Source organism: Bos taurus, chromosome 11 (assembly GCF_002263795.3).
Source record: "Bos taurus isolate L1 Dominette 01449 registration number 42190680 breed Hereford chromosome 11, ARS-UCD2.0, whole genome shotgun sequence".
Taxonomy (NCBI): Eukaryota; Metazoa; Chordata; class Mammalia; order Artiodactyla; family Bovidae; genus Bos; species Bos taurus.
In genome coordinates this window covers 70,914,830-71,040,010 of record NC_037338.1, presented here as the reverse complement: position 1 = coordinate 71,040,010, position 125,181 = coordinate 70,914,830, and the positions used below count along the sequence as shown (strand labels likewise).

The window sequence follows — 125,181 nt, the reverse complement described above, 5'->3', positions numbered from 1 at the left end:
ACAAAATGTCACTAGCTCATCCAAACTCCTTTATTAAACTGTTCCATCACAGCTCAGTTGGTAAAGAATCTGCCTGCAATGCAGGAGACCACGGTTCAATTCCTGGGTCCAAAAGATCCCCTGGAGAAGGGATAGGCTACCCACTCCAGTATTCTTGGGTTCCCCTTGTCGCTCAGCTGGTAAAGAATCTGCCTGCAATGTGGGAGACCTGGGTTCGATCCCTGGGTTGGGAAGATCCCCTAGAGAAGGGAAAGGCTACCCACTCCAGTATTCTGGGCTGGAGAATTCCACGGACTGCATAGAGTCAGACACGACTGAGCAACTTTCACTTTCACTTTACATGCCAAAGCAGACAAACAACATACATTTTTTAAACACCCACATTTGAAAATTCTTCTAGGTACAATCCACTGTAATGTATAGCCAGCAAAGCAACCATGACATCCCCTCATTTTCTTGGCTAAATTTAGGAGCATATATTTTCAGAACATGAAATTAAATTACACAGGTCATAGGACAAATGAATAGTATGCCATGTGTGGTTAATTACACTTAGTTCTAAAGAACAAAGTCATCCTAGCCTCTGTATAAATTTGTGTGTATAGTTATTTCATTTTGAAATGTCAAAGGGTTACTTGGTTTCAAGAGGAAAATGGATAAGCACAAAGATATTTATGTAATACTGGAAAAAAATATCCCTTAAGAGAATGTAATGTTTAATTCTTTATTGCTTTCTTTTGTCCTGTGGCTGGCTTATAAATATGCAATGCACAATTCTTTGTGCCACTGAAATTAAGGGTTCACAATATTTTTAGTCTTTTCAGAGAAAAGAACCAAATAATTAAGATACAGAAAAGATATGATTGTTTCCCAACAGTTACGAAATCTGATGAACCATTATAGTCATAAGATACACAGAATTACATTTAATCTTTTTCCATGAGATAACCTGTACTTTTAACTTCAAACCAGATGCTGTTTTCATCTACCCTTAATACTTCAGACTTCAAAAGGAAAACATTTCTGAAATACTTGAATCAAAGCCACTTGTCTGCCTAGTTTTTATTTCTACTGTAATTAAAGCAAGGAACTTAATTGTGAGTGGACTCATTCTAATACTCCAATAAGACAAAAATAAGCAAGCAATATTGTTAACAGCAATGATCGAAGTGACACCTCTGGGCAGTCTAGCAAATGCTTACCTGTGACTTGGAGTGTTCACCGGTTTTGAGGGAAATTCTGCTCTGCCATGTTCTGGGAGATCAGAGACAGTTTTCCTCTCAATATTTTTTTCCTCTGTTGCCCTAGGACTTATGTTCTAGCTTATTCCGGTTGGTTTAACAAGCATCACTGGACCCTTATTGTCAGACACTGTGCTGAATGTTAGGAATTCAAAGATAAAGACTACAGTCTTTGGGGTCAAAAAGCCCAATCTAGAGGATTCAGATAATGGGAATACTGTGTGATATGTATTCTCTGCTAGAGGCATGAGTATGGTCTAGCCCAACCTACAGATTTTGAGTCCAGAAGAGGGAATCATTTACTTCATCTGGATAACTCCTCTAGGGTCCATTCAAACTATAAAATGTATATGATTCTAGTTGATTTATATGTATATGATTCTAGGTTTCTTATTATTTCAGCTGAGGCATTTAACAGACCTTCTCCAGTGCTGACATCAAAATTGGTCTTACAGCCTCTTCCAGGCTTCTCTTAATGTTTTCCTTATGTTATTAACCTGCCTAAAACCCCACAGTTACTTTTTATCCAAAGAGGGCTGTTTTGAGAGTGCAGTACCCCTTCAGCCTGATTTGGTGGAGTAAATCTTTGTCATCTTACTCAAGTTACTTTCCACAGACTCAAACTTTAAAGACTTTACTTGTCTTTGATTCTTTTTAAATGAATACAAGTCTGAGACTTAACTCCTGTCTTCTATTTCGGAAAGGAGAGGCCTTAAATTGGTTCTATCCTGTGATTTGTTGGGCAGCTTCTTCCAGTGTCTGAGGCTGGTCACAGTCTCAGTTTCTTGGTTTGCATCATGCAAGTGCATAGGGTTTGCTGATTCAGGAATCATTCTGTTCTTTGTAGCCCTTCTGCTGGCCACTTCTAAACAAGTAGAACCATCTTCCAGCTTGAGTTGTAAAACTCACATTTTGTTTTGCTTTCTTGAGGAGTTTTCAAGAAGACCCAAGGTAAAATGAGATGAATTGTAAATCAGTGAATTTCAAATGGGAGTAAGGAGGGATAAGAGCTTTTTCAAACCACACAGCACCCCTCTGCCCATCCCTGTCCACTGCTGCAATCTGAGAAGAATGACTGCTGGAGAAAGTGATAATAGCAGATTAGAACCTGGAGGCCAAGTTTCCTTTACATTTCTGTCACCAGCTCCCCAGATGTTCTGTGATCCTAGTTTGCCTTCTGGTCAATAGACTAATCTGTTCATCTCTATATTTTGAATTCAAATAAATAAAAATTTTAAGTGAAATCTCAAAGAATGAAATATATATTGAAAAAGCTATCATAGAAAAAATATATGTACTTCGACTGTCTACTGTACTTAATCCCCAAAACAAATGGCAGAGTTGGTTGAATTGGGTTCATTCAGTAAGCCTCATTTCCCCCTCAAAGAAGCAGACATTCAGTTGTAGCTGGAGGATGCAGTTTCAGAATGATGCCATTCATTTCCTGGGATGCATTTTGAGGTGTGTTATCCAAACTCCAAGGGCATATATCCCTTTACCCAAGGGATAGTAGAATGCTGACAGGGCCCAGCAGAGCCAGGCAGTTACAGACCCACAGTGGGTGAGGGTGTAGCTTGGAGACCCTCATGAAAAGTCTCAGAGAGCCTTTGAATTTGGTACTCTCTACCAGTTACCTGAGTTCATCTCATTCCTGGCCAAAGGCATTTTTCTCCTTAGCTTTCTCTAAAAGTCTCACCTTGCCCTGCCTCCCTCTCCACTTTAGTTCTAAAAATCCTTGTTCTCCCTAGTGTTCTAAGAGACAATAGCTCTTGTCTGGCCCCTGAAATCCTTGTTCCTCTCTCGGACCTGCCTATCTTTATGGCTTTGTTGCTGTTCAGTCACTAAATCATGTCTGACTCTTTGAGACCCCATGTACTGCAGCACACCAGGCTTCCCTATCCTTCACTATCTCCTGGAGTTGTTCAAACTCTGTCTATTGAGTTTGTGATGCTACCCAAGCATTTTATCCTCTGACACCCTCTTCTCCTGTCCTCAATCTTTCCCAGCATCAGGATCCAATGAGTCGGCTCTTCACATCAAGTGTCTGACTATCTTTATGGCTAGCAAAATCTTATTTATTATCAGGCCATTCACAGAAAAGAAATGTGTCAACCCATGGTCTAAAGCAGCCATGGCTCCTCTGCAGGGATCCAGCAACACCATCACTCCTGGCCTCTCATCTTTCCCTTGTTCAACATCCCCTCAGGAAGTCATATGAGCTGTATTACTGTTGAACTTGGGAGAAGGAACAGAGCTTAGGTCAGCCCTTATTTCCACAGAGCCAGCCTGTCACAGCAGGATAAATTCTGGTCTATTCTCTGCTATGTAGTACAGGGCCAACAATCACTCTGCTCTAGAACTTTGTCTCAGGATAGACTCCAACTAACCCAAGCTCATAGAGACTGCTATATAGCCAGAATTCAAGCTTATTCCATTTTAGTGATAAATGTAATCAGCTAGCCAATGGCCCCTCACATCAGCAGATTGGGGCATTTGCTCCCTGTAGTCAGGGAGCAAAGTGATTTAAATTCTGTATTTACAGCATCACAACTGAACAGGGAGAAGTAGGGCAATGATCTATCAAAGGATACATTTGCCACAGAGACTAAAGAGCTCATATTCTTGGCCCAAGGCCCATTCTCTCCCAAAGAGTATTTGGGAAGCTGCTACCAACTTTGGTTCCCTAGGCTTTGGTTTTCTATGCTATAGGCTGACCGCACCTCTGCCCACCACCTCTGTTCATCCAGGTTTTCTCCAAACCATCAATTAATTTTACACTTGTTAAATTAACAGTTACTTTCTGGTGCTTGCTAACCTGAGATTACCCCCTAGGTCTCCTTGGCTGAATTTATAGGTGTTTCCAAAGTTTTCAGTTACATACTGATTATCTATCATCTTACTTCAATTGACTTACCACGATCTGTGTGTGTGTGTGTCTTACTCATTTAACTCCCAGAGGCAACCTCATTTCCTACTTCCAGGTTTCCTTGGAAGCCATTACTCCATTTACTGCCAACAAAGGCATTTTTGAGCTCTCTGGAAAGAAAGCTTCCAATGTAATTGTTTTATTATACTTTAAAACTTAACTACCTGAATTCAAGCACTTAAGCAGTTTTTGCTGATTTCATATTGTAATAACTTATTATAATATGAGCTAATGATGACAAATACCTTGTAAAGCCTCTCAGTATAACTCATCTGGTTTTTAACCACTGTTAGTCTTATGCCATAAACTCAGCACATCTCTGAGATCTCTGATTTGTTTCCAAAGAAGATGGATAAAAATATTTGACTCTTGAGCAAAGAAAAGCTAGCTGGATGCCTTCTACAATCAGAATCAGTCTCAGATCAGAAGCATCTACCCCCACTGTCTCCCTTTTTTTCCTCACTAAAAGGCACTGTAGCTTTAACAGTGAAAACATGATAGATTGTTCTTGACCTAATGGGTCTTGCATTCTAGTTGAGGGAGACAGACTATAAAAAAGAAAAAATAATAAATATGAAAAATAGCAGCACCTGGTAATTGCTACAGAAAACAAAACTGAATAATGTAATAGATGGAGGTCATCAGTTTAAGCTGAAACCTCAACAAAAAGTAGGAGCCAATTATAGGAAAATAAGGGTAAAGAACATTGCCAGAGAGGAGACCTGAGATAGGCCTGAAAGGAGAAACAGACTTGGTGAGTGAGGGAAGAGAAAGAAGGCTGGAGGGTGGCTGGTGAGGAGGAGAGTGGGAATCAGAATAAGACTTCCATCTAGAGCACAGAATGGGGAATGTGTCAAGGGCAAATACCGTGATAATTTCCTCAGTTAGAGGGACTGTGGAAACTGTAACTGCCTTACCCTGCCTTATGTTTTCACTCTATCTTAAAAATATGTAATAAACAAAATGTGGGTGTATAACATGGGTTTGTTCAGTCTCCATAGCATTATCTCTGGCCAAATTCATCTGTAAGTCTTCGTAAGATTTATCAGATGATACCCATGTTCCAAACAAATGAAATGATGTTTGAGAAGAGCAAAAGGGCAAGGATGTTAAAAATTCATCATCATGGCCCTCAAGATCTCAGCAGTCACAGGTGGTTAAAAACCAAGTGCAGAAAAGTAAGGCCCAAGTGAATGACTTGTTATGAATTGTTTCACTAAATTTGATGAAATTATTCCTTTGTGGAGGGATGGAGGTATCAGGATTCTGGGTCCCAGAATGTGTCTTCCAGCTCAGTGGGACCAAGGAAAGGATAAGTCAGGCCTCAAAATGTATGTTGGCCCTGAAGTTTGCAGGTTTGTAAACTCATTGTTCTCAGTTCATTTGTGAGAGAGCTGGCTCTGGGGAACTGATTCACATTAATCAGAGTTATAATAGACTAATTAATAAAGTATAATGCCATTTATTCATTACCTATGAGAGTTATAACTACCAACTGAAATTCATATATTTGGTCAGCACACACTCTTCCTGGTAGAAAAATCTATTTAAGAAATCAAATTAAAGTCAGATGGCTAAAAGTTAAATATGGAAGCTGAACAAATCGAGTTGGATATTTGGAAAGGCAATATTCATTAAGGAGTGTTTTTTCTTTACAAGGACATACAGTCCTAGCTGGGCAAATGATCTACTGTTCAGCTGGACAGGGAAGGCCAGTGTTGGAGAAACACTGGCAAATTTCTACTCCCAGTCTCTCTTTTTTTCTAGAACTGGGCCACTGATTCCCAGAGGGTGGTCTGAAGGCCACCTACAGAAAGTACTCCTTGGGTAGTTATTAAAAATGCATATTTCAGGCCCTGTCCCACACTTCTGAATCAGAATCTATAGTCTTGGGCTGGGAATACTGATTTCAATTATTTTTCTGTGGAACTGTAAGCACATCAAAGTTTTGAAAACCACTGCTAACTGCTAGGCTATACAGCCTTAGGTAAGTTAGTTACTTAACTTCTCCAAGACTTAGTTTATTTGTCTGTAAAACAGGGATAATAATAGGTCCTATCTTCCAGAGCTATTGCAGGGATCAAATGAGTCAAGATATGTAAAGCCCTTAGAACAGTGTCTGGCACCTAGTAAGCCCTTGGTACCCGCTTCCTGTCATCATTATTACCACGATTATTGTCATCACCTTCATTGTCATTATTTGGCTTGCCACATTCTTGTTTGCTTACCAGATTTTACTTTTTTTTAATTAAGCAAAGCCAAGTTTATTGGTTATTATTGGAAGGAAGACCATACCCTTGACAGAGTCTTAGAAACATCTCCCAGATTGTTTTTCAGTGATGACAGTTCAGGATTTCTGCTTCTTAAATGATGGAAAAGATGGTATCCTAAGCCACTTCTAAATCACGAATCAGTTCAGTTTAGTTCAGTCGCTCAGTTGTGTCCAACTCTTTGCGACCCCATGAATTGCAGCCTCCCTGTCCATCACCAACTCCTGGAGTTCACTCAGACTCATGTCCATCGAGTCAGTGATGCCATCCAGCCATCTCATCCTCTGTCGTCCCTTTCTCCTCCTGCCCCTAATCCCTCCCAGCATCAGAGTCTTTTCCAATGAGTCAACTCTTCGCATGAGGTGGCCACAGTATTGGAGTTTCAGCTTTAGCATCAGTCCTTCCAAAGAACACCCAGGACTGATCTCCTTTAGAATGGACTGGTTGGATCTCCTTGCAGTCCAAGGGACTCTCAAGAGTCTTCTCCAACACCACAGTGCAAAAGCATCAATTCTTCAAGCGCTCAGCTTTCTTCACAGTCCAACTCTCACATCCATATAGGACTACTGGAAAAGCCATAGCCTTGACTAGATGAACCTTTGTTGGCAAAGTAACGTCTCTGCTTTTGAATATGCTATCTGGGTTGGTCATAACCCTCCTTCCAAGGAGTAAGTGTCTTTTAATTTCATGGCTGCAATCACCATCTGCAGTGATTTTGGAGCCCCCCAAAATAAAGTCTGACACTGTTTCCACTGTTTCCCTATCTATTTCCCATGAAGTGATGGGACCAGATGCATCAGGGTGGATTTATTTTCCAGAAAGTTTCTAATGGCATCCACAGTATTTGAATTCAAGTTTATTTTGATCTCAGAATTTGGTACATCCTTGCCTCTGCTTTGAAAGTTAGGTTGCATCTTACTTGGGGCTAAAAGTTATCTGTCCACTGGCAACAGCAACATATCAAGTTATATAAAGTCATTTCTTTAAATGTTGTCACTTACCATGAATTACCCTCATCTTTACACCTTCCTTTACAAAATGAACACAATGTAGAAACAGAGTTCTCTCATCTAGAAATTGTTGAGTGAAATCTCTTACAGTATGGAGGTCTTAAAAATCTAAAAACAGAATCTAAGAATAGAACTATCATATGACTGAGCAATTCTACTCCTGGGCATATATCTGGAAAAGATGAAAACTCAAATCTAAAAGGATACATGTACCCTAATGTACATAGCAACATTATTTACAATAGCCCAAACAAAGAAACAACCCAAATGCCATCAACAGATGATTGGTTTAAGAAGATGCGGGATGTGTATGTGTGTACACACACACACACACACACACACACACACACACAATGGAATATTACTCAGACATAAAAAATAATGAACCATTGCCATTTGCAGCAACATGGTTGGACCTAGAGAATATCATTTTAATTGAAGTAAGACAGAGAAAGACAAATATTTATATGATATCACTTTTACGTGGAATCTAAAAAATAATACAAATAAATCTATATAAAATAGAAACAGACTCACAGACATAGAAGTCTGTTTACCTTATGGTTACCAAAGGGGAAGGAGTCGGGTAAATAAACTCAGAGTATGGAATTAAGAAGACTGCCATACATAAAATAGGTAAGCAACAAGGGTTTACTGCGTAACACAGGGAACAATATTCAATTTCTTGTAATAACCTATTATGGTTATTACAAGTGGCTTCCCTGGTGGCTCAGTGGTAAAGAATCTGCATGCCAATTCAGGTAGACACAGGAGACACAGGTTCAATCCCTGGGTCAGGAAGATATTCTGGAGGAAGAAATAGCAACCCACTCCAGTATTCTTGCCTGGGAAATCCCATGGACAGGGGAGCCTGGTAGGCTACAGTCTATGGGGTCACAAAAGAGTTGGACTTGACTCACTGACTAGACGACAACAACAGCAAAACTATAATGGAAAAATAATTTGAAAGAAAAAACAATGTACATATACAAAACTGACTCACTTTTCTGTATACCTGAAACCAGCACGGTCCTGTAAATCAACTATACTTCACTTTAAAAAGATAAAATAAAGTTGTTGAAAAATGAATACATTTTTGCTAAAACAAAAGCTGAGTCTAACCTGGTAAAGAAAAAGGGAAGGTATACTCTGGGTTTAGCCAGGGCTTAACTCCTCTGACTTCCTTTATGTCCAATCTGCTTCCCAGGGCTGGGTCTCTGCCATTGTAATCAGTAAAGATTCTCATCCTTCCCTCTCACTTTTACGCACCAGTAAACTGTGAGCCTACACTACCCACTGATCTGCAGTGGAGGGAACAGCCTGAGTTACTGATGACAAGCATGGGCTCAAACAGCTTGCTGAGAGCGAGCCATGCCTACCAGACTCGCAGTGCTCCACTTGGCTCTCCCCCATGTCACTCACGTGCTGGTTTCTGCTAAACATAGCCCAGTTCCCAGGTCACCAGCTGGCAAGGCTCTGAACTATTTTTAGTTGGGTCCAGGGCTCAGGGCACTAAATTGGGATAGGTAGCTGAGATACCGCTCTGGCTTTTAAAAATAATAACTTCTATTTTTCTCTTGTTACAATTTATCATGACTTCATTTTAGACTTTTTGGAAAATATTCCTGAGGAAAAGGTGAGAACATTGAAAACACGTAGCAAAAAGAGAAAAATTAAAATTTCCCTGATTTTAGGGCAATACTCTTCATTGAGGTGCTATATCTATACATAGTAAAGCATACTAATCTTAAATGTACATTTTCATTCATTATGTAAGTGTGTACTTCTCTAACCCAAACCCAGATCAACATTACAGATATTCCAGCATCCCAGAAAGTTCTCACTTGTTCCTCTGCAGTCAATGTCCCTATGCTTCACACATCTATAATTCCTATCTTTTATTGCTTTTGATTTATCTATTTTTGATTTTCATATAAATGGAATCATATAGTATATACTTTTTTTTTTTGGCCACACAGCACAGCTTATGCAATCTTAGTTCCCTGATCAGGGATCGAACCTGCACCCTCTGCATTGCAAGCACAGAGTCTTAACTACTGGACCACCAGGGAAGTCCCCATCATCATGGTTTTCTTTTATATCTCTCTATATATAGGAGAAGGGAATGGCAACCCACTCCAGTATTCTTGCCTGGAGAATTCATGGACAGAGGAGGCTGGCAGGGTATGGTCCATGGGTTGCAAAGATTTGGACACAACCGAACGACTAACACACACACACACACACACACACATAATTTTTACCTATTTATTTATTTTTGGCTATATTAAGTCTTCGCTGCTGCATGGACTTTTCTCTAGTTGCGGTGAGCTGGGGTCAGGGGGGCGGCGATCACAGCCTACTCTAGTTGCAACGCGTGGACTTCTCATTGCGGTGGCTTCTCTTGTCGTGGAGCATGGGCTCTAAGGTGCACAGTCTTCAGCAGCTTCGGCATGTGGGCTCAGCAGTTGTAGCTACCTGGCTCTAGAGCCCAAGCTCAATACTTGTGGCACAGGGGCTTAGTTGCTTTGCAGCATGTGATGTCTTCCCAGACCAAGGATCAAACCCATGTCTCCTGCATTGGCTGGCAGATTCTTTACCACTGAGCCATCAGGGAAGCCCTCATCATGGTTTTCATTTGCATTTCCCTAGTGATTAATGCAGAGAAGGCAATGGCACCCCACTCCAGTACTCCTGCCTGGAAAATCCCGTGGACGGAGGAGCCTGGTAGGCTGCAGTCCATGGGGTTGCTAGGAGTCGGACACGACTGAGCGACTTCACTTTCACTTTTCACTTTCCTGCATTGGAGAAGGAAATGGCAACCCACTCCAGTGTTCTTGCCTGGAGAATCCCAGGGATAGCGGAGCCTGGTGGGCTGCGGTCTATGGGGTCGCACAGAGTCGGACACGACTGAAGCGACTTAGCAGTAGCAGCAGCAGTGATTAATGATGCTGAGTACTTTTTCAGACACTTATTGGACATTTGAACAATCTCATCTGAAAAATGCTGGTTCAAATCTTTGGCCCATTTTAAAAATTGAGTTGTTCGCCTTTTTTCTTATTGGTTTATAGAATTCAAGCTATTTGTTGGATAGTTGGATATCTATCTATCTGTGTCTCTATCGATCTATTTCCTCTTGGTCTGTGACTTGCCCTTTCACAAAACTTATTAATTTTAAGGAAGTTAAATTTATCAGTCTTTTCTTTTATGATTGCTGCTGCTGTTGCTGCTAAGTCACTTCAGTCATGTCCGACTCTTAACGACCCCATGTACTGCAGCCTATCAGGCTCCTCCGTCCATGGGATTTTCCAGGCAAGAGTACTGGAGTGGGATGCGATTGTCTTCTCCACGTTTTATGATTACCTTTTCCATATCTTGTTTAAGAAATATTTGGGGAGGGGGGTTCAGGATGGGGAACATGTGTATACCTGTGGCAGATAGGTTTAAACCGATACAACAGTATATTCATATTCTTTTGACCTATGGAGATAATTACCAAATAAAATAGCTAAATATTAAATGTGTTTGCTCTTGAGGTGTAGGTCTTAAATTGTCAAGAAATAATTTTTAAAAGAATAGGCATTTCAGGGATAGGTCTTTTAACCAGTTTTATCTAATAACACATTTATTTCAAATAAATACTAATTTTAAAAGAAAAAAAAAAAAAGAAATATTTGACTGCCCTGCAGCCATGAAAATTTTCTCCCACGGTTTCTTCAGAAGCTTTATTGTTTTACCATTTAAATCTATGATTCAGCTGAAGTTAATTTTTTGTGTATGGTATGAAGTAGAGGTCAAAGCTCTCTTTTTTTTTTTAAATAAAACTATCCAATTCCTACAGAATTGTTTACTGAAAAGACCATTTTCCCCCACCGCATATGTGTAAGTCTTTTTCCGGACTCTACTCTCTTCGTCTATTCTTGCACCAATGCCACATTACAGTAATTCCTGTAATTTTATATCAAATATTTTAATTTGGTAGTTTGTGTTTTATTTGTTCAGCTGTGTCTGACTCTTTGTGAGCCCCCTCCCTGGACTGTAACCCATCAGGCTCCTCTGTCCATGGGATTCTCCAGGCAAGAATACTCAAGAGGTGTGCCATTCCCTTCTCCAGGGCATCTTCTCAACCCAGGTCTCATGCATTGCAGGCAGATTCTTTACCATCTGAGCCACCAGTGAAGCTCTTGGTAGTATAATCCCCAGCTTTGTTCTTTCTCTTCAAGGTTGTCTTATCTGTTTTAGATTCTTTGCATTTCTATATACATTTTAGAGACAGCTTGCCAATTTTAACCACCTCCTGAATGCCTTGAATCTATAGATTAATTTGGAGAAGACTGATATCTTATTCTCATTTTCTCAATTCATGAACATAATGCTGCTGCTGCTGCTAAGTCGCTTCAGTCGTGTCTGACTCTGTGCGACCCCACAGACGGCAGCCCACCAGGCTCCCCCATCCCTGGGATTCTCCAGGCAAGATCACTGGAGTGGGTTGCCATTTCCTTCTCCAATGCATGAAAGTGAAAAGTGAAATTGAAGTCGCTCAGTCGTGTCTGACTCTTAGCAACCCCATGGACTGCAGCCTACCAGGCTCCTCCGTCCATAGGATTCTCCAGGCAAGAGTACTGGAGTGAGGTGCCATTGCCTTGTCCGATGAACATAATACATAGATCCATTTATTTAGGTCTTCTTTAATTCTATCCTACTTTTATTTTAACTTAGAAAAAAATTATGCATAGGGTTTTCCCTCTGTGTGTGTGTGTGTCTGTTTTGTTCTCTTTTGATTTCCTTCTTATAGCTCTCAGACACCCATCAAAACATACACACACACAAAGTATAGTACATGGTCACTGGAAGGTGACTTCCATGTTTCTTCTCATGCTCTGAGTAGTTTAAACATTATATTTGAGTATCTCATGACTCAAGCAAAACCCATTCCACACAGGAATAGCTGGAATATTTTTTTAAACTAAAAAAATTTTATTCATTCAAGCTACAGGAGAAAATTTGGTCTTCAGTTCAGTTCAGTCGCTCAGTCATGTCTGACTCTTTATGATCCCATGAATCACAGCACACCAGGCCTCCCTGTCCATCACCAACTCCCGGAGTTCACTCAGACTCACGTCCATCAAGTCAGTGATGCCATCCAGCCATCTCATCCTCTGTCGTCCCCTTCTCCTCCCACCCCCAATCCCTCCCAGCATCAAAGTCTTTTCCAATGAGTCAACTCTTCACATGAGGTGGCCAAAGTACTGGAGTTTCAGCTTTAGCATCATTCCTTCCAAAGAAATCTCAGGGCTGATCTCCTTCAGAATGGACTGGTTGGATCTCCTTGCAGTCCAAGGGACTCTCAAGAGTCTTCTCCAACACCACAGTTCAAAAGCATCAATTCTTTGGTGCTCAGCTTTCTTCACACTCCAATTCTCACATCCATACATGGCCACAGGAAAAACCATAGCCTTGACTAGACGGACCTTTGTTGACAAAGTAATGTCTCTGGTCTTGAATATGCTACCTAGGTTGGTCATAACTTTCCTTCCAAGGAGTAAGCATCTTTTAATTTCATGGCTGCAATCACCATCTGCAGTGATTTTGGAGCCCCCAAAAATAAAGTCTGACACTGTTTCCCCTTCTATTTCCCATGAAGTGACAGGACCGGATGCCATGATCTTCGTTTTCTGAATGTTGAGCTTTAAGTCAACTTTTTCACTCTCCACTTTCACTTTCATCAAGAGGCTTTTTATTTCCTCTTCACTTTCTGCCATAAGGGTGGTGTCATCTGCATATCTGATGTTATTGATATTTCTCCCGGCAATCTTGATTCCAGCTTGTGCTTCTTCCAGCCCAGCGTTTCTCATGATGTACTCTGCATAGAAGTTAAATAAGCAGGGTGACAATATACAGCCTTGATGTACTCCTTTTCCTATTTGGAATCAGTCTTTTGTTCCAAATAGGAAATGTTGTTCCAAATAGAAAATAGTACTGTTTATAAGTATATTTAGTGACTTATAAATGTAGTAAGTCACTATATGGAAAAATGGAGAGGCTTGTTAAAAATGCAAATTAAAATGGCACTAGTGTATCACCATCTACCTATTATACTAGCAAAAATAAATGGAAGTTATAAAAGCCCAGTAACAGCTATACTATGGAAAAGTAAGGTATTTATTGGGTACATAATATTTTGCTACTCAAAAATGTCATTGTTTAATGAGTTTCCTAGAGTTGGGCATTTAAATTGTCACAGGACAAAATTTAATGAAGAGCAACCTGTGAATATGTATAAAAGAGCTGTAAAATTGTTTATCATTTTTACTGATGATGGAAATTAAAATTTAAAGTTTTTTAAAATATTAATAATAGTATTTTATTAATAAAAGCTTGGGCACAGTCCAAATCTTTCAATGAGGAAAAAATTAAATAAAAGAGGAAACAAAGTCTTAAAAAAAATAATTTACTTATATCTCTGTTCAACAAATGTTTAAGTAACTATTTGGAGGAGATAGAAGATTTAAGAAAATCTTTAAGACTAAATCCCTAGACTCATCCTTTAAGGAGCTCAAACTCAGGGAGACAGATGTAATAATTTTTAGATATATTAACTCTCAATATTCACGACAATCCTGTGAAGTGGATATTATTATTGTCCTGAAGCACAATGATGAAGTAACATGCTCAAGGTCATGGCATTCTAGTTTAGGGAAGTATCATCCTTTATTTAATTAATTTCTAATCATTAGGCCCAGCTGTTAAGTAACAGGGCTGGGATGAGGATGGAGGTTGGGTGGCTCCAGAAACTGAGCTCTGAACTCCTGCATCAAATACCTTGGTATTTTTATACAGAAATAATGGGAGGTAAGTATCAGTAGGTACGAAGTGCCTTGGAAGCACGAGGAATAAAACTGTGGACTCGGCAAGGGTGGAGGATGGAGAGTGGGGCCAAAGATGGGGGCAAGTCAGGGAGGAAAGTCTATGGAGAGGTCAGCAGAGGCAACATGGACAGTGCAAGACCAGCTCAGGTGTTTAGATTTTTATCCTGGAGATGTTGTGGCCTGAAAGATGTGAGAGCATAGGTTGGAGGATGGGGAGACCGGCTGGGAGGTTTCTGTAACTATCCCAGGGAAAGGAAAGGCACATCTGAACAGAGGCAAAGGAAGGAAAAGAACCAACTGTCCAGAGTTGTGGACTCCACCAAAACACAGAAGTGTATTAATGGAATATATAGGCTGGCGGGTAGGGAAAGGGGCCGAAGAGCACAAAATGACATATGTGGTACTGATCCCTTCTGAAAATGTGTAGGGACATGGCCTGAACTCCAAGGGTGCAAACAGAGGGAGAGAATGAGCCCAGACTGAGGGCTCAGCATTGTTCTGAACTAGGTTCTCTCTGAGTGTATACCTCATTCTGTGCTCCCAGCTCTACCAGGAAGGTGTCAGCATTACTATTTCACCGTCAAGGGGACTGAGAGCCCCAGGGTTTAGGTGGGCTGCCTGAGTGGTATGACTTGTCCACGGTGGAGACTGTGAAACCCCCAAATGCCTGCTCTTGCTACCATGGAACCCTCCTCATTCCAGGAGAAAACTTCATGATCCCTGAAGTTTGGATCAGGACAATTGAGGGAGAAATTCAAACTAGGAAAACAAGTGTGTGAAAGACTAGCTTGTAATCATCTTTGATTCATCCCTCTCCTTCATCCCCCTGTACTATCCTGCACCACCAACTTCTGTTAATCTCATCACCAAGGCAACTCTAGATGTTTCCTCCTCTCCACTCCCAGTCCCTGCTCAGCCCAATCCTGCCCAGGCCCATCTACTTGAAAGGCATTGTATACTACTCTCTCTCTGATCAAACATTTGGAGAAGGAACTCTTTAAGACTTTCAAATGACACTGCTTCCTAAATGGTCTTCCTGTTTCCGCTCTTATTTTCCCCACATTCTGAGCTCTGTTGTGTCTCTGTTCTCAGCCCTCCAGGACCTCCCATCACACTCAATATAATCCAGGGTCCCTGACAAGGCTCACTCTCTTGGGACCCTCTCTGCTTCTGACTCCTCCTCTCAACCTGTCAAGGCTGTTCTTTCTTCATCTGTGCCACGCACGTTGCCACCTCAGGGCCTTTACATGGTACTTCTCTTTGTTATAAATAATCAACTCTCACCAACCCACCCTGAATATTTACATGGACCCGCTCTCATTTTATTCAGATTGCTGCTCATTTATCACATTCTCAGAGATCCTCCCTGACCACCATCTCTAAAAAAACATTTTTCTTTATCCCCAGGCTCTTACTCTGCTTTATGTTTCTTTATGGCCCCTGAAAACTGAGAGTGAAGTTGCTCAGTCGTGTCTGACTCTTTTTGACTCCATGGACTGTAGCCTGCCAAACTCCTCCATCCATGGGATTTTTCAGGCAAGAATACTGGAGTGGGTTGCCATTTCCTTCTCCAGGGGATCTTCTTGACCCAGGGATTGAACCCCAGTCTCCCACACTGCAGGCCGACTCTTTACTGTCTGAGCCACCAGGGAATCCTTTTATAGCCCCTAGTACTACACATGTATGCGCATGTGTACTCCACATCCCAATCACTGTGCTTTGCCCAGGGGGTCCCTGGGCCAAGGCACCTTCAGTGTTAAACCCAGACAGTCCCAGGCAAATCAGGATGGATTGATCACCCTACACTTGCCCTACCAGAATATAAGCTTGACGAGGAAAAACTTTATTTTGTTCTCTGCTGGATTCCCAGCACATCATGCCTGGCACTGAGCAGGTTCTCAATAGTCGTTGAAGGAGAATATATGAACAGTTTCCTGTTTCAAATAGCTCTAGGTTTAAACTTTCCTGCCCAGCATTCTGGTTCCTCCTAGACTGCTCACCTTAATCACTCCACCCTATTTCCTATCACTCCCTGTGGACACTCTCTGCCCCAGGCACTCCAGTCTCTTTATACTTCTGCAAACTCCACCAGAAATGATCCCTTCCCCTGAAGAACCCTCCCTTGGCTCTCCTATCTGAACCAGCCTCTTTGATATGCTTTGTTTTATTTTTTGCAATCTATGCCAGTGGAAAATGGAGGATGGATGTCTGGGCCCCTATCAGAACTTCCTAGGGGATTGTTCCAAAATCTACTCCTCTCCTCCCAGTGCTGAGAATTATTAACAGATAGGACTTCCTAAGGAGAGGAATTTGAATTTGAAGTTTATTAGAATTTTAGTCTGTCCCTATGGTTGCAAAGAGTCGGACACGACTGAGCGACTGAACTGAACTGAACTGAATAAGGATATTGAATACTCTGGGAAGTCTTTGTTTTGTTGTACTCTTTTTCATCAATAAGAAATCATTGGTTTGCTGTTGTGTGGTGGTATTTCCAAGTGCTATGAATTACTCTAAGGCATTTGACTTTGGTCTTTTGCTTTTGGTTTGAGTATGGGGTAAATGGGCTTCCCTGGTGACTCAGGTAGTAAAGAATCTGCCTACAAGGCAGGAGACCCAGGTTTGATCCCTGAGTTGGGAAGATCCCTGGAGGAGGGAATGGCTACCCACTCCAGTATTCTTGCCTGAGAATCTCCACGGACAGAGGAGCCTGGAGGGCTACAGTCCATCAGGCAGCAAAGAGTTAGACATGACTGAGTGACTAACACTTTCACTTTCAAGGGGAAGAGGGGAAATCAAACACTGGTATTTTCAAAAAGCTCCTGATATGATTGACAACAAACCTACAGCACCTTGTTGTAAACCCCACAGCACTTCACAACTCAGCTCCAGCCCCTCGGCTGCACTTGTGTTATGGTCTTACCTGCCCTCTCCCATTCTAAAAGGCTCAGAATCTGAACCACATTCCCAAGACTGATCCTGGGGGCCTGGCGTAACATGTGGACAAATCAGGGTTGCATATGTGGGACTCTTGGTCTCGCTTGGGAGCCCTCTCAGGAGGATGAGTCGGTCATTTCCTGCCCTTCCCCAGCCACTGATGTGAATGGACCTCTCTTCCCTCTCTGGAATTCTCTGCACTACTGAAAAACCACTCACCTTCTGCCTACCCGCATTTCTGCTGTGAGTGAACTATCCCTGCCATCAAAGCAGATTACAGCCACTGCCAGGGCCCACCCCCTCCTCACCTTCTCTTCTCACAACCCTGTCCCAGAACCGGCCTACCGAACCAGCCCTGACCTCTAAGTTGTACTGCGTGGTTGTTCCAGCCAGGTCTTAGACGTCAGACCGAGATGGTGACTCAAGGTAAGCCAAAGTCTTTGAGCTTTCATTCCCACGTCTATACAGGGAAACATACTGACCTCACAGGATTTTTAGGGGGATTAAGTGTGATAATGTCAGTGAAAATTCCTAGCACAGGGTAGGAACCCACCCCCACCACCCCTCCCCGGAAGCCTTTTTTTCTGACAAAGGAGCAATGCCTGTCACCTGGACATGGGGACAGTGGTTCTCCCAGCCAGTCTGGGTTCTGTCCTAACAGAAACATCACTACTAGAAGTACCCCATTGTCACTAGAGTTTGGGATTACTCCAGCTTGCTCTCTGGATGGCTTGTTCAAACCTGCACTGGAGTGTGAGAGGCTTCTTTTGAGCAACTAGAGAGTCGTTCTTTGAGCTGGTGGCACTGTTACACCACACATGGGCAAAACAGAAAAGTGCTTGCTGATGGTTGAGCAGGCTGTCCTGGAAGACCAGGGGATGAAAAAGAGGATGAAAAAGAGGATGAGGATGGGGGTGGGGTGCAGGCTTCTAGGGATTCCAGTGCAGGAAAGAGGGAGGTGAAAAGAGCCAGTTCTTGCACAGCATGGTAGCTTTCAAGTAAAAATCAGGGGGAAGGGGAGGGAGTGGGGAAGGAGGCTGGGGCTGGAAGGAGTGTAAATGAAGAATTCTAAGTCTCCGTTCAAGTCCTAGTTTTGCTAAATGCAGTGCAGCCTTTTTAGATCTCAACTTCCTCAACCACAAAGTGAGTGAGATCGAAACAATTGTATCTTTTTAAAAAAGTTCCCAGCACATACATGTTCATGCCCTTATTTTTTATCTTCTACCCTTACATTCTCTATCCTTTGGTTTGGAGCCAACTTCTCCCTAGTAACAAATCTCCAGAAGCCATGAACTATCTTCAGCATCCCCCCACCGCTTTATGAGATCAGAGGTACCAGAGCCTCCCTCACTCTCCATCTGCCACTCCAGCCTTTGTTTCACATTTGGGGCTCAGGTCTGCCTGTAAATTAGAACTAGAATTGCTTCATGCCTACTGCTTCGGATAGTGGAAAACACTGATAGATGTTTTCTGCCATGCCAAGTTAGAATACTCAATGGCTTTTCCCATAAACTTTGTTATACGTAATTGGTGGTTGGAGTCCATATTACCATGGATACTCTTCTACAGTTACATGAAGGATTAAATTGATTTTGCAGACGGATCTGGGATTTAACCATCACTTGTATCACAGTCTCTGTGGGAAAATATATTCTGTGTTCCAAACAATTGACCTTTTGGAGTTGATCCAGTTCCTAAGTTGGGGACAGCCTGTACCATATTATGTTACATTTTGGATTTCAGTCTTGTGTCCTAGAATCAAAGATTTGTTAGAGCTGGAAGAAGCTTTGGATATCTAATGGAACTAATTTTGTAGGTAATGAAGCCAAGATTCAGAAAGACAGAGAGATTTGTTTAAGGTTATTCAGCTACTTTGGTCTCCCACCTTCAAGCCAATGCCTTTCCCACTAGCCAAATCATTTTGTGGTCAGTTTCCCAAACAGCCATTAAACCACTTGAAAGTTGAGAAGATCATGCCTTCTTCAGTGCAGTATCAAATATACCAAATATTTCATAAATACTGAATGAATTCATTATTCACTTTGTTTTAGATGTCTATTTGCTGTAAGATGTCCTCAAATAACAACATGAGGGCATTTGAATTAAGAATGTATTAATAGTAGACTAGATTTGGTTTAAATCAAAATAACTCAAAAATAACTTAAAAAAAAAATCCCAAAACAAACAACCCTCAAAAATATTCTATTTAACTAGTGTTTCCTATATAAAAGGGTCTATTTAGTGTTGGATATCACTCCAATAACTATTTTTCACAGCTTACAGGCACATCTGGTTTTAGTTTTAGGAGATACATGCCATTAATTTTAATGTGGCCTTAAGGGAGGGCCACTACTTTATAACTACATTAAAAAACTTAATAACTCTTTGATTTATTTATGAAAGCCAACTGAAACAGAGACTAACATCATTTGGATACAATAAATGAGGTGAGCTACTGTCATTAGAAACAAAACATTTAAACTGTTTTACTTGTAACAATCTTTCCATTTGGTATGCTTTTCCTTACCAGCACACACAATGAGTTATTTCTTGAATATCCTTGAATGAGGAGAATGGGAGAGCCTGAAAGAGAAACTATGTTATATATGTAGATATCCTGGCTTTATTGTAACAAACTATGGCATGACCTAAATAGACAGCTGGTCCTGTAATCTAATTGCAAGAAGAAGAAAAAAGAGCCACAGATCAACTCTTCAAATATTAAATAGCTATCCTTTGTGATTGTTGCCCAACCGACTTTAGTTGTCTTAGAGTTAACTGTTCTATGCAGCCAGTTAACTCCATCAATTCATAGGCATTTACTTTGTGATCACAAAGGATATACCAGAGAGTTACTTTAAGAGACAGCACTCAACAGAGAGAGAGAGTTAGAAGTCAGGAAGGGGAAGGTTTGAGACCAAGGGTGGGGGAAGAGGCATTTGGTTATACCTGGCTTTATAATTTGGGGGGCTAAAATGACTGAGGACATGCCTTATGACTTAAATGATCACTTTGGTGCTTGATTATTCTCTCATATGGGTATTGAAATGAAACCAAAAGTAAATCCTAAGCAAAATTCTTGGTCCTGCCTGGGTGTACACTGAAGCTTGGCTCTGTATGGATAGAGGTAGCCTCCTACTGATATGTGTGTCCTGACCTGGTTTCTCAATATCCTTGAAGTAAGCTGACTACAAAAACCTGTGATATTTGACTACAGAATGGCTGCCCTCAAGGTATGTCTAGTAAAATTTAAAACTTACTGCCATTTAAGACTTATTCAAGACTTGATTGAGAGGAATCGTATTCATGGAAGGACAGTTTGATGAATGTTGATTCATTCATTTCTAAGCTATCTTGGATTAGTCAAGGCAACAAAAGTCTATATGTCATTATCACAACCTTCAAACTTTGCTACCTAAACCTACTCAGCTTCACACCATATTGGCTATTGACCAATATCAAGAGGCATATAAAATGTGCCTATGAAAGTCTGTGCTGTGTTTACTAAAAGGAATCATGAGGCTACTGCTCAATGTGTTCTAAAGTGCCTTCTTTGAGGGCAATCCACAGGGACATCTCTCTGGTTTCAGTACAGTGATAGCTGGGTTTCTCTGAGCACTGGTCTACCCCAGGCAAATAAGATCATGAGTTTATTGAGACCCTAAATCATGATTCCCCAAGTCCTATACAATCAGGAAGTCCAATTTCCCTCCACAGACATTTCTGGAATTACCCAAGGATATTAACATGCATGTTGTCACTCCTAAGCCCAGTGGCATGGTGGTAAAAATGTTGAACAACTAGTTTTCTAGTGGAAAGAAGCTCTGGATTTATAGCATGTACTGATTTCCTTGGTGTAAATATTCCTCCCACCTTGGCCAATATAATGTCACTGAAAGTAGAGTTGGAAAGTGATGCATAATAGCATTTCATTATATAGTATTTCCACCTTATGGATACATGTTAACAACTTTTAGGCTATACATAATAGTAAGATGTAGCAACATAAATAGAATGTGATGAATCTTGAGTAATTATTACCTTTGTCTGTGTTATATTTATTGTAAGTCTATATAATTTACTTTTTAAATAATGATTGTTTGACAACTAGCTTGCAAAATTCCCTGAAATTTTAACAACTGGGTCTGACACGCCATTATCTAAAGCCCTACTGGGTTGAGAGTCTAGCTAATGGTTTGCCCTTTAGTCTATTATTAATAGATTAACAATCCTGGTCTCACCAGGAGGAGGACCTTAGCCTCATCCTTTTTCTAAGTCTGGCCACATGTCCAGAAAGAAAGATAGGCAGTTTTCTGCATGCAATCAGGACTACTACCTGCTAGTCCCCTGCTCTAAAATCTGCTGGTCTCCAGGTTCAGGTGCTCTTCAGAGACCACCAAATATTGTTAGTGCTCCAACTGATGTCTCCTATACCACTGGCAGCTTTCTTGTGTCTCTAAGCTGCTGACTTCCCTAACTGGTGATCCCATTCTGCCCACAGGTCACTGCTCATACTCAGGCCAAGAAATTCGTCAGTGTCAGTATGTGCTAAATGAGGTTTCTGTCTCTTTGGGACTACCTACCCTTGATCCTCACAGTGGCTCCAACTGCCTCTATTGCTGCTGCTGCCGGCAGCACTCTCTTGTCTGGTCTCCAGATCTCCACCTCTTGCCTCTTCCTCTGTCCTCAATGTCTTGCCTACATTTTAAGGTCTAAATTAACTTTGAAAACTTAGATTTACATAAATGTGGCATGAAAAATCACTTAACAAAGTAGGATGAAATGGAAGTGAAGCATGATCAGTTTTATAAAATAGGCATTCATCTATCTCTTCCCTGCTTTAAGAAAGTTCACTTTATGCAACTTTGACTTTATGAAAGACTTACATGAGTATCTTTTCCTGCTAACTGAAAGAAATCTAAAGAGGACTTTCATTTTTACAAAAATGTGAGAAGCAAAAATAGTGTTTGCCCTTAGTTCTCCAGTGGGCTGTGATGGAGGCAGTGCTCACACCAGGCACCACCAAGCTCTTTCCCTAGGAACTATACTCAGCATCTCAGAATCAGGCTGCCACAACTTTGAATTGTGTCTGTGAGCATCTGTGCTTTATCTGATTTATTTTGTGTGTCTGTTAGCAAGATATGTCCTAGGGTAATTGCATAGGAATGCTCTACTTTCAGATAGCAGGGGAAACCCACTATATATGTATATATAGTAAATATATTTATAAAATAATTATATATTATATAAATAAGTATATATATATATATATATATATATATATATATATTCAGAAGGGCTTCCTAGGTGGTGCTAGTAGTAAAGAAAACAAAAAACAACCTATCTGCCAATGCAAGAGACATAAGAGATGAAGGTTCGATCCCTGGGTTGGGAAGACCCCTTGGAGGAGAGCATGGCAACCCGCTCCAGTATTCTTGCCTGGAGAATCCCTATGAACAGAGGAGCCTGGTGGGCTACAGTCCATAGGGTTGCAAAGAGTCAGACATGATTGAAGCAACTGAGCACTCATGTGCATTCAGAAAGAAAACAGAAAATGGTTATCTATGGCTGGTGAAATTATAGGTGATTTTATATGCTTTCTTTCTTTTCCAAATTTCCTTTGACCTAAACTAACATGAGGCATAATGTAGTCTTTATTTACCTTATATGACATAGATATTCATATGATTTTCTTTAAAAAAAATTTCAGTTTACAGTGAGCTGTCCCAAAAGCTGCAGAAGTGTTTAGTAATATATATAGTATACACACTAGTCAAACTTCAAAATCTGAAGAAATCTGATTTTAATTCTCATGTAATATTTTTGGAGGGAGATCCCACAGGAAAGTTGGTTGGGCCACTGGTAATATAGCTCTTTCATTTCCATAATAGTCCCTTCTTACCCAGGATTCTAAGACACTAGAAAATCTGGTGATGGTAGGGGTGAAGGGCCATCTTCTACCTATAGGCAGTACTCAGAACCACTCTCCAAGCCCTTCTGACTTCCAGAACTCTGCTGAGACTGGACTCTCTCTGCCCTACTCCACTTGTAGTATTTTCTCTAAGGTGCTCACTTTCTCTCTGTATAATTCCGTTTACTTTGGGTGTTCCTTATCTGTTACATGTATCTGCATATATTGGACCTTAATTGAGGACAGTGTTCAAAGTTCTCTTTCATGGGGGTTCATTCAAAAAACTTAGATCATGACATCCTGTCCCATCACTTCATGGCAAATAGATGGGGAAACAATGGAAATAGTGACAGACTATATTTTCTTGGGCACCAAAATCACTGCAGACAGTGACTGCAGCCATGAAATTAAAAGACATTTGTTCCTTGGAAGAAAAGCTATGACCAACCTAGACAGCACATTAAAAAGCAGACACATTACTTTGCCAACAAAGGTCCGTACAGTCAAAGCTATGGATTTTCCAGGAGTCATGTATGGATGTGAGAGTTGGACCATAAAGAAGGCTGAGTGTCAAAGAATTGATGCTTTTGAACTGTGGTGTTGGGGAAGACTCTTGAGAGACCCTTGGACTGCAAGGAGATCCAACCAGTCAATCCTAAAGGAAATCAGGCCTGAATATTCACTGGAAGGACTGATGCTGAAGCTGAAGCTCCAATACTTTGGCCATCTGATGCAAAGAGTCAACTCACTGGAAAAGACCCTGATACTGGGAAAGATTGAAGGCAGGAGGAGAAGGGGATGACAGAGGATGAGATGGTTGGAGGGCATCACTGATTCAAGGGACATGAGTTTGAGCAACCTCTGGGAGATGGTGAAGGACAGGGAAACCTGGTGTCCATGGGGTCACAAAGAGTCAGACATGACTGGTCAACTTAACAACAATGGGTCCCATGAAAAGTGGAGGATAAAAAGACACTTATTTAAGTATTCTAAAGGATTGTTACTCTTACAGGCTTGTGGAGAGATCTGGGAAAGAGGCATCCAAGTCCATAATCAGGTCTACTCAAGTTCCAGATCCAGTTCAGCCAGAACACTTACTCCTCTTGCTGCTGACTGATTGCAATTTTCCCTGGTCACTAGAAAGCTTAGAACCATACTTGTGACCTATTCCTAGCAAACCAAAAGGACCTTATGCCATGCATTTTGCATACAATACTGCTGGTTTTACCATTATCTCTCCCTCAGCTTTCTTTTCTGCGATTATTCTCTGTACTTATTTTAATTGATCACATTGCACTTATTTATATAAGCTACTTTAAATCCCTTCTTCTAGAATAAAACAGGTATAAATTAATGTTCATTAATAAAAGAGTTTGATGAGGATCCATTCCTTCACCCCTAAAGGCCCCAGGATGAACTGGCAGCAATAAGAGTCAATGAAAACTACTTTCGACAGGATCACTCTAATAGATTGTCACCTGGTCTGTGTTCACCACCAATGTACATGCTAAATCTTGAAATGGAGAGAGAGCTAGATAAAATGGGATTCAGTTCAGTTCAGTTCAGTCACTCAGTTGTGTCCGACTTTTTGTGACCCCATGAATTGCAGCACGCCAGGCCTCCCTGTCCATCACCAACTCCCGGAGTTCACTCAAACGCATGTGCATCGAGTCAGCGATGCCATCCAGCCATCTCATCCTTTGTCATCCCCTTCTCTTCCTGCCCCCAATCCCTCCCAGCATCAGAGTCTTTTCCAATGAGTCAACTCTTTGCATGAGGTGCCTAAAGTATTGGAGTTTCAGCCTTAGCATCAGTCCTTCCAAAGAACACCCAAGACTGATCTCCTTTAGGATGGACTGGTTGGATCTCCTTGCTGGCCAAGGGACTCTCAAGAGTTTTCTCCAACACCACAGTGCAAAAGCATCAATTCTTCAGCGCTCAGCTTTCTTCACAGTCCAACTCTCACATCCATACATGACCACTGCGAAAACCATAGCCTTGACTAGACGGACCTTTGTTGGCAAAGTAATGTCTCTGCTTTTGAATATGCTATCTAGGTTGGTCATAACTTTCCTTCCAAGGAGTAAGCGTCTTTTAATTTCATGGCTGCAGTCACCATCTGCAGTGATTTTGGAGCCCCCAAAAATAAAGTCTGACACTGTTTCCACTGTTTCTCCATCTATTTCCCATGAAGTGATGGGACTGGATGCCATGATCTTCGTTTTCTGAATGTTGAGCTTTAAGCCAACTTTTTCACTCTCCACTTTCACCTTCATCAAGAGGCTTTTTAGTTCCTCTTCACTTTCTGCCATAAGGGTGGTGTCATCTGCATATCTGAGGTTATTGATATTTCTCCTGGCAATCTTGATTCCAGCTTGTGTTTCTTCCAGTCCAGTGTTTCTCATGATGTACTCTGCATAGAAGTTAAATAAGCAGGGTGACAATATACAGCCTTGACGTACTCCTTTTCCTATTTGGAACCAGTCTGTTGTTCCATGTCCAGTTCTAACTGTTGCTTCCTGACCTGCATACAAATTTCTCAAGAGGCAGATCAGGTGGTCTTGTATTCCATCTCTTTCAGAATTTTCCACAGTTTATTGTGATCCACACAGTCAAAGGCTTTGGCATAGTCAATAAAGCAGAAATAGATGTTTTTCTGGAACTCTCTTGTTTTTTCCATGATCCAGCGGATGTTGGCAATTTGATGTCTGGTTCCTCTGCCTTTTCTAAAACCAGCTTGAACATCTGGAAGTTGATGATTAGGAAATCCTATCTCTATAAGTCATCTGAACCATCATAAAATTCTTGTTTGGACAATGCTTCACTCCCCTGCCACCCCCCCGCCCCCCCACCGCAAAAAAAAAAAAACACCTATGATTTCTGTTCTCAACGTTTATGATACAGCACACACATTTTTAAGCATCTCAGATCACAGGGGGAGTATATCACAACTGTTGACAGTGCAGACACTGGTGCTAGATGCCTGAGTTTGAATCCCAGATCTGCCACTGAAATGGGGCTAGGTAGTTAATCATTCTGAGTTTCAATAAATCCCATCTACAAAGTAAAGACAATAATAGTACCTACCTCATAGGGCTGGTGTAAGGATTAAATAACACATGTTGTATAACATTTAAAACCGTGCCAGAGCACATACAGGGATCTCAAAAATGTTAGTTATTATTAGTGATATGAGAGTGGGGGGAGCACTGCCCTGAGCTTGAAACAGCATCTTAAGTTTCTGGACAAACACCTGAGGAATGATTAAAGACTTTGCCACTGACCACTTCTGAGAACAGGCCAAAAACTCTGGCTTATCTAAATCTTCTGTGTGGCTACTCTTCCCCCTGCTTTTCTAGAGGCAGAATTATGTGATGGAAAGAAAAGGCGGGCAACCAACCTTTCTGAGCCTCAGTGTTTCTTTGTCCCTCTCTTATACATTACCAGATGTGGCAGGAGCTGAAAGCACAAAGATAAACTGCGTTTACCGTGTAACTTCTCAGTCGACTTCCCTGCTGGCTCAGATAGTAAAGCATCTGCCTGCAATGTGGGAGACTTGGGTTCAATCCCTGGGTCGGGAAGATGCCCTGGAGAAGGAAATGGCAACCCACTCCAGTACTCTTGCCTGGAAAATTCCATGGACAGAAGAGCCTTGTAGGCTATAGTCCATGGGGTCGCAGAGTCGGACACGACTGAGCTACTTCACTCACTCTCAGTCGAGTGTAGGAGATAAATGCAAAATCACACGGTAGATGATTAAGCAATATAGTGAAGGTATTTTTCTTGTTGTTAAATGCACTGTGGAAAACAGTATCCACAGAATTTAAGACGTAAGGTATGTGAAAGAGATCTAAAGAAAGCAGACAGCGGGAACCATGTGAAATATTTTTATTGCTGACCCTCCCAAGGCCCACTTCATTTCATCCACGAACACTTAGCAACGAACCTTGTGGAACCGTTGGATTATAAAACCCTTTATTTGCAAAGTCAAACTTTTCCAGTAGAATAATCCCTTCTCGTTTTCCAAACGGACAAATCCAGCTTCAAACATGGGTAACAGCAGTCCACGTTTCCCGCTTACTGAGGAATTGCTTGTCAAATCAGGGACTGAAACGAAAAAAAGAAAAGCGAGGCGGGAACAGCCACAACCGCGTATGCGTAGCGCCGGAGCCTGGCCAGCTGGGAGGCGGGAAGGTCAGCACTGCCTACGCGCGCTCTGCGTAATGGGAGCTTCCCCAGCGCAGCAAACCCTGGGAGCCTCTGGGGCGCTTGCGCAGCCGCCGAGATTCAGCGCAGTGGAACTGGCGAGGAAGGGCGACGCACCTGCGCGAAGGGGGCGGTGCGGCGCGGCGGCGGTGGTGGCGGGAGAACCGAGTCCAGTGCGATTGCGCGAGGGCAGGGGGTGGGTGAGGCGGGGACGCGCGGGGAGTACGCCGTGCGCCTGCGCGGGGGGCTGCGTGGCGCGGTGGCGGGGCAGGGCGGTGTGGAGTGAGTGGCGCTGCGGGTGGGGCCGTCGGCGGCGCTGGTGAGCTTTGCGGAGTTGGGCGGTGCCGAGGAGGAGGAGGAGGAGGAGGAGGTGGCGGCGGCGGCGGCGGCGGCGGCTGGGTCTGACGCGGCCCGGTTCGTGGGGGGCTCCGCTTGTTTATTTATTTATTTATCGTGGGTGCCTCCGAGTGTGTGCGAGCTCCACTGCTAGGTGGGGAGGGGGTGGGGGGAGGGCCCGGGGGAAGGGGGAGTTGGAGTTGGGGTCGAAACGCCGCGTGACTTGTAGGTGAGGGCACGCCGAGCGGTCGCCGCAGACTCCGCCGCCGAGAAGCCCTTGTTCCCGCTGCCGGGAAGGAGCGTCTGGTGCCGACAAGATGGCGGACGGAGAGCTGAACGTGGACAGTCTTATTACCCGACTGCTGGAGGGTGAGTCGGGGCCCGGCGGGCCGCGGGGAGGGGACGCTTTCCCTTATCCCTCCTGGTCCCTCAGGCGCTGGAGCCCGAGGGAACACCCCCCCCCAATCCCCCCACCCCCCCGACGCCCGCTTCCCTGCTTTTCCCGCCCCGAGGCGGCCGCCGAGGATGGGGGCGAAGAAGCTGGTGGGCCAGGGGAGCGGCCTCCGGGAGAGAGGCCGGGCGAGAGGTGCTGTCCCCGCGGGCGGGCAGTGCCCCGCGGACCTTCGGGGACCCGCACGGCGGCGCGCGGCCGGGGCGTGGGGTGACCCTTTCCAGAAGGAGGGGGTCGGGATGCGTGCTCCGATGCATTGTATGCCCGCGAATTGTATGTTTCTCCTCTGTTCTCTTTGTGCCTTGCCCTTGGCTGCCTCCCGATTCTTGTTCTGGGAGTGAAAAGAAACAAATTTTTTTTTAAATCTTTGTGGGAAAACTGATCGGTTCAGCAAATTTTACATGATCCTACAGGGCGAACTATTCAGGGAGAAGATAACACTAGCGAGAGTACCTCCCATGTCTAATTTAGCTTTGAAAAATAGTAAAACAGGTCTGACCGAGGCGAAGAAGCACGCCAGAAATAATGTAGACACACGTTTGCTGTGGGGATTAGTTTCCGGATTTGAGAATTTTAACAGGTTTGAGCAGGGTTTAATTTCTGCACAAACTTAGAAAAGGTCGATTGTAAAGCCTCTGTTGTGTTTAAAGGGTCTTTACAAGTCTTCGCAGCTTTTGAAGTTTCTGGGCCCTTCTGTTTTTATTGGATAGGTTTATGTTAGGGTTGGGGATTGAGGGATAAGGAAGAGATGGAGAGGCTAGGATATTACTCAAAGTCCATCGCGGTCTTCTGCCCGCGAATGCCTTTATCCCAACATTTGCGTCATCACTAACTGCTTTGTGAGTGTGTAGAAAACAAATTAACCCATTAAAAAAAAAAGATTTAGAGTCCTCTCTGTCGGAAACCGTGGCAGGATTACATAGACGTTGTTACTTGCTTTCGAATTTCCTGAAGATAATTGTTTTTCACAGTGAAACAGTATGTACTTACTGTGATGGAAAAGCATCATACAAGATTGTATGGTTGGGGGGCGGAAGGGAGGGCGCTAGTTCCTTTTTTTGGCCGAAGTGTCGGTATCTCATCAGTTTCTGTGTATACCGGTTGTGTAACAAACTACAGTAAATTTGCTGCAGATGTGAGACTGAATGTCTTTTAAGACTGAATAAGAAGCAAAGTTTTACCAGGAACTCTTACTTACTTTTTCCTTTACTATCAAGTTATTCCTGGGAGGCCCCCTGGTGCCTGCAGTCAGTGTTCACTGTTTAAGACTTGGTGGATTTTAACAGATGTGAACATCTTGCTGGGTGTGAGACATTTGCTTTAGGGGGGAATTTTTTTTTTTTTTTAATTTGTTGTTTGTTCTGAGAGGGAAATGTAGCTGTTTAAAATTTTTATTATCTTGTTAACTTTGGGAGAAGTTTATGCTCACCATGAACTTGGCTTGTAAATTTAAATATTTAAAAATCTGATGCTTGTATCCAACTTGTTCATTTTTATTTTCCATATACTTATTTATATACTTTATAGGCATAAGACAGAATAAACTTATGTATTTTTAAATGCTTGATGTGGGACGTCTTAAATCAGATGATTTTATGAAGTGATTGTTTCTGTGAATTTGAATTACATCAGTGTTCGGTTCTGGTTTTTGATGATCATTTTCCAGACATTTTCCCCTTTTAAATTAGCAAGAATTTATTGACCTGCTTTGTGCCAGTCACCAGGAGTGCAAAGACAAGACACTGTCTCTTCATTCAGGGAATTCCCAATTTAAACAAGTGATTTTCAAGCTTTTGCAGCCTGCTCTCTGTCAGTAAAGGGTACCATTACTTGCTCCTTAATCCTGGGAAGTATATTTAGTTTTGACAGTGCCTCCCTGGGATTCTTAAATTCTCCAGGCTCCTTTCTCCTTTGCAAAATCTAGACCTGTCCAAAGACATCCAAAACAGACTTGGATTTTCTAGTAAGTAGTTATTTTTAGTCTTGAAATAATTTTTTTTTTAGTTTCCAAATAAAAATTAATTGATTTTCAGTGACATTACATTTTAATTAAATTTAACTGAAATTCAAGTGAGGTTGCTTAGCAGAATAGCTGTAGTTAAATTTTTGGTTTGTCTTTAGTATTAAATGAAGGTACAGAACTTGATCAGCAATACTTGATCTCATTTTAAAGTGTTGATTGTAGTTCCATAACATAGTCTCGATTTTTTTTTCTTTTTATTACATCAAATTACCAGTCAGCTATAACACTTTTAGTATAAATTTTTATGAGTTGCTTTGTGTTTTCTTAGGTGGGCAAATCATGTGAATTGCCAAAGCACCATTTACATTTAATTTTTTTTGTTGTTATTATTTAATGCAAAACAGTATACTGATTTATTGTTTGGACAGTGCATATTCCTCCAATATATTTTCTTGATTCAGTTTTACTTACTACAAAGCCAGAGATTCCTAACACTCAGCTGTAGTGACCCTGATACTACATTGTTGTGGGTTTATCATCGTGCTTTTGACTGGTTGTTTAAATTGAAGCTAGTTTCTGTGAGTATCCTGAGAAATCCACTAAAAGCTTTTTTACTTTGATGAGCAGTTCCAAAAGGACTTAGGATGGCAGTGGGAGTATAGAGAAATCACCTGGGGAGCTTTATTCAGACTGTCAATGTTGAGTTTACTTTGGAGGAGTTGAAATAGGATGAGTAGAATCTGCTTGTTTGGGAATCTGCTTCTGGGTGGTTAAGATTGTGCTAGCTTTGTTCCCAAATACAGACATGATCCAAGTGTTTAAAAACTGGGCTGTATCAGCTGATGATAACTAACATGTGCCCATTATATATTTGATTATGTATGTGTATCATGTACATTTAAAACTGAGTGTCTGGGATATGCTTTTCTGATTATAAAAATAAGCATTCTTATTCTTACAGGAAAGAATTTCTTATATGAAACAGTGAAGAATTAAAACCAGAGTCCTCCCCATAATTCCATGATCCAGAGATAACTTGTTGAAATTTCGATGCATTTTTCTTTCAGATACTTTACATCTTTAGAATATTGTTTATGTAGCTTTATGAGTTAATTTTTAAACGTTTTCTTACAGTTTTTTTTTTTTTTTTTTGCTTTGCTACAAAGCTAAACTTAATATTACAAGATAAATTGTAGACTGTTAGTATCATGTTAGTAGACTGTTAGCAAAAACTTAACAGAATATGATTGTGTTTGTATTTTTGGCCTGGTATTTATGAAAATCTTGGGATGTGTGTATTTTTGTTTATAAATCCGTTTTTCACTTAATCACAACCTATCAGATGTCTAAATTTGTGAAACTGCTGTGATTATTTTTAGTTAAGCTGGAAGACTAAGCAAATAGGAAGTTTATGTCTTTTGTGTCCTTTTGAACGTCAAGAAAAGGAATGGATTTGGAAAATGAAGATTAATGAAACCATATTAAAGCCCTACCCCCCACCCCTTTTTTTAAGCTTTATTGTTGTTTTTTTGGCTGCACCACACAGCTTGTGGAATATAAGTTCCCCAGCCAGGAATTGAATCCTGGTCCCCTGCAGTGAAAGCACTATGCCTCCAGTTACTGGATCGCCAGGGAATTCCCAAGTCTCTCCTTTCTCCTTTTTAAATAATAGTTTTATTGAGATACAGTTCGCATACCATGCAATTTCACCTTTTGAATTGTATAATTGAGTGGTTTGTAGTATATTCACAGAGTTGTGCAACCCATCAGTCACCACCATCAACATTAGAAAGTTCTCCCCATCATTCTCAAACACACCCCTGTTCCCATTAGCTGACAAGTCCCTTTTCCCTTCACTCCTCTCCAGCACTAGGTTATCCCTAATCTACTTCCTGTGGATTTTGCCTGTTCTGGACATTTCATGTGAATGAAATAATGCATTATGTGATCTCTTGTGATTGGCTTGTTTTTAATGTTTTGCAAGTTCATCTATATTGAAGCATGTGTCAGTATTTCGTTCCTTTTATGGCTAAACAGTATTTCATTGTATGACTGTACTACATTTTTATTTGTCTGTTTGTCACTTGATGGACATTTGAGTTGTTTCCTGCTTTGGGCTGTTGTGAAAAATACTGCTATGGATGTTTATGTACAAGTGTTTGTGTGGGCATATGTTTTCATTTCCCTTGGGTAATATAACTGGGAGTGGAATTCCTTTGTCAATGGGTAACTCTGTTTAACCTTTGGAGGAACTGCCAAACTGTTTAAAGCTTCTTTTCTGATTCAGTTGTTTAATTATGACCCAGCAGTCTAAAGGTTAGGCAGTTTTGAAGGAAGTGCTAGTTGATCTTGGCAACCTCAGCTTCTGCAGGGCAAGTGTTATGTGTAAACCCAAGGCCAGGTCTCTTGGAAAAAGCAGGTTGAGGAATAGGGGAGATAGGCTGAAGGTTGCTTTCTCTCCTCTTGCTTCTTTTTAGATGAAAAGCTGGAGAAGGCATAAAGATGGTTCATTGTTCAGAGATTGAGTATTTAAATGGTTTTCCTGTTAGTTCCAGGTGAGGGAAATTTTGACAGTTTGAAGAAGTAGTCCGGAGTGTTATTATTGTATTTGAATACAGGGCTTTTCTGATAAATGTTCAAATCCAAGATTAGGATTTATTGGGATTTAGAAATCTATTTACATTTGAGTCTAGAGACAGGATTATATTAAGATTTAGGATTAGTGAGGAAGATATTAAATTTTATCAAGTAATTTTTTTCCCTCTGATGTCTTATTATCCACATTTATTGTTTTGATAGAATATCTGTTCTAATATCCTATGTTCTCAAGCAACTCTAACAGGTAAAATAATGCAGCTGTTAAGAATGTCAAAATATTTAGAAATAATTAAAATCTCAGTTTCTGAAACAAAGGTTATCCTAGAAGTCTTGGGCTCTAGGGATGCAAGAAGAAATGGTTTGCAAATGTCAGTAGGCTTACTGTGGTGTGGTGGTGGAGGATATGGATTCACAGTTGAATCTTCTAGGATTTAATTTTGAGTCTATACAAATTTATACCCTTGGACAGCAATCACTGCTCTAGTGGCTAGAAGTAGTCATTTCAAGACTTACTGTTTCTGGGAAAATAGAGGATCAGTGAAGACAGGAAGCAGAGAGATGGAGGTTACAACTCTCCTTTCTTTTTGTAAACTCTCCACCTTCCCCCAAGATTGCATATGGTTACCTTTGAAGTCTTGGTTATTAGTAGGTGAAATGCAATTTTTTTTACACCTCATCCTCTGTAATACACTGCACCTCAGATTTTTCTCTGTTAGATAACATGAAAATGCTTTAATGGAAATTAAGTCCTTATTCTACAATTAGTGAGGTAGGAGGCTAAAAATGCAGAAATTCATTCTGAAGTTAAGTATATGTAAATAACCAGTAGGCACTAGCTTGATAGAGGAATTCAGTTCCTGGTCTAGGTGGGTATTTGCCATACATAGGGAAAATAGATAAAGGACAGGGGCAGTTGTCCTTTAATCTGCCTATCCACCTGTGTATAGCAGAGTGATTTATGAGGACATACATAACCTTCCTAATAATCACTGACCTCAGGGCCCTCCCTTCCCAGATTTTCCTGCTTCTGTGCAAAGACTAGGTTTATTTCATCATGAAAGAGTTTAAGCCTTGGGCTGTTCCTTAGACCATGCCTGAGTTTCCATCTTAGTCAATTACCAAACTATTGATAGAAACATTTTCTTGATTTGAGTGCTTGCCTTTTCGGAGAAGGCAATGGCACCCCACTCCAGTACTCTTGCCTGGAAAATCCCATGGACGGAGGAGCCTGGTGGGCTGCAGTCCATGGGGTCTCGAAGAGTCGGACACGACTGAGCGACTTCACTTTCACTTTTCACTTTCCTGCATTGGAGAAGGAAATGGCAACCCACTCCAGTGTTCTTGCCTGGAGAATCCCAGGGACGGGAAGCCTGGTGGGCTGCTGTCTATGGGGTCGCACAGAGTCAGACACGACTGAAGCGACGCAGCAGCAGCAGCAGCAGCTAACACCATTTTAACTTTTCCCTTAATCCTGCCACCTATTTTCAACATTTAAAGAAATCAAGTTACTTTTCCCCATAAAAGAAATTTAAAGTGAAAGTGAAGTGGCTCAGTCGTGTCGACTCTTTGCGGCCCCATGGACTATAAGCTTCCGTCCATGGCTCCTCCGTCCACGGGATTTTCAAGGCAAAAGTACTGGAGTGGGTTGCCATTTCCTTCTCCAGGGGATCTTACCAACCCATGGATTGAACCCATGTCTCTCACATTGTAGGCAAACAAATGCTTTTACCATCTGAGCTACCAGGGAAGTCCAAAGAAATTTAAGGACTTCTATTAATATAGCTTTCTCTAATGTTGTACTTAGCAGTTACGGCTCTTTTATTTTAAATGGAAAGCTGAGAAGAAAACTTTATAGATACTTTTAGGTTTTTCTGTGATATTTGAATATTTATCAAATAATTGAGCCAGAGTAGTGAAAGAAAATGACTAGGCTTCTGAGTGGAAGTGAAAGATCTAAGTTACATAATGACAGAGAGGAGGGTATTTTATGAACATCAGACCTTAGCTGCAATTGTTATGTGAATCCTAAATAAAATCAGGTGTACATTTGTTTACTCAAGGTGTATCTAAGTATTGGTACATGCTGATACTTGTTAAAGATACAGGTTCTACATGTGTTACAATTTCAGCTTATTCCCAGTTTCTTCTGTATTTCTGGGATGATAATAGGTACCTGCTTCATAATGTATCTATTTGTAACAATTAAACCGGTAAAACACTTTGAACATAATAAAAGCTCCGAAAATGTTAGTGTTCTTGTTTAGTGTAAACCTGAGCCAAGATAAGGTAAGAGAGGGCTTCTTAATGCTGGTGAGCCCTGGACCCTCTCCACAGTAATTTTTGAGAAGGTTTATTTCTAGTGAGGATCTAACAGACGTGCGTTGTTTGTTGCATACAGCCACGTATAGAACTGTGTGTGTGTGTAAAACATTTCTTTCCTATTACTGTTATTTGGCATTTATAATCTGGTTTGACATATTAATGTTGGTGCTGAGGGGGAGAGAGATTTTTAGGCAGAATAAAGTGGTGAAAGGTGATTTAAGGAGATTTGGTGTATGCTTTCTTTTGATTAGGGACTAGAGAGCAGTGGATTTCAAACTTTGAATCTTGAGACTACTTTATATTCATAAAAAGAACTGAGGACAAGAGTTTTCGTGTGAGTTGTTTATCAGTACTGTTAGAAATTAAAACTACGAATTTAAAATTTTGATAACCTGTTCATTTTATGTAAGTAGAGTTTGCTTTCTACAACAAAAATATTAGGGATCAGCACATTTCTTTAATGTCTAGCTTTGTAGAAGACAGAAGAATTCTCATACCTTCAGTTTGTTTTGATAACATTGTTTTGGTTGAAGTATCTGAAGAAAATCTGTACTTTTACAGATAAATCAGAAAAGGAGTATTTTAAAAGCATTTATAGATAATGGTGGATATTCTTTAATAGTATAATAGAAATTGACAAGTGGTAATTTCTTAAAGGTTAGTTGTAATGTGGAATCTGAAATGTTCTCTTACATCAAAATCCATTGATCTATCTTGCATTTTAAATGGATCTTACAAATGATTTTGTAACATGCCTTGGTTCTTTTAAAATCACTGGTTAAGGTGATTTATGCAGATGTTAAAAGTTGACACATTTTATACAACATTAAAGAATCACATTTGTTAATTTAGAACAAGGTATCAGATGAGTCCTTAAGTATGAAAAAGCTGTCAAATTCATGGTGCTGGATACAGAGTTTCCAAAATTTTAATTTTCACTAGCAACAAATGCTGTCAATTGTTTCATTTGAAATGACAGGCTCACTTTGTTCATTTTCAAGCATATCTGTTATATATCTTGAGTGAGTAACTATAGTTTGTTAGTTGTGCTTTCCAGCAAAAGAGATGTTCTGTGAAAGAAAAATTAGCTGGATCACTTTGGTACTTCAACAGTCACTCTAGAGCTTTTCTTGAAGACAGCCATTGTACTAGAATATGCAACAGGAAAGCTTCATGGATACTTTCCATTTCCTCATGCAGAATATTAGAAAGATGTATACTCAGTGGTGGAGATTTAATAAAATTCATCATTTTTACTGCTTAAGGGCATTTTAATTTGAAACTGGATCTTTCTGTTTCACTGTAAGCGCATGGCACTTCAGTGCCACTGACTTGGTTTCTGCTCAGGTGCCTGCATTTTAATCATCGTTTTCACCATGCATATGTCAATGCAGTAAAAAAGAGGATCACACTCTGAGAACCCACAGGCCTACAGCACTCCCTTCTAATCCTGAAATGTCTAGCCTGCCCCTGTATCTGTTAAGTTTTCTTCTTTACTCTTTTTTCATTATCTGTTTGTTTACTAGTGTACCTGAAATGATACAAGCAGTTCACAGACTCCTCTGAGAAATCGTGAAAGCCCTGGGCCTTCCCCGAAAAATATGCATGTTTATATACACAGTACTACAGACAGGGGGATTACAGAGCTCCTGAAGGCCATCTGTAGACTCAGATCATATTAATAATTACTATCAGGCAAACTTAAGATAAAATTATGGCAGCTGCCTAGTTCTTTCATTTAAAACCAAAATTCCACATTCTAGCCAATTGTAAAAATTTTACGTTTTTAAGTTAACTTTGCTGTTTAGTATGTAACCTTGATTGAATCATTTTAGTATTGTAGAAATTAAAATATTAAAGGTTAATGAAGATTACTAAGATTTCATGGGGCAAAAATAGTAATGGAATTATTCTCTTGACATTCTTTCTGTTTCAGAGAAGACAGTTATTAGTAAAAAACTTGCTGGAAAAAAATTGCATATTGTTATTGAAAATAAAATTTAGCATACACACAACACAGACATACATATCATGCACCATTTGTAATTTAAGAGACAAACCTGCATTGAAAAGACTTTTAAAAGAATTTGAAATATAGTGATTGAGTATAATTTTTTGCAGTCATGAGAAGGGACTTCTTTTAGGGGAGAAGACAACATTTTGTTTAATTGAGGTTCAGAGTTGGTGTTCTGTATCATCAAAGTCAATGGAAGTGTTTGTCTATTGTTGATCTATAATGAGATTTTATGTATTTTATCTTGGAAGCTGTCTTAACACAGATAGGTACTGCCAAAACTAGTATCAATCTACAAGCATATGGTTTTAGTTAAGTGATTTTAGTCATCACTTGGAAGGTATTTATAGGATTTTATTAGTCCTCTCTTGATATCTGCCTTTTAGCATGTCATTACATTACAGATTAATCAATTCCAGTAATAGGTTAGGTGGAAGCTTCTCACCTGCACAAATAAATGAATTTTGATATATTTTGCATTAGCACTAAGATCTGATGAATGCTGTTAGAACTGTGGTTTGAGCTTAGAAAATAGTATTCAGTGCAAAACTTATGAGGGAGTAAAAATCTCACTTGTTTTAACTTTTGACAACCCTGAAACTGTATAAAGCAACCTGACATTTGCTTGTGACCCAGGCAACGTTAGTTGTTAAAGTGACTTAATATAGTATATGTTTCACATACAAGGTTTTTTGTTTTGGGGGTTTTTTTGCATTTTAATTTTAGGTTTTAACTGAGAAATATTATTAGGTTTGTAGTAAAATCTAATTTATAAAACCTACTCTCTGTTTGATAGTAGTGATTGGGGGTTACTCTTCTCATTCAGAAAAATTTCAGTATCAGCCCTAAGCCTTAAAAAAATCAGTAAAACTTCATCACTACTGAACTGCTCTGTGCTAGGGCAAGTCAGGATATTCAGCTTTTGTTTCTCACAAACATTTGTGGACCCGACCATGGTTAGGTTTATGAGAACTAATGAAGTATACCATTGGTATCGCTGGTTCAACGGTGTGATTAGAATCTTTTTCCACTCAGTAACTGCACTATAAACTTTAAATACCTTCAATTTTTACAGGCTTTTTAAAATTATCCAACTAAGTCTTTTTCTGCTCCATGCATAGTTTTACCTGCATCATTGTTGTGGGTTTGTTTGTTTGGCTTCTTTGGAAAAAAATTTTTTTTTTAGGCCGCACAGTGTGGACTGTGGCATCTTAGTTCCCCCACCAGGGTTTGAACCATGTTGCTCCCCACTCCCTGCCGTGGAAGCGTGGAGTATTAACCACTGAACCTCCAGGGAAGTCCCTCTTTGAAAATATTCTTGTCTGTGGTTGTTCCACTCATACTGTTCATGGAGGCTAACTTTTCTGTCATTTCAAATTCAGTATTGGCTCCTCAAATAAGCAACAAATAAGTATTGGCAGTATCTGTGAATGCATTCATTAAGAGCCAATGAAACCACTCAAAATTGTTCGTTTTTTTAACTCATTATTGATGTTGCTTCCAACGTTGTCAACTCTTCAAGAGCTGTTTTTACAGAAAGACTTCAATAAATACATATAGTTTGGGGACATATTTCTTTGGCTTTTCCAAACAAACATGATTTAATTAAGTCACCATTAGTAAATGGCTTTCCTCACTTGCTAATACATGAATCAGTTGGAAACTTACTTTCATTGCAGCCTCATTTCTATTTTTGTGCAGAAATTCTGCTGTGATGAGATTCTGTTAAAATTTTTTTTTAAAGTTTTGTTACTTCCTGTGAGTTGGGAATGTTGTGACAAGTGCTCAGTTTCCTAATGTTAACACATATTTTATTCTTTTAGCTGGAAAGTCATAAATATAATGCCTGATAGTCTAATCCAGTAACAAAATAATCTACACTCCATTGTGCCTTAGACATTCACATTCCACTTTTCTTCCTTTAACATGATGAGTATGCACTAGTAATAAAATTAAAATAAAATGGCACTCAATACATTGTTGAGTTATAGCTGTATCTCTGCAATTTCTAGAACCTTGGGAAACAATGCAAAGCCATGAGGGTACCCCATGTACTCGCTGCTACAACTACTCAACTCTGCCATTGTAGCGTGAAAGTACCTGTAGGTATTGATAATAACTAAATGAATGAGAGTGGTTCTGTTCCAGTAAAATTTCATTTTTGAATGCTAACATTTGAATTTCATGTAACTTTTATGTGTCACAAAGTATTATTTTTTCCCACCTCCCCACCGTTATTAAAAATATATAAAGGACCAAATTTCACCTTGGACCTTAGTGTTTTCCCCCCTTTCTGTTGTAAACATGATTTTGCAGAAAGCTTGCTTTATCAGGAGTCAGGTACCTTGGTGCTCACACCCATGTTGCATGACTGATTCATTCACATAATGTATGGAGTTATGGCCCTTAATGTCTAGTCCTTGGCAAGGTATTTCTCAAAATTCTTTATAAAATCATATGAATTTCTAGTGTATACCCAATAATCATATTTTGTGTACTTACTATTTTCACTTGAGCAGAGGGTTTTGATCTTGAAGTACCAGTGAGTTCACCAGTCACTCCTAGAGGCATAGGGGAATAGACTCCAAATAAAAAGTGGCAGTCTTACTGGAGTAAAGAGGAGAGGTGGAAGTCTGGGGCAACTAAAGCAGTTGAAACTTAAGTCCTAAAGAGGAGAGAATCACATAGACTCTAACCTCAGAACCTGTAGTCGACTCCCGCTAAAGTCGAGGACTTCCCTGGTGGCTCAGACAGTAAAGCGTCTGCCTACAATGCGGGAGACCCAGGTTCAATCCCTGGGTCAGGAAGATCTCCTGGAGAAGGAAATGGCAACCCACTCCAGTATTCTTGCTTGGAAAATCCCGTGGGCAGAGGAGCCTGGTAGGCTACAGTCCATGGGGTCACAAAGAGTCAGACACAACTGAGCGACTCCACGTTCATGTTCTCCCTAAAGTCATTGACTTCTAAGATGCACACATGCAAGAGAAGATTCTAAGAAGTGCAGAAGAATCTGAGCAGAGATTACAGCGTTGTCCAGTACCTGCGTGGCAAAACTTGACGTTAAGACTTAATAAAGTAAGAGAGACTATATTGTACCCTGAGTTTTCTGTTGAGACCTCCATCATGGCCAAGATTGAGGGCAAAATGAAATAGACCTGCCCTCAAGAAAATGTGGGTGCATTATTGCCACACTTGCTGCTGCTAAAGGAAACAACCCTCTGTGGAGAAGATGTCATAAAAAACTACTACAGTTATTCATCCATAATCAAATATTTCTGTGAAATACTACAGGAATGCTAACATGATCAATTGACCAAAAAAAAGAAGAAAAAGTATAAATCCACCTTGTATAATTCATATATTAGAGATGTCACACAGACTTTAAGATAACTGATTTAATATGCTCAAGGTAAAGAGGAAAGGAAAAATTTCATCAGAGACCTGGAAACTTTATAACCAAAAAAATACGTTAACTAAAGTTAAGAATTTCGTAGTTGTGTTTACATACTTGCAAATTAAAAACAGCAGAATAGAGGAGTAGTAAACTAGGGGAAAATAGTTGAGTGGAAATTCTGCAGTGCTGAGAGAGAAAAAATAAAGGGGGAATACAGAAAGAAGGCAGCAGAAGACCATAGAAAAGTTTAACATGTCACCTTACACCTGTCAGAATGGCTGTTATCAAAAAGAGAACAAATAACAAGTGTCAGCAAGGGTATGGATGAAAGGAAATGCTGGTGCACTGTTGGGGGTGGGGGGTAAATTGATGCAGCCACTACAGAAAACAGAATGGAGGTTCCTCAAAATATTAAAAATAGAACTACTGTAGGATCCAGCAATTCCACTTCTGGGTATGTAGCTAAAGAAAACAAAAATACTAATTTGGAAAAGATGCACCTTTATGTTGCAGCATTATTTACAATAGCCAAAATGTGGATAAGTGCCCTTTATCCAGTGAATGGATAAAGAAGATATGGTGTGTGTGTTTGTATTGTGGACTATTAGCCATAAAAAAGAATGAAATCGTATCATCAGTGACAACAGGAATGGACCTAGACAGTATTTTGCTAAGTGAAATAAGTCAGACAAACAAAGACAAATACTATATGATTTCACTTGCATGTGGAAGCTAAAAAAACAAAACAGGTGAACAAACGAAACAGAAACAGTCGTAGATAGAACAAACAGATGGTGCCAGGGAGTGGGGGCTAAGAGAAATAGATGAGGAGGGTTAAGAGGTACAAATCTCTCAGTTGAAAAATAAATGAGTCAGGAGTGTGAAATGTACAGTCTGCGGAATGCAGTCAGTACCTTTGTATGGTGACAGATGGAAACTAAACTTATGGTGATCATTTTGAAATGTATAGAAATATCGAATCACTCACTGTTGCACCAGCAACTAACAGTGTTGCAGGTCAAGTACACTTCAAAAACAAACTTACTTGTGGGAAACAAAGATCAGATTTGTGGTTACCAAAGGTGTGGTTACCAGAGGAGGGGAATTGATTGAAAGTAGTCAGAAGGTACAAACTTCCAGTTATGAGATACATACTGGGTATGTTATATACAACATGATAGTTATAATCAACACTGCTGTATGTTATATATGAAAACTGTTTAGACAGTGGATCCCAGGGAGTTGCCTGGCAGTCCAGGGCTTAGGACTCTGCACTTTCACTGCAGAGGCCCCGGTTCAGTCCCTAATGGGGGACCTAAGATCCCACAAGCTACATGCACAGCCATAAAAGAGAAAGAGTGGAACCTGGGAGTTCTTATCACAAGAGAAAAAAGCTTTTTTTCTGTTTTGTTTTGTTTCTATGTGAGATGATGGCTATTCACTAAACTTAATTGTGGTAATCATTTTGTGTTATTCTCCTTAAACGTATTCAGAGGTGTATGCCAATTATATCTCAATAGAACTGGGAAAAAAATTTTTTTAAGGGGGAGAAAAAGAATTTTGACCTTTATTCTATACCATACACAAAATTAAGGTAGATTATTGAATGAGTTAGGCTAAACAATAAAGTATCTAAAAGGTTTAAAAGTAAACATAAGGAAATACTTAGGAGAAGGCAAACATTTCTTGAACATGATGTAAGACACCAAAAAAAAAAAATTCAAGATGGATTTAAATACATTAAAGTATATCAGTTTTATCAAAGGCAGCAGTAAGAGAATGAAATTTTCTTGGGCCCCAAAATCACTGCAGATAGTGACTGCAGCCATGAAATTAAAAGACACTTTGGAAGAAAAGCTATGACCAACCTGGACAGCATATTAAAAAGCAGAGACATTGCCAATGAAGGTCCGCCTAGTTAAAGCTGTGTTTTTTTCAGTAGTCAGGTATGGATGTGAGAGTTGGACCATAAAGAAAGCTGAGCGCCAAAGAATGGATGCTTTTAAACTGTGATGTTGAAGAAGACTCTTGAGAGTCCCTTGGACAGCAAGAAGGTCCAACCAGTCCATCCTAAAGGAAATCAGTCCTGAATATTCATTGGAAGGACTGATGCTGAAGCTCAATACTTTGGCCAATACTTTGGCCACCTGATGCGAAGAACTGACTCATTGGAAAAGACCCTGATGCTGGGAAAGATTGAAGGCAGGAAAAGAAGGGGACAACAGAGGATGAGATGGTTGGATGGCATTACTGACTTGACGGACATGAGTTTGAGCAAGCTCCAGGAGTTGGTGGTGGACAGGGAAGCCTGGCGTGCTGCAGTCCATGGGGTCACCAAGAGTCTGACAGGACTAAGCAACTGAACTGAAACTGGGAGAAGATACTTACAATGTATCTGACAAAGAATTCATCTGGAATATGTAAAGAATTCCTACAGATCAGTTAAGTCCAGTTTTAAAGAATGAACAAAAGACTCAAAATGAACTTCACACAAAAAAAAGGATGTCCCAGTGGCCTATTGAGCATATGAAAAGGGTAATGCAAACCAAAATCTCACTGAATATCACTACACCCAACAAATTGACTAAAACTGGTGACAAAGAGGTAGAGCAGCATTGCTGGTGGGATTGTAAATTGGTTTAACCACTCTAGGAAACTGGTGGTATCTGCTTCTTAATAAAGCTAAGTCTTCCTGTGACCCAGTAGTCCTCCTGTTACATGTATACCAAGAGAAATGTACATGAATATTCAAAGCATTCATAATAGCCTCAAACAGGAAATGACCCAAATAGAGTATATAAATATATTTTGGTGTATTCGTATGAGAAAATACTTCAAATGGCTGCTAAATACAGCATGCATGAATCTCACGTGACAGTGAACAAGAGTGTATACTATTTATAAATTTATACTATAAATTTCTATTTAAAATTCAAAAACATTAGACTAATCTATGCTGAAAGAAATAAGAATAGTAACCTTGGGCATTATTATTGAATGGTTAGGGCTTAAGGGAGCCTTGGGCTGCTGGAAGTATTCTGTGTCTTGATCTGGGTGGTGGTTACCTAGGTGTATACATAAACCGTACTTTATATAATAGCTCAATTGATTTTTAAACATTAATAGTACAGTAGATATTTGCTGTAACAGAATTTTCACCTGGCTTGCATTTATTACCTACTGAAAATTTTTGGGGGGGAAATTTTTGACTAAAAAAATTTTTATGAGGTGGACTAGAAAGAGTATTGATTTTTTTTTTTTTTTGGTTTTTTGAATATTGAGTTTTAAGCCAGCTTTTTCTTTTTTTTTTTTTTTTTCTAATTTTATTTTATTTTTAAACTTTACATAATTGTATTAGTTTTGCCAAATATCAAAATGAATCCGCCACAGGTATACATGTGTTCCCCATCCTGAACCCTCCTCCCTCCCCATACCATCCCTCTGGGCCGTCCCAGTGCACCAGCCCCAAGCATCCAGCATCGTGCATCGAACCTGGACTGGCAACTCGTTTCCTACATGATATTTTACATGTTTCATTGCCATTCTCCCAAATCTTCCCACCCTCTCCCTCTCCCACAGAGGCCATAAGACTGTTCTATACATCAGTGTCTCTTTTGCTGTCTCGTACACCGGGTTATTGTTACCATCTTTCTAAATTCCATATATATGCGTTAGTATTCTAAGAGTATTGATTTTTGAGTTTGAAGACCTTGTTCTGAATTCCTTTCTGCTGCTTTTTACTCCTGTAGTAATCTTGTGCAGATTATTTTAATCTCTTTCTGTTATTGTAGAATGTAGGTAGTAACTTCCCTTTTTAATTCTCGGGATACCAAAAGGATTAAATGAGATGATCGATGTGAAGTTGCTTTGCACTAAATTAATTATGCAGATATGTAGTATGTTCATAATTTAAAGACACTTGGGTCTAGATGCATAAACCCACATTCTGTAATTCCTCATGAATATTGTGATAGTGATCTAGTTCCCCCGTGTAACAGATTGCCTAGATTTATTCCCTTTTATCAGATAACTGAGAATTTTGAAGTGTTCTTGGAAGCCTTGGAGTCTGCACTGGTGGGAGCATGACTTTTACATTGAAAGACAGTGGGATTGCCCTGAGCAGTTTACCCTGTTCTCCCAATCATTTTGCTGATGTATCCTAAAATTTGGTCACGTGTCAGAAGCTTAACCCTTGGAAGAACCTTTAACTTCATCAACTTTTAGAAGTGATTGATTATGAAAGTCGCTGTTTTATTTGCCTGTGGAGGGTAGGGCAGCTATTACCAATTACAATTTTAAGAAAGTACTGATTGCAAGGTATCTCCTAACTTTTAGAGATATTAATTGGGAAAAAGCATGCAGTGAAATACAAGAAGTTTTGGTAAATTTTAGTTTCTGTGGATTAGCATGACTTAAAAGTTGAAGCATTTTTAGCCCTGTAAAAATGTTAGTTGAAGTGTACCTAACTGTAACTTAAATTACTTGCATGGGAGGCCAGAATTAAAGATGGAGCTTACAGAGGAAATAAAGCAAATTATGAGATAAAATATTCACCACTGGAATTTAGACACTTTAACACATCAAAGTGACCCACACTAGTCTTAATTTGCTTAATAATCATTGCCATCAAATTAAAACTAAATTTTGATAACCAAGAAGTGTTTTATTACTACAGAGTCACAGCAGAAATTGTGGAAACTTCTTTGAGAGCCCAAAGTATTTTGTTTGTATTGTCCATTGCTGTTATCTCTAAATAATTACCTTTAGGTGTGTGTTTGTCATCTGAAAGCCCCCAGAAACCTTTAATCCTTCAAGGAGAATACTTTTTACCTCCTAAAACTAAAATAGATAGGTATTTGATGTACTGATTGTAAAACCTTTTTTGTAATCATCATTTCCCACATTTACATTTTTGTACCAAGATTAATAATTGTTCCTATTGCAGGGCATTGAATCTAAGCTAGTATTTTAGATACTTAGAGGAAGATAAAAAGTTGTGTGTTTCTTCATCTTTAAAAAATTCACGTGTTTCAAGAAAGTAGGTAATTGAGAACTAGTACTTAAAAGGCTAAGTTTCCATAGTAAAAGCAGTTCTGATCATGGTTTGGATTTCAGAAATGGTCTTACTGTCATATTTGCTTAAAATACATTTCAACATTGTCTCTTTGTTATATTAGTATATTAATGGATTATATATATGAATAGGCTTTTGCAGGGTTAGAGGCTTTTTTTTTTTTTTTAAGCCTCTTTCAACCTGACAAAGGAATCCGCAATTTTTAGCAAGAAATGTATGGATTAAAATGTAAATGGGAAGTCATGGGTGTATATAAAAATGTAGTCTCTGTTTTCTTTAATAAATGCTGTCAAAGTAAGATTGGCAGCTCACAGTGTATTTAAAGAGAAGGAGCCAGTAGGGAAGGTAATAATGAGAGGAAATGATTAGAAGTTCAGTTCAGTAGGGCAAGGGCTTCCCTTGTGGCTCAGCTGGTAAAGAATCCACCTGCAATGTGGGAGATCTGGGTTTGATCCCTGGGTTGGGAAGTTCCCTTGGAGAAGGGAAAGGCTACCCACTCCAGAATTCTGGCCTGGAGAATTCCATGGATGACTGAGTGACTTTCACTTCATTTTCAATAGGGCAAATAAGGGAATTCTCCATGGACCGTTCCTCCCCACTCCATCCCAGAAGTTATTGGGAACCGTATTAATTAATGAGTTTTAGTCACTTGAACTGCAAGGCCTCAAATTGACCACTGGAAAACAAAAAAGACCACATTTCCATGGTAGCAGCCTTATGGCAACCCACTCCAGTACTTCTGTTTGGAAAATCCCATGGACGGAGGAGCCTGGTGGGCTGCAGTCCATGGGGTCGAGAAGAGTCGGACATGACTAAGTGACTTCACTTTCACTTTTCACTTTCATGCACTGGAGAAGGAAATGGCAACCCACTCCAGTGTTCTTGCCTGGAGAATCCCAGGGACGGTGGAGCCTGGTGGGTTGCCGTCTATGGGGTCGCACAGAGTTGGACACGACTGAAGCGACTTAGCAGCAGCAGCAGCCTTAAGGAGCATTGGAAACCACCAACAGTGAAGATAGAGATAAGCCAAAGATCATAGAATAACCTACTGTTAGCCATGGAACACAACAGGGTATCTGATAGTTTGCTGCCTGTGTGAATCTTCTGATACTCAGAATATAGGCATGACTCCTTTTTTTAGAATTAATATTTTAAATTAATATTATTTATATATTTATATTTATATATAGATATTAATAAATTAATATCTAAAATGGATAAATTTTAGAAAACTGACCATTTTATTTACTGTTTACCAGTACGAGGATGTCGTCCAGGAAAGATTGTACAGATGACTGAAGCAGAAGTTCGGGGCTTATGTATCAAGTCTCGGGAGATCTTTCTCAGCCAGCCTATTCTTTTGGAATTGGAAGCACCACTGAAAATCTGTGGTATGTAAATGGGTAAAGTTGGCAACAATCTCTTTTGAATTCACTACACTGAAGATGAGTTAGAGAAAACATCTAAAAAGTTTTGTGAAAAAAAGGTTTGCTAGGTTTTATTACATACAATTGTAGAATTTGAGACTTTGAGAAAATGACAAGTTAGAGATGAGAAGAAAATGTTTGCTATATATACAGCAGATTAAAAGATTGCTGGTCACACTGTTACAAAGAGTTCTTAGAAATAAGAAAAAGACAATACAATTTAAAAAAAATTGAGTGGGAGCAGATTGTAGAAGAGATTCAAATGACTAGTAAACATAAGATTCTCAGACTCACTTGTAATCAGTGAGATGCAACTTAAAAACAAATCTGGGACTCTGATGAAATTGGGGGGAAAAATGTCAAAAATTGTTATCTATTGTTATCAAGGATATGGATTCGAGTACACAGGTATAGAATTTTGGGGGTCGATATGGCCATATCCATGGTCTTCTAACTTAATTTTGATTGTTTTATTTTGAAGATTATATAACTATACAATTTGTATTTGATCTTTCAAATCTTACAGTGGCTTTTGGCCAGAGGCAAAAACTTAAACCTTAAGTTAACATTGTTGCAGTTGGAAAAACTGTTGGCACAGAAAAGCATTTTTCTATAGTTTATATACAGTAGGATGTGGTATGTATAATGTACTGACTTTTGGTTTGATAATGCAGTTTTTCTTTTAGTCGGAGAAGGCAATGGCACCCCACTCCAGTACTCTTGCCTGGAAAATCCATGGACAGAGGAGCCTGGTAGGCTGTAGTCCATGGGGTCGCTAAGAGTCGGGAACAACTGAGCGACTTCACTTTCACTTTTCACTTTCCTGCATTGGAGAAGGAAATGGCAACACACTCCAGTGTTCTTGCCTGGAGAATCCCAGGGACGGGGAAGCCTGGTGGGCTGTCGTCTCTGGGGTCGCACAGAGACAGACACGACTGAAGCGACGGCAGCAGCAGCAGTGTTTATCACATAGCTTTAATGAACTTAACCATCAGCTTTTGAAGAGATAGTTGAAATTGTGTGGAAATAATCAATCCCTTCTATGAATTAAATGAAGCAAATTAAAAGTCATCTTAAAATTTAAGTGACTCAATAGTCTCAACAAGATAGTCTTTACATGCTTTCGTACAGAAATAATTTGAAAGTAATAGAAGTTATTTATACTAAATATTTAGTTTTTGCTGTTTGCTCACTACTAGGCATGAAAAAAGTGAACCTAAGTTAAATTACCAGATAATGAATGTAACTGTATTAGTATATAACAAATTGCCCCCAAACTTTGTTATTTAACAACATTAATTTATCATGTCACAGTGTCTGTGGGGTAAAAATTCAGGCAGAGCTTAGTTGGATCCTCTGGTTTTGAGTCTCTCACAAGACTACAGTCAAGATGCCATTTGAGCCTGTAATCATCTCAAAGCTCAATTGTGAAAGGATTCAGTTCCTTATGGGCCAGTGGACTGAAGACCTCAGTTCCTAAGGAGCTGTTGGCCCATGGCCTCCTTTAGTTCTTTATTAGGTTTGCTTCTCCATAAGGCAGCTTAATCATCGAGCATGAGAGATGGCAAGAGAAAGTGCAAGCAAGATGGGAAGCTACAATCTTTTGTAACCCAGTCTCCGAAGTGACAGCCCATCTCACTTTTGCTGTATCTTTTTCGTTAGAAGTAAGTCACTAGTTACAGCCCACATTCAGGAGAGAGGATTACATAAGGGTATAAACAGTGAGAATCATTTCATAGAAGCTGCTTTACCACAGTAACCATAAACTTTCTCAAACTGGCTTTTTCTGTTTTTAGGAGATATTCATGGACAGTATACAGATTTACTGCGATTATTTGAATATGGGGGTTTCCCCCCAGAAGCCAACTATCTTTTCTTAGGAGATTATGTGGACAGAGGAAAGCAGTCTTTGGAAACAATCTGCTTGCTATTGGCTTATAAAATCAAATACCCAGAAAACTTCTTTCTCTTAAGAGGAAACCATGAGTGTGCTAGCATCAATCGCATTTATGGATTCTATGATGAATGTAAGTAAAAATAAAAGCATTTCTTTTTAATTGGAAATTCTCTAATAGTTTTCCATTTCAGAAGAATTCTTTCAAGAGTTTTAAAAAATATGATCAAGCAGAAGCCCAAGAAGAGAGCCTTTCATGGAAGAGGAACCTGAAACTGGGAAACATGTTATTAGTTAAATAGGTTGCTTAGGACCTCTTCGGTCATGTTGTTTCAGGTTGGCTGCAGCTTACTCAGCTGAAAGGCCCTCTTATAATTAGTTTATGTAGTAAAAATATCCAAGTGGAGCAGAGGTCACTATAGATAGTAAGTAGCCTGTTTCTAGTCTCCATTAAGGTTTTAGTTTTCTTGTGATATGATAAAAACTCTTATTGAGCCTGTGTCACAAAAAAAATTGAGAAGTTCTATGAAATTATTTAAAATTTGAAGTTTATTAGAATTTTAATCTCTACCAATAAGGATGTTGCGTACTCTGGTCCTTATTTTGTTGTACTCTTTTTCATCAGTAGAAGTCACTGGTTTGCTGTTGTGTGGTGGTATTTCCGAGTGTTACAGATGACCCCGTTACATATCACTTTGGTCTTTTTGCTTTTTGTTAGGTTATGGAAGTGAATGGGCTTCCCTAGGTTGGGAAGATCCCCTGGAGAAGGGAATGGCATCCCGCTCCAGTATTCTTGCCTGGAGAGTTCCATGGATAGAGGAGCCTAGTGGGCTACAGTCCATGGGGTCGCAAAGAGTTGACGCGACTGAGCAACTAACTTAACAAGAGAGTGGATGAACATATGTTTGATTAATTAAAAGTTAGAACCAGTTAACAATGATGTTCAAATGGAATTTTATTTTTCAGTGCTGAATTCTCCATTAGAATCTATTTTTGCTTTTCTCCATGCTTAATTACAGTAGAACTATTAGAACCCCTCTCTCTTTGTTTCATGTAATCATTTATTTGACAAACTTTTGAGGATGTATTATATGCCAGGCACTATTCTAAATACTAGGAATGCAGCAGTGCTCAAGAGAGATAGATGATCTCTATTCTTACGGAGTTTAGATTCTAGTTGGAATGATTTTATATTGCATTTTTATTTCTAAGGTGTAGTGTATGGTTTCAGTTGTTTAAATCAGACCAGTAGACAGGAAGTGGATTGTAGTACACCAAGCTATAACCACTTTTCTGAAGCTATATCAGAAATAGAGGTGTATTATTAAAGGATAAAATATGGACTTGAATACTCTTAAGGATAGAGAAGAAATCAAATGAAATGTATGTGAGAGCAGCTTGTAAACACTTTCAGTTATGCTTGTTCATTGAGAGAAAGGTTATGGCATAAAAAGCAGAGGAAATGAGTGCTTTGTGTCTGTTATTCCTCCTCTTGGTTAGTTGCAACTTACTACCAAATTCAGAAAACTCAGTAACTCCAAAAAGGTAAACATGCATTTAAGACTGTCTTCATTGTAGTTCTTGATGTTAGATTACAGGAAAATTATAGCCTTTGTGTCTCTATTTATCCTTGCTGTGGTGCCAAGTAGAAATTTACTCAAAAGTTAAGCACCTGGAAATTCTCCTTTCTTGGCAACAAGTTTATACCATGTTACCAATGCATTAGAGTTGTACCAATGCATACCTCTCCAGAGGCACTCTTTTCACTTCTGCTTACTTATTTGGCTAGGTATTTAACATGTTGAACGGAAAAAATTAATAATCTGTTAGCTTGTTTAGAGTTGCTATATTATAGTGATCTTAAAAGGCAAAAATGTTTTATTTGTTTCATAAAACACCTGGCAAAATCTTTTTAGTCTTTGTAATTTTACTGAAGGTGCTGAATGTTTATTGTATGTATTACCAAGTGACATTCATTATAGAAAAAAACAAGTGCTAGGTGAAACATAAAGAAAATTGGAATCATGTATAAGTCTGTGGCTATTAGAATAACTAATGAGAACAGTTTTAGATTTGTTCTGTTTGTTTGTCCTTTTTTTAGGCAAACGAAGATTTAATATTAAGTTGTGGAAGACCTTCACTGATTGTTTCAACTGTCTGCCTATAGCTGCCATTGTGGATGAGAAGATCTTCTGTTGTCATGGAGGTAGACTAGTAAATCTGCTTTATGGGCTTTTCTTTTTTTTCTTCCCTTATTTAGAAAGGGCCTGTGTTTATTGAGGTGCTGTGGGAAAACAAAGCAGTGCTTGTTTGAAAACTCAAGTGATTAAAACTGTTTTAAACATAGCCAACAATACCTTTTAATAACTAGAAATTTGTGGTGGTTTATACATAATGAAAATGCAGATTTAGTACTTGTCTTTAAAGAGTTTCATATATGAGGAGGATGACCAGAGTTTTGCTTGAAAAAAATGTCTTTCCTTTGCCTCAGTTTTGACAGGAAACTATCAGTGAAAATGCAAGGATCATGACTATTTTCTTGTCTCTATTAAATGCCTTTCATCAGAATTCACATATAATTGAGTTTAATATTCTCACATGCCAAGAGTTCTAGGCTTTATGTACTATGTCTGCATTAGTCCTAAAAGTAATAATAGAATGATAAATATATGACAGTTTATTTGAAAAACTAATATGTGTCTAGCAGTTGGCTGGATACCATGAAAAAATATAGGTAGTGTATGATCTGGCTATCTTGAAGCATTTTAAAACCTGTTGATAAAACATTTTCAAAACAGATAATTCAGTAATGAAAGGAATTTGTCAGAGTACTTGTTGACAGTAATTATAATGAAAAATCAGGAAAGGAGAGAATTGTTGGGCAAACATTTACGGAAGCTTGGGTTTTGGAGATGAAAAGGACGTGAGAGTCTTTCTAGTTGAAGGACTATGTGAGGGCTGGCCCAACTAAGATGTCAAATACATTTTGGAGAACAATGGGATCAGATTTTGGAGATGTGAGTACTGGGCAAAGGAGTTTGTTGAATGGTTTAATAACCATTTTGTACAGGGAGATAATTTAATGAAAATAGTTTTTCATCAGTGTGCAGGAAGAATTAAGGTAGAAAAATGCTAAAAGATAGATGCATGTGTCTTAGCCTGAGGTAATAAGATGTTTATTCTTAGAACATAATTTACTATGTTAGTTGAAACATTGTATAGGAAACACTAGACATTTAGGAAATGTTTAGGATTAAGTGGTAAGAAGTGGCCAGACTTCTTAGTAGGAAGGACTAGAATTGAGGTGCCTTCCTATGAAGAGCAAGGAGTGGTTGGAAAGAAAGAAAAGTGGTAGGATTTTTTCTTTGAAAAATCTTTTGAAATGAAAAGGACTTTTATTTCTCTGATAGGGAAGAATAGGGAAGACCTAATCATAATGTTCTTTTATGTCAAGGTGGGATTCTATTTAATAACCCAATGAACATTGAAAGGAATGCTTGAAAGTATCTTTAATTTCACATAGGGAATCTACTTTGATTAAATGCTTTTTATTTGGAGTGAAAATTTTTTAGATGTCAGTACTATGAGTCCTGTTTTCATTCATAGGACTGTCACCAGACCTGCAATCTATGGAGCAGATACGGAGAATTATGAGACCCACTGATGTCCCTGATACAGGTTAAGTATATAGAGAAGTTTAACCTTTAGTGTGTGTGTGGTCATACCATGCAGCATGCAAAATCTTAGTTCACCAACCAGGGATCAAACCTGTGCTCCCTACATTGGGAGCACCTGGGAAGTCCCTTAATCAATTTTTAATGTAAAATGTTGACATATATGAACTTTATTATATTTAATGAAGGTAGGACTGTATTGTGTAATAAATAGAGCTTTGTTTTAGTAGTCAATAAGCTAACTACAGATTACTTGGAATAATACAAAATATTTCACTCTCCACTAATTCCCCATAGTACAGAAGTTTTAGATTTTATTATAACTGTAATATGGTTCTATCAAACTTATTTTTTGCCTAAAATCTTGCCAGTTTTTGCTCAGTGTACTAAAGCATACTGAGAGCATAATGATATCACTCAGAATGCTACTCATACTAAACATCAACCATATAAACAGTTGTATAGATGCTCTTTTATCAGTAAGCCACTGACATATTGCAGTACATTGTCTCCTAACAGAGTACCACTGTTTTTGTGTGGATTATTTTTTTAAAAATGCATTTTGCCAGATTTTGACTGTAATTTAGAATATATTTGACTAAACCTAATAGAAGCTAGTACTTAAGTAATAATATTTATTTAAAATAAGGTACAATACAAATTTTAGGTGATTACATCTTGAGAGTTCCTGTTGATGGTATAGTTCAGGCATAAATCAGTTTCAAAGATGGCATGTTAAGTTTCTCTTTCCATAATATTTTAATGGGAATTTTTGAGATGCCATGAAATGGCCATTTTGAGCTTTCATATTGTCCGTCATATTTAGAAATTTATTTTCTAGAAACAATAGCCTAATGATTATAATACTTATTCATTAGGGCATGGATTATAAACATTAAACCTTGACTGTTGGATTCTTGTCTTGATTCCATTAAGGTTGAAGAATGCCACATTGTTGTTGCTACGATTATTTTATTTTGTATGCATCCAGGCGGTTGCATTTTCCAGATAGTCCCGAAAGCCAACTACATTTTAGTTATTTTGTCATATAAAAACCATAGAATAGTATCTTAACCTCCTCACTGCTCCTTTTGTGGAAACAGACTGGAAACTATGAGCATTATAGAGCTGTGTGTGTGTGTGTGTGTATTTAAAGAATCAGCTTCTGATTCTTTAGCAACCAGAAAGAGCTTGTAAATTGAGACCATCATAGTGGATTTGTTATACTGGTGGATTTCTTATGACAGGAGCTTAGGAAATGATGATAGAAATTAAGTGTACATTGCCACCATTTCTACAATATGTTTTAGGTACTTCACCTACCAAGATAAGCTATGCTACTGCTAAGTCACTTCAGTCGTGTCCAACTCTGTGTGATCCCATAGACGCCAGCCCACCAGGCTCCCCCGTCCCTGGGATTCTCCAGGCAAGAACACTGGAGTGGGTTGCCATTTCCTTCTCCAATGCAGGAAAGTGAAAAGTGAAAGTGAAGTCGCTCAGTCGTGTCCGACTTTTAGCGTCCCCATGGACTACAGCCTACCAGGCTTCTCTGTCCATGGGATTTTCCAAGCAAGAGTACTGGAGTGGGGTGCCATTGTCTTCTCCGAGATAAGCTATATTGTGACTCAAAATGAAGCGCTCCTTTTGTTATAAGCTATATTAGTATATGGGTTATCAAAAAAAATCTTTGACCCCAACTCATTCTAAAACAGTCTTCCCTTAGCATTTATTCATTGTACTTGAAGCTTAACCATTTCGTACTTCGGAGAAAGGGCAATGGCACCCCACTCCAGTACTCTTGCCTGGAAAATCCCATGAATGGAGGAACCTGGTAGGCTGTAGTCCATGGGGTCGCTAAGAGTCGGACACGACTGAGCGACTTCACTTTCACTTTTCACTTTCATGCATTGGAGAAGGAAATGGCAACCCACTCCAGTGTTCTTTGCCTGGAGAATCCCAGGGACAGGGGAGCCTGATGGGCTTCCATCTATGGGGTCGCACAGAGTTGGACACGACTGAAGCGACTTAGCAGTAGCAGTAGCAGGTTAATTCTTACCCTTTAAGGAGAGCTGCTATTCTCTCTTCTTTTGTTTTGACAATACCTTTCCAATACTTATTGCTCATTCCTTCTCTGCCTGCGTATTAGATGTTTGATTTCTCAGAGTAGATTTATTGGTCTTCTTAATTTACATTCCCAAGATGGTCTCAGTGGATGATGGAGATGTTGTTGTCGCTAAGTCATATCCGACTCTTTTTTTTCGACGTAATGAACTGCAGCATGCCAGGCTTCCCTGTTCTTCACTATCTCCTGGAGTTTCACTTCAATTGCTCAGTTGTGTCTGACTCTGTGACTCCATGGACTGCAGCACGCCAGGTCTCCCTGTCCATCACCAACTCCTGGAGTTTACTCAGACTCATGTCCATTGACTCAGTGATGCCATCCAACCATTTCATCTTCTGTCATGCCCTTTTCCTCCCACCTTCCAGTTTTTCCCAGCATCAGGGTCTTTTGAAATGAGTCAGTTCTTTGCATCGGGTGGCCAAAGTATTGGAGTTTCAGCTTCAGCATCAATCCTTCCAATGAATATTCAGGACTGATCTCCTTTAGGATGGACTGGTTGGATTTCCTTGCAGTCCAAGGGACTCTCACAAGTCTTCTCCAACACAGTAATTCAGAAGCATCAATTCTTTGACACTCAGCTTTCTTATAGTCCCAACTCTGACATCCATACATGACTACTGGTAAAACCATAGCTTTGACTAGACAGACCTTTGTTGGCAAAGTAATGTCTGTGCTTTTTAATATGCTGTCTAGGTTGGTCATAGCTTTTCCTCCAAGGAGGAAGCATCTTTTAATTGCATGGCTGCAGTCACCATCTGCAGTGATTTTGGAGCCCTAAAAAAATATAGTCTATCACTGTTTCCATTGTTTCCGCATCTATTTGCCATGAAGTGATGGGACCAGATGCCATGATCTTAGTTTTCTGAATGTTGAGCTTTAAGCCAACTTTTTCACTCTCCTCTTTCACTTTCATCAAGAGGCTCTTTAGTTCTTCACTTTCTGCCATAAGGGTGGTGTCATCTGCATACCTGAGGTTATTGATATTTCTCCCGGCAATCTTGATTCCAGCTTGTGTTCATCCTCATCCAGCCCAGCGTTTCTCATGCAGTTAAATGATCAGGGTGACAATATACACCCTTGACGTACTCCTATCCCTATCTGGAACCAGTCCTGTTCCATGTTGAGTTCTAACTGTTGCTTCCTGACCTGCATACAGATTTCTCAAGAGGCAGGTCAGGTGGTCTGGTATTACCCTGTCTTTAAGAATTTTCCAGAGTTTGTTGTGATCCACACAGTCAAAGACTTAGGCATAATCAATAAAGCAGAAGTAAATATTTTTCTGGAACTCTCTTGCTTTTTCAGTGATCCAATGGATGTTGGCAATTTGATCTCTTGTTCCTCTGCCTTTTCTAAATTCAGCTTGAACATCGGCAAGTTCAAGATTCATGTACTATTGAAGCCTGGCTTGGAGAATTTTGAGCATTGCTGTGCTAGTGTGATAGATGAGTGCAATTGTGCGGTAGTTTGGGCATTCTTTGGCATTGACTTTCTTTGGGATTGGAATGAAAACTGACCTTTTCCAGTCCTGTGGCCACTGCTGAGTTTTCCAAATTTGCTGGCATATTGAGTGCAGCATTTTGACAGCATCATCTTTTAGGATTTGAAAGTGCTCAACCTAAATTCCATCACCTCCACTAGCTTTGTTCATAGTGATGCTTCCTAAGGCCCACTTGACTTCACATTCCAGGAGTTTGCTCATACTCAGTGTCCATTGAGCCAGTGATGCCATCCAACCGTCTCATCCTCTGTCACCAATATTTAAATATTTTCAGTTCTATTTTTTTTTTTAAGCCTGAAAACTATAAAGTTAAGGATTTGATCTGATTTTGTTTCTCCATACTTTATTTAAATCTTCCAGGCTTTTGTAGAAAATATTTTCTTCCCTCAAATTGATCTATAGATCAGAAATAGTTACAATGAAATCTCAGTTGGATTCACAGAATTAGACAAACTGATTCAGAGGTTTATATATAGACGAACAAAGGATTAAAAGTAACCAAGACAGTCCTGAAGAAAATTAATGAGTGGGGATAGATCTACTAAATGGAAAGATTTATTTAAAAGCTCTGGTGTGTTGATGTCTCAGTGATAAAATAGATTAATGGAATAGATTATAGCACCAGAAGCAGGATTGGTAGCTCTGTAAGGAAAGGATGAAATTATTCAGGAAATGCTGCTGAATCAGTTGGTATCCATACAGAGAAACTATAGACAAAGATGAAGAGCCTTTTCCAATATCATGTTTAGAGCATTCTGTGCATATATTTCTTACCTGTTTAAAGGGCTGGGGAGTACTACCTTAAGCCAGGCAACATTGTATATGTGTGGTTACTTTAACAAAAAATGGCTGAGTTTTATAGGCCAGGATACTAGGGGGCAATGATTGGCAGTATTTATTAAAAGGTAGGAGGACAGGAGAAGAAATGTGATTTAGATATACTTTATTTTATAAATTCTGTCTTTTCATTGCTGTGTTTTTATCCTTTAAAGGTTTGCTCTGTGATTTGCTGTGGTCTGACCCAGATAAGGATGTGCAAGGGTGGGGAGAAAATGATCGTGGTGTTTCCTTCACTTTTGGAGCTGATGTAGTCAGTAAATTTCTGAATCGTCATGATTTAGACTTGATTTGTCGAGCTCATCAGGTATGAAATACAAAACTTTTGGATGTTTTGGTATTTATTAACTTCATCCAGGTCTATGCCATTTTTTTTTTTATTTTGAGAAAATCGAGATCTAAGGAAACTAATTATTACAAGGAAAACAGAAGAGGTAAATCATCAAATGCATTGTATGGATTTTGATAAGAACAAACCACACTCTAAAAAGACACTTTTAAGATCATTGGGAAGATTTGATTATAGACTGTGTGTTAGATACCAAGGAGTCATTGTTAATTGTTTTAGCTGCGATGAATTGTATTGTTATGTAAGAACGATGTCCATATTTTTCAGAAATGCATGCTCAAGTATGTAGTGGTAAGATGTTTTGTTTTAAAATACATCAGAAAAAGGAGCGGGGAGATAGATGAAATAAATGTAGAAAAGTCTTGGTAATTATTGAATCAGGGTGGTAAGTAAATATCCAGTCCTCATGCTCTCTAGAACATAACTGATTCAAAATACACTGAAAAGCATTTTTTAAAAATCCTTTTAAGCTGCTCTTACGTATTTTAAATTTGTAAATATTTAAAGATTCCTTGTTTATTAAGGTAAAATTTATTGTTATTTATATGCTATATATACTTACATAGTTTTTTTCTGCAGCTTTGTGCCCCATAAACCTTGACTGCTTCTACCTCTTTATGCGATCCTATGTGATAACACAGATGACAGGCTTCTCATTTTCTGTACATGTTGTATATCACATGCCCTTTTTTTCTGTTAAAATTTTCTGGTTCAGTTGAATGAAGTCATATCCCCAAATTCTTTGCTTTTGGCAAAGTTATCTTTTAATCAGTGAGCATTGTGTTTATATAAGATTTCTTGTTGTGTTGTTCGGTCGCTGAGTTGTGTCCAACTCTTTGATCCAGTGGACTCCAGCACACCAGGCTCCTCTGTCCTCCACTGTCTCCCAGAGTTTGCTCAGATTTATGTCCATTGAGTTGGTGATGCTGTCTAACCATCTCATTCTTTGCTTCTCTCTTCTTTTGCCTTCAATCTTCCCAGCATAAGTCTTTTCCAATGAGTCAACTCCTTGCATCAGTGCCCAAAATATTGGATGCTGGCTGAAGCTCCAATAAAGGAGCTTCCAAGGAATATTCAGGGTTGATTCCTTTAGGATTGACTGGTTTGATCTTCCAGGACTCTCGAGAGTCTTCTGTAGTACCACAATTCCAAAGCATCAGTTCTGCAGTGCTCAGCCTTCTCTGGAGAAGGAAATGGCAACCCACTCCAGTATTCTTGCCTGGAGAATCCCAGGGACGGAGGAGCCTGGTGGGCTGCTATCTATGGGGTCCCACAGAGTCGGACACCACTGAAGCGACTTAGCAGCAGCAGCAGCCACCTTCTCTGCTTTCTGATATTCTATCTAGGTTTGTCATCACTTTCCTTCCAAGGAGCAAGTGTGTTTTAACTTCATGGCTGCAGTAATTTTGGAGAAAATAAAATCTGTCGCTACTTCCACTTTTTCCCCTCCTATGTCCCATGCCGTGATGGATGCCATGGTCATTTTCTAGACACCTCCAAATCCTGTTCTGCTTATTTTCAAGCCTGTTATCTCTAAAATTAAGAGTCTTATGATGGGAAATAACACAGAGTTTCCTTTAAAAAAAAAAAAACAACCCTGTTCTTTTGGTAAATATGTGAATAAATAAACATATGAACAAGCAAACTAAGAACTTGTAAAAGGATGTACTGAATGCCAGGCAGTATGGTGAACTGGAGTCGATAATGTGGCCAAGGTTTTAACAGAAAAGTTTATTACCTAAATTTCACCATGAAGTAATAACAACAGGAACATGTGCCTGATATCTAGGTAGGAATTATATAAAAATGTGGATGGTTGTGGAAGTGCTTTCTCCAAGTATTGTAGGATAATTTTGCTTAATCATAGAATACATAAAAGACTTCAAAATGTATTTTTACCTGTTCTGTAAATAAATAGAAAATGTTTACATGTCATTGTCTACCTCTCAGAGTTGTAGATCTGAGAAACATAAATTGTTTAATTCACTGAGGAATTGACAACAGATTCTAGAAATCATTTTAAATCATTAAGGAAAAGAGTTATACACATAAAAATCTATCGGCAGCTAATTTGTAGTAGCACCATCTGTAAATTAAGCTCAGCTTAGTAAAGTTTTCAATGTTTGTAATACTAATAGGAAATTACAAAGTAGAAGAAGAAAAAATTCATAACATAATCTGTCTTTCATTGTCTGATTATTGTTCATTGAATTAAGGATTTTATATTTGGATCATAATGCCATTGTCTAAGAAGTATTTGGTGTCTCAACTCCCTTTAGACACTGTTCTAGGAGAATGGTAGTAGAACACTTGAAAATGGTATTTTTGAACTTCAGTAATCATAAGTTTATTTCATTTAAGCTAAATTCTTGCCTTTATAGAAAGGGAAAGCCAATTTTAATATTTTCTCAGGTAAGTTTAAGAATAAAAATCAGGCTTCCCAAACAAAATAGGGGTTTGTATTTTTTCAGGTCTTTGTCACATTTATCTTAATTAGTCCTGATGGTTGAAAATTTTAAAAGATACATAAATGTTTTTTCTTTTGACTTTTTCTCTGCCAGGTTGTGGAAGATGGATATGAATTCTTTGCTAAGCGACAACTGGTAACCCTGTTTTCAGCCCCAAATTACTGTGGCGAGTTTGATAATGCTGGTGGAATGATGAGTGTGGATGAAACTTTGATGTGTTCATTTCAGGTATGCTATATGTATACTTTTGTTTATTCTCGTTTGTTCTCTTTTTAAATATAAATTTTTAACAACTGGAAAATTGTTTTAATTGAAGTATAGTTGATTTACAATATTGAATTAGTTTCTGGTGTACAGCAAAGTGTTACATACCTATTCTTTTTAATATTCTTTTCCATTGTGATTTGTTGCAGTATATTGAATATAGTTCCTTGTGCTGTATAGTAAGACCTTGTTATTTATTTAATTTATATATAGTGGTTTGTATCCCAAACTCCTAATTTATCCCTTTCCTACTCTTTTTTCCCCTTTGGTAGCTATAAGTTAGCATCTAGAAATCTAATTTAAAACTATTGTCAGAAGAATTTTCTTTCAGATTTATTTTCTTTCCTTGAGGAAGTATAGGAAATCAGTTTAATTCAGAAGTAATTATCACTCTTGGACTCCCTGTAGATTTCTATTTTCATTCACAAATACTCTAGTCTTTGAGGTATATATCTCGTAATTAGAGTTTTAGGAATCCTAATTCATGTCATTCATTCTTGATGGCATGTGTTTACATTGGAAATTCCTGTATGAATCCTTACGTAGTGGCTTCGCTACTAAAAGAATGTGAATTCAGATTGTGTTTTCTTTTGCAAGATGCATGGATGGGACAGGCGTTGAGTAGAAAGAGTTTATGAATTCTGATGAAAATAATGTAGAATATTTACCTAGAAAAACCTTCCAAATAATCTTAAAGTATCCATTTGTGAATATAGAAACATTTACATTTAAAAGAGAGACCAGCTTTAGCATACTACTTAATCATTCTTGTTCATGGACTAAAATAACTTTTTGTCCTTGACACAATGTTTTTCTCTTAAAAAATGTAAGAGAGGTTTCCATTACTATCAGCTAATAACAATTGAATGCTAAATGTTTGATTTCTCATTCAGAATTTAAATGTAGTAACCATAACCAGGCCATATCCTTCAACAAATAGTTTGTTTTTTTGTTTGTGTGTTTTTTTGGTTTTTTTTTTGCTATAACCAAAGTGTTGCTGGGGATGTGGAGAAGTTGGAACCTTACATATTGATAGTGGGAATGGAAAATGGTTTGTCAGTTCTTGAAAAAGTTAAACATAAAAAGTTTCTGTATGACCCAGTATTTCCACTCCTAGGTATATACCTGAAAGAATTGAAAACAGTACTTAAGTACATGTATATATACATATTAATAGGAACATTATTTATAATAACCAAAGGTAGAAACAACCCAAATGTTCATCAGCTAAAGCATGAATAAACAAAATGTGGAGTATCCATAAAATGGCATATTGTTTGGCAATTAAAAGTAATAAAGTACTCATACGTGCTACATCAAAATCATTATCTCAGTGAAAGAAGCCAGTCACAATAGCACAAATTGTCTGGTTTCATTTATTTAAAATAGCCAGAAAAGACAGTTCAATAGAGGAAAGTAAAGTAGTGATTGCTTATAGAGTTGAAGGGGGTTAGGGCAGTCAATAATGGAAATAGTGAGTGAGTGAGTGCTTTTGGGAACAAGGTTTCTTCCTGGAGTGACAAACATGTTCTAATGTTAGATTATACCAGTGGTTTCATAGTTGTAAATATGTTAAAAGTTGTTGCCTTTTCTACATTGTAAATGGTGAACTTTATGATACGTAATATATATATAGCTTTTTAAAGTGAAAGGTCTGTACACACATAATAAATGAAGATTGAAGAATTTGTGACTAATTACCCTCTAAAGAAATAGAATTATGATGAGAACCTGGGTCTTTTGACTCTTAGTGTTTTTTCCTCATCACAGATATATACTAGTTTGAAAATTTTTATACTTAGATCTAAGGATTGAATAGTTGATGGGTTTTGTGTACTTGAGCTTTTGTCACTAAATTGTCAATGGAATGACCAATAATAGTAATATTCAGATATTCAGACATTTGTACTTTTTACTTATTTTTTGATACTTTTTAAATGTGAGAAATGATTGTAGAACTTTGCTATTTTTTTCCTACAATTTTACAATTGATGTCATTTATTGAGAAGCCTACTATGTAATAGTAATCTCTTTAAACTTATTGTAATTGAAAAAGGTAACGTTGTTATTAAATTATTTACTTTAAGATTTTGAAACCATCTGAAAAGAAAGCTAAGTACCAATATGGTGGACTGAATTCAGGACGTCCTGTCACTCCACCTCGAACAGCTAATCCACCGAAGAAAAGGTGAAGAAAGGAACTCTGTAAAGAAACCATCAGATTTGTTAAGGACATACTTCATAATCTTTAAGTGTGCACTGTAAAACCATCCAGCCATTTGACACCCTTTATGATGTCACACCTTTAACTTAAGGAGACGGGTAAAGGATCTTAAATTTTTTTCTAATAGAAAGATGTGCTACACTGTATTGTAATAAGTATACTCTGTTATAATATTCAACAAAGTTAAATCCAAATTCAGAATTACCCATTAAAGTTACATCTTCACGTATCACAGTTTTTAAAGCTGAAAAGCATCCCAGTTAAACTAGATGTGATAGTTAAACCAGATGAAAGCATGATGATCCATCTGTGTAATGTGGTTTTAGTGTTGCTTGGTTGTTTAATTATTTTGGACTTGTTTTGTTTTTGTTTGTTTGTTTTTGCTGAAATAATGGCAAATTCTTTAAATTTTTTCCCCAAACATTTTAAAAAGTGCAATGTGGGAAGATTTTTGAAGACATTCATCAACTATTAATTTTCCATTGCTTATTTACTTATGTACCTGTTTGATCTTACTAAGAAAATTTATGCCTCATTACAGTAAAAAGGAATTTAGAGATATTTTTTAAAATATGCAAACTGTCCAATCGAGTGATTTAATCAGTTTGGGCAACTGTTACAGCTGATAGTGAATATTTTGCTTCATACAGAAATTGCCACTGATTTGAGTTTGTGCACTCTAATTTTAACTTATTGATGCTCTATTGTGCAGTAGCATTTCATTTAACTTTAAGATAAGGCTCATTTAGTATACCCAACTAGTTGGTAATGTGATTATGTGGTACCTTGGCTTTAGGTTTTAATTCGCACGAAACACCTTTTTGGCATGCTTAACTTTCTGGTAACACCCTCACCTGCGTTGGTTTTGTTTTTTGGGGTTTTTTTTGTTCTTGTTTTTTGTTTTTAGATCCACAGAACATGAGAATCCTTTTTTGACAAGCCTTGGAAAGTTGACACTATTTTTTCTCCCTCTGTACGAAGGATGTATTTATATGAATGCTGGTCAGTGGGACATTTGTCAACCATGGATATTGGGTGCTTGACTGTCTAATATTGCCATGTGAATGTTGTATACGATTGTAAGGCTTATGTCACTAAAGATTTTTATTCTGATTTTTCATGATCGAAATTCATATGATATTGTATAGACATGCTTTGTAGTGAACTATAGTAGCAATAATTTCTGTACATGATCAAGGGTTTATTGCAGCCTTTCTTTTCCTGTTCTCTTTTTTTTAAGGGTAGTATTAACAAATGACAGGAGTAGAAGAGTCAACATAAAGAATTTAGGAGAACTTACAGGACACCGATTTGTAATTCTTTGGGTGCAACACTTTTGGATGTGATTCTAAAAGCTATTATTGAGCATTGTCAAATTTGTAAGCTTCATAGGGATGGACATCGTATTTATAAATGCCCTCCTATAAGTGCTACCATAGATGTGAAATTCTTGACCTTAATATCGTCTTTGAAAATGTAAATTGAGAATTCTATTAACTTAAATCTTAAGAATTGGCGTATTGTATTACTGCAGGAGATTTGATTTTCAGCGCAGTGCAAAGTTCAATCAAATGCATATGTCTTTTTCTTTTCTAATTCCATTTTGTTTTAAAGCACATTTTAAATGTAGTTTTCTCATTAGTAAAAGTTGTCTAATTGATATGAAGCCTGACTGGTTATTTTAGTCCTTGTTTTTCCTTTACAGTAAAACATGTAAACATTTTATTCAAATAGATTTTTAATATCTTTCATGATGAATTGGTTCTTTTTAAAAATTGTTCATATACTGCTTATGATATATTAGGTCAAACAGGCTTTTACCTAATGTGATTTTAATATCTTTCCAACTGAAGAGTAAGTTGAACAATTTTTAATAGAATTTTAGCTGTACTCTTAGTAGTCACAGTGTGAAGGGGGTCTAGAAAATAAGCCTTTGGGAGGAAACAGAGCAGTCTTTTATTAATCTTAGTCAAACACATTAATTTGAATCCTCTGTACTGAGTTTTTATAATAATTTAGTCAGGTTAATACTGAATAGTCACTAATTAAGCAATTTAATATTGGTCATTGAATTTGAAGAATGGAAATTATCACATTTTAAAATTATTCAGTCTTCAAACCACTTTTAACAGCTTCTTTTCATATACTGTGTTCATTACAAATATTATTTGCTTGGTAACACTGTTACTTGAAATAAATAAAACTTTGTTTTTTAGGAGAAGAGTATCTAAAATTCTAGTGTCACTAATTTCTATTGTTCTTCCCTGTCACTAATTTATGTCATTTTTCCTCTCTGAATTTTAATAATTTTCTATGTTCAAATTTATCTTTATTCTAAATGTCATGACATTCATAGTCACTGAACACACTAGGTAACTGTGATAATGTGATTGATCACATGGATTATGTTGGTCAGTTTCTATTCTTGAATGGAAAGAATCAACTACAAATATTTGAAGCTTTAGCATTCACTATTTTAATTTTGCCTAGGGACCAGTTTTAATCATGATCAACAAGACTGGTTTATTCAAAATGTTGGGTCAAAATACCTGCAAGCAGAATTTAAAGTTTAAAAAAAGTGACTAATTGGAAGTATAAGAGGTTATAGGCCTTTTAAAGAAATTCATCTGAGGGAAAATCAGGAGCATCATGAGATGTCTCTTAAGATGTCTCTTAAGAATATGTAAATGTATATTATTAATATATTGAGCCCAAGAACTTAAATATATCTCCATTTATAAGTTCAGATACATTCCTTTTTCTCTTTGGCAACTGTAACTTTTGAACCAAAAAAACCCCCAATTTTTTTTTTTCACATTCTAAAAAATGTGTTTAGATAAGAAGGAAAATAGGCAAGCTTACTCTACTCTTGTTACCGTGACTTAATCCACCTCTTCTGTTCCTTGTAAATCCATCTATGAATAAAAACTGTGCCTGAAAAGATACTTAACAGCCTCACTGTACCAGTTGCCTGACCTAGAAATACTGTGTCCCTCTTTGCTAATAGAGTTTAGTGTTTTATAACTTCCTTAAACAGCTAAAAAGTGGTTAAAAGGACTGTAAAGTGACAGCATACCTAGCAAAGTGAACAGTAGTTAAGATGTAAGTTGATTCCATGTAAGTACATACTTTAAAGCTTTATTATCTTTATTCTCTTTATAATGTTTCAACAAAAGTGAAATTTAGATGCAATGTAGAAATTTTGATCTCTTGTTGAAGTTTTACCTATACATTTGAATGCCAGAATTTCTAAATAAATCCATTGATCAGAAAATTTTTTTAAGTCAAAACTTACTTTCTTCAGCTACCACCTCTTCTTACATTGGTTGACTTATTAAATCATAACATTCTTTAATTTCTCATTGTTACTTTCTTTACAGGTGGTCAGTGTTGTATTAAACCTTATTTTTACATTGTTGTTTAGTTGCTTAGTCATGTTCAGCTCTCTGTGACCCTAAGGACACTAGTGCTCCAGGCTCTTCTGTCCATGGGATTTTCCAGGCAAGAATACTGGAGTGGGGTGCAATTTCCTTCTCCAGGGCATCTCTGCCCGCACCCCCCCACCCCCCCCACACGCACACACCGGGGATTGAACCCAGGTCTCCTTCATTGCAGTTGGATTCTTTACTGTCTGAGCCACCAGGGAAACATTTATTTTTTATTCTACTTTATTCTTAAGTAGCCATAAATCTTTGCTTTTTTTCTCTTAGGGATCTTTGCCAACTAATGTTACAAAATCTTATTTGTAACACATTATTTGGGGTATCAGTAGTGTGGAAGGTTATAAGTGTGTTGTGCGGTCTGTGTTGTACATATGTAAAACAGTGAGAATAAACTGCCTGAAGCTCATAGACTCAGCATTTCTTTGATACTATGTGCAAAAAGGTGGGAACCTAGATCTATCCCTAGAGGTTTTATTTTAAGCCTGGCCTGAGCTCACCAAGTAAGATATACATTAATTTTTGCAGCTTTCTAAATCTGAGTAATTCAGTGGATGTACAGGCCAAAAAATCTTCCTGAGAGAGCAGTAAGACTACAACTAAACATCTGAAATTATATTATTATACTAATTATTACTAGTTATTAAAATAGTGTCTTTTAGTATACTAATTTATAGTCTTATATAAACACGGAGTTTTGACAAAGTCACAAAGACGTAATATAGAGCAACAATAAAGTAGTCCAGAGAAGTCCTTAATACATGTAACAAGTTTAATTGGAATAACTTGTTATATGTAACAATAATAAATAATAATCTTAAATATTTCTTCGGAGGGGGAAGGGCAGAGGAAACAAAACTGGGGTGGTGTTGATATAAGGTAACCTTATATCAGGCTACCCTCCAATATGTAATTCTCAAACTGATACCGGCACCGTTTGAAAATGCATTCACTCACCAACAGGTTATTAACAAACTGACACCTATCCTACCATTCTTGTGCAAACATGAGCTCTGTCTCTATAGCTTTCAATATAATAAGGATTCCTGAAAAGGCAGGTGTGAGGGGTGGAGTCACCTTAATCATATTCTGGTAGAACTCAGGAAACTACTCAATACCTCAGAAAAACTTAATGTGAGGCCTAGGGCCCCATTCTTAGCACATGTATCTGTTACGCAGTATATGCCTTAAGTTTTAGAAACAAATCCCCATCTTCCAGGATAATTGCCCTCAGGTTTTGTAGCCCATCTTAGTTGGGGCTTGGTCATGCCACTGAAAATCAAATTATCTGCTGTACAGATCCATTAGTATGTTGGGCACTCCTACAAAAAGTTCTTTTTGGTCCTTAGAAGCCTTTGGGTCTAGATCAGTCTCATTGTATGTGACTAGAATGTAAACGCATACGGACCAGAGATTTTTGTCTCTTGTTCGCTGATGTGTTTACAGCTCCTTGTGTAGTGCCTGGCACATAGTACGGATGCAGATGTTGGTTTAATGAATGACAATTGAGTTTCAAAAATTACTCTTACTGGTTCTGTTTTGACACTGATCTTTTGGAGAAATTAGTCAAAAATAGTTCCAGTTTTTATCCTCATCTAAATGCCTTTTCTGTCTTACAAGAATGCTGGAATAGTCTCAGGAGAAAATTGATTTGGGTCTGTATGGCAAAAATAGTTTGTTGTCAGAACTATAATCCTTATTTGGTAAAACGTTGGTAAATAATGAGAAGTCAGTGTTCAGTTGGTTGAAGGAACATTTCTCAGCTAGTTGCTGACAGGCACATTGGGGAGATTGTCTCTTATTCAGTATCAAACTTTCCAATATCCTTATGGTTACTTTCTTGGCTCCCCTTTGCTGCATTTTATTTAGGTTTTATTTTATTGACCTTAAAATCATCTTTGTTGTGAGCCACTTCAAACATTTTTAGGAAAGTGATGTAGTTTTGTGTGACACTTTGTCTTTCAAAAGTCAACCTAGTAAATGAACACTTAAAACTGAACACTTAAAACCAGGAATCAAAACTTGAAAGTGGACAGTCTGTTGCCTCAATTTAACAAATAAGGATTATGTCATAAGTAGAAGCTAGAATGAGGAGAAATAAAAATAGATATTTTCATTACTGAACAGAAAAGTGAAGTACAGTGGATAAAACTGGAGAGAGGTTTTATCTTTTTGATTACTGCTCAATGCTAATACTTCTGAAGAGTTTTTAACCTCTACCATATAAAAGAGCAATTAGCCATACTTGGTCATAGAACAAAATTCCAGGAAGTGAATTTTGCCCAGCTTGTATCAGTGGCTGGCCCTTAAGATTAATCTTTGTCACACAAAGTCTGAAAACTTGATGTTGGTAAGATGTTGACAAGTGGAAACTCTTACATAAAATTAGTACATACAGCTCATTGGCAAATGAATTTAGTTAGCATTGATAATCCTGCTTAGTTGAAAATGTGCATACACCAAAAGCCCAACAGTTTCACTTTAAAGCATTTATAGGAAAACTCCATGTGTCCCCCATGGGGCATACATACATAAACAGAAGTAGTATTCAAAATATTTGACTTTAATACATGTGCACTGATCAGTCAACCAACTAATCAGAGCCTGTGCAAGCTATAAATAACTTAAGTGGCCTTACAGAGACAGCACAACAGATAACCAGGTCTGTGTATGGGAATACTCAGAGCAGTCATAGCAAAAAATAACCCAAATGACTTGACAGAGGCATTGATTATGGTATATTTATAGAACAATCTTATACAGAATGAAAATGATTCACTGTCATGCATTAGCATGTCTAAGTCTTAAAAGTATGGAGAATAAAGAGAATGTTTTCAAACAAGATTTATGTTTGGGAATATGGTAAATCTAAAAAAAATGGAATGGGGGAGTTCCCTGGCAGTCCAGTGGTTAGGCTTTCAGAGCCCCTGGGAGGAGGAGGCGTATGGAGTGGGAAAAACAGAAGTCACCTTTTCTAGGAAGTAAGGGAAGGGAGGAGGAGTATACAGAATCTCAACAGTATTGTGTTCTGTTCCTTGAGTCTTAGGTTTCATGCTTTTTTGGTGGGTAGTGGTTTCTTGACTGTTTATTTTATGCTTAGCTTGCATATATATTACTAATATTTTTGTACATATCAAATATTTCATTTTTAAAATTTATATGCAATCCCATTTATGTAAAAGATGCCTGGAGTTTGATTTAAAATGGGAGACATCCACCTCTACCTTTCACTTAAACACTGTGGAGCCGCTGTAAAACCTTAACTGGCCTGATGTCAATTTTGTTGTGTCTCAGGGAAAAGGCCCAAGGAAAGGGAGTGAGATGAGTGAATGGCTGGTTAGTGGAGCAATCAAAACATTTATAGATGGGCTTTTATGGGCTCCCTTTGTGGCACCTCAAAATAGTAACATCAAAGATCACTGATCATGGGTCACCATAACAATAATAATAATAATGAAAATGTTTGAAGTATTGCAAGAACTACCAAAATGTGACAGAGACATAATGTGAGAAAATGCTGCTGTTAAAGCCACGCTAACAGACTTGCACAGGTCTGTTAGGGTTGTCACAAACCTTCAATCTGTAAAAAAGAAAATATAGTATCTGCAAAGCAGCATGCCTGTAGTAGACATTCAGTATTCAGTAAACATACTGTACCCAAGGCTGGAAACTAGTAATCACAGAAAACCGTGATATCTTGGGGAAAAGGGAACCACCGGAGAAAGCGGGATGAGGCTTCAAGCAGTGTTTTTTCAAGAGACTCAGTATTTAAGGTTTTCACAGTTTGTTTCTTGGTTCATTCAAGAAAATATCCAACATGCTTAAAAAGAAAAATGAATTCCCAGATTGTATCCTCTTACATGTAGGTGGTTTTTGCCATCCTCTAAAAGGGTGAGAGCCCAAGAAAGAAGGGAACTAAATCGTTCTTCAGAGTTGCTGACTGAGGAAGTACTCAGTTTTGCTAGGAAGTACCATAAATAGGGGGCTTCCCAGGCTGCTCAGTGGTAAAGAATCTGCCTGCAGGAGATTCGGTTTCGATCCCTGGGTTCAGAAGATCCCCTGGAGTAGCAAATGGCAACCCACTCCAGTATTCTTGCATGGAGAGTACCATGGATAGAAGAGCCTGGTGGGCTGCAGTCCATGGGGTCACAAAAACTTGGACAGGACTGAGCTTGCATATACCACAAATAGGCAAGGCCAAATTTCTTTTTAAGTGTACATGAAATTAGAAGCAGTGGCTGACTTTATTTTTGGGGGCTCCAAAATCACTGCAGATGGTGGCTGCAGCCATGAAATTAAAAGATGCTTACTCCTTGAAAGGAAAGTTATGACCAACCTAGACAGCATATTTAAAAGCAGAGATCAGTCCTGGGTGTTCATTGGAAGGACTGATGCTGAAGCTGAAACTCCAGTACTTTGGCCACCTGATTCAAAGAGTCGACTCACTGGAACAGACCCTGATGCTGGGAGAGATTGAAGAAGAAGAGCGTGACAGAGGATGAGATGGATGGCATCCCCGACTCAATGGACATGAACTTGGGCAAATTCTGGGAGACAGGGACAGGGAAGCCTGGCGTGCTGCAGTCCATGGGGTTGCAATGAGTCAAGACACGAGTTCTCGACTGAATAACAACAACAATGGTGGTAGCTGAAAAAAGGTTCCTGTAGAAGTTAGAACAATAGATTTAACAGGATAGAAGAACATTACCCCTTCTCACAGTGAGCCACAGTATTCACACATTTTTCAGTTTAAGTTGCCTTTTCCTCTGTTTCTGTAATTATTTAACGTAGCAGCAATTTATAATTACTGCTGCAAAGTTCCTCTCTGATTCTTCGTCCTCCCACTACTGATGTCTCCATTTTTCGCGTACCTGCCAGTGTATAGGTTTGGTGTGGGGCAGAATTCCCGGCCCAGTGGTGCCTCTCTGTCTCGCTGGAGGGGAGATAAATGGCTCTAATCCAAGCCTGACTTTGAAATGTTCTCAGGGGAAAGGGGTTGTATTAGAAGGCACGAAGAGGCCTGGTAGGGTCCCGCCTTTTTACCAGGCCCTTTTCGGGAGGGGAAGCAAGTTCAGTTCAGTCTCAGTCGTGTCTGACTCTGCGACCCCATGAATTGCAGCACGCCAGCCCTCCCTGTCCATCACCAACTCCAGGAGTTCACTCAAACTCACGTTCATCGAGTCCGTGATGCCATCCAGCCATCTCATTCTCTGTCGTCCCCTTCCCCACCCCCACCCCCTGCCCCCAATCCCTCCCAGCATCAGAGTCTTTTCCAATGAGTCAACTCTTCGCATGAGGTGGCCACAGTATTGGAGTTTCAGCTTTAGCATCAGTCCTTCCAGTGAACACCCAGGACTGGTCTCCTTTAGGATGGACTGGTTGGATCTCCTTGCTGGCCAAGGGACTCTGAAGAGTCTTCTCCAACACCACAATTCAAAAGCATCAATTCTTCAGCGCTCAGCTTTCTTCACAGTCCAACTCACATCCATACATGACCACTGGAAAAACCATAGCCTTGACTAGACGGACCTTTGTTGGCAAAGCAATGTCTCTGCTTTCAATATGCTATTTAGGTTGGTCATAACTTTCCTTCCAAGGAGTAAGCATCTTAATTTCATGGCTGCAATCACCATCTGCAGTGATTTTGGAGCCCCCCCCCCCAAAATAAAGTCTGACACTGTTTCCACTGTTTCCCCATCTATTTGCCATGAAGTGATGGGACCAGATGCCATGATCTTCGTTTTCTGAATGTTGAGCTTTAAGCCAACTTTTTCACTCTCCACTTCCACTTATCATCAAGAGGCTTTTTAGTTCCTCTTCACTTTCTGCCATAAGGGTGGTGTCATCTGCATATCTGAGGTTATTGATATTTCTCCCAGCAATCTTGATTCCAGCTTGTGCTTCTTCCAGCCCAGCGTTTCTCATGATATACTCTGCATATAAGTTAAATAAGCAGGGTGACAATATACAGCCTTCACGTACTCCTTTTCCTATTTGGAACCAGTCTGTTATTCCATGTCCAGTTTTAACTGTTGCTTCCTGACCTGCATACAGGTTTCTCAAAAGGCAGGTCAGGTGGTCTGGTATTCCCATCTCTCTCAGAATTTTCCACAGTTTATTGTGATCCACACAGTCAAAGGCTTTGGCATAGTCAATAAAGCAGAAGTAGATGTTTTTCTGGAACTCTCTTGCTTTTTCCATGATTCAGCGGATGTTGGCAATTTGATCTCTGGTTCCTCTGCCTTTTCTAAAACCAGCTTGAACATCTGGAAGTTCACGGTCAAGCAAGGAAAAGTAACGGTTAAAAGGTCGGCAGGCGTCGCGCGCAGCCTCGGGCTAGCCCCGCCTCAAGGGGCGGGCTCCGGGCGCTGATTGGCCTGCCTTGGCCTCGCTCGGGTTGGCGGGAGGTCTCGGGGCCCGCGGTGCGGCGGTGGAGCGAACTGCGAGTAACCGTCTGGAGCGTTCGGCGTCTGTGAAAGGCTGGCCGTCGGTCCGGCCCTCGCTCACCAGCCTCAGGTTTCTGCAGGTACCCTCCGCTCGCTCTCCGGCTTCGGGCCTCACCGGCGACTGTACAGTTTTGGTTGTGTCTGGTCCCTCCGTCCCCTCTTGCCTCCAACCGCGCCAGCCTAAATGTGTGAGGCTATGGCGGCGGCGGCGTCTCGACCCCTTCTTCAAACTTCAGCCCTTGAGTTTCCTCAGGTGCCGGTGGGGAGGCGGAGGCGTAGCGCTAGGACTGCGCAGAGCCGGGAGGAGCGGGATGGAGGACGACGGTGCAGTAGAGAGAGGAGGCAGGGCGCTCCCCTCGGCTGTGTTTGTTGGGGTTTGCCGCACTTTGCTCACCAGCTCAGCTGGTTGTGCTCACTAGTCGGCGGGGGAGAGGACAAAGGAGACGCGTCCCCAAGGGCTCAACGTGCCCTCTCAGCGCGCGCTCCCCCCTTCGGAAAGGAAGGCCTTTAGGAAAGAGCTCGCGCCTCCCCGCAGCCCGCCCTGCTTTATACAGCTGAGCGCGGGATAGCAGTGTTTTTAATTCATTCTGCCTCTTGTGTCCCATTAAACGCATCTTTTTTTTCCAGGAGCATCTGCACCAGAATCCTGAGACCTGAGTTGCTGTATCTCAGGGCTATGCCCTTAGCCCATTTATCAAAATTTACAAATGTCCTTTCCTAACATTTCCAGTAAAACTGTAGGCCAGCTAGCTTCAGTTAAAAAAAAAACAAAAAAAAAACCACTTTAGAAGTAATTGAGAGCCTGTCTCTTTACAAACTTTATTCTTTATCGTAAGCACATTAAAATGTACCTATGGTGCCTGTTACCAATAAAATTTTAACATTTAAATTACGTTTATTAGTTGAGGTGAAATTTGGTTATCTGTCATATTGGGACTCTTTCCTTCAAAGACCTCTTCCTGTAAAAACGATACAGTAATAGTGCTGCCATAGGTTGAGTTTTTGCCAAACATTGAGCACTGTGCATTATGTATTATAACAATACCTGATAATAGGTAACTTTAAATGAATACTTACTATGTACCAGCTTCTAAAAAAAAAATAAGTGCTTTTATTATCTCAGTATCACAAGTGAGAAAAGGGAGACTCCCAGAAGTTAAATAACCTAAGATCATATCACTGGTGAGAATCAGGTTTTAATCCAGGTCTTTTGTCCAGTATTTTAACATTTATTCTCAGCCAGTTCTGTCCCTTTGACTTCAGTCATACTTTAAAATCCTGTCTTATATATAGTATGGAGATTCCTTTAAAAATTAGGAATAAACCACCATATGACCCAGCAATCCCTTTCCTAGACATATACCCTGAGGAAACCAAAATTGAAAAAGACACATGTACCCCAGTGTTCATTTACAATAGTTAGAACATGGAAGCAACCTAAATGTCCATTGACAGATGAATGGATAAAGAAGTTGTGGTACATATACATAAGGGAATATTACTCAGCCATAAAAAGGACTACATTTGAGTCAGTTCTAATGAGGTGGATGAACCTAGACCTTATTATAAAGAATGAAGTAAGTCAGAAAGAGAAAGATAAATATCGTATACTAATGCACATATGGAATCTAGAAAGTGGTACCAAAGAATTTATTTGCAGGGCAGCCATGGAGAAGCAGACATAGAGAACAAACTTACGGACACAGGGAGAGGAGAGGAGAGGAGAGGAGAGGGTGAGATGTATAGAGACAGTAACATGAAAACTTACATTATCATATGTAAAATAGCCAAAGGGAATTTGCTGTATGTCTCAGGAAACTCAAACAGGGCCTCTGTATCAACCTAGAGGGGTGAGAGGGATGGGATGGGGAGGGAGATGGGAGAGAGGTTCAAGAGGGAGGGGATATATGTATACCTATGGCTGATTCATATTGAGGTTTGACAGAAAACAAAAATCTGTAATTATCCTTCAATTAATAAATTTTTTAAAAGAATTATTAAAAAATTAGCCTCTGTCTTAAAAAAAATTCTCATTTGACTATTGCCATTCTCTTAGTATGTCTAAATGAAGAGCAAAAATTGAAGTTACCTAAGGTTGGAATTTGAACAAAAATTTATCGTTAATACCTTCTCTCCTTAAGCTCCTTCTCCATAACTCTTTTGCCAGTGTTTGCTTATTAATCTCAATGAATCTCTACTGGGGAATTTCCTTCTGTTTCTCTTTTCTCAATTTTTATATGAAGCAGAATAATGTAAAGTGTGGTCATTATTTTTTTTTATAGAAAATTTGCATTCTGTCATCATATATCCCAGGTTGTTTTAATAAAGCAACACTATCTTACGTTGCTTAACATTAAGTAAAAGTGATATTCTGGGAGAAGTGCTACAGTTATTCTGTTTTCTGGCACATCTGTCCCTCACTCCCTAAGCCTAGCCCTCACACCCCAATGTGAGAAGCATGACTAGTTTTTTCCATCTAGATTGTAAGGCTGCTCTTTCTTTGAGGGGAAAAAAAAAGATACAGATGAGGATCTAGGAAGAAAGAGGAGTGGAGAGGAGGGAAGCAAAGTAGAGGAGAAGGAATTATATATAAAAGTAATTGAATATAACTTACTCTGCCTGGTTCTTCATAATCTAGCCCTGTGCTGTCTAATATGGGTAGCTACTAGGCATATGTGCTTATTAAACAGTTGAAATGTGGCAGGTGCAACTGAAGAATTTTTACTTTACAATTAAATATTGAAGGAATATAAAATATTTTTCCCTTACCTCCTAGATCATTGTTTTGGCAAGACTACATTTCACTAACTGTTGCAAATTTTAGCATTCAAAATTGAGATATAAGTATAATACAAACCAGATTTCAAAGACTTAGTATAAAAGAAGAATGTAAAATGTATTCTTAGTTTTTATATTGATTACATGCCAAAATTATATTTTGGATATATTCAGTTACATAAAGTATATTTGTAAAATTAAATGACTTGCTTATTTGTGCTTTTTAAATGTGGCTTTAGAAATACAAAGTTATGTATGTGGCTTACTTTATATTGGACAATTCTGATCTAGACTCAGTATATCCAATTTTATTTTCCATTCCTTCCTTCAGCAGGGAAGTTTCTGAGGGTCAGGAAGGAGAATCTGTACCTAACTCACTGAACATTGAGGGAGGCACGACTGTCTGGGTCACTGTTAGTTATGGATTCAGAGATTCTCATTAGGGTCTTAAAGTAGTTTGCTGCTTTTGCTATTGATAACTGCATTTCCTAGTACCCTATAAATACTTTGATCATAAAAGTAATACTAGTAATTATGTGAACTAATTACCATCAAATGTAGTAGTGATTATGCATATCATTAAATACTGATGGATTAACTTTCAATTTTTATTAGACTAAAGCAGTTTACATTCATATACACTGGTAATCAGCCACTCAAATAGCATAGTCATACACTCACAACTTTAGAAATTAAAGTGATCAATTTATGAGAATCCCTCAATGCATGCATTTGTTTGCTAGAATTGTTTTTAACATTTCAAAAATATCAATAAACACTTGTTGAATCAGTGAGTTTTATAACATATCCAGGAATTAACCAGTTAGAAAATGTTTGTGTGTATGTGAATTGCTTTTTAACATAATAATGATATTGATAATAAATTAGTTCTCAAAGCAGTTTGCCTTATTCTATAAAAAATTTGAGATGACAGTAAACATATAAAATTATGTCAGTACAAGCAGAATAAAAATTATCAGGAAAAAAGAATACCACAAATAGATTATAAACTCAGTACAGTTTCTATAATTAACTTTAAAATTTGGTTTTTAGTTCCCTAGTAGTCAAAGCAAAATAGTATGCAGTATTTTATTATTTGGGAATAGAGGCATACTAGACCCAAAGGAAACATAGCTTTTCTTGAAGTGAACAAGAGTGTGATAAATAACTTTGTGTTTTATTTTTACAGGAATCGTGGGAAACCAAAATGAGACATAATCAGCTGTGTTGTGAGACACCACCTACTGTCACTGTACATGTAAAATCGGGGTCAAATAGATTGCATCAGCCTAAAAAACCCATTACCCTGAAGCGTCCTATTTTTAAAGATAGTTGGCCAGCATCTGAAAAAAATGCACATAATAGCAACAAGTCTAAACGCCCCAAAGGACCCTGTCTAGTTATACAGCGTCAGGAAATGACTGCTTTCTTTAAATTATTTGGTAGGTTTAAAATATTGTAATAGAGGTAATTATAAAGTACTTAAAAATGAGAGAATGTAAGTTCTGTTTTATCATTTTCATGATAATCAAAAAGGATGCTGTTATTTTCTGTGTCAGATTTTCCATCTCCAACCAAATTTGTTTTTGCCTTAGTCTGTTGTGTTTTTTTTTCCCCCCACTGCTAGATTTTTGTTTGTTTTTGTTACTTTTAGAGTAGAAATTCTGACTCATCTAGCTTCTAGTCTACTTAATTCAAGTGTCAAATATAAATTCTGGGCAATTCAAGGTCATAGCATGAGTTTTGTTTGACCTAAAGTAAATACACAGAAAGTCTCAGGTGAGCTAACTGACTCGTGTCACTGAGCTGGAGGGGTTTCCCAGGACTCAGTGCTAAAACTGAGCAAACTGGCAAGGTTAGTCAACTTAGAGAAGTTTCAGTATAATCTCTGGGGAATATTATTAAAAATTAACTATGTTTTATCATAATGTTCATATAATAAAATTGAATTTTGTTCAGATCTTGAAACAGTGCTGCTTTGCTGATAATCTTAAAAATAACCAAAAAGAAACTTTGTAGTATTTCTCCTGGCCCAAGAAAGAGGACCTTTTTTTTTTTTTTTTTGAGGTAAGGTAGTAAGGTAGACAGAATAAAAGGTTGGATAGATAGATTCTGGTACTTATCTGTGGGACTGAATCAAGTAGCTATCACAGACTGGTAGATTGAGGTAACAACCTTCCTTGCTTATAAAGGAAAAGAGATGCATAAAAGAAGAGAGAGTTAGGGACAAGAGTATTTGCCCTTCTGAGAGGACAGAAGTCTTTAAAAAATGGGGGATGGGGGTTCCCTCTCTATTAAGAGTAGAGCAAAATTATTACCCAGAAACTTTTTTGTTATTCATAACTGAATGTGGGAAATAAGGGAAAATACATGGCTCTACCATTTTAGGTAATTTAAGAAATAGAAATGGAATTAACAAGGCAGAGATTAATTATTCTCAGAAAGTCGATACATATTGGAACTTTCCATTTATTTGACTACACTGATAATATTCCTAGGATGTAATAAAAAGTTATACTTAGTTATTTAACTAAAAATGAAGGGAGAAATGGAAAAAAGTGGATTTTTTTCCAAATTATTTTCTGACAGCTACACATATATTTTGGTATTATGTATTTGAGTCTTTGTTTGAAGTGAGTGTTTTTTACCTATTTTTTGGATGTTATTCTTTTTAACAGTACTTTTTTCTGTTGATCTTTTTGTCATAACACTGTCTTTCCAAAATTAAATGTTATAAATAACTAATGAATTTTAAATCTTCCTTACATAGACATTTTCATGTGTATTTGGATAATAGATAATTGGACAGAGATGAGATAAATATGAGGATAGAAAAAGAACCCAAAACTAAAAATACCCTATACCTAAAAGGAGAAAGTGGTTAAAAAAAAAAAAAAGATATTTAGAAAACAGAGTATTCATTGAGTCATTATTTCTTAATGACTGAGTTATTTTTTATCAGATTCCATTTCCACCTGTTAAAGATTTGTTTTGGAAATTAACAAAGAGCCCATCTAGAGCTACCCAAAACATTCCTAAAAGAGCTACTGGAATATTTAGTAAATCAAACACTTCTGGCATTCCCCCTCTAGTCTGGGCTATATATTAAAGCAAATCAGGTAGGAAGAAGCCAAAAAATAAAGTGGTAGTTTTCTGTACAGTGCTTGCAGTGGTAAACACACTAAAGAACCAAAAACTATACTTTGTACAATACCAGTCCAGCCATTTTGTGTGATTTATAAGCATTGTTTATAATCTCATGTAAAAATTAATTCTTCAAAAGGAAACCTGTTTTCAAAAGACAAGTCATAGCCTTCTTTTGTTGTAGATGACGATTTAATTCAGGATTTCTTGTGGATGGACTGCTGCTGTAAAATTGCAGACAAGGTAAATTTGATAACAGTATAATCATTAACTAGCATTTTTATGTTAATGGACTGTCTAATGAACCTTATAATGATTTTCTATCTTATTAATTAAGGTTAAGAAAAGAACTAACTTAACGTTGCTCCTTCAAAATGGAATCCTTATACGTTAGTATACAACATACATTTATTCCATCTATACTCAAGGAATTGTAAAGTATTATTGATTTAGGTTCATATGATCTTAAACCCATATTTGTTTGATTTAAAACAAGAATCAATATAGACGTAATATGTTTTTTGTTTGGTTGGTTGGGTGCTTTTGGTTTGGTTTTGCTTTTGATTCTTTTTTAATTGAAGTTCAGTTGATGTACAGTACAGGTGTACAATATGATTCACAATTTTTTTAAGTTATACTCCATTTATAGTTATAAAATATTTGCTGTATTAGGCTTAATATGTTTTGATCAGAATTGTTACCTTCTATAAGGTAATAACATCTGATAAAAGTGGTTGATTATACATTTTAATATTTTGTAGATAATTTAAATGAAACAAATCCCAATAATCTTGTAGAGTAAAATTAGTTTATCTTATTCTTTGTATAGGAATCAGTGTTTCATAAAAGAACATCATGATGCTGATTTATACAGTAGGGATTGTGATGTCTCTGTACTCTTTAGGTTTAGCCAAACAGTTAGAATTTCAGCTTTATAAATGTCATCTTAGACCAGTTAGTCATATCAGAAAATGCGACATGACTTCATATCACATTTAAGATAATGTGCCAACCAACAGAAAAGGGAATTAACAGACTACCTCATGATTAAATACCCATTAACTTAATATTGATGTAAACTCTCTTATTTTAAGCTTAAGATAACAAAAATAAAATTGGAGGTTTTCTTTTAAAGTTTGAAATTTTAATTTTATAAAATTTCAAACATGCGGTAGTACATTTAAAATTATAATAGAGATAATAGAACAAAGACCGTCTGTGTACCTAAGCTAAAACAGTGATTAACTCATTGCCATTCTTGTTTCTTCTCATTTCTGTCCCCAAAACTGGATTATTTTGAAGCAAACCCCAGACAGCCTAACATTTTATCCATAAATATTTAAAGATGTACTTCTAAAAAGTGAGATCTTTCTAAACATAAGCAGTGTCACTAATACCTTTAAAAATTAACAGTAATGCCTTAATATCAAATATCCAGTTCATGTGGACTTCTAAAGTTTAAATTTTAGTTTTAAGTGCCTTATCGGTAATTAAAGTTGTTGGACAGCAGGGGGCAGTGCCTCTAAAGTAACTAACCAGGAATAGTGTATCTTAACAAACTAGTATCGAGTCCTCTACTGAAAGTTACCTTGAAGAACTTGGAATCACCTTTGTGGTCAAACCTGCGAAGGTAGGATGAATTAGCTATTTTATGAAAGGGAGTCTAATATATTTGTATTGTAACTTGTTTTTAACTTGAACAGGCAGAACCTGGCATGGGTCCTAATAACAGGCTAGACATGTCTTCCTAGTAATACATTTAAAACACTTTTCCCAGTGAAAATAGAGCCATGTGATTCTAATTTTTGGTTAGAAGTTATTTTTTAAATTATTTTGAGTATGGATGTCTACAACTAACTCAAAGAGTTGAGGCAGGGAAAATTGTATATACACACACATCAAGCCAGTGTGGCAACAGAGTAACAGTTGATGAATCTTGGTAAAGGATGTATGGTTATTCACTTGATTATTATTTCAGCTTCTTTATATGTTTGAATAATAGAAAAAAAAATGCGTTTGGGGTTCAAAAGATATTGGCAAGAATAAAATTTAGGAGTTGATTCCAATTATGACTTAGTCATAAGTGATCCAGAACTATTTCTCACTGTTCATATGGATTAAAGGAAGCCAAAAAATAAGGACTCAAATAGGTATTTCTATAATAAGGATAAATAATGCTTTATTGTTTTAGCATAGAAAGACAGCTAGTTTAAAGCAGTTTTACTTATGAAAGCAAAACATTAATTTTAACTTTTAACTTTTTTCTCTATAGTATCTTTTGGCTATGACCTTTGTTTATTTCAAGAGAGCTAAATTTACTGTAAATGAGCATACCAGGATAAATTTCTTTATTGCTCTGTAAGTATGCTTTCTACTAAGTGGTAGTTTTTATGGTAGTTATTTATAAGTCGTGTCTGATTCTTTGTGACCCCATGGTCTATACAGTCCATGGAATTCTCCAGACCAGAATACTGGAGTGAGTAGCCTTTCCCTTCTCCAAGGTATATTCCCAACCCGGGGGTGGAACCCAGGTCTCCTGCATTGTGGGCTGTTTCCTTATCAGCTGAGCCACCAAGGAAGCCCAAGAATACTGGAGTGGGTAACCTTTCCCTTCTCCGGAGGATCTTCCTGACCCAGGAATTGAACCAGGGTCTCCTGCATTGCAGGCAGATTCTTTACCAACTGAGTTATCAGGGAAGCGCAATATATACAATACCTTATTTAAAATAGAGGCTGTTTAAACCCTGGTATATATCTTTGAATAGGCCTTCCTGTTTAAAAGCTGTATGTTTTTTTTTACTTTAATAGGATTTTCTTATGTTCTTTTCATTGATCTTATGCCTAAGATTTATTTTTTAATATTCCACTTGAGTTTGTATTGTACTTTTCACATTGTCATACTTTATATAGTGTTCCATATAAATTATCCCCAAAATTTCTTCTTTTGGACTTAGAGACTTGTCAAAAGCCAGAATATCCTCTTTGAAATTTAATATTTAGTAAAAATCATTATAACTATTGCCCTTTTAAGTTGAACAGTTTGTGGAAAATACTCTAGACAATCTCAGTATCAAAAGCCCAGTACCTGGATACAATGCTACAGTTTGAAATATATGAATATAATTTTAAGTACCTAACTAAGGAGCTACATATAAACATATTGAAGTTAAATATCACAGCAACTATTAGCAATGAAGAATTTAAAGTCTGCTTAATTCAGAATGCAATTCAAGAAATAGGACTAGAAGAAATTGATCTTTGCATGTTTTCAGGAGATACATTTCCCCATGCATAGGAAAAAGTGAACTCAGTATAAAATTTGATGATGATTGCTAAATTGGAGGAACATAATAGTATTTGCTAATTTAAGTATCATGTGCGAGACACCAGAAAAATGTTTTCTATAAACTCATTTAATTTTCCTATGAGATATATTTTTAAATTATCTCCATTTTACAGATAGGAAAAATAAAACTTAGGAAGATTAAGTGCTTTCCAAGATCACAAAAGTTAGTAAGCAGTGGAACTGGGACACAGATTTAGGTATGATTTGCCAGTGGCCACATCCAGCCATTTGACACTAAGCTGTATTGTTGTTAATGTGTCTTTTAGTATTATATCTGTATATTGATGCAATATCTATTTTGTAGTTTTTTTCTCACCTGAAAATTGAAAACAAGCCAAAATAAACTTTATTTAAATGTTACCACATGCCCAAAATTGGATTTGACCAGCTTTGTAAAATTATTACCAGCAGAGCACTTTGTTAGCTTACACTGTGTAGTAGCATGTCAGGTTTTATTGCATGTTGTATTATAAGCTTCATATTAAAAGTAACATGAATCATAATTTCCATTTTTATATCTAATTGTACTTTTGATATAACCCCACTTAATGTGAAGTAAAGTGATAGTCGCTCAGTTGTGTCCGACTCTTTGCAGTCCCATGGACTGTAGCCCACCAGGCTTCTCTATCCATGGAATTTTCCAGGCAAGAATACTGGAGTGGGTTGCCATTCCCTTCTCCAGGGGATCTTCCTGACCCAGGGATCAAACCTGTGTCTCCTGCATTACAGGCAGATTCTTTACAATCTGAGCCACAGGGGAAGCCCACCCAACTCAATAGTTCTCATTAAATATTTTCTCAGCCACGGTTCTATTTCAAGTTATTTTCTTTTTTTTTTGAATTTATTTATTTATTTATTTATTTATTGACAGCTTTTTCAGCACTTTTTTTTTTTTATTTGATAAATTTAACGCCTTTTATTGCCATACCTCATTTTACTGTGCTTTGCTTTAGTGAACTTTATAGATACATGTTTTTTGTTTTTTTTTTCCTTGTTAATTTTCTGTTTAGTTGATCTATCCATAAGTGTGAGTGGGGTATTAAAGTCTCCCACTATTATTGTGTTATTGTTAATTTCTCCTTTCATACTTGTTAGGATTTGTCTTACATACTGCGGTGCTCCCATGTTGGGTGGATATATATTTATAATTGTTATATCTTCTTCTTGGATTGATCCTTTGATCATTATGTAGTGACCTTCTTTGTCTCTTTTCACAGCCTTTGTTTTAAAGTCTAATTTATCTGATACGAGTATTGTGACTCCTGCTTTCTTTTGGTCCCAATTTGCATGGAAAATCTTTTTCCACCCCTTCACTTTCAGTCTGTATGTGTCCCCTGTTTTGAGGTGGGTCTCTTGTAGACAACATATGTAGGGGTCTTGTTTTTGTATCCATTCAGCCAGTCTTTGTCTTTTGGTTGGGGCATTCAACCCATTTACGTTTAAGGTAATTACTAATAAGTATGATCCCGTTGCCATTTACTTTATTGTTTTGGGTTCGAGTTTATACACCATTTTTGTGTTTTCTGTCTAGAGAATATCCTTTAGTATTTGTTGGAGAGCTGGTTTGGTGGTGCGGAATTCTCTCAGCTTTTGCTTGTCTGAAAAGCTTTTGATTTCTCCTTCATACTTGAATGAGATCCTTGCTGGGTACAATAATCTGGGCTGTAGGTTTCAAGTTATTTTCTATGTATTCTTTTAACACACTGAACTTCTACTATTATTTTTCTATATTCTTTTTTAGTTATGTATTTTTTTCATGTTGCCTTTTCTACTTGACTATAAACTCCTTAAAGGCAAGGAATGTGTACCTTACTTTTTTTGCATACCTCAATGGCTAATGTAGAATTTCTTAAGTCTTTATTTGAATAAATATAATTAACCTTATGCAAAATAAATGGACTCTGCTCCAAGAAAAATCTATTTCAAATTAGAAGACAACTTACATGTGTAAGATACAGACATTTCATTGCATGGAGCCTGAAAAATTGTTAATGTAGAATGAAATCATAATGTGGTCCTATTGAAAAGTGAAAGTGAAGTTGCTCAGTCATGTCCAGCTCTTTGTGACCCTGTGGACTGTAGCCTAGCAGGGTCCTCTGTAACATAGTGCATTATCAGTTCAGTTTAGTTGCTCAGAAGTGTCCAACTCTTTGCAACCCCATGGACTTCAGCACGCCAGGCTTCCCTGTCCATCACCAACTCCCGGAGCTTGCTCAAAATCATGTCCGTGATGCCATCCAACCATTTCATCCTCTGTCAACCCCTTCTCCTACCCTCAATCTTTCCTAGCATCAGGGTGTTTTCCAGTGAGTCAGTTCTTCGCATCAGGTGACCAAAGTATTGGAGTTCCAGCTTCAACATCAGTCCTTCCAGTGCATATTCAGGACTGATTTCCTTTAGGATTGACTAGTTGGATCTCCTTGCTGTCCAAGGGACTCTCAAGAGTCTTCTCCAACACCACAGTTGAAAAGCATCAATTCTTCGGTGCTCAGCTTTTGTTATAGTCCAACTCTCACATCCATATGTGACTACTGGAAAAACCATAGCTTTGACTAGACGGACCTTTGTCTGTAAAGAAATGTCTCTGCTTTTTAATATGCTACTAGGTTTGGCATAGCTTTTCTTCCAAGGAGCAAGCATCTTTTAATCTCATGGATGCAGTCACCATCTGCAGTGATTTTGGAGCCCCCCCAAAATAAAGTCTGTCACTGTTTCCACTGTTTCCCCATCTATTTGCCATGAAGTGATGGGAATGGATGCCATGATTTTAGTTTTTTGAATGTTGAGTTTTAAGCCAGCTTTTTCACTCTCCTCTTTCACTTTCATCAGTTCTTTATGAAACTTTAGTTCTTTGCTTTCTGCTATAAGGGTGGTGTCATCTGCATATGTGAGGTCATTGATATTTCTCCCAGCTTGTTTTCATCCAGCTTGGCATTTCACAGGATGTACACTGCATATAAGTTAAATAAGCAGGGGGAACAATATAGAGCCTGACATACTCCTTTCCCAATTTGGAACCAGTCCATTGTCCCATGTTCAGTTCTAACTGTTGATTCTTGACCTGCATACAGATTTCTGAGGAGGCAGGTAAGGTGGTCTGGTGTTCCCATCTCTTTAAGAATTTTCCACAGTTTGTTGTGATCCACAGTCAAAGGCTTTGGTATAGATGTTTTTCTGGAACTCTCTTGCTTTTTCTATGATCCAATGGATGTTGGCAATTTGATCTCTGGTTCCTCTCCCTTTTCTAAATCCAGCTTGAACATCTGCAAGTTCAAGATTCACATACTGTTGAAGCCTGGCTTGGAGAATTTTGAGCATTGCTGTGCTAGCATGTGAGATGAGTGCAATTGTGTGGTAGTTTGAACATTCTTTGGCATTGCCTTTTTTGGGGATTGGAATGAAAACTGACCTTTTCCAGTCCTGTGGCCACTGCTGAGTTTTCCAAATTTGCTGGCATACTGAGTGTGTCACTCAATATGTGCATTATAGATTTTTCATAATCAGCAAGCATGAAAGGGGCCAACCTCTTCCAACTCTATCTACAGTTTACTAACAATTATTAGGGATACTAAAGTGAGAAATTACTTGATGTAATTTCACAAAGGACACAATTTGATTCAAATAACTGAGTTTAACAATGAAGTGCTTTATGATATTAATAATACACATATAATGTAAAATAATACTAAAATATATAATTATTTTAAGGGAGAATAAAAATATATAAGTACTCATATTAATGTAACTAAATATGAATGAGTACTTTTCAGGTGGCACCAGTGGTAAAGAACCTGCCTGCCAGTGCAGGAGATGCAAGAGACGTGAGTTCGATCCCTGGGTCAAGAAGATCCCCTCGAGGAGGGCATGGCAACCCACTCCAGTATTCTTACCTGGAAAATCCCATGAACAGAGGGGCCTGGTGGGCTACAGTCCATTGAGTCACAAAGAGTTGGACACAACTGAGACACACATACACATACACAAATATGAATATGTGCATGGTTAAAAAGACTACATAGGAGTGTATACAATTAAAAGTAAGTCTTCTCGTATCTCAAGATCTTGATCTCCCTCCTCAAGGATAATTAACGGTTTCATATGTATCTGTCTAGAAATAATTCTCTATATATGAACCAGTGTGTATGTTACTGGTATTCATACTGTGTATGAATAGAAATGTACTCACACTTCTGTGTGTGCTTTTAAAATTTTTTAACGTGAAATATCTACAGAAGAGTGACTGGAGTGTATATGTATGTGTGTGTGAAAGAATAAAAGCAAAACAAACATTCATGTACCCCTGACTTAAGAACAGAACATTACCAGAATCTTAGAAGCTCACAGCACAGTTTCCCAGTTAGAGCCTCTTCCTTCCACAAGTAATCATTTTTTTGCTTTCCTTTGTTTTATGTATATACCTCTAAATAATATATTATTTGGTTATTCCTATTTTGGGGCTGTACAATAAAAATTATATGTACGGTCTTCTGTAAATTCCTTCTTTTGCTTTATGATATTATTCTGAGGCTAATTTCTGTTGATATGTGTAGCTGTAGTTCACTTTCACTACAGAAAAAAATACTCTTGTTTCTTATATATTTGCATTTTTTCCCACCATCTTGTTTTGTACTTTGTAAATACTCCATTTTTTTTTTCCTGTTTCTTCTTTCCCCCCTACTTTTATCTTTTTTTTAATTGAGATTAAAATTTTTTTACCTTTGACACCTTTTTTCCTCTACTTCTTTGGAAATCTTACATTCTACACCTATTCTTTCAGCAATTACCCTAGTTATTTTTAATTACAAGACCCAACTTATGTTCTCTTATCTTACAATTCCATTAGTTCTACATGATGCTCTCTAAAAAGTCAGACATTATTATTGTTGTTTTATAAATTCAACATTTGTTTAGATTTGCCCACATATTTATGTATCTTTCATTACTGTTACTTCTTGTATCTCAAACCTTCCACTTGGGATCATTTGCCTGCCTTTCTGTTTGCCTTTAAGACCCCCTTTTATTGGGTGTTTGTTAATTACAGTATCTTCACACTTCACAGCCTGTTTCTGTTCATTTTGCCTTGTTTCCTTATATGTTTTATAAATCTTTTTATTACAAGTTGCCTTTTTTTCCCTTAGAAAATCATCTATGGAGCTTGCACTGTTACCAGTGAGAAATCTGCTTCATCCTTATCTCTATTCCTGTGTAATGTAATGTGTCTTATTTTTTTCTCTGACTGCTTTTAAGATTTTCTCTATATCACTGAAGTGAAGTGAAGTCACTCAGTTGTGTCCACCTCTTTGCGATCCCATGGACTGTAGTCTACCGGGCTTCTCTGTCCATGGGATTTTCTAGGCAAGAGTACCGGAGTGAGTTGCCGTTTCCTTCTCCACGGGATCTTCCTGACCCAGGGATCGAACCCAGGTCTCCTGCATTGCAGGCAGACACTTTACCCTCTGAGCCACCAGGGAAGCCCCTCTATATCACTGGCCCTAAGCAATTAATTATGATATGCTTTGGTGTAATGTTCTATATGTTTTGTGCTTTGGAGTTTATTCAACTTCTTTGTGGGTTTATAGTTTTCATCAAATTTCAAAATTTTTCATTAATTATTTCTTCAGGTGTTTTTTTTTTTTGTCCACCCACCACCCTTTAGGGATTCCAATTTCACCTTTATTAAGCTACTTGAAGTTGTCTCACAGCTTACTGATGCTCTGTTCATTATTTTTGTTTTGTTTTCTCAGTGTGTTTCATTTTGGATAGTTTATATTGCTATGTCTTCAGTGCACAAATCTTTTCTTCTGTGACATTTAATCTGCTGTTACCCTCACTCAGTGTAATTTTCTTTGTACACAAAGTTTTCATCTCTAGAAGTATACTTTCAATGTGTCTACTTGTCTTTTTGAACATCTGGAATAATTGTAACTGTTTTAGTGTCTTTGTCTATTACTTCTACCATATATCAGTTTTGATTGGCTAATGATTCTTCTTCTTATCTGTCCTGTTTTCCTACTTCTGTGCATGCCTAATCCCCTCAGGTATTTGAGTGTAAAGAAAGACCATAAGAAAAGGTTAGAGGGAACACAGTGCCTAACATTCACCCATGGCTCAAATAGTGCCTGTTCGCACCAGCCAGACTGAAAAAACTTCCAGTTCACACTGAATAATTCAGTACTGAGTAGAGTACTTGGAAACATCTTGCCCTAATGGGGAGTAATTAGCCCCAAACTGAACATTGCTCCAGATCTATCTAACAAATCATGAAATCAAGACTTGAAAGGATCAGACTGTTTCAATAACTGCATACTAGAACAAAGCTCAAAATTTATAGGAATATAAAAATATCCAGAACTCAACAATGTAAAATTCATTGTATCTCTAATTTTTATATACATTTCTTTAATCATTCATAAGGCTTGAACATCTGTTATTGTGTTTATAAACAAGCTGGGTTTTTTGTATGTGCATAAACTCTCTTCCTGTCCTTTACCCATTTCTTTTTTGAGTTGTTGGTCTTCTTTTTTAGGTATCTCGCTAATACAGTTGAAGAAGATGAAGAAGAATCCAAATATGAAATTTTTCCATGGGCTTTAGGGAAAAACTGGAGAAAATTATTCCCTGACTTCTTAAAGTTAAGGGACCAACTCTGGGATAGAATTGACTATAGGGCTATTGTAAGCAGGCGATGCTGTGAGGAGGTAAGATTTTTAAATGCTTTATATATATAATCTCTGTCTTCTCTTTATGTAATTTTCCCTGTCTTGTTTTTTAATGTGCTTCTAATGCTTCATTTTTTTTGTAAATGAAGGGTAAACTGTTAACCTTGATGATTACCATGAGTACAACTTGTATATTAAAATGTTGATATTTTAAATTTATAGCACAATAATTAAAAAGTGTCATTTCTTTTTTTCTGAACAGACTACTTCCATAGAAAGTATTTTTTATTTTAGTGTATTTCTCTTCTCTAAAGGATCACCAATATATTAGGAAGAAATAGTGTGCACATTCCAAAGTACCTCAGGGTAATAACATTGGAGCTGAATAATAATTTCCACTAAATTATCAAAATTTCACATTCACAAGGTTGAAATATAAACAGTGTGGTATTAAAATTTAAATAAATTTAAATAAGCTTAAAAACTATACCTCTGTTCATATAGCATACATAAAGTAAGTTTCCTTGATGACAGATTCTATTAATGTAAAGCAGAAGGACACTAAATTAAAAGATCAGTTATTTTATCTGATGTTCTGGTTTTCAGTAAAGAAAGTTAATGTTTCAAACTAAAAATATTGGAGTAGAAAATTAATGGAAGGCAGTAACTAGTTCATGTAATTAATTAAGTTCATTAATATAAGCCAGAACTAGTTCAGAAAAGTTTGGGCAGATAATGCTGTAATTAAATGAAGTCATACCTAGTCATATCTAGGCCAGAGAAGCCAATTAATGGATTAGTATCTAACCTGAGAGAAGACTTTAGAAGTGTGTCACAGAACTCTGTCCAGAACTAATCTTGTTAATTATATTTATTAATGAGATGAAGTTATAGAAGTTATACATGGTTTTGGATTAAATTAGAATTGTTGAATATTGGGAGAAATGCAAAGATTCCGAAATAACTTAGAAGACTGTATAGCACATGATTATATTCAGTAGAAAAATATGAAAGGATGAGTATATATGACTACCTCTCTTCCATTAGTGGATCCTCATTAATGAATTTAAAGGACTCATTTCAATTACAGGGCATTGAAAAATTCCTGTCTTGTTATTTTTTGTCACTGCTTCCCCAGGTCAGGAGTGGGTAATTTGTGTACCTGTTGCCATCCTTGGTATAATGGTGCCCTTATTTGAGCACTTCGGTTTTATCAAAGTAAATGCTTCAAGCTCCATGGAACACTCAGCCAAGTGCATGGAGGAGGCACTGGAGGCAAGAGGTCAGGATAGGCAATGCTTACTCATGGTAGACTGCCCACCACTCCTAAAATAAAATGACTCACATTTTAACTGCAACAGTTTTATTCTGTTGGATCTGGAATTACCTTGGTTGCTGGCACCAGACTGTTAGAGAATGATGTGGCTTATAAAAGACTACAATGTTTTAGACACCTGAAAAGTCAGTTGTTGTAATGACTTTTTCACTGATTTTTCACTGACTTTTTCACTCATTTCATTGACACTGAAAATGTCAGTGGGATTTACAGAAAAGTTCAGTCTCTCAAGGCTTCAGCACTGAGAACTAACAGAGTCCTCCCCTAATTCCAGATTGGCATATCTAACTTCCTACTTCATATTTCATTATCTAGTAGATACCTCAGACTTAACATGCTGAAAAGTTTTTGATTCTCCCACACAGACCTCCACACTTGCTCCTCCTACAATCTTCCACATGTCAATAAACAGTAACTTCATCATTCTAGTTGTTGGCCAAAAACTGTCACCCTAGGGTTTTTTTTTTTTTTTTTCAGATCTATATCTTAAAGAAATATCCAGCATCCCACCATTTCTCACCTTCTCCACCACTAAACCCTACTTTGTCATCTCTTGCCTCAACTATTTCCATGACGTTCCAAATAGACTCCCTCACAGTCTTTCTCTCCTATAGTTTATTCTTCACAGCAGCCAGAGTAAATCTTTTAGGAAATCAAATCATGTCTCCTCTACTCACAAACCTTCAGAGGTTTCTCATCTCACAGAGTAAAAGTCAACCTCCTTATCTTGCTCCACATGGTCTGCCAGCTCTCCTCCCTTATTTCATTGACTTTATCTCCCAGATTTGTTCACTTCACTTCAACGACACTGGCCTTCTAGCTATTCCTCAGATTTATCAAGGACCGTCCCACCTTGGAGTCTTTGCACTTGCCATTCCTATTATCTGGAATGCTTTCTCCCAGGTATTAGTTAGTATGCTTCACTTCCTCACTTCATGCAGAACTCTAAGTGTCACCTCAGAGAAATCATTCCTTACCCCTATATTGCATAGTATCTCCCTCAATGGAATAAAAATTGAAGAGTCCAGAAATTTATGTTCAATTGACTTTTGGCAAGGGTACCAAGAAAACTCAGTGGGGCAAGAATAATCTTTTTCAACAAATTGTGCTGAAGCAACTGGATGTCCACATGCAAAAGAAAGCACCTGGACCCCTGCTTCATATTATATATAAAAACTAACTCAAATGGATCAAAGACCTATATTTAAGAGCTAAAAACTATAAAATTCTTAAAACATAGGTGTTAAATCTTCATGACCTTGGATTAGGTTTCTTAGATGTAATAACCAGAAGCACAAGCAAGAATAGAAAATACAGATTAAAAAATTAGCATCATCAAAATTTAAAAATTTCGTTCTTCAAAGGGCACCATTAAAGTGAAGAGACAGCCCAGAAACTGGAAGAAAATCTTTGCAAATCATCTGTCTTATAAGGTACTTGTATCTAAAATATATAAACAGCTCTTAAAACTCAGAAATAAAGAGACAGACCAATGTTCTAAAGGGCAAAGGATCTAAATACACATTTCTTCAAAAAAGATATTCAGATGGGCAAAAAAGCACATGAATAGATGTTCAACAGCCATCAGAAAAATGTAAAATCAAAATCAAGGAGATATTTCTTTACATGCACTGCTGCTAAGTCACTCAGTCGTGTCTGACGCTGTGCGACCCCAAAGACAGCAGCCCACCAGGCTCCCCTGTCCCTGGGATTCTCCAGGCAAGAACACTAGAGTGGGTTGCCATTTCCTTCTCCAATGCAAGAAAGTGAAAAGTGAAAGTGAAGTCGCTGAGTCTTGTCCGACTCTTAGCGACCCCATGGACTGCGGCCCACCAGGCTCCTCCATCCATGGGATTTTCCAGGCAAGAGTACTGGAGTGGGGTGCCATTGCCTTGTGTGTTACATGCACTAGGAAGGCTATAATTAAAAAAAAAAAAAAAGACTGATAATAACAAATATTGACAAGGATGTGGAAAAATTGGAACTTTCACTTCTGGTGGGAATGTAAAATCATTTAGTTGCTTCGGAAAACAGTCTGGCAGTTCCTCAAAAAGCTAAACAGAGACCATATGACCCAGCAATTCCACTCTTAGTTTTATACTCTAAAAAAATGAAAATTATATTCACACAAAAACTTGTACATGGGGCTTTCCTGGTGGTCCAGTGGTTAAGAATCTACCTTACAATGTAAGGGATCCCAGTTTGATCCCTGGTCCAGGAAGATCCCACATGCCATGGAGCAACTAAGCTCGTGTGCCACAACTACTGAGCTTGCACTCTGCAGCCCAGGAGCAGCAACTACTGAAGCCCATGTGCCCTTAGAACCTGTACACTGCAACAAGAGAATCCACCACAACGAGAAGCCCATGCTCCACAACTAGAGAGTAGCTCCTGCTCACGGCAACTAGAGAAAGTATAGCAATGAAGACTCAGCACAGCCAAAAATAGATATTTTTTGAAAACTTCTACATGAATGTTTATAGCAAGCGGCTTTATTCATAATAGTCAATAGTTGTAAAAACAATTGAAATGTCCAGCAGTTAATGGATGATAGACAAAGTATCAATACAATGATATATTACTTGGCAATTAAAATGAATAAAGTATTGATACATGCTACAAAGTGGATGAATGCTGAAAACCTTATGCAAGTGAAAGAAGCCAGTCCTCAGAGAGCCACGTAGTTCATTTACATCAACTGTGAAGAATACATAAATACAAAATCATAGAAAGTGGTTGCCTGAGGCTGAAGGGAGGGGGGAATGGAGTGTGACTGCCTTCTCTATGAAGTGATGAAAATGTACTAAAATTGATTGTGGTAATCATTGTACTACCCTGAAGATATCAAAAGCCATTGAATTTTGTACTTTAAACCAGTGAATTGTATGATATCTGAGTTACATCTCAATAAAGCTGGTAAAATAGCAAGTAGTACGTCCCTCTATTACTCCCTACTCCTTTTCCTGGTTTTCCTCACAACACTTAGCCATTGTATAACACTCTATTTTACTTACTTATCTTGCTGATGTCTATTCCTCCTACTAGAATATAAATTCCAATAAGGTCTTTTTTTTTTTTTTTTTTTGGCTGCATTGTGCAGGTTGCAGGATCTTAGTTCCCTCAACCAGGGATTGAACCTGAGCCCTCGGCAGTGAAAGTGTTGTGTCCTACTCACTGGACTGCCAGGGAAGTCCCCAAGAGGGTCTTTATTCTGTGCTTATTACGTGTACAGCATCTAGAACAGTGCCTGACTTGTAGTAGGTACTCAGTAAATACAACTGACTGACATAATCAAACTTAAAGCTTCCATTTCTTTTTCATACTTTCTTATCCATGAAAACCAACAAGGACTTCTACTGTATAACAAGGAAACTACATTCAGTATCTTGTAATAATCAACAATGGAAGATAATCTGAGAATGTATACAACTGCATCACTTTGCTGTACACCTGAAACATTGTGAATCAACTGCACTTCAATAAAAAAACATTAAAAATAAACAAGACTTTGGAACAATTCTTTACTGAGTAGCCTTGGCACTGACCCTTATCCAGATATCCAGATATATAATTTTTTTGGGGGGTGGGGGTGGGGATACATGCTAAGAAATTTAGTTAAGTGTTCTATGCATTTGTTATTAAGAGCCCAGTACTGGCACACTGCCAACCCATTTTTTAGTCACATATCTGAAAATAAATGCAAGTTACAATACTAGCTACAAACTGGCTTACAATAATTATACTATACATTTGCATTGTGCTTTACAAATTTATATTTTCATATAAATTAGCTTCTTATCCTCACAAAAGTACTTTTGAGGATTGTAGCATTCTCATTTTATAACTGATGAAACTGAGGACCACGGAGGTTGAAATTTACTCAAGATGATACACAGTTAAATGGCAGAACCAGAGCTTGACTTCACATCTGATGGTTTCCCAATGTTCTGTGTTCTCTGACATCTGTCATTTCATTAAGTGATGTTTCAAGTTTGGTAGTAGATAAAAGATCCACAATGAAAGTAATGTTAATACTTTCTGAGCACTGGTCTCAGTACTGCACATGTATTAACTCTCACAATTCTTACAGCTAACTAGGTAATCCAGATAAGGAAACAGGCACAGAGAGACTAACTAAATGACTTCTCCAAGTTCACACAATTAGAAAAGCAGCACACCAGTATTCAAACCTAGGCAGTCTAACTCGAGAGTCATTGCTTTTAACACCTTATATTATACTGCCACTTGAGATCATAGAGAAATAGAATGTATAGAGAGCAAAACAGCCAAATATTAAATTTTAAAAACGCCAAAGCCCACTTCCACCCCCCACCAAGAAATCACTAAAAATAACAGAAGAGTGAGATAAAGTAAAAAAAACTAGGATAATGTTTCTGATAGGTCAAGTGCTACCAATGCTTCAGAGAAGTCACTTTCATAGAATTGTAGAATTTGATAACTCTTAAGTGATCTATTTGCTTATATATAAAAGGCCTGTGGCTGAGAAAGTTAATGAAATTTACCTAAGGTAATAGGAACTAAATAGAATTAAGACCAAAATCTTGCTTTTTTGACTGCGGTACAGTTTTCTTTTTAACTCACTGTTGTTATCACTGTAACATTCTAGTGTGTGTGCAAAATATGGGTAGACCTCATATATATTTAAAAGAGTGCACTTGCATGCACTTCTCTGGTTTAGCATGTGGAGAGACTATGATGCCTAATTTATTGCAGAAAGAACAATATCAAATCTTCTATATTGTGCCCTTTGCTTCAGAGTTCCCTTTACTTCATAGTTTCCTCTGCTTTCTTCATTAGACTTTGCTGTAGGGTTCCTACAAAAGTTATATTGTTGAAGGCTAGTAATGTCAGTGGCCTCTTAATTTCTTATTTTCATCTATCATTAAGAAATATTTAATGACTGTGTACTGTTGTGGAGAAGGGAACTGGCTACCCACTCCAGTATTCTGGCCTGGAGAATTCCATGGACTGTATAGTCCATAGCGTCACAAAGAGTCAGACACAACTGAGCAACTTTCACTTTCACAGTTGTGGAGAGGGCATTTGAGAGAGAGATGTACAAGAAGCTGTTCCTGTCCGGAAGGGGTTACATGCATAAAAAGATGTATCTGAGTACTAACATTTATATGCTAAGTCCTAATATAGGATTAACAATAAAACAAAATTTGAAACCTGGAGTTTCTAGAAAGGTGGGATTTATGCCAGGCATTAAAGGAAAAGCAATGCTAGGACAAATAAAGGGAAAGGCCATTCCAGGTATGGGAAATAGAGAAATACTAAGGAAAAATTATAGATAAATTTGGAAGGAATAAGGAAAACTGACATTTTACTTCCTCACCTTGTGTATTTCTTAAACAAATTTTACATTGTCATAGAAATATATATGTTTACAGTTAACATCTTTATTTACTTCTGCCTTTTAAAAGATATATAACTTTAATTACATGTCTTTGGTTGAAAACTTTTTTCAAGGATTTAACAAGTAGATTATAAAATAAATCCAATCCTAAAGTACACTTTAAAAATTAGCATAGCTACATGGAACTCTGCTCAAGTTATATGGCACTGTGGATGGAAGGGGAGTTTGGGGGAGAATGGATACACATATATGGATGGCTGAGTCCCTTTGCTATTCACCTAAAACTATCACATTGTTAACTGGCTATACCCTAATACAAAATAAAAAGTTTAAAAGAAATGATCATAAAGTTAGCATAGCTAGTATTCTTTATTCATTGCCTTGAATGAGACAATAACCGCAAAAACCCTATTTTCTGAGGGATTCAGCTTTAACCGGGACTGGGGGTGGGAGATGCAGTTAAGGTTTTCATTCTTAACAACAAAAGCTTCTTTCCAAAACAATTTTATATGATCTCCCAAACTGAGGTTCTCCAAGCTGCTCTGTCTTCCCTTAGCCCCTCCTGTGATCCCCAGCATTGTCTGTGAAACCAAGGGCTCCTCAAACCAGTCTGAAAAATCACTTGACTAGGCAATTAATAAAGCACTGTCTATCTTTTTGAATTATAGTTTTGTCCAGAAACTTAAATGTTTTTTAAAAGCACTGTCTAGCTCTCAAATTCTACAATTCTAATTTACCTTGGGTCATTGATAACTGCAACTAAACATTTTTTTTGTGTTTAGAAGTAACATTCTAACATTCTGTTTTGAAGTTTTAGACACCATGAGGTCAGCAGGTAGGTACATTTCCCTAACTTGTCTTCTTAAATGACTGTCATTTGCTTTCATTGGCCAGATGTTTACTGTGTGATAAGGATTTTATACATATTTACCCTTCAGGACAATCCTATGAGGCAGATAGTATCCCTGGTTTTAGATATGAAGAAATTGAGGCTCCTAAAGGTTAAGTAACTAGCATCATACAACTAGCAAGTGGCAGAGCTAGGATAAGAAACTAAGTCTATCCCAACTCTAAAGGCAGTATCTTATCTAACACACTTTAGAGAACAATGTCTGACATGTAGTGCAGAATCTTCAGTACTTTCTAAATAATTCCTCATCTATTACTTGCAACAACCTGCTAAAATAGACAGTATTATTCTCCCCATACTACAGACAAGAAAACAGGAACAGAGAGGTTAAGCAACTTATCTGTGTTCTCATTTACCATATCTCTTGCTGTTATTGCAAACATGCTGATAAACATACGTAGGTGGAAACCTCAATTAAAAATATTCTCAACCCAGTACATTCCAAAGTTAAGAATGATGTATTATTTGGGGGGCATTATCTTTCCCAAACCTAGAATATCTGAGCAAAACCTGGAAAGTTGCTTCAGTTCTATTTCCTGTTAGAAATAATTCAAATATTCTACCAATTATCTTAAGGATCCAAGCAATGCATCACTTTATAGGTAATACTGCCCTATCTGGAGATGCTTTTTTTTAAACATTTTTTTAGATCTAGTTTTAGAGATACTGTTCTTAAGTTATAATTTTTGTTCTTTAACTAAATTTTAAAATCTTATTAAAAATTCTAAAAGAAAGCTTTCCACTATAGGTTATGGCCATTGCTCCAACCCATTATATATGGCAACGAGAACGCTCTGTGCATCACAGTGGAGCTGTTAGAAACTACAACAGAGATGAAGTTCAACTGCCCCGGGGACCTAGTGCCACACCGGTAGATTGTTCACTATGTGGTAAAAAAGGAAGATATGTTAGACTGGGATTGTCTTCATCATCATCTTCATCCAGTGATACACTAGAGGTGGTGGAGAAACATTCTCAGGAATCACACAACTCATTCTCAGTGGACAAAATAGTTGATACTTCTCAAGCTTATAGCTATTCTCAAGGTATGATTTAGCAATATGGCAGATCTATGTGCCTTACTAATGAATTGAAGTTATCTATTGACCTGTAGTCCTTGTAGGCAGCGGTACGTAATAATTTTATACTATAACAATATGAGTTAAATTAGTATTGAAAAATTTCCCCTTTTCAGTTGCTACTTTTTGTTTTGGTATCTGTTTTGTGGTGGTTTACCTAAACTAAGATTTTTAACGTGACTTTTGTTAAAACCTAATTCACCATGGATCCCAAGTATTTTAAGAGCCTGAACCATTTTCTTTGAAGTGTTTATTTTATTCAAAGCAAGTTTTAAGAAGAAAATAAATTTACTTCTAATTTTACCATCCAGCTTTATCAGTGAGTAACTGGTTTCTTTTACACACTTTTAAAAACTAAAATAAAAGTAACATGTAACATTGTATTAGTTTTAGGTGGATGACATAATGATTTAATAGATGTTGCAAAATGATTAACACAATTGTAGTTAACATCCATCACCACACATAGTTTGTTTTTGTTTTTTTCTTGTGATTTTTAATTTTAGGATTTTCTTAGCAACTCTCAAATATGGGATTTTGTCAACTATAGTCACTGTGATGTACATTATATCCCCAGAACTTACTTATCTTATTAATCAGTCAGTTCAATCCTCAGTCGTGTCCGACTCTTTGCGACCGCATGGACTACAGCACGCCAGGCCTTCCTGTCAATCACCAACTCCCAGAGCTTACTCAAACTCATATCCATTGAGTCTGTGATGCCACCCAACCATCTGAACCTATGTCATCCCCTTCTCCTCCTGCCCTCAATCTTTCCCAGCATCAAGGTCTTTTCGAATGAGTCAGTTCTTTGCATCAAGTGGCCAAAATACGGGAGTTTCAGCTTCAACATCAGTCCTTCCAATGAATATTCAGGACTGATCTCCTTTAGGATGGACTGGTTGGATCTCCTTGCAGTCCAAGTGACTCTCAAAGAGTCTTGTCCAACACCACAGTTCAAAAGCATCAATTCTGCGTTCAGCTTTCTTCATAGCCCAACTCTCGCACCCATAAATGACTACTAGAAAAAACACTGACTAGACGGACCTTTGTTGGAAAAGTAATGTCTCTGCTTTTTAATATGCTGTCTAGGTTGGTCATAGCTTTCCTTCCAAGGAGCGTCTTTTAATTTCATGGCTGCAGTCACCATCTGCAGTGATTTTGGAGCCCCAAAAAATAAAGTCAGCCACTGTTTCCACATCTATTTGCCATAAGGTGATGGGACCGGATGCCATGATCTTTGTTTTCTGAATGTTGAGCTTTAAGCCAACTTTTTCACTCTCCTCTTTCACTTTCATCAGAGGCTCTTTGGTTCTTTGCTTTCTGCCATAAGGGTGGTATCATCTGCATACCTGAGGTTATTGCTGTTTCTCCCGGCAATCTTGATTCCAGCTTGTGCTTCATCCAGCGCAGCATTTCTCATAATGTACTCTGCATATAAGTTAAATAAGCAGGGTGACAATATACAGCCTTGACGTACTCCTTTCCCAATTTGGAACCAGTCTGTTGTTCCATGTCCAGTTCTAACTGTTGCTTCCTGACCTGCATACAGGTTTCTCAAGAGGCAGGTCAGGTGGTCTGGTATTCTCATCTCTTTCAGAATTTTCCAGTTTATTGTGATCCACACAGTCAAAGGATTTGGCATAGTCAACAAAGCAGAAATAGATGTTTTTCTGGAACTCTCTTGCCTTTTTGATGATCCAGCGGATGATGGCAATTTGATCTCTGGTTCCTCTGCCTTTCCTAAAATCAGCTTGAACAACTGGAAGTTCACGGTTCACACGGTTCAACCCAGGCTGAAGCCTGGGTTGGAGAATTTTGAGCATTACTTTACTAGCATGTGAGATGAGTGCAATTGTGTGGTAGTTTGAGCATTCTTTGGCATTGCCTTTCTTTGGGATTGGAATGAAAACTGACCTTTTCCAGTCCTATGGCCACGGCTGAGTTTTCCAAATTTGCTGGCATATTGAGTGCAGCACTTTCACAGCATCATCTTTTAGGATTTGAAATAGCTCAACTGGAATTCCATCACCTCCACTAGCTTTGCTAGTAGTGATGCTTCCCAAGGACCACTTGACTTCACATCCCAAGATGTCTGGGTCTAGGCGAGTGATCACACCATCATGGTTATCTGGGTCATGAAGATCTTTTTTGTATAGGTCTTCTGTGTATTCTTGCCACCTCTTCTTGATATCTTCTGCTTCTTTTAGGTCCATACCATTTCTGTCCTTTATTGAGCCCATCTTTGCATGAAATCTTCCTTTGTATCTCTAATTTCCTTCAAGAGATCTCTAGTCTTTCCCATTCTGTTGTTTTCCTCTATTTCTTTGCATTGGTCACTGAGGAAAGCTTTCTTATCTCTCCTTGCTATTCTTTGGAACTCTGCATTCAAATGGGTATATCTTTCCTTTTCTCCTTTGCTTTTCATTTCTCTTCATTTCACACCTATTTGTAAGTCCTCCTCAGATAGCCATTTTGCTTTTTTTGCATTTCTTTTTCTTGGGGATGGTCTTGATCCCTGTCTCCTGTACAGTGTCACGAACCTTTGTCCATAGTTCATCAGGCACTCTGTCTATCAGATCTAGTCCCTTAAATCTATTTCTCACTTCCACTGTATAATCGTAAGGGATTTGATTTAGGTCATACCTGAATGGTCCAGTTCATAGAGTGCCAACAAATATCTATATAGTCAATGCTATGGTCTTCCCAGTGGTCACATATGGTTGTGAGAGCTGGACCATAAAGAAGGCAGAATACCAAAAAATTGATGCTTTCGAACTGTGGTGCTAGAGAAGATTCCTGAAAGTCCCTTGGTTAGCAAGGAGACCAAACCAGTCGATCTTAAGGGAAGTAAACCGTGAATACTTGTTCAAAGGACTGATGCTGAAGCTGAATCTCCAGTTATTTTGGTTATCTGATGTGAATGGCTGATGTGAATGTCACTGGAAAAGTCCCTGATGCTGGGAAAGACTGAGGGCAGAAGGAGAAGAGGGTGTCAAAGGATGAGATGTGGATGGTATGTGGATGGCATCACCAATGCAATGGACATGAACTTGGGCAAGCTTCAGGAGATGGTGAGGGACAGGGAGGCCTGGTATTACAAAGCAATATTAATACAGTATGATATTTGTATAAAAACAGACACATAGATCAATGGAATAGAATGGAGAGCACAGAAATAAACCCACACATATGGTTAATTTATGACAAAGGAGTCAAAAACACATTGGGAAAAGACAGTCTCATCAATAAATGGAGTTGGAAAAACTAGATAGCCACATGTAAAAGAGTTTAAAACTGGACCAGTATCTTATACCATGCACAAAAATAAATGGATTTAAGACTTGAAACCACAAAACCCTAGAAGAAACAGAGGGTAAGGCCCTTGAAATTGGTTTTGGCAATTGCTTTTTGGATTTTATACCAAAAGCAAAGGCAACAAAAGCAAAAATAAAGAGTGGAATTCCATCAGACTAAAAAGCTCTCTATGGTATAGGAAATGATCAGCAAATGAAAAGGCAACCTACAGAATTGGAGAAAACATTTGCAAATCTTATATCTGATAAAGGGTTAATATCCAAAACACATAAAGAACTCATAAAACTCAACAGAAAAAAAATCCAATCAAAAGATGGGAAGAGGAAATGAACAGACATTTTTCAAAGACATACAAATGGCCAACAGGTACATGAAAAGGTGTTCAACATCACTAATTAGCAGGGAAATGCTAATTAAATCCACAATGAGCTAACCTCTCACACCCATTAGAATGGTGGTTAACAAGAAACAAATTTTCATAGGGATGTGGAGAAAAAGGAACCCTTGTGCACTGTTGGATACAGTCACTACAAAAAATAGTATACAAGTTTCTCAAAAAATTAAAAATAGAACTACCATATGATCCAGCAATTCCACCTCTGGGTATTATCTGAAGGAAACAAAACCAATATCTTGAAAAGATATCTGCATCTCCATGTTCATTGCAACATTATTTGCAATAATAATTGCAATAATTGCAATATAATAATAATTCCATTCCAAGGAATGAAATGGAAACAACCTAATTGTCCATCAATGGATGAATGGATAAAGAAAATAAAATGAGAATATTTTACACACACACATCTTTAAAAGAAGGATATCTACTATTTGTGACAACACGGATGGACCTTGAGGGCATTGTGCTAAGTAAAATAATAAATGAGATAGTGAAAGGCAAATACCATGTGATATATGTGGAATCAAAAAAAAGCCTAACTCATAGATACCCCATCAGGTGGTGGTTGCCAGAGGTGGTGAGGAAAGGGGCAAGGGGTGAAAATAGTGTAAAGTATAAACTTCCAGTAATAAGATAAATGACGGTGTCTTCCTGGCCCCTAGCTGACTGGGCCCCTTTTCCTGTAGTGCTCTTGAATCTGATATGGTGGGACAACTCACCCCCACCATGGGAATGAGCTCATGATAGAGTTTTGCCAAGAGAATGCAGTGGTCATAGCAAATACTCTCTTCCAATAACACAAAAGACCCTACACATGGATATCACCAGATGGTCAACACCAAAATCAGATTGATTATATTCTTTGCAGACAAAGGTGGAGAAACTCTATACAGTCAGTAAAAATAAGACTGAGAGCTGACTGTGCCTCAGATCATGAATTCCTTATTACCAAATTCAAACTTAAATTGAAGAAAGTAGGAAAAACCACTAGACCATTCAGGTATGACCTAAATAAAATCCCTTATGATTATACAGTGGAAGTGAGAAATAGATTTAAGGGACTAGATCTGATAGACTGCCTGATAAACTATGGATGAAGGTTCGTGACATTGTACAGGAGACAGGGATCAAGATCATCCCCAAGAAAAAGAAATGCAAAAAAAGCAAAATGGCTATCTGAGGCTTTACAAATAGCTGTGAAAAGAAGAGAAGCAAAGAGCAAAGGAGAAAAGGAAAGATATACCCATTTGAATGCAGAGTTCCAAAGAATAGCAAGGAGAGATAAGAAAGCTTTCCTCAGTGACCAGTGCAAAGAAATAGAGGAAAACAACAGAATGGGAAAGACTAGAGATCTCTTGAAGGAAATTAGAGATACAAAGGAAGATTTCATGCAAAGATGGGCTCAATAAAGGACAGAAATGGTATGGACCTAAAAGAAGCAGAAGATATCAAGAAGAGGTGGCAAGAATACACAGAAGACCTATACAAAAAAGATCTTCATGACCCAGATAACCATGATGGTGTGATCACTCGCCTAGACCCAGACATCTTGGGATGTGAAGTCAAGTGGTCCTTGGGAAGCATCACTACTAGCAAAGCTAGTGGAGGTGATGGAATTCCAGTTGAGCTATTTCAAATCCTAAAAGATGATGCTGTGAAAGTGCTGCACTCAATATGCCAGCAAATTTGGAAAACTCAGCCGTGGCCATAGGACTGGAAAAGGTCAGTTTTCATTCCAATCCCAAAGAAAGGCAATGCCAAAGAATGCTCAAACTACCACACAATTGCACTCATCTCACATGCTAGTAAAGTAATGCTCAAAATTCTCCAACCCAGGCTTCAGCCTGGGTTGAACCGTGTGAACCGTGAACTTCCAGTTGTTCAAGCTGATTTTAGGAAAGGCAGAGGAACCAGAGATCAAATTGCCATCATCCGCTGGATCATCAAAAAGGCAAGAGAGTTCCAGAAAAACATCTATTTCTGCTTTGTTGACTATGCCAAATCCTTTGACTGTGTGGATCACAATAAACTGGAAAATTCTGAAAGAGATGAGAATACCAGACCACCTGACCTGCCTCTTGAGAAACCTGTATGCAGGTCAGGAAGCAACAGTTAGAACTGGACATGGAACAACAGACTGGTTCCAAATAGGAAAAGGAATACGTCAAGGCTGTACACTGTCACCCGGCTTATTTAATTTCTATGCAGAGTACATCATGAGAAATGCTGCGCTGGATGAAGCACAAGCTGGAATCAAGATTGCCGGGAGAAATATCATTAACCTCAGATATGCAGATGACACCACCCTTATGGCAGAAAGCGAAGAAGAACTAAAGAGGTTCTTGATGAAAGTGAAAGAGGAGAGTGAAAAAGTTGGCTTAAAGCTCAACATTCAGAAAACAAAGATCATGGCATCTGGTCCCATCACTTCATGGCAAATAGATGTGGAAACAGTGGCTGACTTTATTTTTGGGGGCTCCAAAATCACTGCAGATGGTGACTGCAGCCATGAAATTAAAAGACACTTGCTCCTTGGAAGGAAAGTTAAAACCAACCTAGACAGCATATTGAAAAGCAGAAACATTACTTTGTCAACAAAGGTCCATCTAGTCAAGGCTTTTGACTGGTTTTTCCAGTAGTCATGTATGGATGTGAGATTTGAAATATAAAGAAAGCTGAGTGCAGAAGAATTGATGCTTTGAACTGTGGTGTTGGAGAAGACTCTTGCGAGTCCCTTAGACAGTCCATCCTAAAGGAGGTCAGTCCTGGGTTTTCATTGGAAGGACTGATGTTGAAGCCGAAACTCCAATACTTTGGCCACCTGATGCGAAGAGCTGACTCATTTGAAAAGACCCTGATGCTGAGAAAGATTGAGGGCAGGAGGAGAAGGGGATGACAGAGGATGAGATGGTTGGATGGCATCACAGACTGAATGGACATGAGTTTGGGTAAGCTCCGTGAGTTGGTGATGGACAGGGAGGCCTAGCGTGCTGCGGTTCATGGGGTTGCAAAGAGTCGCACACAACTGAGCAACTGAACTGAACTATGAACTGGAAATACATGGAGTCAACCACATTCTAATTTCCATTTAAATTATATTTATAAAGGTTGTTTTTCTCTGACATTTCCCAATTTGAAACAGAACAATATTCTAGCAGCAGTGATCCTTTTTACTCATAGTACTTTTGTCCCAGATTTTCACCCATCTGAAGATAGGACTGGCAATTTCTTATGGCTCATTATTTCAGAATTTCACCTATTTATTTTTACCACATCCTTATAGCAGTAGCTACTGAAGTTTTACTAAAAGAGAAACTAATCTTTTAAGACTCTTGAAGGTAGCGGGTCATGCCTGTCATTGTTCCCTTCCCTGCTCAGACGGTAAAGAATCTGCCTGCAATTTGCGAGACCTGGGTTTGATCCCTGGTTTGGGAAGATCTCCTGGAGAAGGGCATGGCAGCCCACTCTAGTATTCCTTCCTGGGACAGAGGAGCCATGTGACCCATGGGGGTCACAAAGTTGGACACAACTGAGCAACTAAAACTTTCATTTTCACTGGCCATAATAATCACTAAATATTTTGACTGATTCTTTAGTTCTTTTCCCTTGTAACATCTTCAAGCATAATTTTTATTCATTCACTCATATTGGAGGGTAAATAGTATCTACCATAGGCTAAATTATAAAATAAGAGTTGCCTCTAAGTATCCCTCTCCTCTCTCCCAGCTCTTTTTGCTTACACTCTTTTATCCTCATAACAGGTAAGATTTACTAGATGTTTAAAATGTTCCATGCAATATGCTGATCGTTTTACATTCATAACCTCACTTAATACTCACAGCCAAGCCTAAGGTAAATACTAGTATTTCCACTTTGTAGATAAGGAAGCAGAAGCTTAGAGAGGTTAAATACTTTCCCCAAGGTGATAAGAGTGACACTTGAACCCAGGTCTGAATCTACTACAGCCTGAATTCCAATGATGCTATACTGACCTCTTTGATGAAATCCTGCCTTCTGTGGTAAAACTAAGTTACCACAGAAGTCCTAGCTGACTGCCAAGGACTAAGGAGATGGTGAAAGCATTCAGAACAAAGTCCCTGATGGAAGGCTGTATGAACTAGAAGAGAATTCCAACCACAATTTGAACAAATATTTAAAGAAAGAGGAACAGAAGCACTTATATTTTATTCAAACTAGCCCCTCAGATATCAAGAGTAGTCACAATCTATGTTTTAGACGTTGATATTTCAACAGGAAATCAGAGTGCACCAAGGGAGGAAGAAGCTCTGCCAGTCAGCTTGCTTCAAGGAAAGGAAAAAAAAAAAAAACCAAACAGGTCTTTGAGGATTTTAGTTGAAAAGGGGGGCACTTGATTTAGGGCAATTGTAAATGGAATTGTGCTTTCATCTGTTTATAGATGAACACCCTGACACCTGGCTTAGGATATATAAGTCCTATATAGGAAGAAACAATTACTTTCTTATTTCTGTTTTGTTCTCAGTATTAACTCAAGGCTAATGTAAAACCTATTGTTTCAGGATGACAGAGGGTACAATACAAAGAAAAATTATTTTCTTTCTGGCTTAGTTCACTCTGTATAATAGGCTCCAGAGCCTATTAAAAAGAAATGTATTCTTTTTAATGGCTGAGTAATACTCCATTGTGTATATGTACCACAGCTTTCTTATCCATTCATCTGCTGATGGGCATCTAGGTTGCTTCCATGTCCTGGCTATTATAAACAGTGCTGCGATGAACATTGGGGTACACGTATCTCTTTCAATTCTGGTTTCCTCGGTGTGTATGCCCAGCAGTGGGATTGCTGGATCATAAGGCAGTTCTATTTCCAGTTTTTTAAGGAATCTCTACACTGTTCTCCACAGTGGCTGTACTAGTTTGCATTCCCACCAACAGTGTAAGAGGGTTCCCTTTTCTCCACACCCTCTCCAGCATTTATTGCTTGTAGACTTTTGACTGGCATGCAGCCATTCTGACTGGCATGAAATGGTACCACATTGTGGTTTTGATTTGCATTTCTCTGATAATGAGTGATGTTGAGCATCTTTTCATGTGTTTGTTAGCCATCTGTATGTCTTCTTTGGAGAAATGTCTATTTAGTTCTTTGGCCCATTTTTTGATTGGGTCATTTATTTTTCTGGAATTGAGCTGCAGGAGTTGCTTGTATATTTTTGAGATTAGTTGTTTGTCAGTTGCTTCATTTGCTATTATTTTCTCCCATTCCGAAGGCTGTCTTTTCACCTTGCCTATAGTTTCCTTTGTTATGCAGAAGCTTTTAATTTTAATTAGGTCCCATTTGTTTATTTTTGCTTTTATTTCCAATATTCTGGGAGGTGGGTCATAGAGGATCCCACTAATGCCTATATATGGAATTTAGAAAGATGGTAATACACAGAAGAACTGTACAAAAAAGATCTTCACGACCAAGATAATCATGATGATGTGATCACTGACCTACAGCCAGACATCCTGGAATGTGAAGTCAAGTGGGCCTTAGGAAGCATCACTACAAACAAAGCTAGTGGAGGTGATGGAATTCCAGTTGAGCTATTTCAAATCCTGGAAGATGATGCTGTGAAAGTGCTGCACTCAATATGCCAGCAAATTTGGAAAACTCAGCAGTGACCACAGGACTGGAAAAGGTCAGTTTTCATTCCAGTCCCAAAGAAAGGCAATGCCAAAGAATGCTCAAACTACTGCACAATTGCACTCATCTCACACGCTAGTAAAGTAATGCTCAAAATTCTCCAAGCCAGGCTTCAGCAATACATGAACTGTGAACTTCCTGATGTTCAAGCTGGTTTTAGAAAAGGCAGAGGAACCAGAGATCAAATTGCCAACATCCGCTGGATCATGGAAAAAGCAAGAGAGTTCCAGAAAAACATCTATTTCTGCTTTATTGACTATGCCAAAGCCTTTGACTGTGTGAATCACAATAAACTGTGGAAAATTCTGAAAGAGATGGGAATACCAGACCACCTGACCTGCCTCTTGAGAAATCTGTATGCAGGTCAGGAAGCAACAGTTAGAACTGGACATGGAACAACAGACTGGTTCCAAATAGGAAAAGGAGTATGTCAAGGCTGTACACTGTCACCCTGCTTATTTAACTTATATGCAGAGTACATCATGAGAAACGCTGGACTGGAAGAAGCACAAGCTGGAATCAAGATTGCTGGGAGAAATATCATTAACCTCAGATATGCAGATGACACCACCCTTATGGCAGAAAGTGAAGAGGAACTAAAAAGCCTCTTGGTGAAAGTGAAGAGTGAAAAAGTTGGCTTAAAGCTCAACATTCAGAAAACAAAGATCATGGCATCCTGTCCCATCACTTCATGGGAAACAGATGGAGAAACAGTGGAAACAGTGTCAGACTTTATTTTTTGGGGTTCCAAAATCACTGCAGATGGTGACTGCAGCCATGAAATTAAAAGACATTTACTCCTTGGAAGGAACGTTATGACCAACCTAGATAGCATATTCAAAAGAGACGTTACTTTGCCAATAAAGGTCCGTCTAGTCAAGGCTATGGTTTTTCCTGTGGTCGTGTATGGATGTGAGAGTTGGACTGTGAAGAAGGCTGAGCACCGAAGAATTGTTGCTTTTGAACTGTGGTGTTGGGGAAGACTCTTGAGAGTCCCTTGGATTGCAAGGAGATCCAACCAGTCCATTCTGAAGGAGATCAGCCCTGGGATTTCTTTGGAAGGAATGATGCTAAAGCTGAAACTCCAGTACTTTGGCCACCTCATGCGAAGAGTTGACTCATTGGAAAAGACTTTGATGCTGGGAGGGATTGTGGGCAGGAGGAGAAGGGGACAAGAGAGGATGAGATGGCTGGATGGCATCACCAACTCGATGGACATGAGTCTGAGTGAACTCCGGGAGTTGGTGATGGACAAGGAGGCCTGGTGTGCTGCGATTCATGGGGTCGCAAAGAGTCAGACAAGACTGAGCGACTGAACTGAACTGAACTGAACGATAACCCTGTATGCGAGACAGCAAAAGAGACACAGATGTATAGAACAGTCTTTTGGACTCTGTGGGAGAGGGAGAGGGTGGGATGATTTGGGAGAATGGCATTGAAACATGTATAATATCATATAAGAAACTAATCGCCAGTCTAGGTTCAATGCAGGATACAGGATGCTTGGGGCTGGTACACTGGGATGACCCAGAGGGATGGTACAGGGAGGGAGGTGGGAGGGGGGTTCAGGATGGGGAACATGTGTACACCCATGGCGGATTCATGTTGATGTATGGCAAAACCAATACAATATTGTAAAGTAATTAGCCTCCAATTAAAATAAATAAATTTAAATTAAAATTAAAAAAGAAAAATTATTGTTTATACATACATTTGACTAATAAACATTTATATTCATTTTCCCTCAGGTTTAACAAGAGAGTGAGCTAATTGGGGCTGGGGAGGTTTAAGGATAACATGATATTATCAAGACAGTGGTCATTCTCTTACTGCCTTAGCAGTTGTTGATGCCAGTAGTGGCCTCTATTCAGCGAAATTCTCTTCCTCCAGTTCACATAAGGTTATTGGAATCACCTAAGGTTTGTGGTTGCAGACAATTCATTCTCCAGGAGAGATACAAAGAACTGATGCTCTGCTCTGGGCTTTTATGCTAAAACTAGCAATAGATGGTATCCATGCTTCCATCCTTCTTTCAAATACAAGCAACTTCTTGCTTTTCAGGTTAAAATCATGTTTTTCTACCTTAACATTTTTTTTTCTCAAAACAATGTGTTCAAGAAACAAGTTTATGTAAACATTTATAACATTTATTAAGAATAAAATAGTTGATTTTGATAAGGTTGTGGGAGATAGATGAAGCTTTCTGTACAAATTTACATGCATCACAATCACCAATCATGTACTAAGCTACCTTATAAAGGTTTAAACAAATAATTTTTCCTCAAAAATAAATCCTTCTCATTTAACACTTGACTCCACCAAGAAATCCTGAAGTGGCACTATGATATTCATTTTACTGCTGAATAAACAAACTCAGAAAAGTCACAGTTGCATAGTAAAACAGCAACAACAAAAACACCAAGATGGAACCCAGTTTTATCTGAAGAGATAGTACATGTTTATACCAACTAAATTACCTATTTTAAGCCTATGGCACCTAGGCTAATCTATCTGAAACATGGGTACATATTATTATGTATTATCTGAGGACTCCCCAGAGTTTAGAGTGAAGTCAAGGGAAAGAAAGCAATACACCAGACCTTACTCCTGGGTCATGTAGACAGGCATGAGACATTCCAACTGCTATATAATCTAAAAGCAAATAATTTTCTCTCAAAAATAAATCATTGTCTGAATTTGCTTATTTACTTTTGTCATTACCACTGTTCTAGTCATCCCATTTTAAAATCCTTAGTGAAGGCATAATCAGGGCTTATAAATTACCAATGCTAATTATATAATCAACATTTACAAGCACAAAAGATTTCAAAATTAACTCTGCAGGGTAAGAGACATAGTGAAGGCTGTTCCAAGGAAGTAATTTATGAGCTGGGTGTTGACTGAATCCTGTTCAGCCCAGAGAAATAAGGGAAAGGGCTTCGGAACAGTGGATGAAAGTTTGAGTATATATAGCTTCTCTCCCTTTACATCCAGTGAACCACCAGCTTATCTGGTTCTTCCTTTACAATAATTTTTTAGATTCTCTCCTCTTCCACCATTCCTAGTTGTATATTACTTCTAATGACCTCATAGTTGTACACTATGTATTAGTATGAAATTTCCCATTTAATGGTTTTTCCTTCCTTTAAATACTCAGACACTGCTAACAGACTTTTAAAAAATACCTGCTTTTGCATAAACACGGAAACTGAAACTTAACTTTCCTACTGATTCTGAAGTAAGTTCAAAATCAAAGTTTTCCACAGTCCATGAGCTATATACTTACATTTCCCCCTAGAACAACCAAGTCAACATTGATGAAATAATACCTGCTCCAGTGTAGGCTTCAAAGCCATCAGCAAACTTTTACTGACCATTTACTGGGTAGAAAAGTCAGGACTTCTGGAAGTTACTAGGAAGACAGTTGTGAGTCAGTCACAGATCTTTAGGAGTATTTTATGGTAAAATGAGGGGCAGACATGAACCGAGAAAACTAACTTTAGAAGAGGGCATCTGTCCTACAAACTGAATTATAAAGATGCTTAGTATTCAATGAACAGATGGATAAAGGGCTTAAACTGGACTTTGATTAAATATACAAATAAATGTTTATTTTCTTCTGTAGTTTTGTTTTCAACTCATTATTAGAATCGACACTGTTAGGTCTTGTGCAGTTCAACGTCTACTGAGCAGTGTACCAAACCAATTATTCTACATGAAACAGGAGAAAGCACAACTTTTCTCTCTTCTTTAAGTCATCCCCTTCTCCAAAAAGTACAATTAGGGCCTGCGTTCAAAACAATAAATGAAGGACAGAATTTCACTAGCAGTTAAATAGAAGGGCAGAAGAATGGGGAGTATTCCATGATGGAATTTAAAAATGTATATTAGAACTTCTATACACCTGGAAATGTTATAAAAACTTTAAAGCCATTATTATTATATGAGTGTTCAGATACCACACAGAAATAGTATGAGAAGACTTCTCTGCTTGTGATTTAATCAGTTCTCTAAATGCAACCAAAGTGATTTTTTTTCAAAACACAGATCTAAGCATGTTACCCCTTACTTCACTAAATCCTTCAGTAGCACCCCATTTTTCTTGGGTTAGACCAACTCCATAACAGGTTTACAAGATCCTGCATGGCTTGACCCCTACCTTCTTTTCAGTCTCTTTCAGTCAACTGCAATATCACTGACCCTTTTTGTGCTCATTTCCCTTGCTGTAATTAACTCTGTAATTACCCTTCAGGTCTTGGCTCAGTTGTCACTTGCACAGGTAATTACTTTACCTGAGCAAAATCTCTATTGTATCCTGTACTTTGCTGAAGCATTTATAACAGTTCTGGTTTTATATTTGTGTGATTTTCTTTAATGTCCATCTCTATGATAAGGTGTAAAATCAAGGCAGAGATTTTAGACTAGATTTTTCCACATAATGAAAAGTATGTAAAATGTTTTTTAGGATATGTATATTAAGTAGTTCTAGCCTAAGAGATAAGTAGCATTTATCCTTACAGGCACTACTACTTCAAAACCTATAAAAATCTATATTTAAACAATAACCATGAGCTTATGTTTATCTGTAAAATATGGATAACCTCAAGGATGAGCAACACATATTAAATAGAAAGACATTATAAAGTCCTTAAGACATGTAAGGCACATGGTAAATGCTAAATGACTGGTGCCTATGAATAATAAAATCTAGTCCTAATTAGTTCATATTTATAAAGTGTATCTCTCCAAACTTTTTTTTAGCTGCATAATGCAGCTTATAAGATTTTAGTACCCTGACCAGGGATTAAACCTGGGCCATGGCAGTGAAAGTGCCAAGCTCTAACAACTGGACCACCAGGGAACTCCCCAAACATTTGACTTATATAACAACAGAATAATTCTGATGTTCTTTCAAACTGTTAAAATAATTCTGTGAAGGGCAAAAGAGATTCAAGAATTGTGACATCTTTTGTTACAATTTTAAAGATAGTGATATCATTATCAGTTTTTTTCTTTATTATTTACTATAGCCTAGACTTGTTATTTTTTAAGATACAAGCCATTAAGGTATATATTTAAAATACACAGATACATAAAATTTACCTCAAAATGCATATTTTATTTTGGTAGCCAATGACCATCAATCAAAGAAAGAAAAGAAAACTAATTTCATGAAGAAAGACAAATCTATGGAGTGGTTTACAGGAAGTGAAGAATGAAATGGCTCAACTAAACCAACTTGGAATCATTTACTACAAAATGCCAAACTGCAAGACAAGTGTCAAAATGGGACATTTAAGCAGTTTTGAAATGTTACATGTTTCTCCAGCTTTTATTACTTTTCAAAGTTACATGTAAAAGTTATACAAATCATAGTGATAGTTAAAAATACCAATCTATGAAAGTAGTGATTTTCAATAAAAAGTTCTATTTTGATACTTTTCAAGTCTTCAAATCAGTTGTTATCTGAGGTACTCAGTTAAGTTGTGGTTTGCACTTCCTCAACTTGACAAGAAAAGCTAAATTAAGGGGAGAAAAAGGTAAGGTGATTGCAATAATGAGAAGAAAACACCATATAATATAGCCTGAAAAAAACTACTCACCTGTATGACCGATTTGCCAGTGTATAGGTCTAGCAATATAGGGAAATGATCCATAGGGAAAATCAGAATGTGATTCTTCTGTTATAGAACAAAATACGTATTATAAGCTACATAAAATATTTGACAGTTGGTTTACAAAAGTGTTAAACAACAAATTACTGTCCCTTTCTTGTAAGTTTTTTCTCTCAGTTTTTTGTTTTAGTATAGTGTTTGTTTTGGAGCTATTCTGACAGTTATCTTACAGAAACAACTTGTCGAGGATTACATGATAAACTTTATATATGGTTTTATTACCAAATGAATAAGCTCATATCATAAATCTATAGATGACTGAAAACTTGTTTATAGTCTAAATAATGTGTACATACAATAAGGAACTAAATTTAGTTCTTGGAAAAATTCCAGCAGCATACTAGAAGTTGCATTTTGGAATTTTAGCTATTTGCATACCAAGTCCTATTGAATTCTTTCCCTTCAGTGATAATCACTGATCTAAATTTAAAACATTCTTTAGTGTATTTCATAAACCAACCCCCTTGTCACAAATATGAATATTTTAAGAAGTTCAATTCTTCAAAGGTATCAGAGTTTTACATAAAAGGCAGGAAAAGTCATGATTCTTTCTCTTAGAGATTTTAACTTAATAGAATAAATACATTTCAATTTCCATAGGATAAAATAATAAATTCCTGAGAAATACTTTTATAATGTATTGCTCATACACTCAGGAATATATTCTCCATTTATTATTGCAGACACATGCATAAAATAGAATTGAAGCTCACCATGGTCATCATATTGAAACATCTCACCTTCAATTCTAATTTTTTCTTGAGAGTGTGCTTGTAAGTCTGTGTTGATTTTAGGTTCTACTTTTTGAGCTAAAATTCCATTTTTCTGTCTTGCAAGGCAAACCAACCAATCTCTGACAATAACTTCACTTATCTTTTCACATGAGAGGGCAAGTTCACAGATGCGAATTCCATCTAAAAGTTCAATAACCTGTGTGATGCTTTCAAAAAAGTGAAAAAGTACTTTAAACTTCTACTACAGCAATAACTTTAAGTTCACTATACCTCTTATCCCAATTTAAATGCTATACTTAAATCAAGACAGGAGGAAAACAGTAACAATGCAAGTTAGGGCACAGAAGAGAATACTAAATAAAAAAATATAGATTACACTTTTAAAAACTTTTCTTCTAAATTGTCAGAAGAAATAGCCATCTTATATCACTGTTTATGTAAAGGATGATTTAACCAGAAATATAACTAAATTTGGGACATATGCTCTTTCATAACAGTTTTATGAGATAAAATATATATCTAACTCAGTTACAAAATGAACATTTTAGCCTAATATTTAAAACAAAAGTGTGTTTAAAATAACATTTAACTATGGCTGATTTATGCTGATATATGGCAGAAACCAACACAATATTGTAAAGCAATTATCCTCCAATTAAAAATAAATTAAAAAAAATAACATTACAAAAAAGAATAGTCACATTACTCACTTTGCTAGATATACAGCACATATACCACCCTGTTTAAGATTTGGGAATAAAACAGGCAAAGCAACTTGAGGATTCAACATATCCAAAGCTACCTATAGTGGGTAAAGAGAATCAGACTGAGTTTTGTTTAAATAAAGCATGTATTTTCTTTTCTTATTGTGGTGAAATGATACACTTTGGGAAAGCAGTTAAAATAGCCAGTTAAAGTATTTCACTTTTTAGAATACAGTACTGATGATGATCATTTTACTTCTCTCAAAAAGGCACATTTATTATTATACATTTTATCATAATTCTTGACTACATAAAAACTGTAATGCCAAGTCTTGTACTTGACAATATTGATAATACAGGAATCTTTAGCTACTTTTATACATACACATAAACACACACAGAGTTGCCCCTTGAACAACATGGATTTGAACTGCGCAGGTCCACTTACACAAGGATTTTTTCAATAGTAAACACTACAGAACTACACGATCTGCAGTTGGTTAAATCTGAAGATGTAGAACTCTTGGAATGGAACTATGGAGAGGTTCAGTCCTGACTGTAAGTTATACTCAGATTTCTGACTGCAAGCAGGATTGTTGCCTCTAAACTTTGTGTTGTTCAAAGGTCCACTGTATATATAAAATTTCAATGCTTTATTTTAGCCTTTTGCAATAGAAATTCACACTATCTCAAATATGTATTTTTATGTTCAAAAGAAAACTTCTGAATATTAGAGATTCTAAAATATAAGAATCATGTCCCTTATTTCTTTACTCTTCATTCAATTGCAGAATACAAGGCTATATACTCAAAAGATGTCAAATGAATACAATGAGTAAGTGAAATTTTCAAAAAAATTTCATTGAAAACAAAAATAAATAGCCAAAATAGAAAACAACTGACTTACTGATAACTCCAGAAATCTAATCTAGTTGGTACATCCTTAAATTTACTAAATTAGAAAGTATTCTGTTCACATTTTTTTTAAAATAATGGGTCATCATTCATTAATAATTTATTAACCAAATATTTATTGGGCAACTTCCATGTGCCAAGTATCTTGCTAAGTGGTAAAAATAAAATGGGAGCTTATGTTCTATTTTGTTTCATAGGAACTTATATTCTAATTAAGGGATAGGCATTAAACAAAAATTCAATAAATATGTAATTCAGAGAGTAATGAGTGACATGAACTACAAGATTATAAAGGAGAAATGAAGGATAGAGTGACAGGGCAAGGAAAGGAAGTGCTATTTTATACATAAGCTGGTCATGGAGAGACCTGAAGAAAGTGATTAAGCTCACCCTGTGGAAATTTAGGGGGGGAGTGTACTCCAGATGGAGAGAAGAGCAAATACAACTGCTCTGAGGCTGAAGCGTATTTGATGAGTCTGAGAAGGCCACTTTGGAAGGAATGATGCTAAAGCTGAAACTCCAGTACTTTGGCCAGCTCATGCGAAGAGTTGACTCATTGGAAAAGACTCTGATGCTAGGAGGGATTGGGGGCAGGAGGAGAAGGGGACGACAGAGGATGAGATGGCTGGATGGCATCATCGACTTGATGGACGTGAGTTTGAGTGAACTCCGGGAGTTGGTGATGGACAGGGAGGCCTGGCGTGCTGCGATTCATGGGGTCGCAAAGAGTCGGACACGACTGAGCAACTGAACTGAACTGAACTGAGAAGGCCACTATCGCTGCAGTGGGGACAAAAGTGGGAAAGTGGCAAGAGAAGAGTTCTCAGATGATGGGGATGTGGTGGAAATGGGGGAGGGAAAAATTATGCAGAATTTTACAGACTTTTAGCTTTATTCATGAAGAGAGAAGCCACTGGAGAGTTTTAGACATGGTCTGACTTTTTAAACTTTTTTGAGTGTGGTAAACATACCATAAAACTTGTCATTTCAACTGTATAATTCAGTGGCCTTACATATATTCTGACTTGGGCAAGGAAAGCCTTGCAATAGCAAATAGCATTGAATGTGATAAGACAGAGCCAATTAGAATTAGGATTGGCTGTGAGATATGAGAGAAGTAAGGATAAATTCAATGTTTTTAGCTTAAGCTACTGAAAGAATGGAGTAAATTTTCCTCATTTACTATTGAGGAAAATGACTAAGACAATGGGAAGAACAAGCTTGGGGAGAAATATTTGAAAATTCAGATTTAGACATGAGTTTAAGATGCCTATTAGATATCCAAGTAAAGATCTCAATGACTAATCAAGGGGCCAACACTGTAGACATAAATGGATTTCTTTGATTGTAGTCTTATTATATTATTGACAAGGACCAAAAGTCAGACTACCAAGCAGCCTGCCAATCCAAAGCTCTTATTTATACTCGGCCAACAATATTACCATTCATTAGCCACTCAAATCAGAAATTTAGAGTCATTATTTTCTTTACCTTGAATTCTCTTTTGAGAATCTGTAGGGTTATGATGCTTCTGTTTGGATTAAAATTACCCAGTCCTACAAATCTATCTCTCAGTATTTCTCAAATTCATCCTACTGCTAATGCATAGAAACCAAACTTATGGTTACCAAATGAGAAACAGGTGGGAGCGATGAAGTAGGAGTTTGGGATTGCCAGACACAAACAGATTAGACTACTGTATAACACAGGGAACTATATTCAATGTCTGTTGTTGTTCAGTAGCCCAGTTGTGTCCAACTCTGCAACTCCATGGACTGTAGCACACCAGGCTTCCCTGTCTCTCACCATCTCCCAAAGTTTGCCCAAGTTTATTCACTGAATCAGTGATGCCAACCCCCATCTCACCCTTTCTCACACTCTTCCTCTGCCTTCAATCTTTCCCAGCATCAGGGTCTTTTCCAGTGAGACAGCTTGTTTTGCATCAGGTGGCCAAAGGATTGGAGCTTCAGCTTCAGCATCAGTCCTTCCAATGAGTATTCAGGGTTGATTTCCTTTAAGATTGACTGGTTTGATCTCCTTGCTGTCCAAGAGATTCTCAATTGTCTTCTCCAGCACCACAGTTCAAAGACATCAATTCTTCGTCACTCAGTCTTCTTTATTGTCCAGCTCTCACATCCATACATGGCTACTGGAAAGACCATAGCCTCGATTATATGGACTTTTGTTGGCAAAGTGATCTCTTTGCTTTTTAATACACCATCTAGGTTTGTCATAGTTTTCTGGCCAAGAAGCAGTCATCTAATTTCATGGCTGCAGTCACCATCCACAGTGATTTTAGTGCCCAAGAAGAGGAAATCTATCACTGTTTCAAATTTTTCCCCTTCTATTTGCCATGGAGTGGTGGCACTGGATGCCATGATCTTAGTTTTTTTAATTTTGAGTTTTAAGCTGCCTTTTTCACTCTCCTCTTTCACCCTCATCAAAAGAATGAAGTTCCTCCTCATTTTCTGCCATTAAAGTGGTATCATCTGCATATCTGAGGTTGTTGATATCTCTCCGGAAATACTGATTCCAGGTTGTAACTCATTCAGCCTGGCATTTCACATGATGGACTCTGTATATAAGTTAAACAGGGTGACAATAAACAGCCTTGTCATGCTCCTTTCTCAATTTTGAACAAGTCAGTTTTTCCATATAAGATTCTTACTGTTGCTTCTTGACCCGCAGACAGGTAAGATGGTCTGGTATTCCCATCTCTCTAACAGTTTTCCAGTTTGTTGTGATCCACACAGTCAAAGGCTTTAGCATAGTCAATGAAACAGCAGTAGGTGTTTTTCTGGAATTCCCTTGCTTTTTCTATGATCCAGCAAATTTTGGCAATTTGATCTCTGGTTCCTCTGCCTTTTCTAAACCCAGCTGTGCCTCTGGAAGTTCTTGCTTCACATAACTTTGCAAGTTACAGTCCATGGGGTCGCAAAGAGTCGGATACAACTGAAGTGGCTGAGCATGGCACTCATGCCACAGGCACATTTATTAACAACTCTGGCACCTAATTCACTATATATCTCTGCCCTAAATCCCACCATGATATTAAAGGAAAATATTCCCCCCACTCTTAGAAATGGAAATGGGACAAATAACGAAGATCCTTTTCCATACAAAAGAAGTGTGGTCTTTGTTTTTTTTGTACTCAGTATTAGGTAATATCATAGGACCCACTTTAGAAAACTTACCGCATCAAATGTTAAAGATTGTATGTCTTCGGTTGCTCCTAAAATATCCTTATGAATAAAATCTACATTGTCTGGCCACTCTTCTACATGACTTATTTTCCATGAATCACGCCAGTGTCTATAATTCTTCATAGCCAGTTTGTGGTGGTCCTTTCGAATTTCAAAACTTATGACTCGTCCTTGTGATCCAACTTAATTTAAAAAAAAATTATGACAGTACATAGTATAAGTCAGTTTATTAAAAATGTCAAAAATTTATTTTTCAAAGATATTACATGGATGTGAAAAAATAATTCAAATGGTTCAAGGTTACAAAAGTCTCTATCCTATCCCAAATCCCCAGTCAGTCTCCCTCTTCAGAGGCAACCATATCACCACAGTTATTTACCCTTCCCAAGATAGTCGGTGCCTCTACAAGTGTGCAAGTATCTCTTTTTCTGTTTTTAACACAGGTTCCCATCATACATACTGTCCTTTCCCATCATACATACTTACCTTTCTTCTTATTTACCAATGGCATTTCAGTGATTAACAATCTATTGAATTTTTTAAAAGAGCTATTATGTTCCCTTGTACGGCTATGTTTTTTAACCAGTCACCTGCCAAAGAACATTTAGCTTGTTTCTCGTCTTAGCTATCACAAACAATATCGCAGTGACAATTATTTTGCCTAGGTCTTTGTAAACATAAGCCATTTATATATATAGGATAAAGTCCTAAAAATGGAATTGCTAACTCAAAGGATATGTGAATTTTTTTTACTTTGAAAATTATTACCAAATTGTTCTCCAAAAAGATGATACCAATTTACATTTGACCAATAATGTATTAAGAGTGCCTATTTCTCCATACTTCCTCCAACAGAGTTATCAAACTTTGTATCAACCTAAAAATTGCATACAGTTTATCACTGTAGTTTTAACTTGCATGTCTTTTGTTAGGATGAAGTTAGGCCTTTTGGATACTTAAAAATACTTGGGGCTTCCCTTGTGGCTCGGCTGGTAAAGAATCCGCCTGCAATGTGGGAGCCCTGGGTTCAATCCCCGTGTTGGGAAGATCCCATGGAGAAGGGAAAGGCTACTCACTCCAGTATTCTGGCCTGGAGAATTCCATGGACTGTATAGTCCCGCTGCTAAGTCACTTCAGTCGTGTCCGACTCTGTGTGATCCCATGGATGGCAGCCCACCAGGCTCCCCCATTCCTGGGATTCTCCAGGCAAGAACAATGGAGTGGGTTGCCATTTTCTTCTCCAATGCATGAAAGTGAAAAGTGAAAGTGAAGTCACTCAGTCGTGTCCGACCCTTAGCATGGACTGCAGCCTACCAGGATCCTCCGTCCATGGGATTTTCCAGGCAAGGGTACTGGAGTGGGGTGCCATTGCCTTCTCCCTGTATAGTCCATAGGGTCACAAACAGTCAAACAAGACTGAGCCACTTTCACTTCACTTTCAAAGATACTTGTATTTTTGTGTGTGTCTGAGAAACTTTCAAACTATCATAGTAACACTGCAGTTTCACAGAAAACTACTACATTTTAAATACAGCAATTAATTTTCTATCCTTCTCTATATGAGGTGATTTGATTTGGAGGCTGTCCCAGGTCAATCAGTCTATAGTTAAAATGAGTTTAAATTCCAGCACGTGTCTTTAAAAATGTAAGTCCAGCTGTAATTCATCATGTTCTCAAGGGATACAAATTAATGTTAATAGCAGCATAAGCTAACCGTTTAGAAAATTATGGAGCAAAAATATCCATCCTGAAGGTAAACAGCAATGGTTTCTTGATCATTCATAGGTTGGGATTATTCATGCTAAGTGACACTCCTCCAACACTATAGGTATTAGAAATATGGATACTCCTATCTCACAAACTTTTATAAATTCACTTTGTCAAATGCATTTAGGAATCAGTCACAGACTGTGAAGAAATGGCTGCCTTTAACTATGCACAGAAAAGAGTACAACAAAAGATGTGAGGAGCCCAAAATGAATTTCCTCACCCAGTATAAGCTGGATTATGTTTGTATGTGATGACATTAGGTAAAAAAACAAAAGGTTTAAGTTTAATTCAGTATATGTCTATCTGTAATCTTTATAAAATCTACCCTACACCTACATACACCTACATACATACATATAAAATCTACATACACCTACAACTGCTCTAACAATGTTTATTAGCTAAAAAAGAATGCACTAATAAAAACGTGAATGATCTTTTTAAAAAAAATTTATCCAAAGAGAGTGCTGTCTATTATTAGGTGAGAAAGGGAACAATGCAGAGGCAGTCAAACAAGCCAAAGCAACCTTGACAATCAGAGGAATTCAGTGGCCAGAAGGAGCAGTAATCAGCTACAACAACAGTAACCAGAATTCAAGTGGAGGTAACATGAACAGATATGTTTACTATATACCTCTTGATTTTTGACCTTCAAGCAGTACTTTAACCAACTGACAATTTTTAGAGACTTTCTCTAAGAAAGGAAAATTCTTCATGATCTAGTTTTAGTAATAGTTTAATTAATTTATTCATGAACAATGATAATTCTTTGCCTCTAGTAGTATATGACTCTTCCCCAGCAGCTGACAGCCCTTTTCCCCCTTCTATAGTTTCTGATACTGAGTATTCATTTGGCACTATTATCAACAAAAACATGTACACGTTTGTGTACATGTGTACATGTACACAAGAACGTTCAGAGGAGCACTGGAGCACTGTTTACAACATTCAACTCAACTGCCCATCAACAGCAGAACGGATAAACTGTGCTTTACTTATAAAATGGCAACTAAAATGAAATAACCACTGCTACATGCAGTGACTGAACCTCACAAACAGAATGTTGAATGAAAGTAACCTGATTCAAAAGAATACAGTACTAAAGGATTCCTTTTATGTAAGATTCAAAACAGGCAAAACTCATCAATGGTGATTAAAGTCAGAGTAGTGGTTACCTTCTACCTTTGGATAGGATAAGGACTGAGAGGGATTTGAGAAGGTTTCAATAGTACAATAATATTCCCTATCTTGATCTGAGTAATAACTACATGAGTGTGAGTGAGTGAGTGAAGTCATTCAGTCGTGTCCGACTCTTTGCGACCCCGTGGACTATAGCCCACCAGACTCCTCCGTCCATGGGATTCTCCAGGCAAGAATACTGGAGTGGGTTGCCACTTCCTTCTCCAGACATGAGTGTGGTCACTACATAAAAATTCACTGAGGTATACACTAATGATCTGTGCACTTTTCTGCAGCTGTGTTATGTTCTAATAAAAATTTCAGTTAAAAAAACAAAAAGCATGGAAGGGGCAAATAGAAAGCAGAGAGAGGGTTAGACAGAAAATGACTTGAATAAATGTACAAAATAGAAAAATCATTGCTTACATTTGATTTCAAGGAGAATGCTCTCTATCACAAAGTTACGTGAACATTTTCTGAAACATCTGTATCTATTTAACTTTCTGTTATTATGAACAGATTGAATGTTTTCTTTGTCATCTAAATTCAATTCATTTACCCTAGTCTCTTACCTGCTTTGGATAAAAATAAGCTCATTCCACCAGAGCCCGAGCCAGCTTCCAAAACAGTATCACCTGGGTGGATATTCATCATCGACAGTATCATATTTATATCCTATGATTGAAATACAGCAAGGGTGATTGTGTGGCCAATAAATACATACTAAGCACCTACTCCTTCAAATACCATGTTGGGCTTGGAGAAAAGTGGAGGGGGAAAAAAAGGATTAAACTTTGGCCCTTTCTACCAAAAGTTTATAGTTTACTTGACAAAATGAGAGATTGAGGAATCAACTAGCAAATACAGAAGGACTTAAGTATAATATTGAAATTACAGACAATAAGTAACATTGAGAGCTCTGAGAAAGAGAAATCAGCAGACTACCCTAGCTTAAAGACATAGAAAATGTAAGGAAACAGTCACAAGGTAGGGACAGCTTTCAACAAAAAAGAGGTAGAATAAAACACAGTTTGCTTATCTGAATCCAGGCTAAAGCATTTAAACTTAACATGGTAAGTAACTAGGATGTGTCACTGAGGTAATATAAATGGCACTTTATAAAGATTAATCTGTCAGGGCAATATAGGATGTACTAGAACTGAGAAAAATTAGAGGCAGAAAGACAAGTTAGGAAGTTATTACATAATCTGCATTAAATGATGAATTCTCATTTAGAATTAGGATACCAGGAACAGACAGGACATATTTGCCAAACTTTATAACTAAAGAATTGTTTTGTTAACAGGAATATCATGGATGATAGTAGTAATAGCTGTTTATTGCAACTTCACCAGGTGCCAGGCTTCTGTTAACTACGCAAACTGCTTTCAAATATTATCTTGTTTAATCAGAATAATAATGAGAAAATGGTCACCATTGCCATTATAAGGATGAGAAATCAGAAAGGTTAAGTAATTTGCCCAAAGTCACACAGCCAGGAATTAAGTGGGCAAGTAACACTGATGCTGAACTCCCAAACAGTTATAACAGTTGACTGTTATACTATTTGTTATAAATGCTATAGAGAGAAAAATGTAAATGTTAGCATTTATTTCATCATTCCCCCCAAGAGCAAACCTTTCGAAGTTGCTAATAAGTAACATATCAATTAAGTTTTTACTATCTTTTTCTTCTCTGGGAAAAGCTGCCGTGAAAATTCTAAAAAAAATAGGATCCTCTGTTGAATCACAAAAAAACTGTGTATTAAATATGGGTTTGGCTGCATAAGAAACTATTAATATTTAACAGGTACAGTGGTCCAGCTGAAAGCCAAAATGTATTTTCTGAAATGATGGACTAAGACTTGAAGCAAATGATGCATAGACACATAATACTTAAGGTGTACTCCTGAAAAAGTTTCAGTCACAAATTCAAAGTCTTTCAGACACACATATCCTTTCCCATTTGTCAGGCACATGGGAGCAGAGGTGGGAGGGGGCACAAATAATTTCACACAGGAGTGGGAGGCAGCTCCAGCAATCATTTCAATGAAATGCCCACGAGAAGCAGTTCTGTTTCCTTGGCTCTTTCATATAAGACATAGAAACACTTCATTATATATCACAATGTAATAATGATAGAAATAAATGCACGATAAACATAATGTGCTTAAACCAACCTGAAAACACTGCCTCCCACCCCGCCCCCAGTCTGTGGAAAAATTGCCTTCCATGAATCCGGTCCCTGGTGCCAAAAAGGTTGGGGACCATTGCTCTAGGACATATGGTCTATGTTGAGAGCAAGGACTATAGTTCACCACTATACGTCCCTAAAATAGTGCCCTGAATGTATAAAGTTGGTGGTTACTTGCTGAAGAAATAATGAATGATTCTTCATCTAGGACTGGAGGAAGAGTTGCTATAATTACAAATGAATATTCTACTCAAGGACAGTGACTATGATGAATGATTAAAATAATCCACTAGCAATAGATATAAGACTGTAACAAGGAATTGGTAGGTAATTTCCTTTAAAGAATATCCCTTTTATGTTTAGTGTCTAATTTTAGCTGTTTTAATACAAACATTTTTCCCTAATGATAAAAGCATTTTTTGTTGATAAAATATATTTTGGTCACCTGATGTGAAGAGTGGAATCATTGGGAAAAAATCCTAATGCTGGGAAAGATTGAGGGCAGGAGGAGAAGGGGGAAACAGAATGAGATGGTTGGATAGCATCACGGAATCAATGGACATGAGTTTGAGCAAACTAAGGGAGACAGTGAAGGGCAGGGAAGCCTGGCATGCTGCAGTCCGTGGAGTTGCAAGGAGTCGGCCACAGCTTAATGACTGAACAACAACCTCTAATAACTTACCTCATTAAGTATGATGCTTAAAATATCACCAGAGATATCACCCCAAGAGTTCAACATTCTCTTGAAGGCTGAACCTGCAAACTTAAGTATTATGGGGAATAAATGTACATTCTTATTAAATGCCTAGTAAGTCCACATCACTCCATAATAGTAAGTCATTTTACAGATCAGAGAATCAAGGCTCCCAAGTTAAAATTAAAATCTGGCTGTTTCTTCCTAGAATTAGAAATCAAAAATATGCAAAAGTTACAGCCATTGGTTTAAAAAAAAAGTGAGAATAGAAACTTGAAATATTCTGAGAGGTGCTTTAAGTACATTAATCAGGTCTGTAGTACTGCATCCGTTTTGCTCTTAGTAACTCCCATGGCATTACCTTAGGATACGTTATGGCAGGCCCTCTTTGCATCAGTAACACATAATCCTCCAATGCCGGCCTCCTCAGCATGAAGTGCTTACCAGAGGAACTCCTCAGAATCTGGCCGGGGAACTTACCCACGATCTCGCTGAACGGGACTGTCCCCCAATTACTATTTAAGTGTCCGGCGTTGCTCAACCTAAATAATTTTTTAAATTGTGTTTCTCTCTTCCCAGTCTCAGCTAAAATCAGCTCCCCAACCCGAAAAGGCACCACTCTGGAAGCGGACCAGGAAGAGGAGACGTGAAGGATTTCGTCCTTGGTGGCAGGCTGGACCAAGGCGGGCACTGAGGGACTCCTGGATCCCGGGTGTGCAGGATCCGACTGGCCCTGTTCTCCACTTGAGACCTCGCTCTCTTGAGGGGGTGACTCCTCTCGCGGAGTCGGGAGTCCGAGGCTTTCCAGAGACGACAGACATCTGGTCCCAAGTCCCCGGACGCGGGAAGGGACAGATGGAGGCGAGTCTGCGCCTGGGGCTTTCCTCTGTGCCGCCTCGCTCTCTCTTTCTTCATTTCCCGTGTCTCTAGGTGAGGCCTTAAAACACAGTAACCGGCCTCTCTCGAAGGACTCTCGCCCAAGGCGGCGCAGGAAGAGACAGGTCCTAAATCCTGGAAACCTCTGGAGGAGCCGCAGCGGTAGTAGGACCAGACCCACACACCTCGTTGACAGCATGACGATCCGCGCAGGCGCAGTCGCAGGCGAGTGACGGAAGGCCCGGCGAGGCTCCGCCTCTCGCTGCGCGTAGCAGTGACGCAGCCTCCCGCGGCTGGACAACTATTGAGCGGGAAGAGCTCGGCTACCGCGCCTGTCTCCAAAGGGCGCGAGGTGGCCGCCCGTCCTCGCTGACTAACTGTCCTATGAGTGTGTCCCTTTCCTGCGCGGGGGCGCGTTTTCCTCTTTGGAATGTGTTCAGACTAAACAATTGACCGCTGACACATCTCCACCAGCCTCGTCCGGGTACAAGAGGATTAACAGAGACACAAGCTGTCAAAGCGCTGTCTAAGCTGAAGTCTTGTATCAGAGTTAGCTCGCTAGTCATCAGGAACAGGAACGTCGCTCAGTAAAACTGGCCATGAGATGTGTTTTTACAGATTGCATTTGTACCTACCACCTGCTGACTGTCTTTCCTTTCCCCGCTGACCACCTCCTTCTTCCCCTGGTCTTAGAGAGTCCCTTTTGACTGGGCTCTGACCACTTGAATGTCCTCCCCAGGCCCTGGGAACAGCCACCCTAGATTACAATGATTGTATCCACCGTGTGCTCATTTAACAATTGTTTTCAATAACTATAATACTAAAAGTATTTTACCCTCCTCAAAACTAAGCAAAATTTTAGTGTCTTAAAATGGGAAAGTGAAAGTGAAATTCACTCATTCAGGTCTGACTCTTTGTGACCCCCATGGACTTCTGCATGGAATTCTGCAGGCCAGAATACTGGGGTAGGTAGCCTATCCCTTCTCCAGGGGATCTTCCCCACCCAGGAATGGAACTGGGGTCTTCTGCGTTGCAGGCGGAGTCTTTACCAACTGAGCTAT

The 125,181-nt window shown here is 38.1% G+C and overlaps 3 protein-coding genes across 9 annotated transcripts; 2 read left to right on the top strand and 1 right to left on the bottom strand.

Moving 5' to 3' along the window:
• The first annotated feature begins 27,434 nt into the window (after window positions 1-27,434).
• On the top strand, window positions 27,435-63,942 carry PPP1CB (protein phosphatase 1 catalytic subunit beta). Of its 5 annotated transcripts, none has more exons than XM_024998986.2 (9): window positions 27,435-27,540; window positions 27,933-28,072; window positions 46,779-46,910; window positions 48,743-48,973; window positions 50,942-51,046; window positions 52,447-52,518; window positions 57,127-57,278; window positions 59,882-60,016; window positions 62,140-63,936. In XM_024998986.2, the coding sequence occupies exons 2-9, from the start codon at window positions 28,021-28,023 to the stop codon at window positions 62,242-62,244; spliced, it is 984 nt and encodes a 327-aa protein (XP_024854754.1). In that variant the 5' UTR covers window positions 27,435-27,540; window positions 27,933-28,020; the 3' UTR covers window positions 62,245-63,936.
• An 8,154-nt stretch (window positions 63,943-72,096) lies between these two features.
• On the top strand, window positions 72,097-111,613 carry SPDYA (speedy/RINGO cell cycle regulator family member A). Of its 3 annotated transcripts, none has more exons than XM_059891509.1 (7): window positions 72,097-72,415; window positions 76,130-76,382; window positions 78,269-78,327; window positions 80,357-80,442; window positions 87,957-88,128; window positions 96,464-96,761; window positions 111,308-111,613. In XM_059891509.1, the coding sequence occupies exons 1-7, from the start codon at window positions 72,347-72,349 to the stop codon at window positions 111,394-111,396; spliced, it is 1,026 nt and encodes a 341-aa protein (XP_059747492.1). In that variant the 5' UTR covers window positions 72,097-72,346; the 3' UTR covers window positions 111,397-111,613.
• TRMT61B (tRNA methyltransferase 61B) lies at window positions 111,276-124,327 on the bottom strand. The gene is made up of 8 exons (XM_024999480.2): window positions 123,606-124,327; window positions 123,233-123,313; window positions 120,930-121,032; window positions 117,400-117,590; window positions 113,297-113,388; window positions 112,593-112,792; window positions 111,781-111,858; window positions 111,276-111,696 (listed from the first exon to the last, which is right to left on the bottom strand). Exons 1-8 carry the CDS (start codon window positions 124,317-124,319, stop codon window positions 111,653-111,655), a joined length of 1,503 nt encoding a protein of 500 aa, XP_024855248.1. The 5' UTR covers window positions 124,320-124,327; the 3' UTR covers window positions 111,276-111,652.
• Between the last annotated feature and the right edge of the window lie 854 nt (window positions 124,328-125,181).

Coding starts and splice junctions, on each gene's coding strand:
- TRMT61B (XM_024999480.2), bottom strand. CDS start 124,319: ATGCTGTCAACGAGGTGTGTGGGTCTGGTCCTACTACCGCTGCGGCTC. Junction 112,793..113,296: donor TGTGCTGTATATCTAGCAAA/GTGAGTAATGTG, acceptor CTTTTTTGAAAG/CATCACACAGGTTATTGAAC. Junction 111,697..111,780: donor CTGGCAAATCGGTCATACAG/GTGAGTAGTTTT, acceptor CCCTTAATTTAG/CTTTTCTTGTCAAGTTGAGG.
- SPDYA (XM_059891509.1), top strand. CDS start 72,347: ATGTGTGAGGCTATGGCGGCGGCGGCGTCTCGACCCCTTCTTCAAACT. Junction 80,443..87,956: donor ATAAATTTCTTTATTGCTCT/GTAAGTATGCTT, acceptor CTTCTTTTTTAG/GTATCTCGCTAATACAGTTG. Junction 96,762..111,307: donor AGCTTATAGCTATTCTCAAG/GTATGATTTAGC, acceptor TTATTTTGGTAG/CCAATGACCATCAATCAAAG.
- PPP1CB (XM_024998986.2), top strand. CDS start 28,021: ATGGCGGACGGAGAGCTGAACGTGGACAGTCTTATTACCCGACTGCTG. Junction 28,073..46,778: donor TATTACCCGACTGCTGGAGG/GTGAGTCGGGGC, acceptor ACTGTTTACCAG/TACGAGGATGTCGTCCAGGA. Junction 51,047..52,446: donor GATCTTCTGTTGTCATGGAG/GTAGACTAGTAA, acceptor TTTCATTCATAG/GACTGTCACCAGACCTGCAA.